This window comes from Abrus precatorius, unplaced genomic scaffold (genome assembly GCF_003935025.1).
Source record: "Abrus precatorius isolate BTA unplaced genomic scaffold, Abrus_2018 Scaffold7, whole genome shotgun sequence".
Taxonomy (NCBI): Eukaryota; Viridiplantae; Streptophyta; class Magnoliopsida; order Fabales; family Fabaceae; genus Abrus; species Abrus precatorius.
Window position 1 is genome coordinate 5,977,484 of NW_020874417.1, and position 144,179 is coordinate 6,121,662.

General features: G+C 27.4%; 13 protein-coding genes, 1 non-coding gene and 1 pseudogene across 20 annotated transcripts; 10 read left to right on the forward strand and 5 right to left on the reverse strand.

The window, feature by feature from the left end:
* Positions 1 to 8,509: 8,509 nt before the first annotated feature.
* On the forward strand, positions 8,510 to 12,178 carry LOC113872614. Its single transcript, XM_027510306.1, has 3 exons — positions 8,510 to 8,968; positions 9,305 to 9,427; positions 10,488 to 12,178. The coding sequence occupies exons 1-3, from the start codon at positions 8,570 to 8,572 to the stop codon at positions 11,901 to 11,903; spliced, it is 1,938 nt and encodes a 645-aa protein (XP_027366107.1). The 5' UTR covers positions 8,510 to 8,569; the 3' UTR covers positions 11,904 to 12,178.
* A 312-nt stretch (positions 12,179 to 12,490) lies between these two features.
* On the reverse strand, positions 12,491 to 12,939 carry LOC113872615. The gene has a single exon (XM_027510307.1). The coding sequence runs from the start codon at positions 12,899 to 12,901 to the stop codon at positions 12,713 to 12,715; it is 189 nt and encodes a 62-aa protein (XP_027366108.1). The 5' UTR covers positions 12,902 to 12,939; the 3' UTR covers positions 12,491 to 12,712.
* Positions 12,940 to 15,861: 2,922 nt separating this feature from the next.
* Positions 15,862 to 16,885, forward strand: LOC113872976 (40S ribosomal protein S17-like). Its single transcript, XM_027510898.1, has one exon. The coding sequence runs from the start codon at positions 15,939 to 15,941 to the stop codon at positions 16,359 to 16,361; it is 423 nt and encodes a 140-aa protein (XP_027366699.1). The 5' UTR covers positions 15,862 to 15,938; the 3' UTR covers positions 16,362 to 16,885.
* A 2,434-nt stretch (positions 16,886 to 19,319) lies between these two features.
* Positions 19,320 to 20,518, forward strand: LOC113870910 (annotated as a pseudogene).
* Positions 20,519 to 23,140: 2,622 nt separating this feature from the next.
* Positions 23,141 to 23,222, forward strand: TRNAS-AGA. Its single transcript has one exon. It is a non-coding gene; the product is annotated as a tRNA-Ser (tRNA).
* A 9,285-nt stretch (positions 23,223 to 32,507) lies between these two features.
* On the forward strand, positions 32,508 to 33,835 carry LOC113873225. Its single transcript, XM_027511266.1, has 2 exons — positions 32,508 to 32,983; positions 33,124 to 33,835. Exon 2 carries the CDS (start codon positions 33,159 to 33,161, stop codon positions 33,504 to 33,506), a length of 348 nt encoding a protein of 115 aa, XP_027367067.1. The 5' UTR covers positions 32,508 to 32,983; positions 33,124 to 33,158; the 3' UTR covers positions 33,507 to 33,835.
* Positions 33,836 to 36,629: 2,794 nt separating this feature from the next.
* Positions 36,630 to 43,687, reverse strand: LOC113872147 (serine/arginine-rich splicing factor 4-like). Of its 5 annotated transcripts, none has more exons than XR_003505838.1 (3): positions 43,335 to 43,571; positions 40,900 to 43,156; positions 36,630 to 37,100 (listed from the first exon to the last, which is right to left on the reverse strand). XR_003505838.1 is itself a non-coding variant. In XM_027509461.1 (2 exons), the coding sequence occupies exon 2, from the start codon at positions 43,121 to 43,123 to the stop codon at positions 41,051 to 41,053; it is 2,073 nt and encodes a 690-aa protein (XP_027365262.1). In that variant the 5' UTR covers positions 43,124 to 43,156; positions 43,335 to 43,571; the 3' UTR covers positions 39,054 to 41,050. The 5 variants fall into 5 exon arrangements, 1 of the variants encoding a protein (XP_027365262.1); XR_003505837.1 differs by lacking the exon at positions 36,630 to 37,100 and adding an exon at positions 37,273 to 38,028; XR_003505839.1 differs by lacking the exon at positions 36,630 to 37,100 and adding an exon at positions 39,054 to 40,360 and having other exon boundaries at positions 43,335 to 43,687.
* A 1,714-nt stretch (positions 43,688 to 45,401) lies between these two features.
* LOC113872052 (ubiquitin-conjugating enzyme E2 variant 1C) lies at positions 45,402 to 48,545 on the forward strand. Of its 3 annotated transcripts, none has more exons than XM_027509268.1 (4): positions 45,402 to 45,633; positions 46,741 to 46,880; positions 47,571 to 47,696; positions 47,979 to 48,525. In XM_027509268.1, exons 1-4 carry the CDS (start codon positions 45,600 to 45,602, stop codon positions 48,117 to 48,119), a joined length of 441 nt encoding a protein of 146 aa, XP_027365069.1. In that variant the 5' UTR covers positions 45,402 to 45,599; the 3' UTR covers positions 48,120 to 48,525. The 3 variants fall into 3 exon arrangements, with proteins under 3 accessions (XP_027365069.1, XP_027365068.1, XP_027365070.1); XM_027509267.1 differs by having other exon boundaries at positions 45,420 to 45,633; positions 46,741 to 46,903; positions 47,522 to 47,696; positions 47,979 to 48,545; XM_027509269.1 differs by having other exon boundaries at positions 45,420 to 45,633; positions 47,571 to 47,693; positions 47,979 to 48,534.
* A 3,158-nt stretch (positions 48,546 to 51,703) lies between these two features.
* Positions 51,704 to 53,005, forward strand: LOC113873071 (probable CCR4-associated factor 1 homolog 9). The gene has a single exon (XM_027511040.1). It carries the CDS (start codon positions 51,787 to 51,789, stop codon positions 52,600 to 52,602), a length of 816 nt encoding a protein of 271 aa, XP_027366841.1. The 5' UTR covers positions 51,704 to 51,786; the 3' UTR covers positions 52,603 to 53,005.
* Positions 53,006 to 63,704: 10,699 nt separating this feature from the next.
* LOC113873540 (transcription repressor OFP13-like) lies at positions 63,705 to 64,959 on the forward strand. Its single transcript, XM_027511695.1, has one exon. It carries the CDS (start codon positions 63,913 to 63,915, stop codon positions 64,699 to 64,701), a length of 789 nt encoding a protein of 262 aa, XP_027367496.1. The 5' UTR covers positions 63,705 to 63,912; the 3' UTR covers positions 64,702 to 64,959.
* Positions 64,960 to 81,291: 16,332 nt separating this feature from the next.
* Positions 81,292 to 81,786, reverse strand: LOC113870911 (transcription repressor OFP6-like). Its single transcript, XM_027507456.1, has one exon. It carries the CDS (start codon positions 81,784 to 81,786, stop codon positions 81,292 to 81,294), a length of 495 nt encoding a protein of 164 aa, XP_027363257.1.
* Positions 81,787 to 94,819: 13,033 nt separating this feature from the next.
* LOC113870912 (putative HVA22-like protein g) lies at positions 94,820 to 97,342 on the forward strand. Its single transcript, XM_027507457.1, has 7 exons — positions 94,820 to 94,904; positions 94,979 to 95,040; positions 95,166 to 95,264; positions 95,879 to 95,935; positions 96,024 to 96,087; positions 96,351 to 96,566; positions 96,992 to 97,342. The coding sequence occupies exons 2-7, from the start codon at positions 95,009 to 95,011 to the stop codon at positions 97,340 to 97,342; spliced, it is 819 nt and encodes a 272-aa protein (XP_027363258.1). The 5' UTR covers positions 94,820 to 94,904; positions 94,979 to 95,008.
* Positions 97,343 to 104,013: 6,671 nt separating this feature from the next.
* LOC113872652 (transcription factor E2FA) lies at positions 104,014 to 108,792 on the reverse strand. Its single transcript, XM_027510359.1, has 14 exons — positions 108,361 to 108,792; positions 107,285 to 107,480; positions 107,082 to 107,135; positions 106,879 to 106,964; positions 106,697 to 106,785; positions 106,538 to 106,592; positions 106,158 to 106,210; positions 106,022 to 106,072; positions 105,857 to 105,905; positions 105,643 to 105,708; positions 105,471 to 105,547; positions 104,954 to 105,185; positions 104,679 to 104,745; positions 104,014 to 104,578 (listed from the first exon to the last, which is right to left on the reverse strand). The coding sequence occupies exons 1-14, from the start codon at positions 108,568 to 108,570 to the stop codon at positions 104,454 to 104,456; spliced, it is 1,410 nt and encodes a 469-aa protein (XP_027366160.1). The 5' UTR covers positions 108,571 to 108,792; the 3' UTR covers positions 104,014 to 104,453.
* Positions 108,793 to 115,292: 6,500 nt separating this feature from the next.
* LOC113871347 (2-Cys peroxiredoxin BAS1, chloroplastic) lies at positions 115,293 to 118,517 on the forward strand. The gene is made up of 7 exons (XM_027508413.1): positions 115,293 to 115,620; positions 115,714 to 115,788; positions 115,873 to 115,954; positions 116,650 to 116,729; positions 117,354 to 117,479; positions 117,898 to 118,011; positions 118,155 to 118,517. Exons 1-7 carry the CDS (start codon positions 115,444 to 115,446, stop codon positions 118,269 to 118,271), a joined length of 771 nt encoding a protein of 256 aa, XP_027364214.1. The 5' UTR covers positions 115,293 to 115,443; the 3' UTR covers positions 118,272 to 118,517.
* A 6,032-nt stretch (positions 118,518 to 124,549) lies between these two features.
* Positions 124,550 to 128,420, reverse strand: LOC113872517 (cytokinin riboside 5'-monophosphate phosphoribohydrolase LOG7). The gene is made up of 7 exons (XM_027510131.1): positions 128,313 to 128,420; positions 127,285 to 127,382; positions 126,556 to 126,586; positions 126,336 to 126,435; positions 125,958 to 126,028; positions 125,007 to 125,150; positions 124,550 to 124,805 (listed from the first exon to the last, which is right to left on the reverse strand). Exons 1-7 carry the CDS (start codon positions 128,418 to 128,420, stop codon positions 124,716 to 124,718), a joined length of 642 nt encoding a protein of 213 aa, XP_027365932.1. The 3' UTR covers positions 124,550 to 124,715.
* Positions 128,421 to 144,179: the final 15,759 nt, after the last annotated feature.

Consider the following 144,179-nt stretch of genomic DNA (forward strand, 5'->3'; position numbering starts at 1 on the left):
AAAACAATATTCATTTAATTTTTTGTATATATAAAATAATAATAAAAATAAATAAATAAATATAAAAATCAAACAAAAGAATTGAAGTAACAAAGCACTAATAATTATTCGTTGATATTTTAATTAGATAAAAAAATTGGGTGTTATAGACATTCCTTTTTTCTATTTAGAGTGGCTTTACAAACTATATCTTCATTTTGATTTTTAAAATAATCAACTTTAAGTATTTTAATTTTTAAAATATTAAAAATGTCACGTTAATATTTTTTATTTTTATATTCATCAATCATTTTAGTCTTTAAATTTAGACACTGTTAACAAATTGTATCAGAATACTGATATATTGTTAAGTGATATGTAAAAAAATAATTTGTTATATATAACATTGTTTTACACGTAATAGAAGTTTCTCTTTTTATCTCAAAAAAATCCTAATTTTTCATGGTGATTTATAACAAAAAAAATTATAATTTTTGCGTGACTAACAAGTTGATGGGAGGCATAAGATTCAAGTTCAAAGCATAATTTTCCAAACATTAAACGAGCCTTATTCGTTTAAGAACTCATGAGATTACTAAATTCAAACTCGAGGTGCACCATTTTCTTCGATTGAAGAGACATTCCAAAAAGCTTGGTCTTGCAGCTTTCACTACTAACCTATTCCACAACTGTTATAGAGCTGTTAATGAGAGAGTTCTTAGTATGCGCTTATTTCGTGTCAGTAGAATAACACCTCATAAATTAGTTCATTGGCCTTTGCATCTTTAAAACATTACTTAAATAGTCTGCTATGGAAGAGAAAAAAAGTAGGAAGAACATTAAGTTCAAATTGATGAAAAAATCGTGTTGACGGTGAAAATTCATTCTTGCATGCACTTATTGATGTTGAGGGGTTTTCCTTAGGTGAATCTCACACAACAAGTGCTTCTCTTTTCTTGAAAGACTCGTTTGTAAGAGCAACATTTGCAAATTAGGTCTTAGGGTTTGATAAAAAATTTAGAATTCTTTATGAGAGAAAAGAGAAAACTTTCATATCTGTGCAAAATGATGTCATATATGTCAACTTAACCTTTTCACGTGTTACTTAATATAATATATCAATATTTTGTTATTATATATTAACAATATTTAAATTTAGAGACTAAAATGTCTAACAAAGATAAAAATCAAGAAATATTTAGAATTCATTCTTGCATGCACTTATTCTTACCGTTAATGTTTTCTTATTTTCTTAATAGTTCAAAGTCAAATGTAATTTTTTTTTTATATATTATTATTTATTTATATTTCTTATTAATTATTGTTTGTTTAATTTTTGAGATAAAGCAAGAGAATATATTTATTAGAATATTATATGATAATATTATTCTTCTTATAATATTTTTTATTCTCAAATAAATTTTTTTATATTTATATAATTGAATCAATTTATATACTGTCACTTTATTATAATTAATTTAGTGAAAAAATAATAACTGTTCAACATTATAAAATATAATTTTTCCTCCAAATAATAATTGTCCGTAAGGTCATATTTTTTTAATAGTTTTAAAAGTATTTTGCAGACATAGTAGATTTTTTTAGTACAAAAATGCTATTTACTTATGAAGAGTTTCTTTTTTAAATAAAATATTTAGTGGATTTTTTTTTTATAGTTTCTTTTTTTAGTAGATTTTTCTTAGATTAAAATTAATTGACAATGATAATCTTTTTCTCTCACTACAGTTAGTTACTTTTTATCTATATTTTTTAATTTTATTCTAAATTTTAAAGATAAAATAATTATTTTATTATTATTTTATATAAATTTTTATATTTTTTACGAACACTTATGTTTATATTTATAAAAAAATTATTACTTTATATAAATTTTAAAATTTTGTATAAATATTAATATTTATAAATTTTTTCTTATTATCTTACATAAACTTTTAAAAATTTTGTAAATGTCATATTTATGTTTATAATATTTAATCTATTATTTGCAATATTCTCATTTAAAATTTTTTATAATCAAACATATTTTGTTTCGTACATCAAATATATGTTTTCTGTTTGAAATTGTAAAGTTCTTTAATTACATTCAACTTTTTTAAAAACTCACAATATTTATATTATTTTTAACATTTTTTAGTTAGTTATAATAATTTTTTTAACAAAATATTTTTTACTATTATTTATCTATTACAATATCATATCTATAAAATACTTGTATTTTTTATATTGACAATTTTTTAATACAATACTATATATACAAACTATACTTTGATCAAAATATACCTCAATTATAATTTATTTATTTACTAGTGCGTTATATTTAATTAATTTTAATTTTTATAATGCAATATAATATTTTGAATTTATAATTTTTTTAAGCTAGTTTTTTAAAAGTAAGTTTGACCTAACCTAGCTTAGGTTATTAGATCATAAATTTTGATCAAAATCTTGACATATTTTCTCTCATGTGTATGGTATGGGGTTGGAAACGGGGATGAGATGAATTTTTACGTTTGTTTAATTCTAAATTTTTAAAAATATTAATATAGATTTAATTTGTATTGTTTTTATCTATAGTCTCATTTAAATTTCACTTTTTATTTTATTTATTTTGGGGAAATAATTTTTTTTCATTTAATAACTATGTCAATGTTCACTCAAGATAAGTTAATAATTCCTTTGTCTTCTTTACTTAAAACAACTTCAAATTTACTAATTAAAAAGAAAAGGGTTTTTATTCTTCCTGGTTGAGACAAAAGAAACATTCAAAATATTACGAGACTATTTTGTGAAAAATAGTCTAGCGAATTAACTTTGAAAGTACGTGATGAAAAATATAAATACGTATATTAATTCTCTAATTTTATTTATTATTTTTATTTCATTTTAATTATTTAACTTTTAAATATATTTTAAAGAAGTTTTTTTTCTGTTTATCTCATTAAACGTAAATAAAATATATATTTTTCATTTTTTGTGTTTCTTGGTCTTCTTCTCCTGCTCCTCGTCTTCCTCTTCCTCCATCCCAATCATGGTTAAGTCATTCCTTCACCAAGAAAGAGACTGCCAATATTAAGCAAAACAACACTAAATCATGAGCCACCAAATATTTGTAGCACCCAAGGAAGAAGGCTACAATCCTAGAGCATATCACTGTCACCACACTATTGTAGCACTAAAACCAGCATAAGAAGAAGATGAAAAGGAAAACAAAATAATTAATAATTAAAGACGGGAAAGGTGACTAAAAAGCATTTAATAGAGTTTATTATTATTTTATTATATATATATATATATATATATATATATTTGAAACATGCTTTGAAAAGATTTTATTTATTATTCTTTTATAATAAACAATATATAATTACTAAATGTCAAACTACTATAAACATCTTCAGAAATTCTATAAGTTTAGCATACTTAGGTTCACAGAGTTGATAAAATAGGTCATATTAATCCACCTATTTGAGCCACATTTTAAGTAGGCTTTACTTTTAATTTGATAAAAATGAAACAAATAAAAAATTAATAAAAATTAAAAAATATAAAATAAAAAGTACCACGTGACAATTTTTAATAGAATTTTTTTAAAAAATGTCATAATATTTTTTAAGAGATAAAAGTTAATCAATGTAAGTAGATACAGTGACTAGAATTTATATGTTTACACGTGTACATATCGTCACAGACACTTATCACTTATGTGGGTGTCAGAAACTGGAGAATGGAGAGGAACGAGTTGTCATAATCATGGCCTAATTTTAGAACAATGGAGTCAATTGATTGAAGACTCAATAGAAGATCCCATCTATCGTAGCTCTGTGCCTATCATCGTTTCCACTGAAGCTTTGCCACTTCTACCATGCCAATTGCCAAGTGACACCTTTCATTTTCTTCCACATATATGTACTAATAAAAAACACTATATAATACCAATTTTGCTCATCTTTATAATTAACTTAACAGTTGTATTTACTTTTATTTATCAATGCAAATCTATTTATTTTTATATTGAAACATAAATTATTCATATTTATGAGCTTATCATTGACCAATAGCGTTTTCATACTGCGCTGGAATGAACGTGACTTGTAATCTAATATATAGGATTAGAAAATGACATTCAGTGAATGTTGAGAGAAACTTAAAAAAGCTACATCGTTACGTGCTTGTCAAAAACTATCAAATGAACTGTAGTTGATACTTGAATTTTACAGAGCTTATCGATGTCTTCTTTTTCAGATCGGAGACACGTGTCACGCAAAGAGACATCTTTATATGTTATGCATGTGCACTTTTAAGTTTTATATATTTTTTATTTTAACTCTTATCAAATCACTAAAATTATTTTAATTCTTACCGATTCTGAATATATATTTATTGTTTAATTAGAAAATTTATTATATTGCATATAATGTTAATTATAATGATATATGAATAAAATATAATATAATTTATAAAATCTAAACTGTGATTCAACGATGAATAAATAAACTGACTTGTCAGCTGAAAGTGGTTTTAAAAAAGAACAAGAGTTAACTTAAAGACTGCTTGGTTAAAACTGTGTTTAGATTAGTTCAAAAAGTAAATTATTTCAATGAGTAATTATTGAAATAATTAATTGTATGAAATGAATTTTATATTTAAATATATTAGATAAAAAAGTGATTTTAAAATGATTTATTGTGTTTAGATTATGTGAAATAAGTTAAATAACCACTTTTCCTGAGTTGAAAAGATAAAAACATATAAAGTTATGTGTAATAATTATTTTTGTATCGAATATAATTAATTATTTAAAATAAAATGAGAAAAATAAAATTTAACAAAAAAATAAACTGATAAATTTTTATCATAAGTTTTAAAATTTTATTTATCTTAATTTTTTATAAATAAAATCAATTAAAAACAATAAGCTAATTTTGTAAAATCATTCAAACAAAATAATATTTTTTATACTTTTTGTTAAATAATCACATCCAAACACATATTAAGTGGTTGGTTTTGAGATATAAATATGTATAGAACAAAAAACGTGTTTGATTTTTTCTCTGTCTCTTCCTATTCAATCTAGCCTTGGATTGTTAGGATATAATTCCTACTTCGTAGGTCTCTCGTTAGGGCTAAATCATGATAAGTAAAACTATGGAAAGGGTAGATAGTTATTAGGACTCCATGGCCAACCCTCTTATGACTTTCCATAGATCCTCATGTTGGTTAAATTTCACCAACAAGAATCTACCGTGTCCACGTCTATTATATTAAAGCCTTTGTTAAATTTTTTAATTATATTGAATTTCTTTGTAAACTAATTATTCACTCTTTTTTTTAATCTGGTAGCTTGATTAGGATGAGATTTTTGAGAAGTGCAATTGATATAATTAACACTATTTTATATTTTAATTGAAAGTTACTTTTTGAAAAAAAAGTAATATTTATCCTTATTTAGAAGTTTTTCTATGAAAAAAAATTATAAATACTTCAAAATTTTTTCAATATTATATTTTAAAGTTATTTTAATTTAAAAGTTTTATATTAATTTTTCTTTTTCTTTCGTTCTTTTTTTTTTCTTACCTTTTGAAAATTTTCTTTCACACTTTTCCCAAACTTCTAAATAAATCCCTCGAAAAATAAATCTATCACGTCCATGAGCTAGGGTTCTTTGGTTTTAAAAATATTTTTTTATTTTTATTTTTTAAAATATTTATACAAGAAATAATGTTTTTTTTAATTTTTTTTATTGTTTCCTATACAAATATTACAAGAAAAAATTAAAATAAAAACAAGATATTAATTTTTATAATTAAAAGTAAAAACAGAAAATAAAATTAATTTTTTTTACACTATCTCTAATTAAATGAAAATTGTTACCTTTTGGATATATATATATATATATATATATATATATATTCATTTATAAAAATTACTTATTTTAGAATTTGTTTTCTTTTTTAAATGCGATTTTAAAATGTTACAAATATATTCAAATGGCTCAAAAAAAAATTTAAATGTTTAAAACTTATTGTTCTTTGAAATATTGAAATTTCCCAGTTTTATGGAAATGTTTTATTAGAAAACATGAATAAAAATATTTAAAATGATAATTTTTAAAAATATTTTTTTAAAATTATTGATATTAAACATAAAAAATACTATTTCTAATTAATTTTTTAAAAAAGCTTTAAGAAAATGTTGTCCAATGAAACACTCCCTTAACGTAGTTTGAGTCGCTATATTGTCCAAACAAGTCATGGTTCTCCTTCTAAACAAGTCATGCTTTTTGTTTGAATAATATTCACTTCATCCAATCCTCAATAGTGATGTAAATACAAAAATATATATATATATATATATATATATATATATATATATATATATATATACGTATTGACTTGGTTTCTTAAAATTAGAAAAGCAACGCAAACGTTATAAAATCAGATCCTCCATACCAAACATAACCTACATTCATACATCCCAAACAGCTCTTTTAACAATAAAAAAATAATTGTGATCTTTGATGAGCAAAAATAAATGTCCCAAATGTTTATTGTAAGCTTTTAGGGAAAGGCCCTTTAACAACTGAGATCTATTGGGCTCGATGACATGTTGCTTGAATTTTATTGTCCAATACTCAATGATGGTAGCGGGCACTCTTGTTAGGAGGAATATAGAGAGTACATGGAAACAGAACAGAGATCATATTAATTATGAATTGCTATTTACTTTAAATCAAATCAACCTTTTTATCCTTTAATTTCTCCCAAAAATTTTAACTTTTGAATTTGAAGTACAAATCTGGATTGAATAATTAAGAATAATGAGACAGAGTAGTCACACGATTGCCTGTTAATGCACCTTTCATGATGTCATGAGTTGTATTACTACAGTCAAAATCGACATTAATTGAAGAGATAAAATGTTGAGTAGGTAAAAAATATGAAGAGTTTTGCTTTTGTTGCTAAAACAAAAAGGATGCGTAATTGAGAAGTGTCTATATAGCTATAGAGGACAGAGGCAATTCAAAAGGGAAAAAGAACCAAAGAAAAAAAATTAGGTAGTGAACTAGTCACAGTGTGGAACGAAAACGTAATTAGTGAATTGAGAAGGGAAGAGTAGTCCTAAAGCATCCAATGTAGAAAATAGCAATCGATGGTTACGACAAGAACAAGGTGTTTTAAGATAGGGATCTGATCATGTTTTTCTTGCGGAAAATGTATTTCTAGCTTGAATCTAAATTATAGCAACCCAAAACACGTAGAATAATATAAAACAAACTAACAAAATCGTGCATCACTATATATGAGAGAAATACAAGTAGTTTAAATTTGACCAAAAAAAGATAATTTTAAAAAATTAGTTTAATAATATAAGTGGTTTAGATTTGAGGTGGAAAAAGAATTAAAGTTAAAATTTATAAAAATCTCAATGTAAAAGGAATTAAAAATTATTAAGATTTCAAGAAATTTAAAAATATAAAAAATTGTATGGAATAATAAAGTCACGGGTTATAAAAGAAAATTAGTAAAGTACATTGGTGTTGAATACTAAAATACTCCAACTAAAAAATATTAGAATATATTAACAAACTCCGTATATATAATTTTGAGTCTATATATTTAAAATTTAATTAAAATATATTGATCATATGATTGTGATATAATTAAAACGAATATTAATTTTCGTGATAATTTTTTAAACATTTATATCATTAACAATTTTTAATTATTTAACAATATTTTTTAATTAATTATGTATCAAAATTAAACTCATATTTATATCATTGGAGATTTAATTTTTCTTTGATTATGATACTTTAATTCAGTCAATCCCATGAAATTGTTATCCGCATTGTTAATTGCCATATACTTTCAGCAAGATTTAACCTTAATTATATTGTTAAGACTATATTCCCTACACACAAGGAATCATGATAAACGCGAAAACTTTCTAAATTTATTTCCATATTTTTATTCATTGTTTTTTCTTTCCTTATAATAATGCAATTTTCCCATGATAACAAATAGTTAGAAGGTCAAAGTCAAACACGACACGTACGCACGCTAGTTTTGACTTTACCCTCGGTATTGGCCAATCCAATTGCACCTTACATGTAGTTTGATGCATACGTGACACACACAAGACCAAAGTCCAGAGCCGTTTTGGATGCGTTGTTTTCGCGCAACCAATCCGCCAAGGACACACTCTCGCTATCTATGGGATATGTCGTGTCGGATAGTTCCTCTTTCGGCTATCGCTTTACATGCACATGCATATGTCAAATCTAGTTTACACCATGATGTGCTTGTGTAAACGTGAAACCCCTCGAACAAACCACGCTTTAAACTCTCTTTCTCCGGGTTCACGTTCGGGTTCTTACACTCTTTTGTTTCTCCTTTTCAATACTAATCATGTGTTCCCTGCACTGAAGTACTTGAATTTGAAATGATAAATACTAATATATTCTCATAAAAGAGAATAGCGTACGTGTGTTTAATAATTATTAGTGTTTATTTCTTTATGATTATTTTGGCTTTAGAATTTTTAGAATCTGAATATTGAGGGTGTGGTGATGCTGAGGCAGAATGGAAGCATGGACTTGAATTTGATTCCTGGGAAGATCAGAAAACGAGGGTGTTCCTGGTCAGCATTGACCTTTTCCTGTGTTCCCAACAATAACTACAAGTTCAAAAGGGCTGTTTTGGTGGGGAAGAGGGGGGGATCAGATACGCCCGTGCCTACGTGGAAATTCATGAGCTCGAGATCACCATTACGTGGTTGCAAAGAAAAGCAAGCTCCAGTGTCGGCGAGGAAGCTCGCGGCTACACTGTGGGAGATGAATGAGAAGGAAAGGTGTGTTGAAGCGATGTTGAAGAAGGAATACAAAGCAAAGGAAAGGTTGGCACGGTTCATGCATTCTGGATCTATGCCACCCCATTTGTCTGATCCATCACATAGTCCTCTTTCTGAGGTGCACTTTCCTTTGTTCTTTTTTAGTCTTGTTTTGATTAACCATGGACCAATTTGAAGATTTTCTAAAATCTAACATGAAGTTGACATTTCAAAACTTTACTTCCATCCACGTGTTTCTTTTTCTTTGTCCTTTTTTTGGAATCTATTAAAGTTTCTTTTTGAGCAGTGAGGACCAGTGAATTTGTTGCATTGATTACTGTTGTTTGTTTCTTTGTAGTATGGAATTTTGCTTTCGCTACGAATTTTCCACTGGGTTTTTTATTTTATAAAGGGTAATGATGCATGGTGCTGGTCAGGTATATTTCTTAGAAAGTGATATGATCTTATTTTGTAGAGAATGGATCGATCTGGAACAGGTTGTTGCCACAGAAGAACTCCATCCATTTCTAACATGCTGAAGCCCACACACCAACATGTTGTCCCTTTAGATTCTCTTAGCAATGCCAGTCTCATGGAGGTATCTAATACAAAGGTTCATATGGTTCTGGAGAAATGACAGTTTTCTTTTGTTTATCTGTTTCTATACTCTCAGCTTCCTTTCTAGAAATTGCATACGCACGCATACATTACATTCTTGGTAATTGGTACTAAATTATTTGGAATTCAGTATATTTATGTCAGATGTCCTACCTATAAATTAAGTTTATATTATACCATTGTTCGATGCCTAGAGTAAGGGTGGTCAGGATTCATAACATACTTCGGAGGTGCAGGATTCTCCAACAAACTCTCCTAACATTCAGATCTTCAAGTATATAATATCCATTTACAACAAACACACCTTTTACACATTTAAAAAGGTATATCGATAAAAATGCAGCTTATTGCTCTATTTCAATCAGGTGAAGTAGAAAACAAACTTTTACAAGAGGATACTAAACACAGGTCATGGTTGTTCACATTTAAAAAGACTGAACTCACGTCACATGCCTGGTCCTTATTGAGGACTTTTCTTTCACTACAAGAAACAATGATGAACCAAAAGAAAATTCTGTGCATCGAAGTTTCTATTTACCTGATTTGGAAGTATCGTTTGCTAATTGATTGTTCATATCTACTTTCACACTTATTAGCTAAATGATATATTGACAATTCAACTATTTCTTTTAACCCCCATTTTCTTTGGGACAGAGTGGCAGCTTCTTACAATTAATATGCTGAGTGCCAAGTACTTGTAAGACAGTGGTGAGCAGCTCCCTCGTGGATGCCCTTACCCATTGAGTAACCGTTTGATTTTATACATCTGCTAATAGTTCCAAACGTTAATCCAATTGATTCATGATATGCAAACACTATTTATGCTGAAAATAATTATAACATGCACATAGTAATCGCAGAGAGTTGATGTAAATTTATTCTTCGTTGACTTTATGTATTGAAATCTGTTCCTCTGGTTTTACAATTGCAGATGCTTGCATAATGCCTTGTAATATTCGAGTCAGCTTATAAGAGCTTAAAATTTCTGTAAAATAATGTGATTTACATGTCCTTACAGTTACCTTTTGGCTTTCTTTCAGATTGAAACCAGATCTCGAACACAGACTCCTGATTCATCTATAATCGGAGTTAAGATACGTTTGAAGGACATTAGCAATGCTTTAACAACATCCAAAGAGCTACTTAAAATTATAAAACGCATTTGGGGTCATGAAGATCGCCCTTCCTCTAGTCTGTCTTTAATCTCAGCTTTACATACTGAATTGGAGAGGGGTCGCATGCAGGTCAATCAGCTTATCAAGGAACAGCACTTAGATCAAAATGAGATAAGTTATTTGATGAAGTGTTTTGCTGAAGAAAAGGCAGCATGGAAAAGCAAGGAGCAAGAAATTGTTGAGGCTGCTATTGAATCTGTTGCAGGAGAACTTGATGTTGAGAGGAAGCTCAGGAGACGGTTTGAGAGCTTGAACAAAAAACTTGGTAGAGAACTAGCTGAGACCAAAGCTTCACTCCTTAAGATGGTGAAAAAACTAGAAATTGAGAAGAGAGCAAGGGAAATTATTGAACAAGTATATGATGAATTAGCAAGGCATACTGATGAGGATAAATATGAGACTGAGAAAATAGAGAGAGAATCCACGAAAGTTTATGATGAGGTACAGAAGAAAAAGGAAATGATGCAATTAGCTGATATATTATGCGAGGAGAGAGCTCAAATGAAACTTTCTGAGGCAAAATATCAGCTTGAAGAAAAGAATGCAGTTGTCAAAGAGCTAAGGAATCAACTTGAAACTTTTCTGGGAAACAAAAAGGACAGAGAAAAAGGTTGCAGCACCAATAACTTGAATGATCAAGAAATTTCCGCACATCTAGGTAGAACTGGATTTGTTTCCCATAATAACAAAGGTCAAGAAGATGATGGAGAAGTTGACAATGGAGTAGAATATGATGATTCAGCTGAAAGTGATTTGCATCCTATAGAGTTAAATATGGAAGGCTATGACGATAGCGACAACAACATGGAGAGCCATAAGTGGGCTCACCTTTCTGATAGCAGATTCAATATCAGAAAGTATGCAATTAAGGATGAAAATAAAAGGAGGAGATCTACCTCGGGGGTAGTTTCAAGGAGAAGCACATCTCTGCAAAGGAGTGCATTAGATGGAATAGAATGGGGAATCCAAGTGGAGAAGGTTCAAAATTCAAAAGATGGATTAGATTGGGAAAGCCTGTGCGAAATAGAGAAGCAAGCTCATGGAAAAGGTTATGGCAATGAACCGAAAGGCTATAAATCAGTGAAAGGTTTGAGGGATCAACTCTTGGCTGGTTCTAGGCTTGGATCTTCCATAGTTTATGCTAGTCCAACAAGACAATATTCCCAGTCTTGTACATCACATCTCTCAAATACCTTCCAAGAGAGACCTGCTAAAGGGCAGGGCAATGGTATAAAATCAAGGTTAGTGGACCTGAGGGGTGCGGGAAAGAGTGTCAGTTAGTACAAATGGTGAGACAGAAATGCATGTATCTTTATGCTCCATGATTTGCTTTTCATGCACAAACAATGCCAAAACCTGCTCGTCATATATCTTGTAAATGTAAATTTAGGACATTGAATTGTATCACAAGCCAGCTAGATGACCATATTGAAAGTAACTTTTCTTTCTCTTAACTTTTTGTTTTGTTCATATAACGTGGCTGCCTAAGTTGTTGCAACTCAATGCTCAATTTCATTTGGTAGTGGTGTTGGTTAGAGTCTAGAATATTTGTTAAATCCGGCTAGTGTTTTGTCCCCTGTAATATATGCTAAAGTTGGTTCAGAAGATACATTTATCTTTCTTCTCTAAGATGGCTACTTCTTTATTTTCTCCCATTTGGTTCAGGTAGAAGTCTCAAAAAGCATGAATTCAAATTTTTTTTTTATCAAAGGAAAAAAAAACTCTCCTTGGGTCAAGCACTAAATGGTTGTTTCAAAGAGTTGAAAAGCTGAACGTGTGCAAGTTAAAAAAATATGTAAACTTGGAACTACGCAGAAACTTTAACTAATAGATTCATAATCATTCAGACATGAATCTAAACACGTCCAAAAACAAATGAAACCTAAACACCAAATTAAAGCTTTTTATATAAAACCCGACAACATTTTATACTTGCCCTATGCAACATATTGAAATTACATATTACTTATGAATTGCTAAGAAATTACATATTAAAAGCTCTGGATTTATAATAGGACAAACACCCCTAACGAAATACCAACGAAGTAGAAGGTTGAGTTCTCAATCGCATAAGAAAACTCTTGGTCGCGTCAATCTTGGAATAGCTTCTTGAAATGATTTCTGAGGGCTTCGCTGCGAGCTTTTGTACGAGCCTGTTGAGGAGCCGCGTTAACAAACGAGAGATGAGCTCCGATGGAGAAGAGCGAAACGCCGATGGCAAATACGCCGGCTGTGACAGCCAATTGCCCCGCCGTCGGCTGGTACGACCAGACCACCATTCAATTCAGTTAATTAATGACTAAATCCCACAATTCATTTTGAGAATTTCGTCAAGTCCGGGTTATTGTTTACTCAAAAATTAACACGGATCCAAAGACTTTACTCACATTTAATTTTAATTACATAAATTATCAAAATGAATTTTAGTGTATATTAAAAATAAAAACAACAAATTAACTATAAATTACATTTAATAAAAAATTATTGAAATTAATTACAATGTTTCACATTTTTTAAAATTTTAAATTATAATTGATTCATAATTATTATATTTAAATTGCATCTAAGAAAATTTTATTAGAATCAATTATATATGAAAATTTTACGTTGATAAATACAATATTATGAATGGAAATAACATATTAACAATAAATTGTATTTAATAAATAACTTCAGGAAAAATTAACTACCGCTTGAGTTACTATTTTATTGAAAATAAAATTATATAAGTATTTTTAAGTTTTATTTAAATTTGAATGGTATTGACTTAAATAATTTTATTAATTAGTTTTATATATTTAACATTTAAAATTATGTATTAAAAATTAAAATATATTTAAATAAAAAATTACACACAAAATTATAATTTTGCATTACATATTATTAAATTATTTTTATGATAAAAGGACAAATAAATTATAATATAGATGAAAATATATAATTTTTTAAATTAATTTTTCATCTTGTGATATATTATTAAACATATCTTTATATTTAATTATATAAAAAGTAATTCTTACATAACTCTTAAAAACTTGTCAATAATTTTTTATATCATATCATATTACTTTGTATTTGTGTATTGCAATAATATAAATTTTTAAGAGTCATTTGTTCAAGCAAGTATATATATATATATATATTTTGTAATAAAGTATATAAAGGTATTTTATTTATTTATTGAGTAAACATAAAATTACATTATTTTAAAGTGATATTATGTATTATATTTTATTTTTATTTAATTAAATTTATGTTAAATATGTATTATAGGTGTTTTTATTTTATTTTTATATCTACATCAACAAAAATTTATGTCAATATTAACATATCAAACATTACTTATTTTATAAATTCATTTGAGTATAGAAATTATATTAATTTTTCTATTATAATAACTATTGATAATACTTTCATTTTTTTAACTAATTTTTTAATTATTCATTGTCACTTTAACATTAAAATTTAAATTATATACATACTATTGAAAATATTAATATTACAAGATTTGTGATTTTTTTAAGTATAGGAATTTCAAAAAACTTATATAAATTTTTTGATTATGACAAAATCAAATAGTGATATGATAATTTAAATTTTTTTATCAATTTTTTTCTTATTAATCCTTTAACTAAAATTATTTATTAATTAAATTTTAATAACAATGTTGTTTGTTTTTAAATATTACATTAATAATTATGACTTTAAATTTTAGATTAAAAGAAATTAATTATAATAATTAAAATAATTTAAATCACAATTTAATAATTTTATACATAATTTATCAAATAAATTTATATTAATATTTATTATAATTCTTGAGAAATAAAAAATTAGACTATATTTAAATGAACTTGAGTATAATACTAAACCTCATTATTTATTAAAAACTATTTTTTATTATATTTCTATTGTTGGTATATACTTTTTTTTTTATGTATTTTTATTTTCATTTTAAAATATTTAATAACAATTATAATATAATAGATTTACATTATTTATATTTAAAAGTAATTAAATTTTTTACTATTTATTTTTATTTTCATATTTTCTTTAATTTTTTCAAACTTTATTTTTTATATTTACATCAACTAAAAGACTAATATTTTAATGAAGAGAATGAAACATATATAAATTATACAAAAAAATTTATATATAATAATGTATTTATCATATTTTTAATGTTATTATATTTAATATTATTTAATACAATAAATTTTGATTATTATATATTTTTATATTAATATTATATTTTTTAAAATAAAATAATTTAATAAAAATATAAACAAATTTATATAACACATAAATATATTTATAAATTTATAACTAAATTATTATTATTATTAAGATTTAAAATATTTAAAATCATATGTAAATTAAGTTTGATTTTTATATTTATTTTTTATATACAATTTATTTTTAAAAATAATCAAAATTTTTTATTTTACATTTTTTATTTTTCTATTACATTGAGTATGATTATTATTTAAATTATAATAATTTTTAAACTAAATTAAATAATAAAAAATATAAATATATTTATACAAATCTGTAAAACGCGCATGGATATATTTATTAGTTTAAAATTATGTTATAAAAATGTTAAAATTTATTGTTATTCTTGTTTAACTTGAGATTGAAATGTAAAATTTAATAAATTTAACTGTATTGAATATTAAAAAAAATATTATCTATAATTATCTTACACCATTCTATGAGAACTTTTTTATAATTAAAAAATAACATAAAAATTTTAATTTTTTAATCAATAATTATAAGATGTTATCAATTAGCATTTTTTTATTAAATATATTTTTAATAAGTAATATATTTTTAATAAAAATAATCAAGCTTTTTTCTTACTCACCGAAAAAACTTGATCCTTTTTTATTAAATAATAACATGTCAGAAGTTTTTTTTTTCTATCAGTTTTTGTTTTTTGTTTTTTGTTTACTACTTTATCATTTAATATTAAATAAAAAATCGTATATTTATTATTTTTAAAATATTAAACATATTAGCTGTACATTTTTAATCATTGAAAAATTATTTGAATAAAGGGCAGAAAAATTTAAAATTATTCAGTCTTGATTATTGAATCAATTAATCTGAACCCATAATATTTTGGACGAAACGTAATCCACAAATAGTATATCACTGTTGTCAAAATGGGCCCAGGCCCAATCCCTTCCATAAGATCTCTACAAAACCCTAGTTCCCCTCTCTTCTCCTTACCCCAACCCTAACCTCCCTGTGGTTTCCAACCCCACTCGCCGCAAGAGCACACTCTCACACACATTCGCTGTTGTAGCAACAATGGGTCGCGTTCGCACGAACACAGTGAAGAAATCCTCACGACAAGTGATCGAGAGGTACTACTCTCGCATGACGCTGGATTTCCACACTAACAAGAAGGTCCTCGAGGAGATAGCACTCATTCCCTCAAAGAGGCTTCGCAACAAGATCGCAGGGTTCTCCACTCATCTCATGAAGCGGATCCAGAAGGGTCCAGTGCGTGGCATCTCCCTCAAACTGCAGGAAGAGGAGAGAGAACGCCGCATGGATTTCGTCCCCGAAGTCTCTGCCATCAGAACCGAACAGATCGAGGTCGACAAGGAAACCCTAGACATGCTCGCTGCTCTTGGAATGTCCGAAATCCCCGGTGTCGTTCAGGTTGACCCTGTTACCGTTCAGGCGCCGCTAGGGTTCGGTCGCGGTGCTGGTGGAAGGAGGTATTAGCCACCTTGTCGTTTTTTGAGACTGTTTTGGTCGTGTTGTCGTTTAGAGGACTATTTATTATGCTTTGAATTTTGCTTTATATTTTTTTAGTTTCGTTACGGTTTCGTATTATTGAACTTGTTTAAGTTAAAGTGTTTGTTAATGGAATTTCATATGTTTTACTTACGGTTTCAATGGTATGTTAGATTAATTTTTGTGAAATGTTGGTTTGGGTTATGCTCGTGAGGAATCGGAAATTTCACCCTCATTTTGGAATATGGAAGTGTTAAGATTTTATGACTATTTTGTTTGTTTATTTGTTTGAAGTAATGACTATTAATTAAATATCTGAGGCAATGGGTTGATATTAGTGAGAGTTGGAGTGTATGAGAAAATGGTCTGAAAACAAATCATTCTAGTTCTCCAGAATTCACTATCTCTGCTTTTCATTCCCTGTTCTGTGGAGAATTTCATGTTAGATGTTATGGGTGATTTGATTACTGAAATGTAATTTTGGTTCTAAAGTGCTATTAAATTTGTTGGCATTGCGTACTTATATTCATTTGCTCACCTTTGATTAGGATTATACCCATTATATGAATTAAATTGTAAGTATCTGAAATAAGGTGGAAGCTGGAGTGAATTTGGAAAGACCCCAACAATGAAAAATATGAAAAATTTTGGGGGCTTCAAACAATGTTTACGGTTTAAAATTGTTCGTAATCATCAGCTGAAATTACATGTATTTTTGCACGCCGTATCTTTTAAGTGCATCAATGATTTTTCTTAGTTGAACGAAATGGAAATAAGTAGATATATAATTTGATTATATGAACATAATTTTTCCTTTTTAGCGTTTATTTTTCTGATTCAAAACAATAAAATTAGAGTTTTTCTCGTTAAAAAAAATGTATTTCTTTGCACAAACTAACTGCCGTTGGTTGCTCACTGCCATAGACTAACTTTTAATCTGTATTTATTATTTTTAAAACTATTGTTGTGACCGTTGGTGTGTACAAATGCGACTTAAATTTGGAATGAGGTAATGCTTAAGAGTCTTAACTGCTAATTTAATGGTTGTATTTGCTCAAGGCTATTATTCATCTAAAGGTCTAATCCTTGACAGTTTTAACTATAACAATGGGATCGGGCGGGTTTGAGTAACGCTTCTATCAAAACGAGAGTTGATTTAAATATAGAGTATTTTAATTTCCAAAAAATTTAATCATTTAAATTTTTAATATTATAAATTTAAGTATTTTTGTCTTTTAGGCCTTTTTTTTCACATCTAGCACATGATTAGTCCTCCAATTATTCAGCACCAATCTAGTTTTTTTTTTGTGTATAAAATCGTTTGACATAAATTAGTCTTTAAAAAAATTTAAAGCAAACCGATAAAAAATGGCTCAAGTGTCCCCATCATTTTTACCTCTTGACTGAATAGTTAATTAAATTTTCTTAATATATTAAAGTATATTTCACTTATTTAAGGATTTGGACTTGTACTCCTCTTAGTATTGATATCGTTATACACGGTCAGCTCAGTTGTCATAGGTGAAGAATGAACAAATAAGAAGACAATTTGCTTTTTTGGGAGTAAATTAAAAAGCAAAATAATATAACACTTGTTATTATAGGTTAACTTTATTGTACATTAATGTGTTTATTTGCTTGAAATTTTGGTAAAATTAATTTTAAATTACTCCATGTGAATTTTTGTTTAACCACATATATGTTTTGTTGGAGACCATCAAACTAGAATTTAAAATTACTAGTTAAATTAAATCAACTATTTGTTAATTAATTTATGTATTTAATAGTAAATTATTTTATATAATTACGATGTAATCTTAAATTAATTTTAATTACAGATTTTAAATTAAAATATGTTACGTAACTTCAACAGCCCAAATAAAACAACTTCCATAACTTAAAGTTTTGAAGTAACTGAAAAAAAATTGGATTTAAAAATCTTCATATAAATTTAATTTTGCTTTTGTGTTTTCTTAAGATGTGGGGTTTTTAAAACTTCTTTAAACTTAAATGTATTTTTAATCTCTATAATTTAATACTTCAATTTATTTTAATCTCTACAATTTTGTAAATTTTTAGTTCTTATTGCCAACATGATTTACTAAAGATTGTCATATATCAATTTTTTTTATTAAATTAGATGTGCTAAAATTAAAAAAAATATAAAATATAGAAATGAAAATTTAAAGACATTCAAATGAACTATTATTAAAAAAAACCAATTTTTTTTTCGGTTACAGATTTATAAGCATATTTTCCTAATTCCTATCAAATTTGGAGAAGTAACTATCATAACACGCTTAAATGAGACTAACTTTATACATTTAATAACTGCAAAAAAGAAAAACACGATAATAGCAAAGATTGGAAACGCTGTAAAATAATTACATATTTTCGATTAGTACGTAGATATTTGGAAATTTAATTAATAAAGTTGGTATTCAAATGAATTGTTAGTTTAGTCAACATATGTTTCAGTGTTTTTTAGTAAAATTTTGAATCCAAATAATCATGTATGTAAAAATTTTTAATAGAAGAACTAATTTTATTGTATCGTGAATGTTTCTAACCCAAATAATTATGGTTATAGAGGACCATTAACCAACCAATTTAACACTTACGACATTTTATACCATGAGAGAAAAAAAACATGTAATATAGTCAGCAATCACTGCACGGCGTATTGAAATAAATGGAAACCTGAAACTGGTACGGCTTAGTTATACGCTCTCCGTTCTCTTTAACCGTATCTTTTCTTCTTCTCGATCTCACCCATTTCTGTGTCTATGTAAAATAATCATAATAATAATGTGCCATTTGTTTTGGGTTGCAAGAAAGTAGGAAAAACTATAACTTGATTCAATGGTTCATCGTTTTGGTGCGAAAGAAAAGAAAGCCGTTTGATGTGTGTTACTGCTGTTAATTGTGTAGAAGTTGTTTATAGCAATGTCTGGACCTTGGGCCCTGCTTTGTCTGTTGTTGTTCATTGTGTTCACATCATAGTTTGAATGGAAGCAGCAATATCACAGTGAAATTGAAGTCAATCCTACCACTTCCCACAAACTGAAAAACACACCTCAAAGGGAAGAATTTGTCAAAGAAAAAGGTGAATTAACTGAAATTTTAAATTGTGAAAAATATGGATGTGAAGTGAACCTTTTTCTACTGCTTTGATTTCCTATTACTAATTACCCATAAGGTTAACCACCAAGTAGTTTCTATTTTCAAGCTTTAGCATCAAAATTCCAAAATAAAACTTAACCCTTTCATGTTACTTTCTTCTTGTTAATTTTGAATTAAAACATGGATTTTCCATTTCACTACTTATTATTTACGAACACCCTTCAATCCATTTATGATATTCTGTCTCCACTTTCGTTATCTTTCTCTTCTGCATTCTGTTCTCTCCTATCACTTCTCTATTTTTGAAAATAAATTTTGAAATTTTCTTCACATATTGTATGCACACTTGTGCTTGTGTTTCCTTTCTCTAGCGTCTGTCAAACAAACTCTTGGCCTAAGCTGGAACTGCATGCAATTCTGTGTCAAATAGAATCTTAGATTGCATTTTGTGTGGGACTTCTAATTTTTGTTATACTATACTTTTCAAGGATCTTATCTGTCTGTTATATATCTGATTCTATTGGTCCTCAAGAATCATTTCATTCTCCTTTTTCAAATATAATGTTCATATGGGAATATTGAAATGCTGTTAACTATTGTGGCTTCTTTTAGAGATTTGAAATTCCAAACTACAGTTTTTCGGTATGAATTAAGCTTCATGGTCTTGCTGCTGTGCAGATTATTCTCTCTCAAGAGAAAAATATTCAGAGACTTCATGAGCATGTTCAGAGTCTTCGTGAACAGTTGCTACAATGTAAGGCTGATATGAATGTTTCGAATATCACCACAACAACCCGTTTGGCAGAATTTCTATCTGACTTTGAATAGGTTCCATCCAGTCTTAGAGGATTAGTTGTGGATCACACCTGTTGAACGGGCTATACAAGTTTAAAAACCTTGTTTCTTTTTCTAAGCAGTTTCTTGATGAGGTTGTGTGTACATCAATTTGTTACACAATTTTACGTGTAATCAATATGTTGTGATATATTTTTTGTTGAGTAAGTCGGGATGTTACTGGATGGCCCCCTAGTAAGTTTCATTTCTGTCTTTGTTGTGATCAAATGTTGAAGTATTCAGGCATTTGAAGTCTTTGGAGCAAAATCATGAACAAATATGAAAAGTGATGGATGGGTTCATGATCTATGCTTTGGTAGTCCTTTTCTCTAGAGTTTTCTTAAACGTTTGTCAAAAAGCTTTTATTTTCAATAAATATATGGATCAGTTGCTGAAACTATGTTTTTATTCATCACACAAATTCTTATTCTGTTTATATATATATACATATATATGTATGTATGTATATGTGTGTGTGTGTGCGCCATTTCCAGAATCACATGTTTGTTGGTAGTTTGATACACCTGTATATTCTTACTATTGAAACATAATTTTCAATTTAAACTGGGACTAAGGCCAGTCATGACGGATTGCTTGACTATGAGCTGTGCAGATCCCTGATTGGGAGCCACAATGTTAGTAAGGTACTGCATAGTATGAGATCTCTGACGCATTGGCTACATTGACGTAGCTATAGTTGCTTGGGTGAGTGGAGATTTGGGTAAATGTCAGAAAAAAAAAACATGGTAATAGCTCTTAGATATATTCTTCAAAGGAAACCTTGGACCTGTTATGAATTTGACCTGTCCTTAGGTCAATAACTGCTTGTGTTACAGTATTTATCAATATGAGATTCGCTAAGATCCAAGGAAAAAACCCATTTTGAGCTTGTATGACTACACCAATACGTTGGTTTCTGTTAAATTTCTAATAGAAATCACTTTCTGATGTATGGTAAAGAGGATTCTTTCTTTTGAACTTGTGGTGAAAATTGAGTATTTCATACATTTTTATCATAAAAAAACTGATTTGTGCAGGCTTCTAGGGAAAAGCTAGATCATTTAAATTGGGATGATCCGAATGGAAGAATATCATTGTTGACGGACCAAGTTGAAGATTTGTTTGTGAAACAAATAAAAATGCATGTAAAATGAAGAACATGTTGCTCCACTCCTGCATCTTGTCTTTTTTGTAAAGCTGAATTACAGAGTTTTCTCTTATGAAGTGCTTGAATTACTCATCCTTTGATTTATTTTTGAAAAATTACACTCTCCTCTCTTTGAATATGATAATATGTTGTTCTTTACAGTGTGTAGGGTCTCTCACCTTTTATTACTGGTTGAGACCCAAAACCTTCATTCTTAATTTGTTATTATTATTAAGTTTCAAAGTCATCAGTAGCAGTTTAACATTAGTTGCAAGTGACTTTGAGAGTTGCAGAGAGAGAAAAATTGTTTTTGTGGGGCTGATTACATTCAAATGAACTAAGATGTAATATATATCAGTCTCTCAGGAGAAGAGTTGTTGTTTTTTTAAAATAGAGAAAAATAGTGTGTAATTTAATAATCTCTTGAGGAATTGTAATTTACCTTTTTACATTCCCATGGTGTAGATACCAAACACCCTTAGGACGCTTATGTTAATGGGTTAAAATAAGTAGTTAACAACCCTACTGGGGAATAACATTACTGAATAAACAGGTGAATATTGCTATTCGGTGCACATTGAAAATGTGAATCTTTCGAAAACATGTACCTGGATAGAATGGTGTATTTATAGAATTATAGTCATTTGTTGGATTTATCAACCATACCTTGTAAGCTGACCATGTAGAAACTCAACCTCCAACAGATTTGTTTAATGATGTAAAATGGAATTATATCAGTGGTTAGTCCTAGAAAATAATCAAAAGCATGGCAACTTCAAAACCCAGCTGCCTCCAATCAAAATCAAGTGCATTTCGCATCAAAAGCCCCTTACATGTTGCAATCCACGTTGTTAATGTTTCCCTTTTAATTCACCCTCAAAATTTAATGGAACTGGCTCAAAATTATTCCTTTTCATGGCTCAGGCATAAGTAATTGACCATGTTCAGCTGCAGCTTAAGGTATAGTTTGAGTTCAGATAATTTTCTGGATAATTATAAACTAATTTACACTCTTTCTTTTTGTTGGTCGGATGGAGATGAGAATTGGAAAAAGGGTGCCAGTGTTCCAAGAGGAATCAAACGCTTCCTCCGCACTTTGCACTTAGAATGGCGGAACAAATTAAAGGCCCTTAGCCAGTTAGCCTTAAAAAACATTAGGGAAACGGTTTATTTGTTTATTAAGCGAGGCTTAGAAACTGGTGGATGGTTCATCAATACCCCTAATCATGCTTGTTTTAACATAATATTACCATGACAATATCATTAAAATGCTATTTTAAAAAATGTGATAAATTTTAATAGGGTAAGTTATATTTCTCTTCCATGAAAGATATTTAGATTATGCCACACTTAATGTTATGTAAAATATGAATTGGATTTTACTCCATATCCAAAGTTAGCTTGATAGGAGAGGATTGTCCAAGTTTTATGGGGAGTATTTTGATGGTATTTTTAGTTATATCTTAACAAAGTTTCATATTAAAAAAATAGACGTTTAGAACGTAAAGTTTATGAAACAAAACATATCTCTGTGATCAAGTAACTAAAGGAGGTTGGTGTGAAATTCCAATTTGATGGGAAAATGTATCACAGAGAAGTATCATAAATTTTTCTTTTATTATAGATAGATTGTTATGGAATCTACTACGTTGAGGTCGATAAAGTGGGCATGCCGGAGTGGTTATCGGGCATGACTAGAAATCATGTGGGCTCTGCCCGCGCAGGTTCGAATCCTGCTGCTCACGTTTATTTTATGCAAGCTGTCCCCTCTAAAGATGAGTTAATATGTAAATATTAATCTGTGTTTATTTTTTACCTTCCATTCTTTGATCCATCTAATTATTATGAAAGTAGAAGTGATGATATCCTTTTAACTTAGTAATTTTTTATGTATAATTTTTTTTATTATCGTTATATTCTCTTTGTCTTTTAAAATTGAATTAACTATATATTAAGAAGAAGCTATTAGACATCAATGCTAGCATGATGCTATGAAATATGAATTAGAAATACTAAAACTGAATGAAACTTGAGACATTGTAAATATTTCTCCCAACACTTATTTTATTGGTTGAAAATGAGTTTATAAAATTAAAAGGTTTATAAGTGTTGAACAATATAAGACATGTTTAGATGTAAAAAAAATTGCTAAAAAAAAAAGAATTGATTATTTTTAGACTTTCTTATCCGTTGTTAAAATGGCTAAAATTTGTGTTGATCTTGCCTTGGCCTCTTTTAACCATTGGCATCTTCACCAATTTAATGTAAGCAATGCCTTCTTACATGGAACTCTTTTAGAAGACATGTATATGACTATTTTTTTAGCATCGTTAATTTCAAACCTTTCAAATGTCACAAGCTTTGTAGATCTCTATATGGTCTCAAACAAGTAAGTCAAACTTGGCATGAGAATTTGTCCGTTATGTTGCTTTCGCATGAGTATCATTAAGTTCATATTGATCATAACTTGTTCATCACATTCATAAATTACCCATGAATGAATATTCTTTTTCCTTAAATGTGAATATGAACCAACCATAAACTACTATTGAAGAAGGGAAGAAAGAGTTATAGTTGTGGCCCCAATGTTGCGATTCAAAGAGAGAGAAAGGGAAATAGAGTGGTGAAAACTTTCGGATAAAATAGTGGTGTAAGAAGTGAAACTGGTGGAAGAGGAAGAGTAGGAGGTGGTTGAGACAATTAAGAACATTGTGGTTGGGTGAAGGAAACATCAGATATAGTATAGCAACAATGATATTAGATTAGTCAGATAAGTCATTGACTTTATGTGAAACAACATCATTTTAAAGTCTATGTGTCATTTAATAACAAAAGTTAACTTCTTTTCAACTACTAAATAATGTGAGGGACCTAATTGCCTAACAACTTACTATATGAGAGACTAATAGGATAATTTAGATAAGTTATAGACTAATATACAAGGTTGCTACTATTTCAAATACTATTTTGTGGGTTACTCATTTTAAAAACTTCCAACTAGATTGAGTGAGACATGTTTTGACAGTTTTGAGAGGGATTGTGAAGGTTTAGAGTCGCACAGTTTGAAAAATTCCTAACTTATTTGAATGAGAAAAGTTGTAACAATTTTGGGAGAGTTTATGATGATTTAAAAATGTCATAATTTTAAAAACTTCTAACTAGGTTGGATAAGACAAGTTGTGGCAATTTGAGCCAAATTTTTTGTGATTAAAAATTGACACAATTTTAAAAGTGTTGATAAAAATGTTATAGATAATATGCAATAAAAATGTTACAAGCCAAAATATCAAATAATGTTATTTACTACTTTTTTTTTCAAAAATCCCTCTTATTTAGAAAATTACAAATCTTTTAAAATTGTGGCAGAAGTAAGATTTAAACAATCATATGTTTTATCCAAACTAGTGAGACTATTTTAAATCTTAGAACTGCAACAATCTTTGTCACTTGTTACTTAGTGCACTTTAAAACACATCACCATTCTAATAATCCTTCCAAATTTTTTATTTTTCATTTTACATAGTTTTATAATATTTTTTTTCCCATTTCAATATTTTTCTCAAGTTATTATTCTATTAGAATACTCATTGATTTGAACATTAAAATACTTATATAAATACACTCCTATTTCTTAAAACTTACTTACAAGATTTGTAACAGTCACATTGATTTTATCATTTTAAACCCATTAAAATATTTCAAACTGTGGATCGAGATAAGCATTGTTTCAATGAATGTTTTTAACTTGTAATAAGTTAGTTGTTAGTAAAATGTGTTATTCTTGCAAGAAACACTACAACCCTCAAATTAGAAAGGATTCAAGAATGGAGCTTACAAGTAAGCACAGAGTATGTAACATACCTGAGGCTTGAGACTTATTTCCTTTATATAGGCAATAGTTTACCCTTTGACTTAGATTTTCATTATTGTGATGATATGAACTTCTCAGTTGATACATGTGTGATTTGATATTTGTAACAAGTTTTGGATAGTCTAGTCTTTTTATTTTCAACTACACATTCTGTTTATTGAAAGCTTATATGTGTTGGTTGTGACTGATTGGCAAGATAAGTTTTTTTACTGTATATCTTTGTTGGAGGATCCTTAGCCGGGGTTCAAGGTGTTTGCTTGCCTGAAGTAGGGTTGATCACATATTGTCATGACTGTGTTATTTGTTGGGTCGTAGTCAATTATGCATACATCAAATTGACAAAGTAGTGGTCAAGGTTATCTTCTAGAAAGGTAGTCAGTTATTATTTGTATTACTAACTTTATATTTTAATATATTTATATTTTAACTAACTTTATTGGGCGATGCAGGATGCTATATTAGTTGATATTATGTATAGTAATAGCAGCTTCTATTGAAGATGGGTAATGGCTTTTTCATGGCTGTTGTTCTTGCACTCCTCCATCCACTTCCCTTTTTGTTTTGTAATTTATTTGTACGATCAACTGACCATGCATTCATAAACATATTTATCCCTCACTAAATTCATTACAGAGGTTCTAGGAAGATGTCTACCTACCTATCTCATCTACGATGAAGAAAGTGAAAGATTTTTCTTCTCCTCCTTTTTCGGGGTGTCATGGGTCAAAATTTCCTATTTTTGAGCTGTTTTGGAATAATATTTATAGTTTCAAGATTGGGCTTGGCAATTGGCATTAAGTGCTACATCAACAGTGTTGTAGAGATATTTCTGTATAAGATTATGCAGTAACAGCCAATCAAACCAAGAAATTTTAATTTCATTCATCGGGCTTGATTGATATAGATCAATAAAATCAGGACCTTATTTAATCAGGGTCTCTTGCTAATGGTTGCAAAATTATTTATAAATTTTAATAGAAAATAATGTTGTAATATATTAAAAAATTATGGAATAGATATATTAATAATAATCTTGCTAATGTAGGATTTATTAGCTTTTTTTAAATAATAATTCAACGCAATTGTTAGTCCTGTAAAAATGTTAAGAAATAAATTCAACTAGGGATGATAAAAGTATCTCCCTATTTTAAGTTTCTTCTCGTTATTCTCTCCTACCCCACTTTTTTAATATATTTAAAATTTTAAAATTATACATGTATAAAATTAAGAGACTAGAAGTGTATTTATATATTGATTATTAAGGAAAAGATTAAAAAACATTTGTAAGTGCATGCATGTATATAAAGTTAGGAATGTTTTATCATTTTTAATATACAAACTTGTGGACTAGAAGGGTATGATCATGGTCTTTGTCCCTAGATGTATTTTGGGAGAGTTTATGCCTCCATCTCCATCTTTTAGGAGAAAAAAAATTCTAAACTTGAAGCCTCTCAAACGAGCTACGTAGATATTTTCAATAAATGGGGAAAAATGTTATCTTTAAATTTAATCTTATTTCTCACCGTTTGTCACATTATATTTGTGTTAAAATGACATGCTCAATTGTTTGGAATCAGTTTATATGTAAATCTACGTGATTTTTCTTTGTCATAAGATTTGAAGAGAAAAACATTATTATTTTGTTTTGAATACATTTGATTGATTGTTGAATGCCTTACACAATTACAAATTAGTAATAATGAAAAAATCTACATCTATCCACCGCTTTTGTTACATTGCAAATTAAAACATGGTTACAATTATCTATGAAAGAGCTAGATAACCATCAAATTAATATCTCACTGATCAACTAAAATAATGATAGAAATTCTCATATGAACCGACTCCAAAACACCTTATCAACTGTCTAACTCATGATTCTACATAATTAATTCAAATGTCAAATTTTAATTATATTAATGTCGAGTGGCCAATCTAATTAAATCCATTTAAGCTTATGTATATTTTCTGAAAGAAAGTAACTCCATCTTCTAATAACTACATTCATTCATCCTTATCCAACCTCTCATAACTCCCAAGTCTTAATGCACATTCTACATGCATCCAACAATTTTGTTTCCCTTAAAGTTTGAATAAATAACCTAACCCAAATTACTAATCGACTAGATTCAATGATCTTACCCTTCAGCAATCGATAATTGTTCAGATTCCAAGACACCCCACAGGTGTTGTCTCCTCTGATGCACAAATTTTGAGTGTAAACAAAATGTGAATTGATGAATTCATTGTTGGATTAGACCACCTCACCTTAATTTCTCAATCTCCAAAGAGTACGGCCTCGCCTGCGATTAACTACACTCACCACCATCGTTGTGTTACATCTGCTGCTGTTATTTCATTTATATAATATTTAAAGGCTTCTTTGCATACAAGAGCTTAAAATATTTATCTTCTCTTCTAGTATTATTCTCCAATTAAAATTAAAAAACTCAATAACTAACGTAATAAACGTTAATATTAAAAGTTGACACTAAATTTAAAAAAAATTATTTTTTAATTAAAAATAACGTTAAAAGTATTTATGATACATGTAAATTTTATCCTCAAATAATCTCTTAAAAATGCCTAATGTACATTAAATATTAAAACACTTTTTACTCCACTCTTAAACATTATTTTCTCACAACAATCTTCGTAACAATATTAGACTATAATGACATTGTTTAAATTTAGGAAATTATCCTTTATAACTTGTAATGAAGTTATAAATTTCTTTCAATTTGTTTTAATAGTGAGTTTTATTTTATAAGAGATCAAAATAGTATTTAAATCTATTAAAATTAAATTAATAGTGAATAAAATCTTATTTAACCTCATTCTTTATAATTAAATATAAGCAACTAATAATAATAATTTTATAGTTTTAATGTAATAAATATTTGTTAATAAAATTTATTATTTTAAATACTTAAATTCAATTCTTAAAATCAAAATTAATAAAACCCTTAATTAATAAAGTCACATGAATTTCTATGGCTGGCTAAGGAAATAAGCTCCTTGGGTTTCTACATTGTGCTTGTTCTTCAAGAAGTAGAGCAAAGGTATTTTAAGACAATAAATATTGTTGCACACTTGCACCTGCCTATCTTACACTTTGATTATTATAAGATGAAGTTATTTATTTCGAGACAAAGGTAGTGAGATATTACTGCTCTTTTTGCCATGGAAGAACCCTTCATATTCTCATAAATGAATGGTCGATATAACTGTTGTGTACTTGCTCAACATCACACCAATTAGTTGGATTTTAAATTTCAGTCTCCAATAGTAATTACACAATTGCAGTTTTAAGATTTTAGAAATCTTTACAATCACATCATATCCACAATTGACTTTCATTTGGATTTTCTTAACAAAATTTTTAATGTGTTCAACGACATAATATATATATATATATATATATATATATATATAACATTAATTATTATAATTATTATAATTATAATTTTCAATATAATTTATTTGTTTCATAATTTCTTGACATATATCTTTAAATACATATTCAAAAAGCTATTTTAAAACCACTTCAAATTAAGACATCGATTAAGAAATTTAAAAAGTAAACATTTTTATTGAAAAAAAAAACGCTAGATTGCATTTAAAATTACTACAAGAGATTTATTAATAATAATTTTTAATAAAAAATTATTTTAAAGTTCTTAATCCATATTTTTACAGCATTAATTAGCATTAGTCATATTTTAAAGATGCTACTTACAAAATTAACAAATAACTTTTTTTGGTCAAAATTACTGATAAAATACATTAGTAGCAATTAGATGTCTGGGGGTTTATTGATCATGAAATTTAAATATTTAATGTATAAAAATAATAATAATAAATATTAAATATCTCTAGTGGATGCCAAAAAGAAGATGTGAAAAAAATACATGTGAATGAGATAAAAAAGAAGTTTAAAGGAAATAGATAAAATTAGGATTCTATTTATTTTTATTTTTATTTAATTTTATTAATTTATTATCTTAATTATTTATCCTTGAATATTGTGAATTTATTATTAATGAAATGGCACACTTTTTAATTTATCTTAATTTATTTTACAATAATTTAGTATCTTATTATATTTAAGTTATTTTCTTATATTCACTATTTTTAATAATCTTTATCAATGTATGTTGGTTAAAGTAATAAAGAATTTGATTTGCGCGTTTAAAATATTAGGACAAAGTCTGATAAATAAATAAAAATTCTTAATAATATAACCATATAAATTCACCTAACTTGATTCATATTAATAATTTTATTTTTAAAAATGATTATATACATATTATCTCAAAGTAATTAAAATTTAATATATTTATGAATATAGACAAAAAAAAATATTGATGCCAATAGATAAGAAATTTGAGGGAAAAAGTTGAGAGATAAATGGGAAATAAATAGAGTATTTAATTTGTTCAAATGGATTGAAAAAGATAAAAACAAAAAAATAGGTGTAGTGTGTCCCTCCAAAAAAATTTCCCACCCAACATAAAATTGGGGGAATGGGGCTGTTGGATTTTAAAATTTTTTAAATTTTTTAAAAATAATAAAAAAGTTATGTTGAGAAAAAATGATATAATAAAAAACAAATTTTTATAAGCTAAATTTATTTTCTAAAATTAATATAAGAATATAACTTTCTTCATCTACATAATTAATTTTATGTTATATCTTTTAGTTTTTTATTTCACCGTTCATCCGAAGATGTTAAAATACACTGTGACTGTGAGACAAGTAAATTCTTTTTATTAATGCTTTTATAATTAATTTTATTATTATAATAATTTGATTTTTTATTTTAAATCCGTACCTTCCACAGGCACTACTTGTACCTTAGATTCAGTACGGTCTTAACATTGGGAAAAGTTTTCATACTTATGTCACCATTTCACGTGATTTGGAAGGAACTAAGCCCATTAATAAATTAAAAATAAAAGACAAAATAAGAGGACTTTGACATAAATTATCCACGTGTGCCGTATAGGTAAGATGTTTTTCACTTTAGTAAATTTTAAAGATTTTTTAATGTTTAGTTTAATATTTTTTTTATATAAAAGACAAAGAGAAGGGGTAAAATTTCTCTTCACTCAACTTTTATTTATTTTTCAAAAGTGAAGAATTTGGAGGGATTTTAAAAAAATAGATAAAATTATTTGTAATTTAATATATATTTAAATAATAAATAAATTTATTTAATTTTTATTTTTAAATTAAATTAAACATTTATTTTATTCCTTCCATTAAAATCCCTCTCCTGCACATGTGTCATAGTAATTTTCATGTTATATTATTTAACATCATGATTGTTCATTAAAAAAAACGTAGATTTAACGTTGAAAGGAAGTACATACATTATTCTTAACTCTTAAGTTACCATTGATTACTGTAAGTTTGACTCTTTAGAATAAGATTTCTATAATTTTTTTTATATTTAATTAAATATTTTAAAAGAAAAAGGAGATAAAAAATCGATGCTACAACAACACTTATTAAAATACACTCATCGAATACTAACAAAAATCGAGATTTTTAACGTTGATGTATGTACCACTACAGATAAAGGGTAGTTTTAGTCATTCTCTCCACTCATGACGATTCAATTTAAATTATTTGGAACAATTTAAAATATCCTTATTTAACATTTTCTTATTTATTAAATAAAAATAACAAATAATTCATATATTTTAAGATATTAAACACATTTTTTATATCATACTTTATATACAAAATGTTATAAAGATTCATAAATGTATATAATATTACCAGTATTTCATACATTACATGCAAAAATATGCTGAGGAAAAAGTTGTTAAAATTATAAAAAGATATATGCAAAAATTTATTTAGAATCTTAAAAAATATGGTCAAAATGCTTGAAATTAAAAAATATATGCAGATAATTAACTTAAAAGAATTCAAATTTAAAGCTAAATAAATTACGATCTGTGTAATTTGTTATGGAATAGCACACAAAAAGATTAAATCATCATAAAATTAGTATACTCCAATTTAACATCAAATAAAATTTTAAGTTCATTAACTTGAGAGTATAAATAGGTACCGTGATTGAGGATTATTTATGTTTGGGTTTAGCATGTTCATAGAGTTCAAGGGTGGTTATGTGGTTGAAATGAAGAGTTACCCTCAGATGATCTTATTTATCTATCTGTCATCGATATGAGGCTGAAAAAGCTGAAGGAGAATGGGATTGTTGTCCAGATATAATGAACAAAACCACATCATTTAAAGCATGTTTCATGAACCTATGCCACGTTAACCAAACTGCAAATTTCCTTAAATGGAAAATCAACAACCTGTTTCCAAGTAATTTTTCATATTTTATTAGCAATTTTAATTTTAATCCGTATAAAATTGCACATAATAAAAATTATATAGAATAAGAGCATGAGAAAGCCACAAATTTGAGGAAGCAAAGGCAGCAATGGTGGGCATAAATGGAGTTGGACTCTAGTAAATGCTCCATAGCATCATAACAGCATGTTCTTGATGCATTAACAAATCACGAATAAAATTGACAAAAAATAAGCATTCATTTTTTGGCTATGGCGATAATGTTTTAATGAACAATCAATGGTCCATTGGTCCCCATGATAAAACACAATGAGATCCTTTAATGTCTGTCGGACGATGAACACATGTCTTGTACTTCCCAAAGCAAGAAAACTAAAGAACATAGATTCAGACCATGAGAAATCCATTCACTAAACTACATGCTTAGTTAGATTTATCCACAAGGTTTAAACAAGCCAGACCGAAACCCCTCCTGAATTCCTCAATGCAAATGAAAAAAAATTCCACTTTCTGATTCCCCTTGAAGAGTCAAAGTGAAGGGTACTTCTACCTACTATGAGTCTGGCATTCTTGTACAGTATAAGAGTAAGAGAAGAAGATCAAATTTTGTATCTAAAACGTTAAATAAAATTTATATCCATTGTCCTAATTCATTTAGTTTGTTTTACTTTTCTTGGGGGTGCTGTTGAATATTTAAATTTGAGGTCACACTTGGTTATCAACTGCTGCTAGTTAAAACAGCATTTGTTGCTTGCTATTAAATTTTGTTGGTGTGGTTGGATTTTTGTATTTTAAATATGGGTTTAGCTTTAAAAGCCTTGTGTGATCTCTCGGGCTGTATTGTTCTGAGACTCTTAAACACCGACTCTCATATAAGCAATGAATGAAGAAAGGCCCTCACCCTGCACTTTGTAATTGCAATATTTACTGCAAATTTCCCCTTTCTGCATACTTCTTGGGATTTTTCCAAACAATTAATACATTTCCTGGCCACAATTTACACTCTTCTTCTACCCAACAATTCAATTCAATTCAGTTCCATCACTTTCTTTCTCTCTCCTCTCACTTCACCCTATACCCTCCTCCACCTCTCTCCCACAATTTAATTATGCTTTAAATCACCCCCTTCAATTTCCTTATATAAAATGCCCTCCAAGCTCCATCCCCTCAACACAGATCACTCTGCTGGTGCCGGAGCTTGTTATGCTTCCACTTTCTCCCTCTCAATTGACCCTTTTCTCCTCCACACACTGAATTAGCTTTAGACACAACTTGGAGCTCTTTTCAACCCTTTTTAAGATACATAACTTACAACACAAGTGAGTGACCCTTTTCTTTTTTTATTTTTTTGAGCAGTCTCTTTTGAAATTCATTGATTTTTTTGGGACCCTTTTTGTGTTTCTTTTACCTTTTGTGGCTAACGGTTTGTGTCAAAACAGGTAACTTGTTTTTGCAAAAAGAAGAGGCAAAAACCATGAATGGCAGAAATGGAAGCGGTCCAAAGCTTGACTTGAAGTTGAACCTATCCCCACCAAGGGTTGTTGACCGTAGACTAGAGTCGCCAACTCGATCAGCTACGGTGTCACCAACATCACCACCAAGCTCTTGTGTCTCCACTGAGCTCAACCAAGAGGACAACAGCAACAACAACCTCAAATACTCTAACAGCCCTGAAGCCACTTCCATGGTCCTCGTAGGTTGCCCTCGCTGTCTCATGTATGTGATGCTTTCTGAGGATGATCCCAAATGCCCCAAATGCAAAAGCACCGTTTTGCTTGATTTCCTCCATGAAGACAACAACAACAACATAAGGAGGGGATAGAGTTGTAGATTACCCTGTTGCCAGTTCTGCATTCTCTACTGCAAGTAGGACATGTTAGCTTTTAACCTAGGAATCCGCTTTTGGAGATCATGCTTTTATCCCATCTTTTTCAAAAAAAAATTCTCTGTTATTTATTTACCCTTTTATGAGTAGTGCTACGTGCGCTCCACTTTTTACCTGTCTTTGCTCCACTTAGTGAGGAAATAACAACATTAGTCAAAGTATGCAGATAGAGTGGAGCGTAAATAGCACTGTTCTAGTTATATATAGAAAGAAATTAAGTTACTGGGAAATTTGAGAATGTGGGTAGGAGCTGGGACTGGGTTCAGGTGCCCTCGTAGTTTGGTTATTTGAGATTTTAGGTGGAAATGAACCTTAGATTTTATTTATGAATGATATTACTGTTTCATCCAACAAAGCAAGCAGGTCGTTATTGTTAGCCACCAACATAATTTAAAAAGGGTTGGAACTGGGAGTGATAAAAGTAGGAGCATCGGAAGTTTATTGTGCGAGAGCAGGTAGATCTTCTGTACTTTGTTAGCAGTCAAAATAGATTGGAAGGCCCACTTGGTTGTTGTAAAACTCATGAATCATGATGCATGGTAGACCAACCTAACCGATGTTTACAGCTCAGTTCCCACCACTGACCACCTGCGAGGTTTAACACTGACGCATGTGGACCTCATCATGCTTCACACGTAACTTTTCTCCACGATTAACTAATATCAAATCTTAGTAAAAATAATACTAAGCATTTTGAGTGTTGGTAACAAATGGCACCAGATAATTTATTTCAATAAATTTCTCTGTCTCTTATCTATAAGTCAAGATTAGTTTTTGTATCTCTTAAAGTTCAGTCGTTTTATTTCTTTATAAATATCTATCTAGAAACTTAAAAAAGATCTTGATATTCTTGTCATACAAAATTCTTAATAAAATTTTACAATAAAAAAAATTCCTTAAGATTTTACTGAAGTTGACTTTCTAGCACATTGGCTGCTAACAACTTAAAAAACCAGTTTGCCAACTTCGTGTAGTATCTCTGACGTTATCTAAGGTAGTGGAATGGCTAATTTTTCTACAACAATATAGTAATATATTATAGGCCTAATACAACCATAATCTACAAGAATAAATGTATAATGAGAGCATGAAAGTCATGTGCGTAGTATATAAAAATGATCGTAGTTTTGAAAGAGAAGGATAATCAATTCAGTGAATTGAGGAGAGTAGAGGTGGGTTGGGTAGTTCCGAGCATTGAAAAAAAAAGGCGACTCTATTAAGACCATTTAAATCACATAAATGCAAGAGTAATTGAGGCGGTTGAGAATAATGAGGGAGATATTTTGTTCAGATGATAAATGCCCATCTTTTTCCATCCATTTTCTCTCGCTTAATTGATGATCCTTTCTCTTTAGATTACACCTACATTTACATGTTTTTCAACTAAAAGCCCACACATCCCTTGAACCCTACCCCCCAAGAAAAATAAAAAATAATATTGAATCGCCCACACTCATCCACATGCCTGCATCCGTTTTTGTTTCACGTACCGCTCATTTCTCCTTTACTTCAATTCTTCTGTGTTTAATTGATATTCACTCTTAAATCAGATTCATGCAAACCCCAGCAAGGCATCATCAATATAAGTGCAATTTGACAAAAGGTTCACTACTGAGGGAGAGGGGCAATGCTCAACAAGAATTAAAGGTAAAAGATTTAAAAGTGAAGAGAAAAGTAATCTCCAATCTCTTATTTTATATTCGTTGGTCCTTTTTATAAAAAATAAATAAACTAAAATTATTAAGATTAAGGAAAACAATTAAATCAACTATATTTTTAATAAATATAAATTTTATTTTAAAAATATTTAAAATATTAAACAAAGTAGTTAATAATTCATATATTTAATCACACAAATAATTATTACCGCATAAATATACATTTAATAATAAAAGAAGAGTATAAAAAAATTTAACAACTAATACATCTCAAATTTATTCTATATTTCTTATAATTAAGACAATAAAAATTTTCTATTTCATTCTTTATAAAAAGAACCAAAGAGTGTATTACATCCAATCTCAAATATAAGCTTTTTTTTAGAATTTATCATGATTCATTTATAAAATTCTTTGCAAGTTATTTCTCACATTAATTTTTTCTTATAAATTAAGTTAAAGAAAAAAGTACAATTAATCCTATTTTAAAAAATTATTAATAAGTTTAATAATTAATTTAACTACGTTTTTAAAATTCTTATGAAGTAGTTAAAAGAATTATATATTTAGGATTATAGCTAGTATCATCTAATAACAACTTCTATTTACTCAAAAGAGAATGTTAACAAATGTTATTAAAACTAAATGATAAGAAAATCCTGAAAAAATGAACAAAATTTACATGTAGTCCCTTAAGTAATCTCCATGCTGTTCTCAAATTAAAATTTATATTTTAAGTTGATAACTAATATACTAAATGTTGATATTAAAGGTCCAACTTTGAAGTGAAACTCAATTTTTACTAAGAAAAGAATACCAAGAACACCTAATTTATTGCATCTAACTGTCAAAAAATGTTATTAACTCACCCGTCATCTTTAATGATTTCTAATTAAAAAAAAATTTATAAATTACTTAATTAATGTCCTTAATAAAAAGAGTATCGAACTATTTTATTATCTTTTATTTACAAAATGAAATTAATTGAAATATCTAAACATTTGTTAAGCAGGGAAAGACAAGGAAAAAAGAAACACTCGCTGTCCTTCCTCACCCCGTCTCTCTAATTTGTGAAAAATATCATGTAACAAATTTTAGTGAGCCCCACAGAAAACTACTCTCCTTTCATTTATGAAAGTGACACCAAACAAGGAAAAATCAACATCACAGGACTAACCATTCCTGTCCTTCCTAATCAACTACCAAACAAAGCCAAGAGATGGGTTCAAAAGAAGGAATATCAATGCATTTAACATGTCACCAATACGAGAAAATTCAGTCAAGTCCCAGAATCGCAGGCTGGAACACGTCCAAGGCTCATAAGTTGTAACAGAATAGCTGGTAATTGATATCCACAAGAATTTCCAATTATAATTTTATTTTCTGGGATGCATGTGTGTTTAATTGACAATCAGTTTATTTAAAACAAAATAACCGTTGTTCCAACTTTTAGGTAGAACATATTAAAAAAGGATAATCTCTAAAAAAAGACCCTCCCAACCATGCGTTAAATGTTATTGAGCAATATGCAAAAAGCTCTATTATCATCCTTATAAGGTTATAGTTGTTTTATAATTACCGTTTATTCAGATAATACACTAGTCAATAATTGCACGTTCCGCCTTCCATATCCATGCGCCTAGTTGATCAAAGCAAGAATTAACCAACATGGATGAGTCATTCCAATCTGACTTCTACCTCCCCCTAGATTGTCCATACACCCGAAATCAATATTTACACAAAGATCTGCAACTGTGACTCTGTTTAATCCAAAACCCACCGTCCTCAAAAAAGAAATTGAACAGCTAGTCTACCAGTCAATCGAATAATCTAAGATTATGAGCATCACCGTTTCCTCCATGACACAACCAACCTGCAACCATAAAAGCTCACTAAATGCTTCCTTAATTTTCATAAATGCACGTCCATATTTTGCAAGGAAACAAACAAGGCATCACTTCATCGATCAGAATATATGACACACCATATTTATTAGGGATGAGAGCAAATTGTACGTCTAAATTTCAAGGGAGTTAATATTATATATGAAATGAAGGCTTATCCATGAAGTGCTTCCATTTTTTATATTATTTTATTTTATGCGCAAAGGATACGAGGTGATGTGCACAATCCCTACAATAAAGCATTTACCAAACGCACAGTCAAGAATTAAACTCTAGTCAACATGTTTAGAGGACCCAACCATCTGTTTTTTTGTCAAAAATCTACTTACTGGGTGTATAGTGTCCCACTCGAACAATGAATTACTTCGAAACTTCATTGTGACCTATTGACATAGAGCCCAACCAGACTCAACAATCTACCAATGTTCAGCATAGGTATTTGTTTCAACTTATCAACATGCAGTTGAAGATATATCGCTTGGCACTATTTCGATATATTTTTGTCAACCTTCAATTTATCAAGGTGTGAACTGACAAATTAACGATAGATCTTGATTCTCCTTTTGTTAAATAACAAGGAAAGAGTGCAACTACAGCAATAAATACAGAGTTTTTAATATAATCAATGTATCCCATAAACCATCATGCTACCAGCACAAGAAAACCCATTTCTATCTCTCTCCCACGGGACGGTACCACAACAGGAGAGGATTCAAATCTGCCGTCAATCACTTACAAAAGTAGTTGAAGACTCAAGTGGTGCAAAAAGTCAAAATGTTTCAAGTTCAAAGATTAACATGTGCGAAAGAGTTAAAGAATGCTTTCTTCAAAAGGTCCCTCCACAAGTTGTTCTGCACAAAATCCTGCATTTCCTAAATTAATCTCCCCTGTGCAACCCTAGAAAGGAAAGAAAGAGTTTTTAAAACTCATATTCATGTAATAGACAGTTTCCTAAGTGGATCAATAAACAATCAAAGTTTTTTGAAGATCATAACTTTTTCACATAATGGAAAATCCAAAATGCAGCAACTGGAAATTACAACTGATCCAATGCTTAAAGATGAATATCATCAGATATAGTTCCAATAAAAATCTTGGAGATTTCAGGAATGGCTAAATTTCATTAAGATATATTCTGGCTGTAAAAGGAGTTTTCCATTTCACACAGACCAAGAAAGAATTACATATTAACTTTTTTTTTTTGCTATTTAAAAAAAGGTAACTTGGTGCTTGCTTTGTATGTTAATTGACATCAGAAGCATGGTTTTCTATGATCTTTTTTTCTATTTTTATGGCTTTCTACAATATTGTTAAACAGCTATTGAATGGCAAGAGGCTTAAGAGTCTACTCTATGAACAGAAAGTTCACAATTCATGGATTTCTGCAGCAGAAAGACAGACAGTAGATTGAAAAGGGTAATTAAAACTCAAAAAATTATAAATACTGCAGAGCCAAATTTCCAGAATAATAATAAGTTAAAAATTCGTATTTATATGATTATAATTGTGGACCCTACACTTTTTTAACATAAAATTGGAAAGTGCTATACTGATACCCTAGGAAGCCACAAACATGGCAAGAAGCTCAACATACTGGTGTTGGACACTATTCAACATCAGTGTGCTAGCATTACAGATGGACACATGTCAGGGATGTGCTCAGTTTTTCTGTCTTCTTGGTGTTAGAAAGAGCTTCAACATGACTAGATGTGGCTTGGACTCAGCTCAAGTGGCCCACCAGCACTGCCCACATCATAAAAAGGCTCGGTTAATTAAGTTCTGTAGTCGCTTTATCCTTAGCAAAATTCATGCAGAGTGGCCATCTTCATCTCACAGCATTAACAAATCACAACATTATAGTCCTCTTCCCTATACAGCATTTACAATTATACAGTGATTCCTCCTTGCAGTCTCTACCCCTCAACTTCCTCACTCTTTCTGCTCATCCTAACCTTCAATTCTTCAAAAGCTTTAAAAGCTAATATGGAATCTATATAAATGACATATTACAAGCTTTTTTTTTATTTACTTTTCTTTTTTCCCTTTCTACGTTTGCTTTTTACTTGCAATATCCACTAGTCGAAGTCAACTTGTGAATTGTCCCCAGAACCAAAGATTATGTCTAAACACATGTTACCTAATCAATCCTACTAACCAAATAACATACTTTTTTAATCACTAATTATCTATCACCAACCACTTACTGCTCATACTAAATAGTGTCTCTTCACTCTCTTGTTACAAATCTCTTAACTGCTTAAGGCCAATACTAAACCACGTCTCTAGTTGCAAATCCCTTGGCTGATTGAGGTAGTGTTTGTTATATAAGTTTGATATTAGGTTAATCGAAAGCATGGTTATCAAAAGTGCACCATAGCATTGCAAAGGATTGTCATGAAGCAACATCAGGCCTCTAGTTGGGAGTTACGATCACAAATTGCCACTATCCTAGAAAATTGTGGCACCTGCAGCCAATATTTGTTCACACTCACAGCCAAATTCCCATATTAAATCACTCTATTATGCACATCGTTGAGGCCATTTTTGTTTTACTTTTGCCACTTCCCCATGTTTTAAACCAGAAAACCTGGGATTGTGATTGGAGACTAAATTCTCTCGCTCGTATTTGAGAGTTGAGACCAAAAAGCTCAACTAAGTATGACACTTTCCAGCCAATGACCCGGCTCTCCAGCAGTGTTTCTGGGCAAGCCTCACTTCACACATCACAGCAAAACCTTCTTCTGCTTTCTGTTATGTTCAGATCATCAGCTATTCAGAGAGGACTCTATTTTTCTTTTTCTTCCTTCAGCATGTGTAGTATGTTTTTTCTATTCTTTGTTTCATTTTGTGGTGTGTTCAGAGTAGCAAGGTAGCCCCACATCTGGTCTCAACATGTTTGAATAATTTTCAAAAAGATCTTAGTTTTGTTTTTTCTAATTTCAGGCTTCTGTTCTGCTTGTTTTTTGTGTTCTGTGACTTATGTTGTTACCTTGTGTGTTTAGCCTACAGCTGATTTTTGACTATTAATTATAAATGTCTTTAATTTGGTGTATGTGTAGTATAAATTATTTAACTTGTATTTATAATTTTCAAAATACCAGTCATCTCACATATATCCTGCTATAGTGATTTTGGGACTGGCTGTTCCACAGCATGATCTGGAATTGATAACAATATCACGAAGTTATGCAAAGTGTGTGGGTGGCTGCATGTACTTCATTACTCAAACCTGATAGCAGCCATGACAAAATAAAAAATATAATATACCAGTAATAAACTAAAAAGTAAAGAACAGCGAGTGAAACCAATATAATCATTATAGGTAATAATTTAAAACAACTAGATAGAAACGGAACATACTGGATGAGGAAAATAGAATATAAATATATTTTGTATTTTCAGATGAACATACTGGATTAGGACTTGTAGTTTCAAGTTCAGAACATGTTATTTAATGATTATATATATTATTTTATTATTATATAATGTGTTCAGTTGCGCTTCTTATATTATCCTATACTTTTAGTCACACAAGAGCTCTTTATCCCCCCGCCCACTTCTCATAAGCAAGCACGGAAAACAAACAGAGCACTAATAAAAACAGTGGAGATTCCTGCCATTCCAGAATCTGTAGCTTCATTCAAACATTCAGCATACTACCATTGTTATAAATGCTATCATTTATAGGATGGCATTGTACAATAATTGAGCAGAGACTGCAACTAGGCAAAGCAATATGATGAGTTATAGTATGATTTGCATAATTACCTGAGCAAACTTTTCTGCAATCATTACTGAGTAATCACATTTGAAGTCCATTGAGATCCATGCGGAAAAGACATCATAGAACATAGATACCCAACTCCTACGAGGATAAATTTACCAATGGAGCATCATCTGTAGCAGTATGAACTATTAATTAAGATATCTCAAGACTGAATTCTCCCCATCCACTACTGCTTCTTATATACTTATCAACAATGCCAAATTCCTGATTCTGAGCAACCCGCCTGGCATAGTTCTCAGTTGAAATTGGGCCTTTCTTCAACCTACGATAATAAATAATATGCCAAGGCCACAACCGAGCACAACCAAAGAAGGCATTCATTGTTAAATTTTTTTCATCATCTTTTGGAAGTTCCAGGCCATAGTTATTCAGAACAGTGCACATCTCTTCTGTGCTTACGATGGTTGAAAGGTCAGAGTGGGGGTTAACATGAATTTCAGAAGAAGGCTTCTGAATTTCTGTTTGAATATCACTCAACATCGATGTTCCAGAATCCCCAAGACCCGTTGTCTCTTTTACTATCGGAGGAGATAAATCCCCAGCAACAAATGGTTCAGTTAAATTTGTTACTCCATCTGATGATTTTAAGAAAATACAATCTTCATTATTGTCCTCCTGTACAAATAGGTCCTTTTCCACACAGTCCATTGCTGTGGTGAACACTTTGGGTTTTCCATTTACAGCAATACCTGTATCCTTGGATTGAAGATTCTCCAAGTCTGTTGTATTGCCAATTTGTTGTCCCTGTGCAACCAAACGATCCACAGATTCACGAGCAGTACCATTAATGGGTGAGCCTCTTGAATTCAACTGGATTTTATTGGGAGACAGTGACAAAGGTTGATTAAGTGATACAGACAAAGATGTAGGAGAGCGTGACCTCCTAGAATTCAAGCTTTTGCCTTTACAATACTGAGATTTTGAGGAAGACCGTAACTTTGAAGATGAAGTGCGAGCCCTGGAAGAAACCGTTCTTGATCTAGAACGGGAACTAGACCTAGGCAATGACTTGGATGATCGAGAATGGGAAAGAGAATATGAAGTAGAGTAATTTGAAGGCAAAGAGGGTGTGACAAACTTCTTTGATATCTTTGCCCGAGATCTTTCAGGCGATTCTCTTCCATTTCTGCTTCGCTTCTTTCCTCCATACTCCCTTTTTTGATGCATATCAGTTTCCCTTGTTGCAGGGGATGTTTCATCTCTTGATTCTGCAACATGACGTCGTGAAGCAGACACCCTCCGCTCATCTCTCCGGTGCCTCAATGATAAAGCATCCCCACTGGAATGCAGCTTTGTCCAGGAACCAGACCCAAATTTATTCTCATTTTCACCTTTATGCTTTTTTCCTATTTTATTATTCTGCTGAACATCAAACCTGTGATATTTTCTCTGTGAAGAATGTTCTTTTGGACAATTTCGCATTTTATGACCTGGCTCACCACATCTATAACAAGTTTGCTGGAATTTAGAGTCATTTGGACGATTTGAGGCATCCTTGCCAATCTGCACTCTGCCGACATTCTCTTGGGAATTAGCCCCGGGAGAACCACCAGAATAACCTACATGATAATCTTCATTGTCATGCTTCCTGTCACGGCCCTGATAAGGTTCGTATCGATCAAATTCTATAGCATTTCCATTCCCATCATCAACTGAGGGGTCATGAACTGGTTCGCCCCACCTACCATTGTCCTCGAGGTCAGGAACAACTCCACCACCTTCATCAGGAAAGTCTCCCCCGTAATCCTTTTCTTTCCCAACATAATCTTTAGAATCATCTTGTTGATATCCCCTCTCTTCCCCAGGCATTTCAATGGATTTTCCCCCTCCCATCTTATGATTCTGCCATCCATTGAAACCCACTTTCCTTCTTGCAAAGCCAACTCTATCAGAGTTCCTCCCACGATGCAACTCATTCGCATTTCTTCTACCACCCCTAGCAAATCTCGAAAACTGCACATTAGGCTGCTTATTGGACCACGTAATAGTCAGTGGTTCCCCACATATATTTCTACCTTTCAGAGCTCGCAGAGCCTTTTCCGCATCCGGAGGAAAATCGAACACTACAAAGCCATATCCATCTCTCTTTAGTTGAACATTACAGTGTCCAAATCGACGGAAAACACGCTCGAGTTCGTCCCTTCGAGAATGTTCCGACAGATTACCAATATACAGTGACATCGGCAAGATTACAATATCAAACATCACATTTAACACGAACCCGAGTACACGTTCGTCCTTCATAAAGACAAAAACAAGAAGAAACGTTAGAACGGGAATTTCGTCGAACACGTGGAATGCATGAATAACGAGAGTAACCAAAAACCCTAACTTAAAGGCATGAAAATATGATTAAAGTGTTTCAGTGAGGTGATTAACAGTGTGAAGGATGCAACAGAAGAGTGACGAATCGAACCTCCTAGAATTGCCGAAGTGCACTAGAGCCTCTGCTACGTTCGTCTTCGAAGCTCCCGAGTTTACGAGTGAAGTCGGTGGAGATCGAAACGGTGCGTAGCGAGCAGCGATTAAGAATGGTAGGAAATAGGAAAGGTGCGAAGGAATTTTGCAATGGTATTGTTAACCTAAAAGCTAGAATCGGAGGAAGCATCGATAGCATCAGTAACTGCGTTGTGATGGAGGCTGAAGTGGAGATGAAGAAAAGTAGCCTATGCGTTGCGTTTACTAATTACTTGGTCACGTGCCACGCACGCATTTTCTTCTTCAAGCGCATCAGTTATTGAACATCATTCGTAGAGAGAGGAATGCTATCATCATAATCTCTAACAAATTTCTTTTAATATTTGTTTTATTATTGGCTTAAAAGCTAAAAAAATGAAATTCACATACTTTTTAATAAATAATAAAATATGTATTACAAATAATATATTAAAAATTATTCAAAAGCAATAAAACAAGTAAAAAATTTTAAAAATATCGATTTTAATCTCTCTAATGATATATAATAAAAAATTAATAAAACTTTTATCGTTTAGTGTTGGGTAAGTAAACTAAAAGTTTTTACTACGTATCATTAGATACATATTAAAAATAAATAAAAAATGCATTGTTCGTATTTTTTTTTCTTTTTTATTTTTTTAAAAAACTGTTTAAAGAGCAACAAAATAAAATAAAAATATTTTTGTGTGTCCATAACACTTCTAAAGAAAAAAAAAATTAACCTTGGAGAAAAGAAAATAAAAGTTGGAATTTTTTTTTGGATTAAGTGATAAATTTTTAAAAAATATATAAACATATAAAAAAACTATCTATATATTTTGTGATTAAATACAATAAAAGTTGAAATGTGGAAATCAATCTTTACAATGGATGAAAACTGAAAGAAGGAATATTTTCCTTTTAAATTAGGTAATAAAACAATAAATAGAGAAATATAGAAAAAAATTTGTTTAATTTTTTTAGTACTTGAAATTTTTTATAGTTAAAATCTTAAATATATATTTTGTTGCTAAAATCATGATATATTTTTAGTTGATTTATATTTAGTCTTTTAATTTTAATTATTAGAAACGTATTTATTAGATATAAAATATTAAAAAACAATTAACAGTACTAAAATAATTAAGAGTCTTGAAAATTAAAATCCGTTATACATCCATTATAATTTGATTCAATATTTATTTAATCTATTCATTTGACACTCCTTACATCATATTTTAAGACTGGTTTTAAGTGTTTAAAGTAATTTTTTAAATATAGTTATTACATATTATAATTTTAGTATAATAAATATTTTTCATAAAAATTATCATTTTTAAAACTAATATTAATATTTTATTAATGATATAAAATGATAAATTTATTTTATTCTCTGTCCATGAGGTAAGCCAACTAGACTCTAAGCTCAATTTGTTTTAAAATTTTAAAAAATGACACGTTTGAAAAAAAAAATACGTTTTAATGAATATGTCATTTAAAATAATTTATAAATTTACATTAATCATATTTAATGGTTTAAAATAATGTCATTAAAATTAATTAAATATTAAAAAACTACTTAAAAATTATAAAAACTTATTAATTTAATACACGCTCAAAGCATATGATGATATATTATTAATGTATTAAATTTAATAATATTACGTGATTTACAATAAAAATTTACTATTATTGTATTTTTATTTAATGTCATTAAGAACTCGTTAAAAAATTATAAAATATTGAGTGACTCTCTTAATATTTTTATCTCATTGAATTTTTAATTAAACTGTTTACTTGAACACTATCCGTGTTACCACATGGCTCTTCTTTGAAGAATCTTCCTAACTTCAGTCAGCTTATAAATAACTAAACAAATATTTATTTATATAAACACAGATTATCGTATACGTCGACTGTGGTCGATTACTTATCATGAATTACAAGTAATTATTTTATTTGAAAATATTGAATAATAAAACAGTGGGCCAAAATAGAATGGGCCCTTGGGTCCATAGATAAAATAAAACCTGAGAGGAACAATGTCCATTGGTCATTGTGAAAATCTTCTCTACTTTCATAATTCCACCAAATCCCTCATTTTCCATCTTTATTCCCACACTCTCTCTGCATTCCGTCACGCAGATTCTCCTTCCTCTCCGCGACCCTCTTCGAGCTTAATATTTTCCACTCTTTCCATCAGATCCGCAACACCCACCTCACCAAACCCCTCTTTCACCCATCCATGACGCTTGGCTCAGCAGGATCCAGTGTCGTGGGTTAGTCCCTAATTCATCACCTCATGTTTCTCTTCGCTTATTAACGACGCCGTTTTCTTTCTCACACCTTTTTTAACAATCATTTCTTTCTGGGTCTTTGGATTTTGTTCTTCACTCGATGCCGTTGACCTAAAACATTCTTGTTCGCTTTTTTTTATTTACTTTTATTTGTGTTTTTGGGGGGTTTTTCTTTTTGTTTCGTTTTATCTCGGTGGAACTTCGGATCGGTGACTGCGGTTTCTTACCTGGGAGTTTTTGGTCCATGGCGTTTATTACAATAAATAATGTTTTTGTTTTTTGTATATATTTTTTATGACCAAGTTAATCGAAATTTCATTCAATTTTCTTAATATTTATTCATGTTAATTATGGTCAGGAGATTATTCTAGTTTTGTTGGATTTTTATATTTCGTTGCTACCGTTGTTTATTGGCTGTTTGTAGCTGTAATTCTTTGTTTCTTTGTTTTTTCTGCTGAAGCAATGTTCCGATGATGTTTCTGGAATAACATGCAGTAAAGTTTACTAAGCCAACATGAGGATAAATGTGTTTGAACTTTCAAGTGATGCATGTATTTTGAATTTAGTTCGTGGGGTTGAGAGTGATGGCTGGAAATGGTAGTTAATCCTTGTACGGATTTTGCATGCGCGGTTGTGTAACAAATCGCATTTGTGGTCGAAGTATTCTTACATAGAGTTTGCTTTAGTTAAGTAACTGATCTCTGCGATAAGAAAATGCATGGATGGTAAACACTGAAGAGATTTAAAGTGAAGATGTATCTATTTGTATGGATGAAAAGAAAGCCTTTGTCACTTGCTGTTTTTATTTTATCACTTCTGATGGTTCTTGTTGCTAGCTAATGTTTTGCTTATGGCACATGTTTATCCTAAAAGATACTGCAAATCTGAACTTCTTTCTAGATGCCTTGTGAAAACAGAAGGTTCTGTCTGTGGGGCTGAATATATCGTTTATTGATACATGTAGGCATTCTTGTCATACTTGGATCATGCAATGGCTAGTTACATTGTGTGATTGAAATAAAAAATGTTTATTTCTAACTTATTTGAAAATTGAGTGTGTTTTCTTAAATATTTGTACACTTAATGCAGTTCCAAGGAACTTCAGATTGCTGGAGGAACTTGAACGCGGAGAAAAAGGTATTGGAGATGGCACAGTTAGCTATGGAATGGATGATGGGGATGACATATACATGCGCTCTTGGACTGGCACCATTATTGGCCCCCACAATGTAAATATTCTTCAGTTACTGCTGTACTTTCATTTGTGCATCTGTTTCGAATCATAGTTATCAATCCTAGATAGCAGCAGAAAGAGGGTGGCCCCAAAAATGCTATAGTGGGATATCAAATAGCTGGTTGATTGCTACTCCAAAGATTATAGATCCAACATAAATAATTTATACTACACAATATTAAGGAGAATTATAATTAGTTAGCTATTTTCTATTAAAAAAAATTCACAAAAAAGCTATGCAGTGAGTGGTTGAGAGTGGTGTAACCGAGTAGAAAAAAAGAATGAGACCTGCAAGTTGTGATAGAGAAGTATGAACAATGAAATAGAGGGTGAGCCGAAAATTGTGTTGGCCTGGTTTTGTTTCCAAATTTAAGAAGTTGGATAAATTCTCAGGAGCCAAAACCTGTGTGTATATGTACATGTGCATTGGCTATTGTTTTGGGTCTGTATTGAGCATAATATCGAGAGCTATTAAATTATAATTGGAATTGTTATTATTCCAATTTTGTATTGCATGGTGGCGTAACTTTATTAATGAAGTCTGGAGTATGAAAATTTGTCCATCCTTAATTAAAAAATTTGGGGAAAGTTTATCTTTTCTGTATACTTGGTTTCATTTTGTGTATAGTTAAAGAGCTGCTTGCAGGTTCTAAAGTTGTGTTCTTTTTTACCATTTATCTGTCAGACTGTACATGAAGGAAGAATTTATCAACTGAAGCTGTTTTGTGATAAAGACTACCCAGAAAAGCCCCCAAGCGTTCGGTTTCATTCACGGATCAATATGACTTGCGTTAATCACGAAACTGGAGTGGTATCATTTGTAGCTTTTCTCATGCTTTCATTTTATAAATATTTATTTGCATTGCATGTTATTTTGTGATATATAAACTGTGCTAATAACAGTGTTTTTCGACTTTGATTTTACAATTGCTTAACTTGAGATGTCTGTTACTGTTATTGGAGATGTAGTCAAGTTTGATTTGTGCTTTTTCCAAATGGGATACATTTCATTTTTACTTGATCTGAAAACACAGGTTGAGCTTAATGACTGATTATCTGTGGTGAGATTTATATAGACTTGTAAATGAAACAGGTTGAACCAAAGAAATTTGGTCTTCTTGCAAATTGGCAAAGAGAGTACACCATGGAGGATATTCTGACCCAGCTGAAGAAGGAAATGGCGGCTCCTCATAACAGGAAGCTTGTCCAGCCTCCCGAAGGTACCTACTTTTAGCATCCAAGATGGTATAGATGTCGGAACATATTGCATATGCTGTATGCAATATATAGTGTGTAATGCTTTGTGGATCCTTCTGAATTCAAGAACATATAGGGGAATGCCCCCAAAAAGCTTCATATTTCCATCTCCATGGTTTCAGAGTTGTTTTATTATCTTACTTTGTCAACTGTGCTGAAGGGACGCTGTTTGATTAAAATATTGTGTGTCAAATATTTTGGAAGCAACTCTTCAACTAGTATTTACCCTTCTAATTGCAAAGATGCTCTCACTGCATGTGGAAAACTGGCAATGGCCTTGTGGATGTGTGCCTTGTCTTTGGTTGTGTTTGCTTCTCCCTGATGTCAAAACCCGATCCTCATTTTTAGGAAAACTTCCCGAGCTTAATATGATGTGTTACGTCTTTCTATTCTTTATCGTGGGTTCTCGCCCGTCATTTTTATATATAATACATATTTAGTTTTTATATTAGACACTTTTTTTATTGTATAAAAAAAACTGATATTTTTGTCTCTGAAATGAGTGTTTTATTACGATTTAGGCTTGGACGTAATGATACCATTAATAAATATTACTCTTCACGTAAATGCATTTTTCTAAGAATAAAGAATAAAAGATAACAAAACATAAGTTTTTTAGGTATGAAAACGAAATTTTAATCTTTTTCTTTGTGAGTGAGAGTGTTTTGCAATTATTCCCTGCATCCCAACCTTTGGATCTAAGTAGTTCTCCATGCTTTAAGAAACCCATTTTGCTAATTTCGGGCGGGTGCTCTCCTTCCCTATTCGTAACTTATTTGGTTTTGTTTGAGATTTTTTTGAGGATTTACGAAGCGATATTTTGTTTTAAAAGAAAACCTTGTAGAGCGTAAATATGTGAGATTTAGACCTTCAAATAACTCTTAAGTCTTTTATTAATTAAAGTCATAGTTAGTCCTTAAAATTAAATAACACAGTATGTTATGTAAAAGCATCAATTTGATTCCGTACACTTCAACACAAAATTAGCATTTAGATGTTCAGAATGGCATGTAGTTAGCACTGAGATTGAAGATACAGTTTTAGGAGAACAAAATCAGTTTATTTTATTTCAAATATTAAAAGTAAAAGAATAATCTTTGTAGAGCGTAATTATTGATACTTAAAGGAACATATCAAATCATTCAACGATGTCAGAGATACCTAAAGAAAACAGAAAAGTATCTTGGTTATTGAAACTCGGCTCAATTTCGGTCCACAAACTTTGCTTTTAAGATTTCATCTCAACAATTTCCCCCAATCTGACAACTAATTTGGTTTGGCGTGGTGTTATGTATTTTGTTTTCCATGTTGTATTCATTTAAAGTATTTGGCATAAAATTATACTACTTGTTTTTACATATATTCTCTAACTATACCTTAATTTTAGTTTCATATCATTTTAATTTTGTAACTTATGTTAAAATTTATATCCCATGTCAGCAAAGTGGGCTGAACTTATCTCATTTCAATTATTTTTAGGTATTATACCTTAGTCTAATTCTTGAGAAAAATATTTTAAAAATATTTTATAAGAATTTTTAAAATATTTAATCTTTTTTAAAAAATACACATGTATTGTTAGTTTAGATGAGTTTTTTTTATCCTTGTAATATTATATAATTTTTTGACGTGTGTCCAAAAGAACATAACAAAAATTAATAAATAGTAAGACTTTATTCAAAATTATAACTTTATTATGTGATTTTCAATACTTGGATCAGTAATATTAAAAACTCACTAAATATATATTTTTATTATGTCATAATCGCTTATTAAAAAAATTTAAGTCTATTTTTTATTATAAAATAATTCATTCTTCCTCTCACTGTTTTTTTTTTAAATTAACCTTACTAAAATAAGAAATATTTTTTTTTATAATGAATTTATGTTACAACGAAAAAGATAGAAAGTTAAAAAAATAATATTAGACGAATGATCAAACAGACAAAAATAAAAATAATTTTTATTATAAAAATTCATTCTTAAAATAACATGAATAAAATCATGGGATCAAGATTCGGTGCTGTTACGCAGAAACTGTACCATGTATTTAGGTAAAATTTTATATTTTCGTTTAAGCAAAAATTTATGAATTTAAACAAAAATGTAAAATCACTTAACGGGACAACGCAGTTACTAAATTCATATCCAAAATCATGGTTGATTTTACTTTTTTGTTAATCTTTTTTTACAACTCAAAGAGAGTTTTTTTAGTAGTGACTTAAGAAAGAACAATTTCATAAATATATTTAAAATATTAAAAAAACTTAAAAAGTAATAAAAGATTAAAAGCATCTGTCCAAAAATTATACTAATATTAGATTATTAATTTATATAAAACGTTTTTAATCAATTTAACTGTTAAATGTTAATTACATATTATCTTAATATTAGATTATCACATCCTTGTAAGATATAATTAAAGATTTGATTATTATCAGCATATATTTCTGACGAGATTTCACATTAATTATAAATATGGTCAAAATAAAGTTTAGATAATTATATCTCCTTAGTTAAATTTCTTCATACCAAAAATATTTTATTTTAATTTATTTGTCATGACAGTTAATATAAGAATTATCTAATTACGTCATTCATTTTTATTTAGGTTTTTTTTTTTAAAGGTTTCAATCTTTTCTTAATCTTATTTTTTAAAATATTATTTTAATATATTTTATTTTCTAAATTTTATCGCACAGTTCGCATCTAAAGTTGCTTGTGAGCATTATCTTTTAGCTTCTACAATTTTCAACGCTGAGATGATAGAACCACTTTGAAGGAAGGAACTTAAAAAGGAAATAAAAATATTCCTATTTGCTATAAAAAAGGGATAGGTTTTTATTTTTAAAATTCTTTTATGCCGATTTCTTTTTTTAGATATTATTTTTCCTTTTAATTTTCTATCTCTAAGATAAATTTTTATCTTTTAACCTGAACATTCACTTTTATGATGTATGAATGAATTAACTAAATAGATTTTTATTTTAAATAATGAGTTTGACGTGATATATTAATTTGGATTATTATTAAAAATAAAAAATATTTATTTGATGAAAAAAATATTTATCTAAGAAAGTAAACTGAGAAGAAAGTAAGATTCAATTATGTTAGTTTGTATTTAAATTACTTGGGGTAAAATACATTGGTTGTTATTATTATAATTTATTGCATGAAATAAATTTTATTTTCAAATATAATAGATGAGAACTAATTTTAAAACAACATATTTTATTTGAATTGTTAAAAATGGAATAAAATAAAAAAGATATAAATTATTCATAATTGGTTAAATTAATATTTAACATAAATAATTACTAAAAATAAAATAAATAAATAATTATTGGTAACAACAAAGTGAATATTTTTCATATCTTTCTGAAAATCAAATAAGTGATTTTCTATTTAGCTAGCGTGTTAGAGAATATTTGTTTTTAGTTATTCATAAATGCAACGATCCACCGTATCTTTGCAAGAGAAGTTCCAATCAATGATGTAATAAAAATCTTGGATCCAAAACGTTATAAAGGTGGTTACATGGTTCCCCTTACTTTCGTGCTTTTCTTCTTCAAAATCCAAATTGTGAGAAAGAGAAGAGAGGAAAAAGCGATTATCAGTTCTAAAAGATTCCGATCTCAGCAACTATGCTTCTCCCGCATCGTTCCATCGTAACGCGATCGGTTTGGTCTTCCAATCTCGAATCGGAGTTTCAACTCATTCGCTCCGTCATCGAAACACACCCTCGCATATCCATGGACACTGAATTTCCCGGTGTCGTTATCCGCTCCGACCCCGGTTTTCGGCAAAGGGAAAACAACTATGCCGTACTGAAAGCCAACGTGGACCGTCTGAACCTGATCCAAGTCGGTCTTACGCTCTCGAACCGCGACGGAAACCTCCCAAACCTCGGAACCGACGACCTCTTTATATGGGAGTTCAATTTCCGCGACTTCGACGTCGCGCGTGACCCCCATGCGCCGGACTCCATCGAGCTACTTCGCCGGCAGGGCATTGATTTCGAAAAGAACCGCGAAAACGGTGTCGACACGGCGCGTTTCGCTGAACTGATGATGTCGTCGGGGCTGGTGTGCAACGACGCCGTTTGGTGGGTCACTTTTCACAGCGCTTACGACTTCGGGTACCTTGTGAAAGCGTTGACACAGAGCCCGTTGCCGGAGAATGTGCAAGAATTTCTGAGACTCGTTAGGGTTTTCTTTGGGAACAGGGTATTTGACGTGAAGCATTTGATGCGGTTCTGCTCGAACCTCTATGGGGGTTTGGACCGGCTTTCCCAGTCTTTGAATGTGGACCGTGTCGTTGGGAAGAGCCACCAAGCAGGTTCTGATAGCTTGCTTACTCTCCATGCTTTTGAGAAGATAAGAGAAGTTTACTTTGACAATGAAAGCAGTGACAGTATTGTGAAATACGCTGGTGTTTTATATGGCTTAGAGATTGTCTAGTGTAGATTTCTTTGTTTCATATTTGGAGGTTCTCTGATTATATTTTCTATATAATCTGAACAAGTGTACACACCTGGTTATTAATGAGATAAGGTTTTACCAATTCTTTGAATTTGTTCTGTATCCTTTCTACTCTTTTTTGTATGTTTTGTTTCTTTTACTGTAGATTATCTAAATAGGTTGGAAACTAATGCTCAGCAGGTGAATTTCTGGGAATAGGAGTTTTGAAATTAGTGAATCTAACGAATTTGTAGAAAAATTTTGGTTGGACTGCTAGATGTGTAAAATAAGATTTCCCAAGAGATTTCTTCTGACAATAGCTTCAATGGAAGCTCCAAGACTGTATTGATGTTTATTACATCTTCTGTAAATTTGTTATTAAGGGTGTATGGAATGATGTGATATTTACTGAAAAGATGCTGTGGTCATTGTAAAGTTACTTGTAATAAGGAAGAAAAAAGGGGTTAGATTCTGTACTTTTTGGGAGACCTTTCCTACTCCCTTTTGAATGTTCCTAAGTTCCTAACCAAGATGTATTTCCGGACAAGGTTTTATCTTTCGTTAAATTGAGGATCATGTTGTAGATTCAGTTCTAAATTTGCATGCTTTTTGAGCAAACGATAAGTAATTGAAGAACCCAGGATCAGAAGTTGAACAATTTATCGTTTAAGAGACTGCATATGCAAGCTGCAGTGTTCTGTTTTCTTTCTTTTTTCTGATACACGTTTTTTGGGATTATACTTTCTATATTCAAATAATCAGTATTATTACCCTATACTCTGCCCATGAAATACATATGTCTCTCCCCAAGTAAATATTTAATTAACCAGTATTATAAAGACACGCATTTTGTGAAATTTACATAATATAAGCTTCATGAAAAATACATGTCTCTCCCCTTCTTAACTGAGTATCCAACTTATAACGACAAACCATGCCCAAAACCTTTTTAAAAATTAGAAAATATTTAAAAACACAAATTTGATACGATAAAAAAATTTTAGAATATAATTTTAATATATTAAAAGCGATTAAATCATATTAATATAAATTATATTATTTTTTGCATTATCAATAATTTTATAATATATGCATATATTTTATATAATTGTTGAATTATAATTATATATTATTTTAATTTTTCAATTTAAATATAATAATTTGATTATATTTAAATTGAAAAATTAAAATAATATATAATTATAATTCAACAATTTATATTCTATAATAATATTTTTTTACTTTCATATATTACATTAATTATTTTGTTCATTGATACGTAACAAATAATTTTGCATTAATTTAAACTTTTACAAATAAGAATTACATAGTATAAACTTTTAATTCAACAAATACTTTAAGAACAAAACTAGTTTGCTTTGCCCCATTATATGCATATTAATAAAATTATTTTTTTCTCTTTAATTATAATATATGTTAATTGTTCAATTATAATGCATATAAATAAATATTATTACAATATTATAAAATATTTACTTATAATACAATATTTTAAGTTTATTATATAACAAATTAATTATTATCTTTTATTACTCTTTTATTTATATTTATTATAATATTTGTAGTAGAAACAAATAAAAATAATACAATATCTTTTTGTTATAGTAATAAAAAATATTGAAAAATATAATAAAAATAATAACTGACTGGTAATTTGTAAATTTATAAAAAATATAAAATATAAATTATAATTTTTAATGTTTTATAATAGAATAATTATAAAAAGACAGTATATATATATATATATATATATATAATAAATTATATCATTATAAATAAATATTTTATAATATTATTTCTACTATGATAATTTTATAGTAGTGTTATAATTATTTTATTCGTTTATATGCATGATAATTAAATAATATGTTATCATTGATCATGTTTATAAGAAATAATTATTAATAGTTTTTGGTTTAAAATATAAAAATAAATATCCATTTTAACATGTATTAATTTTTATATCATTACTTATTATGAGATTTGTGTTAAGAAAGTATTCACTATTTATTTGTACAACAGTCACATTTATTCATTTATTAATAAATCACCAATTTAAATTATGATGTTTTTGGAATAAAGTATAATTTTTTGACATATAACTACTCTTATATCTTAAAATAGTTTTTTTTTATCTAATTTTATTATTCTCAAAATAATAGTTATTTTACAATTTTAAAGTAAAATTATTTTTTATTGTAAAATTACTTTTAAAATCATTATTATCTCAAAACTCATTTTTCATCTTATATTTTTATTTATTTATTTCATTAACAAATTCTAAAATGGGTATAATATAAAATTTGATAGTACTTTTAATAAAAACAAGATAATTTCATGTATTTTTTAATTTTGTACAATAATCTTAAACAAGTAATTAACACAGCTGCATTTAGTAGTAGGACTTGATTCAAAATCACAAGTTAATTTAGAACAACTACAAAGTAATTAATTCATTATCTATTAGTATTTTTTATTGATCTCATTTGTACGAAAAAATTATCAATATTTTTTTTGGTCAAAAATATAAAAAAAAATAATGACTCGCTTTCATAGGTATTAATTGTTATAATATTAATATTTATTTATTATAATTTACGTTAACAAAGTAATTACCATTTATTTATACATGTGGACACATTTATATATTTTTATATATAAAATACCAATCAATACTATAAATATTTTTAAAATAGAGTATAAATTTATGACATGATTATTTTTTATTGGTATTGGTGATTTAAATATTTATTTCTTACAAATAAGATTAGAGGTACTATTGAAAAGAGAGAAAATGTAAAAAAGTGAATAAAATAGGTGTTAAAATTAGAGATTAATTTTGTAATTTTAAATTGAAGATTAATAATTTGTAATTCTGACACTTTATTTTAAAAAAAATTAACGTATTTTTTATTAGAATTTATTTTACTTCTTGAATGTTTCTCTTAATTTTATTTTAGGAATGAATTGCAATGCAACTGAGTTAAATGTGTTAAATTATGAAGAAAAATAATTAAAATGAGTAAAGAATAAAATAATTTTGAATCTAAATTTTGAATTTAAAATTATATTTGAATTTAGAATTTAAATTTTAAAATAAAGATTTTGGAAAATTGTTGACAAGAGATCTCTCTTATCTATGCTCAAATCTTAACATTCCATTTCAAAACTCCTTCATCTTCCACATACATTATCCTTCTTTTTTACTCTAAGTGTTATCTTTACGAAATCTCAAAGAAACACATGATAATATTCTCTATTATAGGAGTTTTCTTTCCTTTATATTCAAAATAATAAATATTTTTTTGTTTAATTTTTTTTATATTAACTATGCGTAACTAAACACCTCTACAATAAAATTAAATTGAATACTTGTGATGCATGTTAGTTGAGTCAAATATTTTCATTTAGTATAAATATTTTATATCACTTAATTATTTATTTCTATTTGCTTTTTATCATTGTTCTAATAGCTATTTTCTAAGAAGTAAATAATTTTAGAGCTAAGTTTATAAACTTGGTCCTTTTCATTTTGCTAAAAAAAAGTGATAAAGCACTTTACCTTTCTTTATTCTTTTGAACATTACTAGTTTAATACAACATCTAGTATCAAGAGTTAGGTTCATTGTAGCAAGAAGCAATAGACTTCAAGCTGGAAACTTGTAGAACCTACTATTCCAAAATTGAATGAATACTAGGATCATTGGACATTACTCCGATTAATTCTTAAGGTTGAAAGAATATTGAAATCTTATTGATCCAAGAATTTTCAAACAAGTAGAATGAGTTGTATAATTAATATTGAACGAGAAGAAGAATTTGGAGGAACGTAAGCTTACACACCTAAAAATAAAAATAATCTATTTCAAGCAATTAATTGAGTTGTGCTTGAAACAATTTTGAAGAAGGAAATGTCGAAAGAGATATGAAATTCTTTGAAATAAAAGTACATGAACACTAACAAAATTGTGAACACCAAAATTTTGATTTAAAATTTTTTTTATTTTAAAATAAAAATCTGAATTTTAATATTACAAAAGAAGAATAGAAACAAAGGGTTTTAAGAAAAAATAAAAAATTATCTTAATAAAATAGAAAAAATTTAGAATTAATTCTCAAAAGAAAAATGAAATATTACAAATAATTAAACTCTTAAACTAATGTTACTTTATATATAAAAAAGGAAATTTTCATATTTTTAGCATTTTATGAAAACTCTAAAAATAAAAGGGGAGAGGAACCATGAAAGGGGTTCAAGAATTTTGAGGGGAGAAAGAAAAATAAAAAATTTAGACTTACGGAAGCATTGAGGAAGGCTGGTTAACAGCAAAAGTATGGGCTATCCTTTCCTTATTTCACGTTGATTTTTTTTAGCTGTATTAACTTGCAGTATTTCACTCATTCATAGATGCACATCACTATCTAACTTGAATAGCGCCTAAGATCTGGTAGTGGACATCATTGAACCAAGGCTTTTGTAATATATTATTTTCCAACGTTATGCCCATTTTTGCTAAAACTAATAGGTGGTGATCATTTGCTGCTTTGCTTTCGGAATAAAATAAATCCAACTGTGCTCCGTTAGCAACCATATATTCCCTTTAACTAATGTTTTAGCCGTTAGAAATGATTTTATAGCATATAATTTCCATTCACCCCAAATGATTACGTAAATGATGCACTATTTATTTTTCCTTATTACTTTTTTTGGTCTCATCCAACTAACAATTTTTAGTTTTTTTCATTTAAGACCCTAAACTTTATTCTTTGTAAAATACAAATAATAATATAGGATAAATAGGACAAAATTAGAAGTCTTGCTGTAATTTATGTAAAATTTTACTAGTTTTAGTTTATTATTCATACAGCTTGTTGTTAATTAATGTGCTTATTTTTATTATTATTGTTCTTTTTTGTGTTAATTTATTGTTTGCACCTTAATCCTTATTTATGATATCTAGCATTATTATTCTTTATTATATTGTATAATTTTAAATATTTGATGATAAACTAATTGCATTTTCAATAAATGTTAAATAAATAAATAATAATACAATTGCATCAATTTATGATACTAACGTATAGCTTCTCTATCGTAATGTATTATAAATTAATAAAGTTTACATGTACCTACATTACCAAGACTTTATGCAATATTAATTTATCATATATTATTTTTAATTAATTAACTAACATTTTTAATAATCAATCAATTTAAATAGAAATTATTTCTATATGTACCGACGTTACCTTAGGTTATATGTAACATAAATTTATCAAACGAAGTTTTAATTTTTTTTATTAAATACTTTTTTCAATCAATTTAAATATATATTTTTTCACTAAATAGAATTATTTTTGTATTTTAAAATTTCTTCAATCATCTCTTCATTTTACCATACAAATTTTTGCAACATTGATGTGTGATTTACATTGCCTTCGATTGTCCAATAAATTATAAGAGATTTATGTATAACTTATTCTATCTTAAATTTTCTTTTAACATTAATTGTAATTAAAATTCAAATTCAAATACTTGGTTTACGAATAAAATATTTTAGTGATTTGCAATATAATTGTGTAATCTTACTTTACTTTCTATATTATTTCTCATAGAGTACATGTATAATCGCGTTATCTTGTATCTTAAATATTATCATTTTATGAAAATAATTTTAATTTTAAAATAAATTTTCTTTTACTAAACTTAATTTTAATCAACCAATTTCATAATTTTTAGATAGAACTATGTGACTTTGAATTTTTCATTGCACCCGGGGATGCGTAGGAGTAGGAATCGGACTCGTCTAGTTAAAATAATTTTTAAAATAATCCAAATAATATCTCAATAAATAATATTTCTTCTTCTAAAATAAAATAATTAATGTTTACGAATTAAATAAATATTTTTCAGAATTTAAATAAATTTGCACAATTTATTTTAAGTAACCGTTTTAAACGGACGTTGTGGGGTGCTAACATCTTTTCCATAGGTAAATGACTCTGAAACTCATTTTTTTTTCAAAGATCATATTATTTTAAAAAAAAATTTCTAAAATTTTCTTAAAATAAACTTTGGTAGCGACTCCTCTAATATTTTTAAAAATATTTTTCGTTATACTGTTACGACCGCTCGGTTGCGATAAAAATAAAGCAAGCACAACTTTAAATTTTTCTGCACTCTAAGAATTGCATATAAAATAAGATTATGTAGTGTGTTCTATTAAATAATTTCATGATTGAGATTCTATGACTATATATGAACTCAAGAGCACCTTATTAGTATAAGAGTAGCAAATGAATAAGCATAGTGCACTTGCAGAGCAAGTGTTGAAGGTTACATAAAATGAGACTAGAGTTAGACATGGTTGTTGAAGCAGTGGCTTTCAAAGCAAAGCTACACAAGGAAGATGCAGAGGTAGAATGGGTAGACAACTAATAAACAAGGTAACAATATAATGCTATTATTTTATGATTTTGAACATACTTAACACAAATGTATGAAAATGAGTACCAAAATCATTTGACCAAAAGCTATAAATTGGGCAATTCATATTCAAAATAGAAGCTCTCATTTCGACAATGAAAACATCATACATAAGGAGAGAGAAAAAAAAACTTTGTGTGTTCTCTAATTTTTTGAATATTACATAATTTAATATAAAACTGTAACTTTTTTGAACTTCAGTTTAATTGTATGCTAAAGATGCTAATTATTTATTATAATTGCCTTTTGTTGTTATTATTATTTTTATTTGGCCACTCGATAATAAATTTTAGTTAATCAATTGATAAACAATCATATTATTAATATGTTAAAAGAACTGAAGGGGAATTTGAGTTTAGAAATTAAGAATATCACTCAATTACATATATTTTTTAATTAATTAATTGAATTTAACAAACTTTAATGTTCTTATTTAATTGTTATTATATATGATTATTAAGATAACACTTAAATTAAAAGATTGTCATTATTACATTATTATTGAGTAAAATAATAATTGATTAGATGATGAATAATTATAATAACATAATAATTTAAATATGAATTAGAATATATTTAGGTAGTCATTGGAGTAAATCAAAGTCCAAATTTAATTTCATATCATGGTACTATTTGATTTATTCACTTTTATTCTCTTATTAATTCATGCTAGTTTTTATTATTTTCAATTCAAATATTCCTATCAATTTCATTCCTTAATATTCAAGGAACATTAATAATAAGTGCTTATAAGTATAGTTTATAATTGATAGATATACTTGATCAAAAAATTTTTAAAGAATTTAAAATTTGTAACAAAGATAAAAAAAAAAAAACTTATATACTCGTGTGAAAAAAATAAATATATTATTTACCATGTTATTTTTTTATATGAAGCTTAAAAAATAATCAATTATACTTTGTCTCTTGTTAGAAGTAATTTAGTTAAGTTAAGGGTGGTTAAGACTTAGGATAAAATTTACATGCTATACTTTATGTATTTTTTATGTTATTTATTAATTAAAATTTTAATTTATTTAAAAAATATTTAATGTTATTACTAATTATTAAAATAAAACTTTAATTTTAACTTAAAAAAATAACATTAAAAATACCTATTAAACTGCAACTAAATTTTGTGGTTTTATTATCATAATCATGCTTTACAGCGGTGAGTAGAACTCGTGAACTCGACCAAAAAATGCTCAAACCAGAGGAAAAACAATAAATCGAACTGGTTTGTGTTTGATTTCAATTAAAATGGGTCAATAATATGGTTTCAAATGAGTTTATTTGATTTAAAATAAGTGATGAGGAATGGTTGCTCCACTCTGCTCAAAACCAGAGTCACACCACACACGAAATTAGAATATGATATGTTTAAAAGTGAAAACTAAAGGCCCGATTTGAAATTTTCAGTTAAAAATAAATAAATAATTGAGCGAATATTAAATTTTATATTAAATAATTAAAATGTATGGACAAGATAAAAATAAATTTTAGATACAAAATAAGCAACTTTATAATTATCAATTTGTCTCACTCATCTTTAGTTTTTTAAGTTAAGTTCTAATATATTTTTATTTTTTATTAACGTGAGTTTTAGTATTTTTAATTTTTAATAACTTCTTTAAAAACGTTAATTAATAATACTTATACTTCTATTTCAAAAGATGATAGTTTATAAGTTTTTTTTCTAAATTTGGAAATAAATTGATATCATTCTTTAAACATCGTGTGACGAATTCAAAGGATTGGGAAAGCTCAACCCGTAACAAGTCATACTAGCAAATTAGCAATCAAGATAGTGCATTCAGTTTTATTGGGTTGACTATTTTGGGCCCAAATCTGATTTAATGTCCAAGTCTAATGATTTGAGTCTCAAGATACAGGAAAAAAGTGACTTTTATCACGCTTATTCTCATTTTTTAACATATTTAAATCACCAACTGTCTTATTCTTTTTAATTAATTAAAAAAAGAGAGAAAAATCTCACTTTTCTAAACTTGATCTTAAGTTTAAACTGGCTCAGTCAGCTTCATTATTCGATCGAAAGTATGTCCCACAAATGGTAATTAGCCAGTTAAACTCATTATTTTAAGTACTAATGACATCATTCATTACTTAAATTGAGAGACGGAGGAGACACCGATGGAATCTGAAAGTGAATATTAATTAATGATGTGATCACCATTATAATAAAGAACATCGTTAATTATTAATTAATTCGTGAGATTGAATTCAAATGTTTATTAATCAGCTTACTATTAGAATATGTTTTAAATAACTTATGAAAAATATATAAAAATAGTTTAAATGTTCATAAATTATCATTAAAAAAGAGCTTATTCAGTAAATATGTAATTAAGTTACCTATTTAAATACATTTTATTGTTGCTGTAAACATGCAAGAGTTGGCTCAGGGCTCAAATGTAAAATAATGTTGTAGGAACAAGATAAAGAAGAATTAAAGAAGGGGATAAGATGGTAGCAGCTGCGTAACTTGATTTCTAATTCGGTGCTCTCAAGGGCACGTGAAGTGAAGAGTTGTATCTTAGTTAGGTTACACTTGGCTGAGCAACGCATCCCCAGCACATAGCTCTTTGAGTCACAAATATATGCATTTTAGGGTACTTTTGAATTGGTTCACTTTCCCTCCAAAATTAACCTCAACAGTGTTGCTAAGTGATAATGTTCCCTTAACGTCGAAAATTGACCTCATCTTTGCCAAATCAATTTGAAACCTCTAAGCCATTCAGTGCAATGGGACATTCAGATGCTCTAAAAAGTAACTTAATATGACCAACCTGCAAACTTCAAATCATCCATGTAGTGTTAATATATACAAGCCTTCACCTTCTTGCACCCGATTTAGGCAAAAAGATAATTGATAACACTTCAAAAAAAACCCATTTCTTTTTATAGAAGGTAAGCAACTAATTAGTTGAATTAAGTATTTGAATTCAATTAGTAAATGACGCAGGGTTTAATAAGATAGTTTAATTAATTTCAACAAGTAGTAAAACACGGTTCGCATATTTATTGAGAGAGATGTTCAAATTTAATGTTAAGCCACATACTTTAAACACGATTATCTCTTATAAAAAATCTTCAAAAGACCTTCGAAATAATAATATGTGCACTCAATTTTTGAATATAATACAAAAAACTAGCTGCTTTAAATGTAGGGTGATTTTAAGGATGAGCTTTATCTCTTTGAAAATTGGGAAGGTAAAAACCAAGTCATACACTCAAATTGCATATGGTTGCAATATTATAAACTTATCGTGCATATAAAGAGAGGGAGAAAAATTTGTTGATATTTATTATTAAATTTAAACATTAATATTATTTACTATTTTTTAATAAAATATGATGTTAATTAATTGAATTATTAATTAGAAATTTTTTACAGAATAAATTAATTTTCGAAGATTTTATATAAAAATATTTTTATATTATTTTATTTTAACATTTAATACTTTTAAAATATAAATAAATATCAAATTTTGAATAATAGATCTGTAAATATTTAAATTGTGAAAATTTGATAAATATAATTATGAAGATAATATAAGATGATTAAATGAATTCATTAATTATATTTTATAAAAAATTATTAATAATATAAATATTTAAATTTAATATTTAACATGTTATATATAATCTTGTTATGATTAATTATTAGAAGTAAAATTTATTATGATTAATTTTATGAATGATTAAAAAATAATCTTATTCTCATTTTATTTTTCAGTTTTAAAGTTTTGTGAAATAAATTATAATAGCAGCAAAAACTTGTTTGAGTTTCCCTTCTTAAAACTTTAATACAAAAAAATAAAAATAAAATAATACAATATTATATTATAACTATTACTGAAACCTATATATAAATAAATAATAATAATAAAAATTAAATTAAAAACAAAGTAGCCAGTTACTACCTTACCCTTTCTAAGAATAAAAGTCTACCGTACTGACCCGCTTGACGGTCGCTACTTCTACCATTTCTTTTGGCATATTTATATGAACCAAATTTAGGTATATTGTTTTTTGTTTATTTTTAATTAAAATCAAGGTTTTATTTTAATAAGTAATATTAATTTTAAATATTAACTTATATTCATGAATTATTATTTAAATTAAATAATAATATAAAAATATTAAGAAATTACTTAAAATTTTTACTGTTTATATAATAATTTCTGGATCAAAGTTTAACTCAATAATTTTTTTTGTTTTTCATTCAAATTTAATTTATTGTTAATATTTTATCATTATTTTATTAGTATTATTATATTATTAAACATCAGCTTATCGTATAATTAATTATTATTATACTAAAACACATTTAATAGCAATTTTCAAATTAGAAGAGAACTACTATTAAATATTACACGAATTATTCTCTTTATTACTGTAGCAGTTTTACTTCTCATTAATTTTTTACTATTTTATTATATTTAGCGCCCCAAGGCATTCAACTATCACTATTGATAAAAAAAATAAAATAAATAAAAAATAAGCATAATAAATTGGATTGAATTACATTTATTTCTAAAGCCTGAAAAAATTTAATAGGAGGATTACATTGAATTGACCCCACCAACCAACCCCAAGAGAAGCAAACTCAAGCTTCTCCAACTTGTCCCACTTCATCTTTAAAATCTTCCCCCCACAACCCATTCTTGTCTTCCATTAATGCTTCCCTATGGACCAAAACTCTCACATCTAAACCTTCAAAACTCATTTGAACCCATTTTTTTTTTATACCCTCTTTCTTTCTTATTTTTTTTTAAAAAATGAAATTTCTTTCTCTTCTGAAGAACAATGATGCAAGACGATCCTCTTCTGCATCATGGGCTTGGCCATCCTGTCACCAAGCCAAAACCCTTTCTTTCCGAGAAAACATCATCATCAACAACAACAACAACAAAAACGACGTCGTTTTCAAAGCCATTAACTCAGCAGCGTTGGTGGAAGAAAGCCCCGAATCGTTCTTCACCGAGTCTCCAAACTCTGCAAGCTTCTCAACAGCTTCTGAAGAATGGGAACCAATCGAGACAGTGATTCGTGGGTTGCGTTCGGATCGGCTTTTCTTCGAGCCAGATGAGACCAGTTCCTTGTTAGATTCCAAATTAGCTTCTGGAACATTCTACGTTCCATTCAAAGACAGCGTGCTCATGTCCATGGAATCAAAAAACCCTTACGTAGATTTCAAAAGTTCTATGGAGGAGATGGTGGAGACTCACGGTGTCAAAGATTGGGAGAGTCTCGAAGAGCTTTTGTGTTGGTATTTGAAGGTGAATGGGAAAAGCAATCATGGGTATATTGTTCGTGCTTTTGTTGATTTATTAACCGGTCTTGCAGTTGATACTTCTGCTTCTTCATCATCGTGTTCATGTTCCCATTCTCCTTTATCGGGTTGCAGTTCTTCTCTGTCTTCTTCTTGTTGCACTCGTTGTGTTTCGTGTTTAGAAGGTGAAGACGAGATTGTTGAGGAGGGTCTTTGTTCTTCTTTGTTGTTAGCACAAATTAAGGAAGATGTTACACCTAAAGATAAGGCTTCGTCTTCATCTTCAAAAGCCTAAATTATTAATGTTTAGTGAATTAGTATGTAAATCAAAATCCTTAGGTGAAAGTATAACATTACATTTTTATATTTTATGAAAAGTGAATTGAATTCCATTATCTCTCGGTTGTTCTCCTTCTCTCCACATTCTGTGTGCCGTTGTGTTCGACTGTGTGGTGGTGTCACACGAGTGAGGAAAGCAAGCGTGTGGGAGAGATAAAAACATTGATAATGACATGTTTAGGCTGTGTTTGGCCCAATTTAAAAAAAAATAAATTAAGTGAAATACATTAACTGCTGTTTAAATATGAGCTAACGTCTTATTAAGAGCAGTTGACTTTTGTAATAATTATTTTAAAAATATATTCATAATAATTTTAATTAGTTGATAATATAAAAATATTTAAACAATACTCTCTTATTTTTAATATTTTTTTAAAAAATAAACAATTTAAACATGCATTTAATTGGAGAGAATAATTTATATTATTTGTAATATTAAATTAAAAATAAAAAGCAATAGTTTTGTAAAAATTATTTTATAAAAACATAAGTTAAAAAGCATTAAAGTTCAAACTAATTAGCGCTTAGAATTAGATTGTCACTTTCTCTATTTCCTTATCAACATAGTAAGAGACGGGTTGGAAATTCCTACTTTTGTTTTAATTAGAGTGTGATTCCAATTGGGTAAACTCATTAATTATACATCGCTTATCAAATCCATATATATATCCGTAGATAATATTTATGCGGCTAAATGCCTAAATGATAGTAAATCATCTGTTGCTTTCACTACGATGGACAGTCTCACTCTATTTCTCAATCTGAACATAGTTTTTATCAGGAAACACGAGGGAGTTTAGAGTAATTAATAAATGTACAACATATGATTATAGTAGAAGAAAAATGAGGTCAGCTCGTTAGGTAGTGCTTTTGCTTCAACGGCATCCTCTCATTTATGACATAAGAGAGTTCCATGTGGTAACTTGTTGGGACCTTCTTGCAAATGATTATAGATTGAGAAAAGAAAAAAAAAAAAGAAAAGTTGAAGTTAAGTGGACAAAGTTGATATAAAGAAAACGCGATTCTTGTGAACCATTTGAGCTTCATGTGACCTTGATATGATTTCGTACCGAAGACAAATTTAATGGTGCACTACGTATGCGACGAGTTTTTGTGTGGTTAGCGACATTTTGTGTTCTCTCTACAACTCAAGAAAAATTATTAATACAAAGCTGCAACGGGTTTGTGTAAGTTATATTATACGGGCTAAATAACATTATATTTAAGGTGAATTAATGACTTTTTTATAGAAATTAATATAAGTTTTTAATATTTCTACTTTTGATTAAATTATTTATCATGAGACAAAATAGACAAATTCTGTAACACATGTACGCTGTAATATATATATACACATACACGGGTAGCTGATCCATTTGTGGGATAAGCACCATTCTATACGGTACACATGGGTTCATCAAAAGTGACATGGTGAGTGAGATCAAAGCCGTTGGTTTTGAATTATGCAGTCATTATCAAATGATGGGTACAAATCCAGCGCAGAATTTTGGCGTGGTCCTGCTGAACTCATATTCTGTACACCTGCAAGAACCAGCATTATCATGGTCTTGATACTGCATGTGCATATCAAATTATTAATACATACATATGTATATCCATATATTATATGCTTGTGTTGAAATTCATTGTCTTCATATGACACTTGTGTGTGTCAAACTTAGAATACATCTTGGTTACAAGAATCTATTGTGTAGCAGCTGCCTGCAATATTCAGGAAGAGTACAAAAAACTGCAATTCAGCTGCGTAATTGCCAAAAAGATAGTTCAGATTGAAATTGAACCTACGTATTTGAAAATTTCATGTTGTCACAATTTTTAAACATTTTTTATGGAATTTTTATTTTCTGATAGCAATTGGTAGGACAATTATCACCGTATACCATCTAATACCGCAAAAGATATTATTTCTTTGTCACTCACTTTCAAGCAGACTAGAGGTTGTTCGAAAAAACAAGAGTCATCATAGTGTTGAGGGTGAGGAGAATGTCACTACTAATAATCCATTCACTGTATGGTCCCTAAGGAATTGATAGTAACAATAAATTGATTTTTTCCCAAATCCCATCATTCCTAAAGCATGTTTAGTTTTGATTATTTTGAAAGATTAATTTTAAAAAGTAAATAAATGCAAAAATGAATTGTTATATTAAATACGAGTGTATATCTGAACCCAGATATTTTTCCACTCACGTGGCCTAGATAAGAGAAAAGGGAAAACAAACAGTAAAGACCATTTCTGGGCTTCAGTGATATTGGTTCAAGTTATTTCCCCATGATGTGCTGCCAATAGTTTCTTTTTCTGAAATCAGAGCAACACCATTAGAAAAACAAGGATTTTTTTATTGAGTTTTAGTCATAGGGTATATAGTTAACATATGAGCTCAGCTAACCTATTGAGAATTAAAAATAATATTTATTTTTCACCTTAATTATTTAACGAATATTAAATAGTTATTTGAAAATTTTTAAAATATTTACATTTATATCAATGGTTATTTCTTTTAGTTGCTCGGCATATATCTTTTAAAGGTATACATAAACAAAGTTTTTATTTAAATGAAATTGATTTAGAATAAAGCAGCCAAACAATAACTTCTGACATTAATTAACTCGCCGTGACCTGATAAAGGATTCCATATGCTGTTGGTATTCAAAGAAATATCAAAGAGTAAAAAATAAATAAATAAAGTGGAGGTTTTTATATACCTCGATGAAATTATGGTATAAGAATATCCTAGAGATGTTTCTCGTCTTCAATCACTGAACTGAGACAAAGAAAATCAAAGCCTTTGACTTAGAAAATGTGGATTGTAGGGGCCATTGTTAGAGAGTCAAATTGTAGCTTGTTAGTGCTGCCTCCACAACTTGTGTCCCATATGCCTCCACGGAATTGCTATGTTATAACAAAAGACACATTTTACTCCAAGTTCAAGAGAACTTGTTATCCACAGGTTTCTCACCTTCAATTAAATATGATTGTTGTCTTGCAACGAAGCTTCTAAACCCGCACACTCTTTTTTTAAGTTCCATTTCACAGTTATCCAGGTATTATATATTTGGTTTTATTATTTAAACGTCTATATTTTTTTAATCATAATTTAGTGATATGTTAAATTAATTGTGGTAGACCTATTACTGCTTATGGTTATCGATGACCATATACAAACACAGAAACATATACATGATGCAGACCATATTTCATAAATTTTCAATTAAAAATTAAACATTCCATAATTGTTTGATCATCAATTTCGCTCCGAAGAAGCATAATTTTCACTTCTGGTATAGCATGTGTCCCAAACTTTAATTAATTTACTCATTTAATTAAACTACAGTTACCATTGAAAATAATAAGAAAAAAATATCACATTTTCTTTTAAGAAAAGATAGTATTGTTATATTATAAAAGAGAAAGAGAGACTAATTACGTAAATATACTCATTTAAACTCGTTTATTTACTCTACTTCAATAATTTTCACCTTAAAAATTAGCATATATTATCGAAATGAAGTAACGAGTACATTTCGATATAAATATATGTACATCTGTATTGATTATATCGATTTACTTTAAAGACCTTTTCTTAATCTCATTTTCACTTCGGGTTATAACTCCATTTTTATATTCCTCGTACAAATCCAAAACTATCCAATCTGGTTCAAATTATGGAGCCAGGGTAAGCTTAATCAAAATTAATGGATATAGTTTGGATCTAGTCAATAGGTAGTTTAAAATAATTTATATTAAAAATTACAAAAATATCTATTGATAATATTTTTTAATAAAAAATAGTAAACACTTACCATGCAATTGCCAAAATAATTGATGATTTCCCCCTTCAGACAGATAAACAGAAACACTGCAGGTTTTTGGTTGTCTTGATTACGGGCATGGGGGAAACCAATCCGGGATGCAAACTTTAAGACAATAATAATCAAAACTTTTTCTAGTAATTAGTGAGATAATGACCTAACGTTGAGACCCTCATTTTCCAAGAAGTTTAATTTCCACGAGGAGTGTGACAAAACCTTACGTACGAATTTTTTGTAGTTTATATGGTACAAGCTTTCTGCGATCTGCTACCATTAATTGATCCTCAGTACCCAATTCACAATCATATTGGCCCTTCGTGTTTTCGGAAAATGAGCAGCAGGCCTTCTTGTCAGCCAACTGGGCATTCAAGTTTGAAGCGAAAACTATAGCACTTGGAACAAAATCAAAGTTTGAAGAGAAAATTAATGAATTTGTATGCTTCTACTCTTTTTTTATTTTTTCTACTTTAATAAATCTTTAAATATAATTTTAAGAGTGCAATTAGAATAATATTAAATAATTTAAAATATGTTTTTATTAAAAATTGTATTCAATTGAATTAAAAATTAAGAAAGGAGGTACTTTATAATACGTTTTGATAAAAAAAAAATGTATTTTAATTTTTTAATCAGTGTCTTAGTTAGCATTTTCCAATTTTTAATTTTATTTTAATCTTTTTTATTAATCTTTTTCTTTCCAAATAGAATGATATATATATATATATATATATATATATATAAGACATTTTATTTGATATTTAAATAAAATATTATGATAAATAGTAAGATAACATTGTAGAATAATACAACAACATTATTAAGTACCGTAATGTATAAAATATAGTATTGTTGCAACTTCACTTATTTTCTAAAAATTTAAAGTGTTCACGTCAAGAGAAAGAAAATTGAATTTCTTTTATCTTATGCACTTTCCTTTCATCATGGTGTATATGTCAAAGGTCTTTAACTATGTTTTTTTTAATTAATTAATTAATAACTGAACATTAAATAATATTTATAATTTTAATAAAAAATAATTTTCTTTCTATTTATTTTTTATTTTTCTTTTTAACCTATGAAATTAGTGTATTGAAAAAAAAAGAGGTATCCAACAAAATGATTATATTTAATAGATAATTTTTTTTACCAAGTATACTGTAACTTGATTAATCGTCTTAACATTCTAAGCGCATCTTTACTAATTTCAAATTTGAAATTTTAATCTCACATTTGACATAGAAATAAAAAAGAAATATCCAGTCCTAGCTATCTTTTACGTGTTTATACTAAAGCATGTTTGAGAGAATTTATTTGGGAGGGGTGAGGATGGCCGCTTGATTTTTAAAACTCTCTTTTAAGTTGTTGAACATAGCTAAGAAACAACTTAGTTAAAGTGAATTGAATTAAATATATGTTTATTTGAATTATTTGAAGCCAAATAACATAAATGAGATATTTATTAGGAAATAAAGCTTTTATTTCATTTCACATACAATTTTTTATGAAACTGTTATCTAAATACAAAATTATAATTTTATTAAAAATGTACGTATAAGAGTTTATGTCCATGGTAATGTGGGTGTTTTGAAGATAGTCCATGGTAAAAAATTGAACTCTGTGGAGTTGTAAAATGAGACATGTAAATGAAAATATATAGTATGCAACAAACAATGTTTTTGTACACTTTTCTTGCTCTTTGTTAAATTCAAGTTATCGTTACCTCAATTGAGCTATGTAGTTGTCAATACACACATTCAATGCAACGTTAAGAACAATGATTCTGTTTTTGCTATAGTTATTGGATTCGATCTGTGAAGTTGATTTGCTTGAAACAAATGATGTATTTATTCTCTGACATAGTCTCTAAGCATATTTTTCAATTAATACATAATTAGTAGGAGGTCATATTTATTAGCAAATGTATTCTTTTATCATGGGTAATTTTATTTTATTTTGGCTAGCAACATTTCTCCACAACGAGGAGCTTGAAAGATTGAAGTCAAGGTGATTCACTTGTGGCTTGTACTATCTTTCCTAAATTATAAATTGCTCACCTTAATCGAGCTGAGCTGGTAATGTTAGATTTGATATTCAAAGTCTGTTGTTGTTCAACATTTTTCTTAGCTTCTTACGATATTTTATTTTGCATAAGACTCTGATCTTGCGAAGGGTCCTATTCAAGTTACGATTAAGAAATAAAAAGACATTAAATTATAAGTTCATCGACATTTTATTTTGAAAAAAGTAGTGAACAAGGTGACATACATCAACGTCATTTCGAATCATGGAAACTATCGTGCAATGATTCATCCATATGTGGTAGTAGTCTAATTTTGAGCTAATGTATTTGAACGTGATAGTAAAGTTATATCCCTGTATAGGTTAACATTGCTTAATATAAAAGAAAATTGTCTTTAACAACAAGACATCATTCTGGGCTGGTAAGTAATGCAAACATATTTATTTAGCATAATTATTGACCCCACTATTGAAAATTGTAGTTGTATAGTCACTAACATTGAATATAAAAATTATTGTTTTGATAGTTACTATTCTGGTAGAAATATAGTACATATGTGAATCAAATTAAAGATAACTAATATGCATTGAGATAAACAATTATAAGTAAGATTGGATCAGTGTAGTTCTTTAGTTTTTTTTATTGGCTGGATTCTATCAACTATTATATTAACTATGTTAAGTTGATGAATTATTTGTATAGGACCACTTGAGCGTGCCCCTTTTGGTGTATGGTAAGCAAATGAACAATTTATTTTCTATTGATCAACTTGAACTATTAGTGTCTGTTCTTCAAATTGTAAAAGTGAAGACATTTATAGATAACTTTATGTTCATCATTCAAAGTTGTGTAATTATTTAAAGTTTTTGTGTTTTACATTCCTAACAATAGTAAATTTTGCTTGTTCTATCTGAATGGAAAATAGTAAATGAACACTCATGCATGCTTGTAGTCTTATAAACAATGCCGACAATGACATACTGGAGGCAATGCAATTCAATAATAAGTAACTTCAATTGAAGTTTGATGTTTCTATGTTCATGGTATGGATTTTTTTGTTGAGTTTTGGTTTTATTTACTTTGCAGTTTAGTACTTAATGGTCTTTTTTCCAGAATAAATTATAGGGACAATTGGAAATGCTCCAAAAGTCTCTTTGAAAATGACTTCATTAAGTTGCATCATAATAAAGCCCCTGAATTGAATGGTATAACTGAGGAAATTTAAGAGCTTTTAGCATGTTATTTTAGTTTTATTGCGTATTACATATGTTTAAAGCATAGTTGTATAATGTGTCAGTTAATGGTTTTTTTTCCTTTTCTATTACGATGAATTGTTTATTATACTTGAAAAAATGGTAAGTTTTATTGCTGATAAGGACTAATGGTAACCGACTTATAATTTCCATAAAGGTGTATTGATTAGCCGAATCGATGTGAAAAGCATATGTTTATCATGTAGTCAATGTAACATTTTTCCTATGGAAGTAGCAAATGTAAAATTGAGGTTTAACACGAGTTATTTATTCTCAATATGTTTTACTCGTACATTTTAATTATCATTCAGCAGAAGTCTATACAAATTGAAATAATTATTATTTTGTGCATGTATGCATGGGAGACATTGCTCTTGTAAATTTTATAATAATGTACATTACCTTTTAAAAAAAAAGTTGCATAATATGGTATTTGTTGACAAGGTTATATATCCTCAATTTATCGACATCTAACTCGTACACTAATATATTTTACATTTTATAAAATAAAGTTTAATATTTATAAATATTCAGCATTATTGAGTCTAAGACCATCCCTTATAGACCTATGCTTAATTAATCAAAGAACAAATGCTATTTCAATCTAACTTATTCATTATTTTTTATAATTAAATGCATTTGTTAAATTTATATATAAATAAAAGTTTTGTTAAATTTGGCTTTTAAAAATAGTATTTGTATTATTTATATTAAAGTTATAAAAATGTGATAAATATTTTGTATTTAATATTTATTGTTTTTAGTACTTAAATTAAATTCTAAAAGTTAATTTAACATTTTTTATAAATAAAATAAATAATTAATAGATTGAATTACCACTTCTAGATGGTATGGAAATTGGCAGTGGGACGCATTGTTGTAACAGAGAATCAGAGTCAATTGAACAAACATTCAACCATGAAGGTCATGATTGAACCAAAAGAAAAATAATTAATAGAAATTTCGTGGGGAAACACTATTAAAAGGTATTGATTATTTACATTTATATGTAATTTATATTCTTAAAAGTAAAGTATTTTTAAGTATTTATTCTCTTTTTATTTTTAAAATTTAATCTTAATTTATATTTTAATATTTATTATTAGATTTTTCTTTGGTATCTCTTAAAATTATAGAGTTTTGTTATGCCTTATCCATTCTCAACATATTGATGATTATTCCTAATTCCAGCACTTGCTCCTTTTAGTAGTGATAACTATTTCTCTCATATAAAAATTAATCTTTTTTGCTAAAATCTAATACATACTTCCACTGCATTGTATTGCTTTTGTATTTTTTACATTAATAATTTTTATAACTATTATGTGAGTTTTGGTTGGAAAACATCTATAAATTAAAAAGATCGCATATTTGTTAGATGTTATTAGATCTTACACTCATTAATTTCACTAACTCCCCTTCCTTCTTCACAAAAAGTACAGCATGAATCGACTTTAAGTTTATAAAAGATATTATGTTTATTTATGATATACTATTAGTATTATTTAAATATAATTAATGCTTTAGCGTATATAAAAAGTATAATAAATAATATTTTTTAAAAATTATAGTATTTAATATTGTTAATACATTAATATGTTTAATTATGTAAGAAAGGATAATCTCACATTTCAAATTATAAGCTTACCAGATGTCTTAATTAATAATTAAAATATTTATTTATTTTAAACTTTATACAATTTAAAATATTTATAAAATATTTTTTATTTATTTCTATTTTTAATTGTTTTTTCTTAAATAATTTTTGAACTAAAGGTGAATCCTTTGTATTAATAACGTCTTCACTTCTTTTTAAGATGCTTTATTGAAAAAATTCTATTGTAAAAGTATAATAAAAAAAAACACATAATGAAAGGTTAATGTTTTAAAATAAATATATTTTTAAATAATATTTATTTGAAAATGAAGGAAGTAATGACCAAAGCTAAAGATATTTCTCTTAATTTTTAAAAATTTATGATCTAAACTCTTATTTAATAAAAAATTATCAAATTAACACTTAATTAAATTATTTATTCAAATACATCTTTTAACCATTAATTATAATATTAAATGTTTTCAGCTTCTTAACGACATTAAATTTGTTTGCTAAAAATATTATTTTTTATGCAATAAATATTTTAAACGCATAATAGAAGATAAATAAATATATTATTAATTTCTCTATTATAAATAAGAATCTATTATTTAATAAGTGAAACGTTCAATAGGTTTATTTTCTATTTTTAGTTTATTATATATATATATATATATATATATATATATATATATTAAGATTAATATTGACTGAGAATAATATGTATATTACATTTTTTACAATAATTTAATTTTCATACATATATTTGTTAATTCTATTCTAACTTTTAGATATTAAAATTTTTATTTATTTTTTATTACCTTACATAAATTTTAAATTTTTTGTGAATATTTATTTTTATATTTATAAAAATTATTTTATTTTTAAATTTTACTTTTAAGAGTTTTATCTCTTACATTTGTGCTTATTAATATATAGTGATTGTTGACATTTAATTAAAAAAACTTGTATTTTAAAATTATTTAATTTTATTAATTTTTTATTGTTTTAATACAATTTATTCGTACTTATAGAATTAACCCACAATAACTTTAAAAAATACTGTTTAAAATAATTTTATTATATTTATATATAATAATTTGCAAATATTTAATTTTTTAGTCATTAAATTTATATATTTATGAAAATAAAAAATTTTGTGCTTCACACATGTTATTAAACTAGATATTAATAATTTATGTAGTTTAAGATAATTATAAATGCAAAACTAAATATTCATTTGATAAAATATTATTATAAAATCTTGAAAAAAGATATAATAAGATGTAAAAGGTCTTAATAAAAAGATCCATTTGTTGTTAGTTTTTGGTTTTTTTTTTAAAAAAAAAGTTAGAGTTAGAAGATTACAACATTATTTTCTACAACGAAAGAATTACGTTAAGGAGTAAATTGGTAAGTTATAATCATTTAAAAAAATGACATTTAAATAATTTAGTAATATATATATATATATATATATATATAATGATAACAATTAATATTTTTTCAACAAAAACAGTTATAATTATTCACTTTATAAAGTTAAATCATAAGATGATAACCAGTTTTTAATGCAAAAAAAGAAATTACTTATTTATAATAAAATAATAATATTATTAAATAATTATTACTATTTTAATATTTTTGAAAATATTATTAAAAAGAAATTTTCATCTATAAGAAGCCTAAAGCAAGGGATTTACCAACTTTACCTTTGGGCCTGGCCTTATTGTTTGCCTGGAGAAGTTTGATTTAGTAAAAAATGTTGTGTAAAAATGGAAAGGTGAACAAATAAGAAGAGAAAATATAATGATATCGATCAATGTTACTTGTTTATTATTTTTATGATTTTATTAATATCAATCTTAATTGAATTTAAGGAATTAAAATATAAAATTTTATTGAATTTTAACTATAAAATTTAACCACTTTGATAGTTTAATTCCAGGTCCATGGTAAAAAAATCATGAAGTGTATTAAGTTCAAAGAGTTAGACTAGAAAGCTAGCAAAGTGGGCCTACTTAATTAGGTAAGCTTAAATATGTCTGATAAAATTTAAAACTTAAATTTTAAATTTTGAGTTTCGAGTTTAAATCAAATTTGAATATTTTTAATTTGATTCAGCGTAATGCATCTTAATTTTGCAAAAACCAACAAAAAAAAGTCAAACTTTACCAATTTTAGGAACTATTTTTGTGAACAGAAATTAGAGTCCAATCTACTAAAGCTTATTGCCCAAAATGGGCAAGTCGAATGAGACGAGTAGTCCGAAAAAATTTGCACATGATAGATTTCGAATGCATGACCTTCTACGGAATAGATTGACCTTACACGTGTGAATGCAACGTAACCTTATATTATTTCATTAATCGTTCCATTTGAAACAATTATTCTCTTTTAACAAAAGGAGTAAAAAATCATAAACTAAATTTTATTATAAAAGTTTCACATGTTGAGCAATAGTGCTCCATGTTTGTGTGATTAATAATAATAATAATAATAATAAATATTAATGAATAAATGTTTATATTAGTTTCTAAGATTGTTAATATTGAATAATTTTTTTTATATGTCACACTAAGTGACACTTATATGGTCAAAACAACTCTATTTCACATAATAATTACAATTTCAAGAACTAATATTAAAAGTTTACTGTCTTTTTTTTCTTCTTTTATTGCTCACTCTGACTATAGTGCAATGAGTTGCATCAGTGGTGACAAAGGATGAAAAGGTAGATTACTGAATTTTTTTAGCGACTTGAGTTATGGTCTTTTAGAGTATATGGTGGAGAACTCTCGCTTAAAGGTAGATTATGTCTTGTTCTTTTTCATTAGCCATCGCCATCACCATCACCTCATGTAGCGTCTCAAGGCTTTTTGCACAAGCAACGAGAGTGAATAAAACTTTAACAATATAGTCTATAGTCCGACCGTTGACCTCACATAATTCACTTACACATTCATATATTTTTTTAAGTCATAATGGGCTTATTTTGACCTTAGGTCTTAATATATATTTAAAAAAAAATAAGATTAATGTAGAGTTAGAAGTGAATTAGCTCACTTTTTTAAAAGAGTAAACTCCACATATTTTAAAGAGTAATTAATAATATTATGCTATTTTTTTTACATGTTTCTTTATCCTATTAAATTATTATGAAAATTATATTTTAAAAAATAAATTTTTTTATCAATTCTATCAAATTGAGTTATTTCACTTTAAAATATAAATTTTATCAAATTAAAATGAGTTAAAATTTAAATTTGTAAATATCTATTAATTTTTACTAAATTCATAAGTTATTTTATGAGTTTTGTAATATTATTATGTGTCTATATTTTTCATGATGATAGTGTTGCAGTTATATTTTTTTAATATATTAAATTTTATTTAAATAAATCATTTTAAGTATTTTGATAACAGATGACTTAATACATTCAGTTAGCATTTTCTTTCAGTTTTATATCTCTATTTGTGACTTTCAAAATATTTATTGAGCATGTAATGATCTTAAATTTTTTATAATAAATAAATAATAATATAAAGATATTAAAACATGAAAATTTTTATAGTTACTATTCAAATAAAGTTATAAAAAAATGTGCTAAGAATTTATTTATAAAATTATATGAATACAAAAATATTACTATGATTCAATAATTATCAGTAATACAAAAAAAATTAAATAAACATGTAACTCAATCTTATACTAAATTATTATATTTTATTTAATATTATACAAATTTTATTCATTTATAAGTTTATAATAAAAAATATATTATATAAAATAAATATTTTTAATGAATTATAATAATTTTTTAAAAGATATTTGTATATAGATTAATTCTAGTCCACTTAATTCCATGGGTTGTTTTTGCCTTATGAGTATTTCACATGTTCAACTTTTTGGTCCAAGTCCATATAAGTTAAGACTTATCCATTTGACACCCATGTATATTGGAAAGCTCATTTATGCTACTAAGAGAGTTAACAATGGTGTTGTAAAAGAGGCAAATGCTACCATTGGATTTGAGGGTCTTCTTATCGTCAGAGTAACTTTTGTATCTCCAATATCAATAAACAAAAGTTAAGAAGGAGGGCACATATCACACCAAAAAAACCTTGTCAATGTGGAATTTGAATTTACGAGTTAGAGCAAGAATGTGAAATGACTTCATTTTGGTCACAAAGGTCTAGGGCTGGTCTAAAGCCCAAGCAGCCTTGCTTTAGGCTAAAAAATTTTTATTAATACACTTCTAAAAGATTAAAAAATTATATTTAAAAATAGTTTTAAATTAAAATAGTCTAAATGACTGTTAATTTTTTTTTTGGTAATACAAGTAATATTTAATAAGCAGTAACTTTCAATCAACAAATAATTAATTTATTTTATTTTAAAAAAATAATTGAGTAATAAAAAAAATTAAACAATTTTTAATATTTTTTAATTCTTATATTTATCTTTTTCTTTCTCTCACTATTCTCTACTCCTTTTGTTGTTATTGAATTTTGTTTTAATTTGATATTTAATTTGAGTGTCATTAACTAATATTCAATTATTTTTATTATCTTTTATCGCTGTGTTACTGTGTGTTTTTATTGTAGTGGAAAAGAAATTTAGCTTACTGTTTAACATTTGATTTATTCCTTCTAAATACGTTAATCCAAGATAAAACTAAAAATTAAAAAATTATCATTTGTTAATGATTTTTTTAGCATGTTTCTTAGAGATTAATCTCAAAATAAATTTTTTTATTTTATTATTTTATAAATAATTTTGCATTACAGAAAGTTTAAAAAATAAATTTTAAATAAAATTATAATAATTTTAATAAACTGTTTTATTAATTAAAAAATATCTCATTTTTAAGTTTGTTTAAGGCCTCAAAAACCCTTGAATCATTCTGCAAATATATGATTTATATTCACTATAACGCTAACAATTGTTATAATAAAAATTGTTAATTAAATTAAAGTGTCTAATATTTAACAAAGTCAAAGATTAACGGCTATTTTAAAATTTTAAAAACTAATTTATCTGAATGTTAGGCTTTAGTCAAATATTAATTTTCTTCTTAAGTGATGTAAAAAATAAAATAAAATAAAATACCACGTTGAGTACCCTAGCCTGGCTTATCGAGCGGCAAGAACGAGCCTTTGCCCCAACCAAAAGACTAAGACAGAACAAAACAGAACCTCTCTTATCCACTCGTAAAATGATACAATATACCCTACACATACTAAAATTCATGACTTATGAAACAATTGATGAACCTATTGCTAAGTATTAAGCTTCCCACTTGATAAAAAAAGATTAAAGTTGATTGAATCAATCTAGAGAAAGTGTGTGCCAAGACTTTCACTAATTCTTTTGTGCCACAGTACCAACTCATAGCATATATACATCAGAAGCTAGTTTGCTTTTCTTGTCAAGACAATATCACATCTTTTTGTGTAACTTTTCTTAGCTCTCTCTGTTGATGATAAATCATAACACAACTTTACTTTTAGTTCAGGTAACAAATCATTTTAACTCTGGCCTACACAAGTACAAAGATGTTCTCCACTACCAAAAGAATGGCCACCGGATAAAGATTGTCATTTATAAACTTCAATTAAGTCCTGTGTGATGGAACCTGCATGTTTCTTGGAGTGTGTTTAAGGTAAATTATTAACAGGTAGAATATTTGATTATTTGATTATTTGATAATCTTGATTAAATTTCAACACCAATGAAACACGTTATGGAAGAAGTAAACATGTTTCTCTGCATGGCAAGTATATGGCAAAGCTGAGTTGGACAACTTGTTAATTTAGTTACATATCTTTATCTGAATTATGGTCTGAATTTTTGTTTTGAATAATGGTCCACTATGCTTCCACTACCATGAAGATGTTCTGCTACAGAGTTGACTATCCCATGAGAGTAGACCACATTTAAATCCATCAACTGATGCTGAATCTTATTTTAGAGTACAAAGTGAGACAGAGATTGAAAGCACATCTTTATGGGTAACTCATTTGAGAACTGCTGCTAATAATCTGCACCTATGCTTTTCCCCCCTTAAGTTTATCAATATGGATCTTGCAATTAAAAGTAAAGTTCTTTACCTTTTCTCTCTTGAACTGTCGTGTCTTTGAAAGATACAAGCATGGTTCCACCTTGGGTACTTAAAACACTCTAAAAATTCGAAACCGTTGAGCTAAATGACCCCTTCCTATTCACGCTATCATTATCTTTTTAACTCAAGCACATATTAGGAAGTGTAGTGGAGACACAATCTGTATTCACTACAGTAAGAAAGCATGGTAAAAGAAGTGTCAGTTTGATCTTTATCCAATAGTTTACATTGAATTACGAGTACATTTTTATATACAATTTAATTTAATGTTTATTTAATATATATTTCTTAATTAGTTAAAATATGCTTTACGAGTGCTTTATACTGTTCTATTCAGAATCTTGATCCGAAATGATTTCACAGCCGTTCCTTATACCCCCACCCTTTTGGGCACCTTCTGTAAATGTAACTCCAGCGACGATCTTCAATACTTTTTTATTTTTATTTTTTGGTTAAGATGAAGGAAGAGAGATATTTTAATTAACTTAATTGCATGTTAATTAAAAATTACAGTGTTTTCTAAGAGATATAAATGCTTGTTGACCTTGATTACACATTGGAACCTACCTCCATCAGAGGGGTGTAAATTCATAGAAAAATGCTGGCAGTAATACAATGAATGCCCAAGTAAATACAAACAAGAACTAAATGCACGTACTAGAGTAATGAGTGTTGAAATACACAAAAAAATAGAAAACAATATAAGTACTTGAATAGAAACAAGATAGTATTGATACATACCAACTGGCAACAATACTAAAAACAAATAGTACGGAGTAGCCAAAGATTAATACCAATATTGGGAAAAGCACCAAGTCTGTCACAAAAATTTCTATTCTCATCTCATTCAAAGGCATTAAAACACTCTGCCTCTGCTCACTTGGACTTTGGACCCTTCTTATTATTGTAATTCAAATCCCAATGCCTATATTTTACCACTGCTGACTTCCCAGTTCCCACTCAATACCTGCCAAGTTGGCAACTATTTATCACCAAATCCCCAACTCACAAACGGATTCGCGGCTCCACACGCTCCTTCCTGGCATGCATCTTCTTGCGTTATAAAATAAGTTCAAAACTTTTTCAGTGAAATTTTAATTATAGATTCTTTCAATTTTAAAGTATGCATCAACAGGTGCAGGTGCTAATTTACACAGTTGTTTCCTCTGGACAATGAAATAGTCATTGATATATCTAGCTCCGTATCCGAAACTAAAGAAGAATGACCAACATGTATTGCTTCAAAGAAGATTAGATAATGGAAGACTCTTCTTGCGCTTGATTCTACTCCAGATTTGTCTCTCATCTACAAGATAGCGACAACAAATGCTAATTTTTATTTTTTTAAAAAAATATTAATCTCAATCCTCAAAAATCATTTTTGTACGAGAATATATTTCCACTTTGCTCACGTATTACCCAGCCCCACAACCAAAATACACACAAAAGTAAATCTTTTAAAAGGTAAACAGACTCCGTTGCAAGCTTTTACGCAATTGGATTGAATAACATTACTCTTAACACAAGTTAAAACAGAGTTACTTTGCTTTGCACGTCTACATGATAAAAATACAACGTCATGTTATCAACTGAAGCTCTGCACACAACTCAAGTAATTGATTGACTAAGTACATTAGAATTAGAATTAGACATTAGCATTTCACCTCTCTAACTGTCTTCACTTCGCTTACAAAAGATGTGAGTCACGGGATGGAACCTAGAAGTCACGTGACTTACGGGAAGCAGAGAAGACCCCATTCCAGATCTCAGTGAAAGCCTTGACAATAACCCCATGATGATGCGGAGAATTAAGCTGAAGAAAACAGTTAAGAAGGTCTCTAAGATCATCCTTAGAGTAAATCTCATTCTCCAATATCATTTGAAGCATCGAATGTCTGAAATCCACATAAGGGTCATCGGAATCTTTCTCCACAGCCACGCCTTCGCTTCCAACTCTTCCGAACCCTCTCACACACAACTGCGAGGAGTCGTAGTGAGGAGAGAATGTGGTGGCAGAGGTGTTGGTGGTGCTGCTCGTGGCAGTGTCGTCTCTGTCCTCAGTTGAAGAAGAGTGATTGTAAAGCTTGTGCTTTTGGTTCTTGGGCTTGGGCTTTGAGTGGAATATGTGACGGAGCTTTAGTCTTCTGCAGGTTCCGCAGCCAAGGTTAACGGAGACGGTGTTCAAAATGAGCTTTTTTCTGGGGGTGGACATTGGTGCTTCTTAGTTTTCACTTTTCAGTGTTGTGTGGAGAAGCAGAGGATGTGCAAGGGAAAGAAATGCAATGCAAGGAAAGGGAAGGAAGAGTGTTTGCAATTTACTTTGCATGTGAGCTAAAGAGAACTCTGCTTTTATTGCTGACACACTCACCTCCACACCAGATTTTTCATTTTTTTGGGATAAAATAAATATTCATTTTTTTTATTATTGTAATTATTTCACTCTTAATTGCTTTTATTAGATTCCATCGTCTTGATGCTATGTTTTGACTTCAATTTCAAGATTGAAGTTTATATACTATTTATTTTATTTTATACTTATCTCATATGGCAGAAGTTGCAAGAGAAAACGGTTATAAAACGTCACTTAGTTTTTTAAAGAGAATATTTTATATTAATAAAAATGTTAAGTTCATTTCAAAACTCTACCTATGTATTTTTTTAATACAAATATTTATGAGTATATTTAAAAATATAATAAATGAAATTTTTAATATAATAATAATATTAAATGTTTTATTTATAAACAATTTTTTAAAAAGACATTAAAAATATTTTATTTGACGGTGCTATGTTTTTAATACAAACGTTGGAGTTTCGTTTTTTAATTATATATATATATATTACATTTAATCGTTGTTGTTTGTTTAAATTAAGAGAATTGCTTTGCTATTATAAAGAATGACAAATGATCAGAGTAAATAGATTTTTCTTTTCTTAAAAGTAATAAAATGATTTTTTTTTTATTGAGTGTTTGATACATCTATCCACTTTTGTATTTGACATGAAGCTTGAAACAGATTAAGGGCCAACGTCTCGTTCATTCTAATAGTCGAGATCTTAATAAAATTTTAAAACAAATAGTAAAAAATGGGTTAGCCAACTTACTAAGAGTTGTGGCTTGGGTTATTTAAGGCTAGATTAAGCCTAGATTTTTAAAAAGTCAATTTTTTTTATAAAAAAATAGGTCCAATGTTATTCTTTTAAGAAGCCTATTAAACTTATTAAGATAGTTTAATTATATAGATGTGTGTGTATATGTGCATTGATTGAGAAATATTCTCACTGTAAGATTGTAAAAACTTTATATTTGAATTATGCAATCATACCTTAATCCTAAAGATTAAAAGTTAAACCGTGATCGTGTTCTAGTATATATTTTTAAAATTTTGACCATTCAAATAAAATCTAATAAATTATTTTTAATTTTAACTAACTAAGTGATTTTACCTACTCATCCATATATAACTTTTCTATGAATAAATTTATGACTATATTAAGTGCAGTTTTAAATAAGGCAATAATATTAAATGCTTAATTTATATACAATTTTCTATGAAAAACATTTAAGACATTCAATTTGACTTTTTTTTATTTTGAATATAGACGTTGGAGACTTGGAGTCTCATTAAATATATATTAAATGAATTTGAGCATAGTTTTTTTTTTACATTGCAAGGTTTTTTTTTATACTCTAAGGAATTAAAAAAAATTTAAAAGTAAGCATAAATTCTTACTCTTATACGTAAGAAAATGACCTTTCTCCTTAATTTAATTTGTTGAATTCACTTGTGTGTCTCACACAAGGCTTGACCCAACTTTGCTATTAGAAGTAGATTTATAGTTGGCATCTCCATCATGTCAATCACTGAGATTTTCATAAAATTTAAAAACAAATAGTAAAAAATAGATAATAAAAACACATTTGTTTGCATTTTTTTAAAAAAAATCTCTTTTTAAAATAAAAAACAAATGTTCATTATTATTATTCTCTTAATTACTTTTTATTATATATATAAATATTTAAAAGTAAATTAAATTTTATTATATATATATATATATATATATATATATACTTATTATATTAAAGTAATAAAAGTGTGATGAATATTTTTTAATAAAAAATGTTATTTTGAGGTGTTTAAACTTAAGTTTAAGAATTGAAGTATATAAACACTTATTTTTATACATGTATTTTTATCATGTAACTGTTTAAAATAATTTATTGCATAACTTATTTTAATCTTTTTTTTTTTGTCATATCTGTAAAGGAAATTTAAAAAATTATAAAATGTTACTCTTTTGTTTTTAGTTAATGTGAATATGTACTTTAATCAATTTAATATTAATACAAATATTTCTTTAATATTTAACGGGTAAAAAGTCTAAAAATATTAATAAAAATGTTATCTAGTGTAAATACTAATGTATTTTTAAGTAAAAATAATAAGTTTTGATTATGCTAATGCTAAGTTTTGACCTAAGAAAATAGTTAAATCTTAAATTTAAAGATCGTAGTTAATAAAATAATATTTTATTGTATTACTTATTTTATTTTATATTTATCTCACATTTGTAGAAGTTACTAGATAAAAAGTTACAAAATATTACTAATTATTCAGTATATGTAATATTTAATATAATAAATTTATTATTAATAAAATTGTTAAGTTTACTTCTAATTTAATTTATGTAATTTTTACAAATAAATTTCTTAAAGTCTTTTTTTTTCTTTCTCTTAATAAAATAAAATAAAATAAATACAAGTGTTTATGAATAAATTTAAAAATATAATAAATGTAGCTTTGAATAATGTAATGATATTAAATACTTTATTTATATATAATTTTAAAAAATATTAAAATTGACAGAATTTTATTTTGAATATAGACATTAGAATTTCATTATTTATGAGGATGAATTGGTGGCTAAGAATAGGATATATATAATAAAATAAGATATCATATATGTTGTTAATTAACTACTGTTAAGTCATGAAAATAGGATTAATTTATCTTGTTACTTATTATATTATATTACATCAGTATAATTGTTCTTTTAAATATAATTGAGTTAGAAGAAAAAGAGAAAAAAATAATTGTCTTTTCAAAATATTTTTAATTTATTATATTATATTATTCTTTTTCTCTCTATTTTTTAATATATTTTTAAAATATAAATTAAAATATATTTATATATTTTTTACTTAAAAATATATTAAATTATTTATATATTTTATATAAATTAAAAATAAACAATTTATTCAAAGTAAAAAATTTAAAATTTAATTTAATAAATATAAACAAAATAATAATTTTATTATTTTTTGTATATTATATATATCTTTATTTTTATCAAATATTGTGTATGATAAAAGTTTATCTTATCTAACTCTTTTCTTCTAGCTATCTTTATTTTATTTTGACCACCAAATAGACTTTAAAATAGCTAAAAAACAGCTATACAATATTACTTATTTTTCAGTTAATGTGAATATTTACTTTAATAAATTTAATATTAATAAAAATGTTATATTTGTAGTTTAAATATTAATTTATTTTTATGAAAAAATTATATATGGATTATTCTAATGCTAAGTTTTGACTAAGACAATAATTAAATTTAAAATAATTTTCTTTTATACATATACTTTTATTATTTAATTTTAAATTTTTTATTATATTATTTGTTTTATTTTATATTTATCTTACAACTACAGACGTTGCTAGATAAAAGAGTTATAAAATATTACTAGTTTTTTAGTTAACGTGAATACTTACTTCAATAAATGTAATATTGATAAAAAATTAATTTCACATCTAAGTTTACACATGTATTTTTTTCATATTTAAATCTTTTAAGGCCTTCTCTTTCTTTTTCTTTTTTTGAATATTTAGTTAAATAAAGTGTAATACATATTTTTAATAAAAAAATATAATTTTTAGGTGTTTAAACTTAACTCTAAGGATTGAATTTATAAACCCTTATTTTTAAACGTATATTTTTATCATGCAATTTTTTAAAAATAATTTATTACATCTTTTTTTATTTTATATTTTTTTCATTTTTGCAAAAGTAACTAGAAAAAAGTGTTATAAAATATTTCTTTTTTTAGTTAACGTGAATATTTACTTTAATAAATTCAATATTAATAAAATAAATATATATTTAACAGAACAAAAAGTCCAAAAATATAAATAAAAAGTTATCCCTATATAGTGTAAGTATTAATGTATTTTTAAGTATAATTATTAAGTTTGGATTGTGCTAATGCTAAGTTTTAACCTAAGACAATAACTAAATCTTAAATTTAAATATTGAAGATAATAATTTTTTTTTATTATATTACTTATTTTATTTTATATTTATCTCATGTGTAGAAGTTGCTGGAGAAAAGAGTAATAAAATGTTACTGAATGTTAAATATTTACTACAATAAATTAAATATTAATAAATTGTTAAGTTCACTTCTAATTCTACCTATGTATTTTCTTACAAATAAGTCTCTTAATGTCCTCTCTCTTTCTCTTAAAAATAAAAAGATACAAATGTTTATAAATAAATTTTAAGAATATAATAAATGCACCTTTGAACAAAGTAATAATATTAAATAATTCATTTATATACAATTCTTTTAAAGAGACATTAAAGATATTATACTTAATTAACCATACTTTGTTCCGAATATATAAAACGTTACTTATTTTTCAGTTGATGTGAGTATTTAGTTTAATAAATTTAATATTAATAAAAAATTTATGTTTGTATTATTCCAATGCTATGTTTTGACTTAAGGCAATAGTTAAAATTTAAATTTTTTTATAATATGCTTTTATTATATAATTTTTTATTATTATATTATCTGAATTGGGCCCTAGTGGATGCTTGGCTTTTACAAAAATTTGGGTTCTGCAACAGCTTATGTTGCATAAACTTTGGGTTGTTATGGATGGATATTGGGCTTCAAACAATTCCTTAATCAACCAGCAAATTGGAGACCAATAATTAGTGTAATTCACAACTTAATGCAGACGAATTGGAAGTAAACATGATATATATTTAAGGGTTGGGTTAATTCAGCTCAGAAATAAATAGTTAATAATAGTAAAATTTTATTAAAAAAATATTTATTATATTTTTATAATTTCGATATAATAATTGTGTATTTTTTTTTTATAAAATTTTTTGATTTGTGAATTCTTAAGGGTTTAAGTTAACAAAATTTTATATTTAAAGGATCCCAATAAATATGCAAATAACTTATAAATATGAGATTCTATCATGTTGCTCAATTGAACATCTATAATCAAATCCTTTCAAATTTAAGTCAACTTTCACTTGCTGATGTCATGAGAGTTTTTACTCTCCATAATATAACACTGTAATTATTTTTTTCAGGGGCTTTGCCCTTGTTTTAACCAAAAAACAAAGAATTTTATGAAAAACACTCTTATTCAAAAATAGTACTTACAATTAAATATAAAAATTGATTAAAAAACTATAAACAATTTAAATTTATAATTTATATTAAATTCCAAAATTTATTTTCATCCTTATTAATAGACAGATGTTAACCCTTGAGATTGATTTAAGTAACTAAAAGAGGTAAATTTTTATTAAAAAATTATTTATTGCATCTAAAACATAAGAGTATAATAAATGTTATGTTTAAAACTTTATACGCTTAAAATAAAGCTTAATTACTAAGATCAACGAAATATAAATATTGTGACAAAATTTATTGTTATTAATATGTCAAAATTTAAATTTTAAAAATCAAATATAAATTAATATTAATTAAGATTAAATTCCTACAAATTAAGAAAATTTAATATTTATAATTTGATACCGTATATCAAAACTTAATTTAATGTTACATGTCAACATATTAAATTTACTTCTATATAGAACTAAGGCAATAGATGAAAAGTTGTCTGCCGATATAGAAGCGCTTCCAATAAGAAAAACACATTGATGCTGCTCCAAAATTAAGACAGTTAAGACAATTTAATATAATAACTTATATATTTTTAAATAATTTACTTCCACACAATAATTTATTACCAATCAATTAAATTATAAATAGATAAAAATTTAATTAATTGGTTGAGTTTAAATAAAAAAATAAACAATTAACTGAATAGTTGGTAATAAATAAATAAATAAAATAAGTAATATGTAATTCTAATATTATATCAGTTATATATATTTTTAATTATTCAATATAGTTTAACAAGTTGTAACAATTATCTTTTTTAAATAACTCTAATTCAATAAATTTATTGTACAACTACGAATTTTAAGTTATATCATAATTTTCACTAATTTTACTAAACGTAGTTTAAGTATAATGACTTATTTGAAGGCCTTTAAGCACATACTTTTAAATATATTTTAAGGTAAGATGTGTCAAAAGCATAATCCCAAGTGATAGAAAAAAGAATTATAATGTATGAATAGGAATTTGTTACTTATTTTAATTTAGTTCTGTTGTTGAAGCGATTAATTTCTAAATAATAAAAAATATTTTCATATGATTTAATTTCAATATATTATTTTTTATTTCAGAATAATTTTTTATTAAAAATCTCCATTAATGAGCATTGACTTTTTGATAAATAAAGTTTTTTCGTTCATTAATTCAAAAGTTACTAGGAGATAGTGCATTTCATAACTATTTATCAGTCAATACATGTCAAAACTAAAGCACAAGAACCTCCCCGTCCCCCTCAATGGTAAACTAATATATTAAAACATTATAATTTACAATAAAGAGTTATTATTTATTAATGTCTTAACATAGTCTTTAAAAACATATTAAAAGAACATTGAAACTAAGATAATTCTTAAATGATTAAAAAATAAATCTGACAAAGAAAATATCATTAAATATAGCATTAATAGTTCTATTACTCATCATGCATCTAGCAGAGAAGAATGGTTATCATCAAAAATTGGGGGCTGAGAGTGTTGCAGAAATTGAGCACTTAGGGGCTGAGAAATAGCATTTTGTTGAGGCTCAGTGAGAGGAGGCTTAAATGAAAAGAAAATTAAGCCACATTGATCACACACCCGTGGTTGATCCCTTATTGCCCATGTTGCATAGCCTCCAGCACAATCACCACACAAAGATTTCATCATTATCAATAATTCTCAAGTTGAAGAGAAAGAAACTGAGATAAAGGTTTAGAACAGCTCAAGGTAAGAAAAAAAAGGTTTATATAATTGAGGGAAAACAAAATTATCTTTGAAAGATACGTAGTTTTCCAATCATATATATAAAGTAATATTATCAACTAAATCGTGAGATTTAAAAATATTATAAAGAAAATCAAGCTTATAAGATTGTGCATAATTTTAAAATTAAATAGCATATAATCGCATCATTATGTTTGAATAAGTAATGTGTTGTTTAATATGTAAATAAGTATTTATTACTAAATTATATATTTATAAATATTTAAATCATTTCATATTTAATATATAGGATTTTTAAAGTAATAGTATTTAATTTAATAATTAAATTAATAAAATAATGATTAAAAAGATCACTTTATAAAATTTAATACTATGAATTGAAGAATGGAAGTAATGTATTTTTTTAATATACTTTTTTAATACATTCTTAATTATTAACTAAATTTATTAAAAATTATAAAATAAAAAATATATTTTAAAAAATATTTATTATATACGAAACATAGAAGTTATTGATACATATTTTATCAAAAATCTATAATATGATTTAATTAAGTAGTAAAATACATTTTTATTGGTATTAGTTTGGAGAATAAATATAATTAAAAATATTTTTAAAATATAATATACTTTGATGAAATTAAATTAGAAAATTTTCTATTTTCTAAAAAAATAAAGTAATAAAGAATAAATGAAAATTTGATCAAATTCAAGTAAGAGAAATGCAAGGTAATTTTATTCATAACCTAGTCTTTATTTCTTTAATCTCATCAAAATATATAGAAATAATGCATCAAGATAATATTTACAATATACCATTTCTTTAGTAACATTAAACACTATAACAACCATTAGTATCTCATATAGTAAACAAACAACGGAACTGTATGTCTTAGAAATGTTGTTTCTTTAATTTCTGTAAAATATACTAAATTAGGAAAGTAATTGGACAATTAATTTTATCATTATTATTTTCTTGATTTCGTTTATGTAATATGAATATTACAACAATATATCCCAGTCAATAGTGCAATAATACACTAATAACTATATTTTTTCAAAATTTTCTAATAATTTTTTTTTTATCTTATTTTCTTTACTTTCATTAGAATATAAATATTTATCGCTTTCTCATTAGTGGTAACAGTTTGGGATAAAGATCATAAAAAATAATGGTAAGGAAAATATAATTTTATGATATTAACTTATATTTATGAAGAAAATAAGACTTTATTTTTTATGCACTGTTTGAAAAACTTTTCTGTATATATGAATTTTAATTAATTTTTTTTACAAAAGTTAATAATTCTTACTAATATAAGAATCTTAGATTAGATAATAATATAAAAAAATCTTAACATCATAGTGCACCAGAATTAAATTCTTTAATTCATTATTTATTTATTTCATTTTATAAACTAGTGCAAAATCTGGGTAACTAAAGATTAGTTTCCTAAATAAATTATTGACTCAAAATAATTTTCTATTACTTCTATTCCTGTGCCTTACAAATTTCATCGTTGAACTCCGGTGGCAACACAAGTATTTTACTAGTTTTCTTATATTCAAATTAAATAAAGATAATAATATCCATATAATATGAATTAATTAATTCAGTCTTTTATATTAGTATATTTTAAAGAAATTTAAAAAATGATATTTTTAGGATATTATCTTGCATTGTTTTGTAAATATAATAAATATTATTATAATGTTACAATGAAATTAAGGAAATAATATATTTTGTGTAGTTGAAAATAATATGACAATAAAAAAAATTGCAAAGAAATTATGTTTTGGAGTATAAAGAAAATTTTTCTACGCTCTAATCATAATCAAGGCATTCACGACTTATTCGTATTAAAAAGAAATAGGAAAGATGTTCACATTTTATCCTTGTAAAGTTAGTTATTTAAGAAAATTTAATCCTGAAACCTTGTTAAGAGAATTACACAGTTGAAACTCCACAATTTGAGGAAAAAATTATTTTTTGTTTTAATTTTTTTTTCATTTGGTACTTTTTCTTTATTTTGTACTGGTTCTCAAACTATTTTTTTTCAATTGGTCTTCTATAGTTTTATCAATTGTTTCAGTTTTAGTTTAACGACTAAAAAATAATATTAGAGAATTAGCATGAGTTATCAATTAATTAACATAAAATTATTTTAATTGAATAAGTAATGTGAGTTTTGAATATTAGAAAATGGAGCTGAATCCTTTACTTAAAAGGAGAGTTATATCACTTACAGTAATCTTACACAACTAAAACAAAATTATATTTAATGAAAAATATATGTGTTTAAAAAAAATTAAACAAAAAAGAAAGAAAGAGAACTCATATATAAAAGAAAAAAGAGACTAAAAGATAAAACTAAAAAAAAAAATCAAAATAAAACAAATAAAATTAGAAATTTTGAATACTAAAATACTAATTTTATCTATATTATATTTTAAATTCTTAAGAATATGTTGATTAAATATTATCATTAACGAGCATTAGTTTTTTAATATTATCAAATTGTATATTTCCTTTCCTTAGTTTCATTATATGAATTTTTTTTTTTTAAATATTTGCTACCATAATTTTGTGCACTTTATCCATTTAAACCATAATCCTTTTTGCATGTTATCTTAAATATGAAAATACTATCACACAAAAATAATCAACAATTACTTTGTACATGTAATTTAGAATCCCGTGATCTAAAATAAATATTCAATAATTTCTTTGATTTGACTATATGCATGCAGAAAGGTGATTTTGTAGCTATTTATAAGTTAATACTTGGGACTAGATATGTTGTGGTGACTCATTTATGTTGGGGTTTGTTTTGTTTTTGTTGGGACTGAGTATATACATATACATTTCACCTTAATGATTTTTTAAGATATAATTCAATGCAATTTAATTATCCAAATAATGTAAATTATATAATTATATCTAATTTTTTACTTAATTAAATTAGATCTCATAAATTTTGCTTTAAAAATTTTAAGTAAATCATCTTAATAAACAAGTAATAGAGTTAAGCGAGTCAATTCAACCAGTTAAACTCACTTTACAAACCTTACTTGTATGACTCAACATTTACTTATTTAATCCTCCTTATATAGTTCAATAATTTTAAACAAAAATATAACATCAAATTGAAAATGACACACTCACTTCATTATTAATGTATCATTATGTTAATGTCATTATCATATGATATCAAACAAAACTTTTAAAGCATTAAAACACATGATAGATGGAGGATTAGGGCTCTTTCATCTATAATCATAACCTAACTGCTTCTAAGAATTCAAGTTATTCTCTCTTCTTTCTACCAAGTGTAGAAACTCTAAGGTGGATATAATTTGGTTAGTCAAAATAAGACCAAAAAGTTGGGCTTCTTGGACAAATAAAATAAAATTCGTAAAGGAGAAACAAATCCAGTTAACCACGATTCTTCAAAACATAAAATACATGGAGAAGAGACATTCCATGTAAATACCTTAAGAAGTTTGAAGGATCCAAACCTAAGAACAAGAAACACGTAATTCCAAGTGATAGAATGGTGATTTAGTAGTGATTTTGTGAGAATGGAGCTTTGGAGGAGACCCAAAGAGAGAGGCATGACGATGGAGAATCAGTTAAATTTTTAATTTATAAAAACCTTAAAGTTGATTACTGAAATAATAATAATAATAATGTGTTTCAATCTTAAAATGAGTGTAAAGAATAATGATAGATCACCTTATATTCAATGCAAAATGCAAAACAATAATATGGGATAAATACAGTGCAAAGGAAATAATCAGAATAAAGGAAAAGCAATCATTAATGGAGCTAACAAAGAACAATATCAATTCGTATGAATTATTATATTTTTATTTACTTACCTTCATTAAAAGGCAAGTATCTAAGAGGAAAAATGTCTTATTACAAATTAGAATAAATCTTAAATGATAAAAAGAAAACTAGGCAAGTCTTAAAAATGTGGAAAAGTGTAGTTGATATAAAGACGTGAGTGAGTGTTTGCATGAGCTAAAAATATTTTTTTAATAATTAATTACGTGTATAATTTATTATTGTGATAATTGATTATATAAAATAAGTTTTGTGTTTAGATTGTATAAAATAATTATTTTTTTAATATAAAATTATATGAAATAACTAGTTTTGTATTTAAAAGAATCAATTACCAAGGATAAAATTTTAAAAATAAGTTGTAACTTATAATAAATAACATTCATCCGGTCTTATTTATAATAAATAAATACCTAATTTATTAATATAAGGTTATTATATTTATGATAAATTTATTTTTTATTCTAAAAATACTCATTATATTAAATGATCAAAATTGTTTATAATATATTAAATAAATGAATAAATTCACTTATATAAATAATTAATGGATGGCTATCTTATTAACATAAATCTCATAATAAACAAAAGTATAAAAATTTTAAAAATTAATAAATTTAAAAATCAATTTTTATTTCTTATAGCTAAGATTAAAAAAATATTAGTAATTATTTCTTTCTAATAGAGCCAAAGGTAACTTTAAGTTATGCAAGAACAATTTTTTACTTATTTTTTAAATAATCACGACTCTTGATTTTTTTTTTTTAAACAAATCCTAAATATAAATAAACAATATTCTGCTTATGTTGTTTATGCAAAAGTAACTTTTAATTCCCAAAATAAAAAATTACGTCAAAACACACACTTAGCACTATAAGATGAAAAAATAACCCAAAACTCTTGTTGGAGGCAATAAAGTGCAAAAACTAATCCAAAAATACTGAAGACATAAAGCCTTAAGGAGGAGAGGTCCTAATCAAAATTAATTACCGAAATAGTTTATTATTGACCAATAATCAAAGTCAACGGATAATATTGGTCAACGGTTAATAGCAAATAGTCAAAATCTCTAATTACAAAATAATTTTAAACAAAAAAAAAAATAGTTAGGAAATCAAAACTTAAAATCACATAAATAGTTTATAATCCTAATCAAATCTACATAAAAATGAAATTAAATAAATCAATAAAATAATACTACTTTTGGTCCTAAATATAAGACCTTTTTAATTATTTCAAAAGAATTAAAAAATAATAATTAATTTCATTAATGACATAAAATTATCAATAATTTAAATATTTTTTCTAAACCTGTCTTTAACATCATCGGGACCCATAACAACTTTTTTTATATATATCTAATTAAATACTTTATCTTATCTAAGGGTGTTTTTATATAAATAATAATGCAAGCAACAACTTACAAAGGATCTTATAAAAAAAAGACCATGACAAAACTCTTTAAAATAGTCTTATATTTAAGACCAGGCAATAATTTAATTAAAATATACTAAATCATAAATAAAATAAAATAAAGTTATTATTGCATTATTCATTTTGTTGGATCACTAATACACTGTGGCAAAGGATTATGGAGAGGCTCAATCGCACGATTTATCACTACCCAGTTGGCTCAACCACCATCATTCATCAAAAGGGTCATTACATTATCTATAGTTAAACATTAACTATTTTCGCACATTCACACATTTTCTTCCACACATGTTTTCTTCGAATCAATGATAATCAATCAAGCAAGGAAACAGCGATTAACGTTTCACAATTCAACAATAATTCCGAAATTACCGAAATAACCTCGTACCAGTGTGTGTCCAACTGCCAAACCGTAAATCCGTTCAAAGAATTCCCTCAAAGCCAGAGACAGTTGCGTCTAAAATTAAAGAGAAGCGTCTGTGCCAAGAAATTCCACTTTGTTTTTCTCTCTCCTGAATTTCTATTATTATATTATTAAAAAATTATTTAAAAAAAACCATTTTTTTTCCTCTTGTTTACGTTGTTAAATAACTGCACCACTATTTATAAGGTGTTGAGCCTTTTTGTTGCCTCTGATCTAAGGCTTCTTTCCACATTTTGTTTCGGAGAGAGAGAGAGAATCAGAGGCCAATCTTCCAGAGGATTAAACCACATTACCTTCTAAAGTATAAAAAATCTCAACTTGTTAATATTCCTAAGGTGTTGGGTTTTGGGGCACCCCAATTCCCTGACCACGGTTTGAACTTTGGGTGCCTCTGAATCGTTCTACTTCGATCCTTGAAAAATAAAAGGTAATGCCCCCAACATAATGTTATGACATTTTTTTTATCCATAATTTGACAAGTTGTTTGGTTTGGTTTTCCAGAGTTTTGTGTTGTTGAGATAGTGGTTGAAAATGCTAGGGGATTTCATTAATCGGTGCCTTATGTAAGTCCCTTTCATTTTGTTATTCTGTTTTTTATTTTTATTTTTATATATTTTTTTATAGATGAACGTTTTTCTATATATTTTTGAGTGATTATGTTATGTTCTTTATTCATTTTGGATTGCAGACTCATCCTGGGGTATGCATACCCTGGATTCGAATGCTATAAAACTGTGGAGAAAAATAGGGTCGATATTGAGGAACTTCGCTTCTGGTGTAAATACTGGTACAAAATTCGCGTGTTGAGTTCTTCTGAAATAGGACTTTTTTCTTTTAATTTTGTGGTATTTATGTCATTTAGGTTACATACTGAGTTTTAAGGTTTTGGATACTGACATTTAGTTATGATCAATTTTGTAAATTACTGTTGCATTTGCTGTTATCAAAATTACGGAAAATTATAAGCAAATGCATGCCCATATGGGTTGCATGTGTAATTGTCACAGCGATTGCAGTGCAAACCGCAATTTAAAACCTTATTTATGATGCAGAAGAAATTCCAAAACTATTTGCTAGAACAATAATTATATGGGGTATATATCAATGAGTGAGGGGAAAAAATAAGAGAAGGCCTCAAAATTTTGCAAAAGAATATTTTTTCGAAATATCCAAACCGAGGCCAAAACCTTGAAAAACAGAGCAAACGGAGGAGATTTTGAACTTGTATGATATTCAATCAGAAGTAAATGTATATCCTTTGTCGTGTAAATGGGGTTAAGAATACCAGAAAAAGTTGATTGAATAGAAAGCAATAATACGAGTTCTCATATTGCATTGCTCAATTTAAGCTTTAGAGTTCAGTTCCTTTGAATCACATCTTCATACATCATGTATTTGCAGGATCATTGTGGCACTTTTCACTGTACTGGAAAAGTTTACAGATATATTTATTGGATGGTAAGTGTTAGACGTTTTAACCATTTGTTTGTATCGTTTGTCTTTTAATTTAACTTCGAGCAGTAAATTCACTCTTGCTTTTTTGAAGGCTGCCAATGTATGGAGAGATGAAGATTGTGCTTTTTGTCTACTTGTGGTATCCCAAAACTAGGGTAAGTCCCTTTCTCATCAATGCACATTTTTCTTACATTTCCTGAGTTATTTTAATATTATTTGCAGAACATAATTGTTATACCACAATCAAACCTTTCTTGTTTGAGAAAAAAGAATAGATGATTAAGTGTTGATTGGAATGTTTATGTTATGATTTATTGTAAGTAAAAAATATAATGAAAATAGTATTCATATAATAAGAGCTTCACTATTTGAACTAAAAAAAAATTGACATATTATACATTATTTGAATGTCACACAGGGATCGGGATATGTTTATGAGACTGTGTTGAGGCCTTACGTATCAAGGCATGAAAACGACATTGACAGGAAAATACTAGAGTGGAAGGCTAGATCATGGGATATAATCATATTCTATTGGCAATACTGCGCAAAATTTGGCCATTCTGCATTTATTCAGGCTCTTCAGCACTTGGCTTCTCAATCTACAAGACTTTCCTCCAACCCCACTCCTCCGGTATGCATTCTCTCCCTCCCTAGCTAGCTTCTCAACTATTTTTCTTTTCTATTTTATCACTAGCCCTTCGTCATTACCCAACTATGCTTTTCGTTCTTCTAAAATGAAAAGGTTAAGCATAACTTAACCTCTACAGCTAGTTCTTCACATCAAAATTTTTTAATCTTATAAGTTCTATTTATAGTTATATAAAATTTCAACTTACATTATTAATTTACAATTAATTATATTTTATGAATATTTGAAGTCAAATTAATAGTAAATAACGATTCAGTTTTTACTTTTAGTCTCAAAAGTTACTCGTGTCTCTCCATCTCTGTAGCTAATCATAAATCTTTATAATCTACAGTTCCTTTCTTTTTATATGTAAACAGTCAGAATTCTATGATTTTAGAAGTAACTGACGAAAGTAGACGACATTGCAGAAAAACGAAGTGCAGGATCAAAGTGGCGCACAAGTGGCTTCAACGCAAACGCAAACACAAACACAAACGTCGTTGATGAAGCAAAGCAGTTCCCTGAGCAAAAGCAAGAAGTGGCCTCCAAGCCCTCCATCATCCCCAAGCATAGCCACAATCCACCGCAAGATCTCAGAGACACAAAAGTCCCAAACCGAAGAGGAAGAGGCATGGGAACCCGAACCTGTCACAATAGACGGTGAAGCTGTGAGCGTGAGGGAAAGAATCAACAGCGCGCGTGCGAGGCTCAGGCGGATAGACACACAAAACCCTCGATCCCCTCGATCCCCTCGAACCCCTCAGCATGTTCAACAGTAACCACAATTGTACAGTAACCTTAATCCCTGTAAAAAATAATGGGGCTAATTAAATTAGACTATGCTTCCTCTTTCGCATCCCAAAAATTGTCATTCATCATTCATTTTATACTAGTAAACAACATTTACATTTACATTTGCAATTACATTACACACGTTGCTTTTTATTAGCTGTTCTTCAATTACACAAAGAACCAAAGGATTGCTACTACTTGGGCTCTGATTGCGTGGAGTATTCCTTGTAAGGTTCGGGTGAAACAAGGAACTATGTGGTCGCGTATGAAGCTAAGACACGCGGCGAGAGGGTTGGGGTCAAAGAAGTGTGGGCCTGATGGGCCGGCTGGGGAAGTGGACATGGGCTGGAGGTAGGCCCAAGCGGCTTGCTTGACGAGGCGGTTGCGGATGGAGATGTGGTGGTTGGCGGCGGCGGAGGCGGTGGGGGAGTTGACGGCGGCGGCGGAGAAAGGGAGCACGTCTCTGAGGGAAGTGTAAGAGGGGGATTTGAGGGAGAGTGTTTTTCTGGGAGTGGTGGGCATGGCCATGGCCATGGGTGGGTGAACACTGAGAAGAGAGTATTTGGTCAAAGGAACAAACGCGTTTGCACAAAATCAATGCTTCGAGTCTATTTCAAAAGAGAGGACAATAACGCATGTAGCTTGGTTCCAACGGCTCGCTTTTCCAATTACTTACGTATCTTTGGCTTTTATTGTTTTTTGAATTTCAGATTCTCCGTGAATAATCGCAACTTCAGATCTATTTGTATAAAATACGAGGAAAATATTAATTCAAATATAAAAAGTAAAATATATATATATATATATATATATAAACATATAAAAAAAAACATCTCATCGTATTAATATATCTTGGTATTTCATTTTTCAGATATTAAGTTTCATCCTTGCTATAAGCAACATTTAATAAATACACGTCAAATTTTACCTTAAATTAATAAATGATTTTTTTTTGTTAAAAATCAAATTTTAAGGTTATTGTAACCTTAATCTTTGAATTATATGTACTTTTGTATTTTTTTCAATTTTAAAGCTTTACTTTTTTATTTGATAAAATATTCATTATTAATAACCATTACAAGTTTTCCATAATGTGGGAATTACAGGGAAGGATCTCATGGTGGTAGAAAACATTTGGAGCTCTCAAAAAGGATTTCATAGAAAATTTTGGATACTCAAGTCTTTTTTCTGCTATTAATTTATTCTTCAGTTCAACAAACTTACAAATTCTTCAAAGGCACCATATTTCATATGAATAAACACAAACACAAAAAATATAGTAACTATGGCAATATTAACTTTTAGGGGGTGTATTAGATTAGGATTTTAAAGGATTTTTTTAGTTTGAAAAAAATTTTATAAATTTTAAAAGACTTTGCAAGATTTTGCAAGACTTTAAAATTAATATTCTAATGGATTGTACAAGACTTTTAAGTCAAGATTTTAATAAATTTTGCAGGATTTTGTGAATTTTTAACATAAAGAGTTTTAAATTTTTACCTAATTACACCTCGAAATTGAGCTAAAAATTAGTATCGTTAGAAAATCCACAATCCACTAAGAAATATTTACCTAATTACATATGCAATATATATAATATTAATATAATTATTTAAAATATAAGTATTTATCTTGAGCCACTTAAGTTCATTCCTCATTGTTATAACATCATTTAATAACTTAGAATCATGAGTCGAACCCTCCCACCCATTGAGAACGTACATAAATTCTAAATCAAAATTACAAGCGACTAATACATTTTGTAATATTTTTCCATGATGATTACAATAATTGCTTATATCTCGTCCCCTCACCACTGTTGAAATATGTGTCCCGTCAATAGCTCTAATGCAATTATAAAATTTAGCATATATAACACTTCATCGTATAAAAAATATAAATACAGTAGTGTCAAATTTAATTATAATCTTTATTGTAAGATAATAAGTACATACCTTGAAGAAATGGAAGAACCTTGTATTTTTTTCTAATTTTAACTGACACAATTGATCTTAGTTTATCTATCAAAGTAAGTGCTATTGTATTCAAAGCTTTCAAAATCTTGTGAAAATTTTCACTTGTAACAAATTATGATTGGCCAAATGTGTTACGAATTACACAATATCGAGTATTATGACCAAAAGTTTGTAGGAATGATGAAAGCATTTCTTCAACACAAATATATCGTGTATCCTCTAGAAGTATTTTTTTTTTTTTCTAAAAATTGCTCATAACTTTTGAAACGCATCTGTATACATCCTATAAACTTGTCGAAACACATCTGGATATTATTTAAAAGTTAGAATTTTAAACGTTTTTTGTGTTATATATCTAAGGAACAAACTCAACAAAATAGAATAATTTAATGGCACCATCATTTACGTTTTTACCAAATAAGAGAATAGAAACCAAGTAAGAGAATAAAATGAGAACAGTAGTATAATATTGTATATGAGCAGTAGTGCAATATTATTAGCAAAAAAAAAATGGAGAAGACAAAAGTATAAAAAAAAAAGAGATGAACAACTCACCTAGAAATTATTGAAGCACTTGAAAAATCACTTCAAAAAATTCTCCAAAATTTGATAGATTTGGATGAAATTGTTTTATGAATTTAGTATTTATAAACACCACTAAAAAGTCCTTCAAAATCTCTTTAATACAACAATTCTTTAAATTTTTATGTTTTTTAATACTAATGAATTATTTTTAAGTTGTAAAATATTTTAAATAAATACTAATAAATTTTAGTGGACTCTTTAAAAAATCTTAAAAATTTAAATTAAATATCACTGAATTATTTTTAAGTGACATAAAATCTTAATTAAATTCCAAAAGACTTTTTTACTTAAAAAAAATCTTTTAAAATTCTACAAAATCCTAAACAAATACATCCGTATTAATATGATCCCTATTAATATGTAACATAAGAATTTTATCAATCTGAGAGTCCAACATGCCTAATTCTAAGTGAAGGCTTAGAAAAACTAACCTCTATTATTTTCATATCTTTTTTTTTTTTTCCATGTTTTCCAAGAGTGGGTACACTTTATTAGAGTATTGAAATAACAATTTTTTTTTGGTAATAATTGCAAAAAATCTGTCAATAAAGAATCACTAATAAGAATTGAACCTAACCCTTTTTGAGTCAAATTATATTCGATCTTATCATTATCAGATCACATTATCTTCTAGGTGCTTACATACGAACCCGATGGAGGCACTTTAATATTAAAACAAAATTCAGAGGTGAAAGCTGTTATCAAACTCTGCATAGATACAAATAAAAAAATAAAACATGAAAAAGATATTAAATAGAGTTGTTGATATTTGAAAACAATAAAAAATAAAAAATCAACTTGAATAGTTTTTATTTTTACAATTAAATGTGAAACACCTTTAACCATAAATATATAAAAAAGAATGGAGGAAAGTTGACACCACGTTGGAAGATCACAGGGCGAAAGAAGCCCCACAACTGTTAACTTCTCGCCGACATATTTCAATATTAAAAGGTGTCACTTTCCCTAATGCTCCTCTATCATTTTCTGTGACTCACAAAGGCATTATATATTAACGGTTTGGTTAATTTTGGTAATGTTTTATTTTTTAAAATATTTAAATTAAAGTTCATGAAATATTATATATGTATATATAATAAAAATTAATAAAGAATAATTTTATTAAAGATATAATATTTCATATTATTAATATTGTAATCTTTTATTTTATTATAAGAAATTATTATATGTATATTTTTATTGTGTACTTTTAAATACATTTCACAAAAATCGAATAATTATAGCACTACTCTATTATTCCATATTACTTAAATTATTTATGACTTCAAAAAATTAATTTATCTCAAAATGTTTATTATTGTATATTATTAATATATTCATTTATTAGTATGTCACCTAAATATTTACATGGATTACAATTATATTTTAACTCCTTAATAAACTTATTTTGTTAAAAAAAACTAATTATCATTATACTTGGTGTAATTAATTTCTATTTTCTTAAAAATAAATAATATGAGGTAAAAGAAATAGTAATACCTTTATTTATTATTATTATTATTATTATTTATTGAGAAGCATTTTTAAGTTTATTTATTGGCATATCATATACGAATGAGAATCATTTTCTTTGCAGTCCAAGTTTAAAGCGATTAAGTGGACCTTTCACATCACAAGGGAGGAATTATATATATATATATATGTGTACTTTTATATTTTTATTTTTAATATTTTGTTTTGTTTTAGACTATATTTTTAAATCTTAATCAGTAGAATAATTTTAATAAATTATCCTTATTATTTATTTTATTTATTGAAAATTTGACTCACTAGGTATTTAAAAATCCTTAAATTCATTATTTATTTAAGACAAATGAAATTTTAAAAATATATTTATTAAAATTTTAAAACGTTACTTAATATAAGAAAAACACTAAAATGACACTTAATTTAAAATAAATAAAATATAACATTAAAATCCTACGATCGAAAATACTTTTGGCTATGTTCTCAATTTCGCTCCGATTCCCCATTTTATTGGATGACCTCAAACAAAGTCACCTTTACTAGATAAAATGAAACGTAAGCATACATACTTTTAAATTTTTAAGATATTAAAAAATCATTTTTTTAATTTAAAAAATAATATAATATTTTTTTAAGTTTAAGAGTAATATAAACAGCATGGAATCCTTGAAATAACAGAACCACACTTTGCCATAAATGAAGTACAAAGCTAGATGACAAACAGCATCCATACAAAAAGAAACCACAAACTCAAACTCAACTATGTAAATTTAAAACAAAAATAAAAATGGAAATGAAATAAGAAGGCAGCATAGAAGAGAACAATTTTTTGTTTACTTTTTTAATATAAAATACTCTTACTATTAATAGTTATAAGAGAAAAATAAAAAAAATTCAAATAAAAATCACTTTAAAAAGTAATGATAAGACATATGTGTTCCTAAAAGCTACTTGAAATAAAAACGTGAAAGGCGTTTGGGCATGTAATAATGAGCTGGTCCCGCTTTAGTTGCGTGTGCTGAATGAGTCAATATATAGTAAAATGACTTCTCAATCGGAAACAAGCACACAATTTACTCAGGGACATTTATTGCGTCCATGGCCATTCCATTACTAACCATAGAAATTAAATGGCATTACTAACCAAATTAAACTCGATATTGGAAGTACTGTTTTATTCTTTGTCCACTCCCATTTTTATTGTCATTCTCATTCATAAAACGAAAAATACTTACAATAAATTTTTACTAATATTCTTTTATCATTAATTAAAATTTATTAAAAATTATAAAATCGTGTAAAATTTGCTCTTAATTTAATAAATTGTATTTATAACTTTATAATTTCTAACAGAAAAAATACGGTAGAGATTATGTTAGTAACACTGCTCTTCGTATAATAAATAATTCATTTAAGCCAAGCGTGAACTAAATTCCCAATTTTTGGACACGGGAGGGATAATTGTTATTTAAGTTGTGGGCTGAGGTGGGCTTATCTTTCCCCTCCTGTGAAGATACGCACATTGCTGCCAAGCCGAGCGAATCTAATCTGCTAAATTAAAGCAAGCTCACAAATCAATATTTTTATTGTAAAAAATTGTTAGTATAGAAACTTACATGAATTTTTCATTTTATACGAAACTGTCCTTAACTTACATGCGTACCTTTAAAGTGTTTAACGGAAACGCAACCTATTATTTGTTTAGATGAGATCAATGACACTTCAATAGAGCATCACTTGAGAACTCAACTCATTCTGAACTATCATAGAAAATACTTAATAACATATATCTATCGCAATAACTTTGGTATGACAATTTTAGTATTCGTAATTATTATTTTATAACTCAACAATATTTTAATAATTAAATAATGTTGGCCTAAAATAATTAAATAATGCTAATTTATAAATTAAAGAAAAATCCAACACTAATTTAATTTATTACACAATTCCTCCGTTCAATCCTCGTTATCACTGGCTGTTCACTTCGAACTGCACTTCCTCCTCCCTAAACTTCATGAACTGGTATCGAAGTATTCAGCCTCCGGCTGCAAAATCAATATATCCATATGAAAAATGAATTATCAGCAGATTCCGCAGTCATACGTTGACTTGTCTACTTGGCCAATCATAAAATTTACGTTTGTCAAATCCACCACCCCCAATAAACAAAAGGTACACTATCACAAAACCTTTTAAATTGGCAACTTGTTTTATTTAGCACCAGCAGTGTCAATTTTCTTTAGAACAATCCTAAAAATGGAAAGATTGCAGATAATAAATGGCTACAGCTCTACAACAGAACTAACGAAGTACCTTTTAGTCATAAACCCCCAGGCCCCCAACAACACATTGAAAATATGTTCCTGCTTATATATAGGTGAAATCGAATAACTGTACAGTACCATCCTCAGGCGCTCCAGTAATTTTCAAGAGTTCCATGATGTCCAGCATTCATGCAAATAGACAACTCAAAGTGACATCCATTTTAAAAAGAAGAAATGCAAAATGAAGGACAAAAGTGAGAAGATCGTTAATATCATTTTGTCATTAGACAGTTTATGAAATGTTTACAACCAGCATGAATGATAAAATTCAGTAACGACGTCTTGTCCTAACATTATCTAGTACACCAATAGTAGTTTGTCTGTGGTCAGCATCTATATAGCTGCTCTCATCTTCGAAAACCTGGAACCATGATGCCAGACTTCAAATTTGGCTAATCATATGACATTATACTAATTGTGGAATTTACCTTGTTCGCATTTCATACAGTAGCAACACTTCTGTAATAAAACTTGTTGCAACTGCTCTACCTTCCAAGCTAAATCCTCTACAACCGTAGTATGTCTACCGTTACTAGTTTATTCATAAGAGGGTCAAAGATTTTACTGAAGTATAGCAACCACTCCCAGCTTGACCTTCAACAGCTCCAAAATGCATCCTCAACATTCAAGTCTAGCAATCACTCTATTGAAGCAGTTTCCCTCTGTGCAAAGGATGAAGGCTAACCATACGTTCTGATACAGCACTATTAGGCAAATCAAAATCACCTCTGACTAGAATTTGCTCCCGCAGATGGCGCTTCAGCAAACCCAGGTGATGGAGTTTGTGGCCTTGACATAATTCCAAAGTCAGGATGAAGCATGTCTACCCCATTCCAATCAATAGTGGCTATTTTGTTAGGAGTTTAGGAATTAGATATATTACTTTAAAGATGACATGAGACAGAAGAACAAGGAAAGAAAGACATGAAAACATTTAAAAAGGATACAATCTGTTCTCCACATATCTGTTATGCTAACATCAGCATCTGATAGAAGCCAATAATCAGCATCATTCTACAAAAAATAACAAGAATATCAGCAAACGTCGTCAACACGTTGCACCAAAGAACCACTCAGATCTAACCATTAAATGCTAAGTTTTAAAATATGCCATCAGAAGAACTTAATCATAATGACAGGATTACATTTAACCACAGTGCAGCCCACAACTCCCTCTTGAAGGGAAGAGGGTAACCTCACATCTTGATTATGATATACTTACATCAGCATCTGAAGGGACAATCTTCATCATGCCCCCAGCAAACTCTTGTGAAGCATTTGGATCAGTGTATGCATGAGAAGAGAACTGAGCTTGAGGTTCAAGTTCTTTTCCACTGCATTCAGAAGGAACTGTTTCGGTCACTACTTGTTCATTGGACCCAGAACTTGAAGCAAGTGGGAAGCTCGTGGGGAGCTCAGTACCATTAATCTCTTCGAATTTCTCTTCAAATTGACTGAAACAGTTCAGAAGTTCCAACAATTAAATGGAAAATGCATAATCAGATGGATAACTAGAGAAGTAGAGAAAAGCATGATGTGGCCACCCCAAGAAGGGGCTTACCCAACCACCATCCCCTACCGTAGTGTTAGTCTCACAAAGATGCTTGTGACTTGTGAGAATATCCAGTGAAAAAAAAAAGGCATTAAGGAAATCAAAACTAATACTGTGATTTCTAGATGGACAAGAGAAAAAAAAAATGAAAAAATTAAATAAATAAGACTAGCCAACACACATATACCTGATAAGGTAGACATCAATAGGACCCATTGTACTTCTAAGAATGATTCTATATCTCCTCTGTGGATAGTCAACAGCCTGATGCATATAGAAGTAATCATTCTCCATCATGCATCAGAAACACAGTTTTAAAAAGTTCGTGAAGCTTTCATCAATTTATGCCCTAAACTTACTTCCTCAGGGTCAGGGACCTCCAGGGTGGTTCCATGTGGAGCTTTAATTGCTATCAGAGTTTCATTCTGCTTGTATAAATGCAGTAGTATTAATAAAAGGAAAAACCATAACAGTAATCAGCATGAACAGGAAAAAACAGCATATGCAACGCTTATAATAAGTTAATAACAATTGATAAGGTTAAAGCAGTAGTACAATGCAATCAGAACTGACCTGGAAGCAAGGTACTCCCTTGATATCTTCTTCAGTCACAAAAAGGCACCTAAAAAGAATTAAAATTGGTATAGATTTATCATATAGTGATAACAGTGTAATCTTGTTTATGAACAGGAGGGCAGAGGGAAAATGAATCTAAGAAAATAATGGGGAGTAGATTACTTCTGGTTGTTTTCATTTTCACTCAAACTACGAAGCCTTTGTTGCATTTCCCTGCCAATTGTTTAGAAAATCAGCATTAGCCAACATTTTTAAAATAGCAAATTCTGCTTTTTCTATTGCAAAGCAACCATAAAACCTTATTTGATCATCTAATCCCTGCTCTTCCAATGAAAGTTTCTCAACTTCTGCCTGCAACACAGAGCCACAAGGCCAACAGCACAATTAACAATACGCTGTAACTTGCTACTAAATCAAAGCCACAAGGTCAACATCATATTTAAAATATGCTGTATCATGCTAATAACTACTAAATCATTTTATTCCTTTTAAACATCTTCGTATCATGAATCATGATAGAATAGAATCTTGACTAAAAAAGGTCTGGATCCAATATATGTTCAGCGGTGTAATAAAGACAATATGGATGGTAACAAGGATACATGAGCTACGTCAATGACACTAATAAATCTATAGCACTTCTAAACCCTAAACAAGAAAAAAAACCACATAACTTACCTTTAGCATAGAGATATCACCATCCACCTCACCAGATGTAGAAGATTCAATTCCCCTACATTCCACAAGGTTTTGATGTAAGAATTTGGTTCTACTACATACATCAAAACTTCAAGGTATACATACTACAGAAAAATTACAAAATGTGTCACATAGTACTTCCAATGTATTCTGTTTTTGAGTTTTTTTTCGATGAGACCAATGCCTTCCAAAACATTAGTTATATCATATATCCTCCTTTTTTGCACCTATACAAAAGGAAATGTTAAATTCATATATGATAGAGAAAGGATAAACATCAGATTTTTTTTTCATAAATATTTTTAGAAAATAAAAAGGACCTCCAGAGTTTCTGCTGCTTTATTTAGGTCAAGAATACCATCCTCTGCGTGTTTGACCAAATTGATGAACTTTTTTGTCAAGAGACCTGTGAAGTTCTGGTATAATTTTGTCATTCTTTTCTCATGGAAGTAACTCCATCAGCCATTCAAATGAGGAAAGTGAAATGAAAATATCTTATTGATTACGATTGCTTCAAATTTACCTAAGGAACTGTCATAACGACAGCTGCCAGCAGGAGTAGGAGGAGAAGGGGAACCTGCATGTCATTAGAAAAAGTACGATTAAACACAGTATATTATAGCCGCAGCACAGCAAGGAAGTGGATCAAAATGTGGACATAAATTGTCTCCATTCTCGAAATACAAAACTGTGTTATACGGGAAAGATAATGGAAACATTTCTCACCGGCATTTGGGATGGGTGTCGGAGGACATGATTTGCCTTCTTTGGAAGCCTTTGGTTTATGTGTCCTTCCTCCTTTTGCAGACACAGGAGTTTTGAAGGGACTATTTATTACGTTAGCGTATCCAGGGCTGTTACTCCACTTTTGAGAGTGTGAATCTCCTTCGCTGTCATTCATTCCGCTCTTCCGCTTCATGAACTGGCACCACCGTCAAGTTCCATAAACGTAAGATAGCACAAAAAAGAGTTGACCAAAGGTACATACACCAGTTATACATATTAAGATATGGTCCAGATAAAGCTGACACTAGGCAACCAATCAAACAAAGGTAATAATTTGATCTATACAAAAATTATAACGATGCTAATTACAACATTCCTTAAAATATTAAAAATAAAAAGGGAGCGGGGGAACATACATACCAAATCAATTCAATCTCATCACATTGAATCACAAATGAAAAAGTTCATAAGCGAGCATTACCCAGACACTAAAACTCGACAAACTACACGTGGCCACAAAGATCAGTCTAATGAACAAGCCAAATGTGCAATCATTTTATCCACCCAAAACCTAACTGTTCAGCAATTAAGCATTAGCTAAGTTGCCAGCAAGCAAAGACCACATATCAACAACCCATCGCTTCAAAAGCAAACCAAAATGCAGACGTTAAATTCCCACTCTATCAACCTCCTGTATGCGCCTCCACCCAATTATTGCAGAGAACTACCACACTAGGCACCGACCAAAGCTTCTTAAGAAGAGGACTGATCCACAACTTTGTGTTTGGGTCCGGTATAGAGAACTGAACTGAACTTTTCGGCATGAAATTAATAAATTAACAAATTAGCAAACAAACAGAAAACAACCAACATTTCGCTCCAATAAAATAAAAATGAAGGTCAAACCAACTAATTCAGGAAGAGAAAAGAAGATCCAACAAAACAAAAGAGTAAAATATCAACCTAACACAAACGTACACAGAAAACAGAACATTTCAGATTCGGAAGTCGCAGTTTCCCCAAACTCAAACACAAAACGGATTCGGGAACGGAGAGACAGAAAAGGAAGGACGCACCGGAGATCTAACGACGACGGCTTCAGCCTCGCGATCGGCAGAGACTCTCCGAGAGTCGGAAGCCGAAAAGCTGTGGTATTCATCCGGCGGAGCAAACGGCGGTTTCGTCACGAAGGTCAGGTGGCGCTTCATCGGCGGCCGGTTCGGGGCGCCGGCAGTCTCCCTCGGCGGCGATGCACGGCGGTCGGAAGCTCCAGCGCCGGCGGACATGAAGCGGAGAAACCGGTTGTGGTCCCGGCGGGAAATCAGAATTGAGGTAAAAGTTGGAGGGAAACGGAGAGGATCGGAGAGGACTAGGGTTTTAGAGAGAGAAAGTGGGGTTTAGAGAGAGAAAAAAAGGGTTTGGAAGAAAAAAGAAAGCGTTAGGGGCGTAGAGGCAGGCGAGAGCAGAAAACGAGGGAAGGAGGGAATTTGGTTTCAGATAGATGTGGAGGGAAGTTCATGCGCAAAAAACGGAAATAAATAATAAATACTATTACTTATTGCATTTTTACATTTATTTATATCTTTTTCACTTTTTTATTATTATTATGAAATCAACCCAAGGCCTTTTTGTCTTTTTGCTCCTATCTTTTTCTTCTTCTTTTTTTAATCTCAATTTCTCTGCTTAAATGATTAGTATAAACCGTGTGATTCGTGTAATGTATGTTAAAATTAAGAGAAAAATCGTCATGCTATGATTTCATATCAATGAAACGTGGAATATGTATATGGGATATTTATGTTTTTTAAGGTTGGTGAAACATGAATGAGCATAAATGCTACTTACTAAATTATAAGGTGTTGTACACCACTGAAACTTGAATAATAGTATTTAGAGAAAAAAAAATATATTTTTCGTAATTAAAAATTGATTAATAAATGATAATACGCATTAACACTGTACAGACGAGGTCTTTTACATTCTCCATCAGAAATATTTTTAGTAATGGTAAAAGAATAATAATAACAGGTAGTTGATTGAAATTATATATATATATATATATATATATATATATATAATATTTCAGTTTAACAAAGTGTTGAATTTGAATTTTATGAATGTTTACAATGTTAAAAATACATATAGTCCTAGACTTAAAAAACAAATACGAAACTAATTATGCAAGACGTGCGTAAATGTTACAGATTTATTTAAGTTAAGAAAATAATTATAAAAAACATCTTTTAACTTTTAATCTGTTTTAATTTTAAAACATAATACCAAATGAAATACTATTTTTATTAAGTGTTGCTACGATACTCCATTATATATATTTTTTAGACTAAAATATGTGATTTTTTTAATATTTTAAAAATTAAAAATATTTATATTTTTTTAAATAAATTGTTATTTCATTGTGTAATAGAGTATAGAATACTCCTTTATCTTAGAGATAATACCATAAAATTTATTTTTTTACTGATAAAAGCTTTTTTTTCATCATTGAATTTTATTTACAAAATTTTAATCAACATGCATGATTATTTTTCTCCAAATTAATTAATAATGATTCATTATACTTTTTATTAAAAAAATCTTCATACTCAATATTATTGTTCAAAAGATTGTCTCTTTTTTATGCAATTTTAAACTTTGATCAATTTCTAAAATATGTAGGCGTTTATCACATCAATTATTAATATATATATATATATATATATGAAATAGAATTTTTTATATAGATAAAAATTTAAAAACTCTTAAATCTAATTTGAGCTTTTGATTTAACTTAAATCTAAAATAAATTATAATTAATTAAATTTAAGTTAAATATAAAAGAAATTTTATGGTATTGAATTGACTTTAAGTAACACCTCACTTGTATCTCCCGTATTTTTTTCGCTCAAATGTGTACTCGAAATGCCTTTTTCAGGTCAAATTAATTCTTCTCCCTTCCTTGACTCTTGTTCGAGTTCCAGTACCTGTCTTCTACATCTATTAATTTTGTTGTTTTTCTGTAAGTTTTTTAAGGCTTTCTTGTAATTTTTTCACTCTATCATGTTTGTTTTTAGGAAAGAAAACAAGTCAAATTATTGTTTTTCTTTATTAGAATAGAAAGAAAAAAATAATCTCAAGAACCACAGGTAAAGCATTTGAAGAGAGCTAAATATCAGTTGAAATAAAAATGCAAGATCTATTTTAGTTTATGCATGTTTATATACACTTTAAAATATCATAGAATCCCGTTTAAATCAGTGTGTTTGGTTTTATATTAAAATGTTTTATATCCACGTCCATAGACTTTTTTTAATATGTTTAAACACACGTATGTAGAATCGATAATTTATACTAAATTTTATCACACGTTTACTTTTAAGAGAAAGGTTTGCAAACATAAATTTATGTTACTTTAAATTCGCTTTTTAAAATATTAATTTCAAATAGTCAAATTCACTTAAATTGAACTTTTAAACACTTGAACACTCACTTTGATAAATAAAAAAAAAAAAAAATCAGCATCGAATTGAAGCTAATTAAAATATTTCTATGTTGAATATGTAGACATCTTGTAACAAAGAATGTAAAAAGCTTGATAATTTTCTGAATAATTATTTATGAAAAAAAAATAAAAAGGTAAAAGGAATCATACTCTCCCATCTGAATATGTAAAATACTTTTTAAACTTTACATGAGTTGATATTAATTTACCAAAAAAAAATATTTTTTAAAATCTTGCTATTGATTTAAAAGTTTTATCAAGTAAATTAAATTTTAAAAAATTTATACAAAAATAATAATAGACACACATTACTATCTTACTTTTTTTTAAATGTGTAATATGATATTAAAACATTAGTAAATATTATTTGTTGAATAACATACTTACAAATATTTAAATTATATAAATTTTGATACAAATTATCATAAAAATATTATAAATTGATAAATCTCGTGTTTTAATAAAAAAAATTATTTAAAAAGGTAATAACTTTAACAAATATTAAAATTGTCATTATAATTCAGATTTTGCATGATTGAAATTTATCCTCATTTGCTGCGTGGCAAGTATGATATTGATTGAAAATTATAAAGTTGAAGGATTTTCTTTTTCATCATTCACTGAAGCATTTAGTCATTCAAATTGAAAGTTTGCCTATTAAGCCCAACAATATAAGGTCATGAAAGGCATACACTACACGGCAAATTAATACAAAAGTTTTACTTATATCTGTGTGTTAATCCCTTGTCTTTTCATGTTTTATTTTTCTTAAGTTGGTGTATACATGGAAACAATTTTGATAGAGTAAAGCAAAGTCATGTAATTTTGTCTAAGAAAAATAGACAAATAATATAAATTAAAAGTAAAGAGAATTTTGAGTTTAGCTAGCAAATCACTGCATATTTATTAATCATGTTTATAATAAATCAAATGTTAAGAGAAGAAGTTAATTAAATTAATCAGTTTTATGTTTAGTGTGAAATGATTCTATGGAGTCAAATATCTAATTTATTTTTTCATGTATACTTTTATTTTTAAAGTCACCACTTTTTCAGTGCTTACATAATTTATTCCACACATCATTTCTAAGTCATTTTAGTTTATTCATTGTGATACAGACTTTATTCAAATTTTTCTTTAATATTGTTTTATCTCATTTAGACAAATTCAATATGAAAGAGGAATCTCAAATAAAAATCACAACATAGATTGTCAATAGATAAAAATCTTATCCAATTTATTATTGAGACAGAGAACTTTACAAAAGAGCACCACAAAAGACCAAAAAAAAACATGTGCATGGCAAGGAAAAGAAGTTTGAAATTGCAAATGACAAGACCAAGAGAGAAGAAATGAATAGGGTGAATAGAAGATGAGAAAGCTTAAAGGAAAAGTATGCAGAGCATAGCACAAAATCAGTACTGGAGTTTAGAGGTGAAGAGGATAATTTAAAAATTCTAAAACCTAACTACATTTTGCTAATAGTTATTATAGAGATAAATTTCAGTCTTTAATTACATTGAACTTCTAAATAAACACAAACTTTGCAAGGCCTTCTAGAGATTAAAATTTTAGTATTTTTTCACATTTAACTAAGCGATTAAAAAAGCAATCTTTAAACTTGTTAATCAGCAAATACATAGTAGTAATCTCTAGTTATATTACAATTAAAGAACAAAAAACCATTCTCTAATATCGTCAAGAGTAAGGGACTAAAATTTTATTCTCTAAATCTTAAATAATTTTGTTTTTATTTTTTGTGTCAATTTAAGTTTCAAGTTAGTTATTAATATTTTAGTCAATAAATTTTTTTAAATTATCGGTCTCTATTTTGATCTGTAAAATGTTTTAGCAATTAGTTTACATATTAATTATATTTTTTTGTAGTATTTAGGTTTGGTCTATAAATTGATCTATAGTCAGTGAATTTTAGCAATGTTAAAACCTTTAGCTATTCATTTGATGAAGCCTAAAATTCCATTATTGCCGTGCTAGTTGTTTACTCCAAAGTCCAAACTAGGTAAAAAAGATATTCACTACATTTTGAGGTGAAAAAATTAATTTGAATAATTAAAAAATAATAAATTCAAGATAAACAATTAAAATAAAAAACTAAAATTATACATAAATTAAATCACGAAAGCCTAAGAAAAATAAGCTTTCATTCAGCACACCATATTTATTAGATCAGAGAGAAGCAAATATCTTTTGAAGTTCAATGCAAACAACTTATTGAATCGAGATCCTATACAATCAATTTTAATTACAGTTATCTCAATCATTAATATATATTTTTAAAAATAAATATTAATAAAAAATAATGTAACTGTAGAAAATGAATGATGTGAAAAATGAGACTACAGATCCTGGAGTTATTTTTCTAACCGTAGGAAATCCAAATTCCAAGTTTTCTTACGAAGATATCAAATATAAGCATTTAAGAAAGGTCGAAGAATATAAGAATATGGGCACATTTGAATTTTTTTTATTAAAATATAAGAATTTAGTTTAAATATAATGACAATGTTAAAAAAAAAAGACTTTCATGTAATGATGATTATTATATCAACAAGAATCTTGAATTGAATCTATTTTGGAACACTTTTACTTGTTGGAGCAGTCATTTTCCAACCATTACGGTCCAGCTGGAAGTGAATTCTGATGTCAAAGCTGCTTTTTATAGTCACTGTTCTGACCAAAATACATCGCGGGAAATAAAACTGCGTTGGAATAAACAACACTTCAACTTCGGAACAAAACAAAAAAGAAAGAGTTGAATGGTTGCTTTTGTGCGCACAATTCAACTATGCCTTTTCCGTTTCTTTTTTCATATCTTTTCTTCAATTTATCATCGAACCAATTTAACTAAAAGGTTAGTTAATTTATTTAAACTCCCAAATTGGTAATCTAGGAGAATAAATAGATTAGTCTTTAAATTAAGGTGTATTTGATAGAGTTCTTTTTTTAAATTTTTGAAGCATATTAAGTTAAGAATATTACGTTTTTTATGCTTGGTATATAAAATTTAAAAATACTTTAAAATTTGAATTATTGTAAGAGAATCCATTATATTTTCAATAAATAATTCTCCTAATAACGATGATTATCTATATTTCATATAAAATTAGTAATATTTAAACTATATTTTAAAAATGTTTTTTAAAAAATTAAATTTTTACGAACAATAAGAGATATTTCGATACCAAACGCCCCTTAGAGGAAACACGAGGTGAACCGAACGCAATGGGACGATCCGAAGTTTGTTATCGGGCTTTGATTGAGGGAAGCCCAGTTATAACAGAAAAAAAAAAGCGGAAAGAGATAATTGTCTGGGCTAGTTTTACGTTGTTGAAAGTTGAGACATGCAACAATATTTTTCAACTCATATCCCATTGAAATACTTGATTCATAGAATTGCATCAATTAAGAAATATATTTTTAATTAAAATTTGAAGATATAATGCTTAAAATCAATAGAGTTTGTTGAAGTATTTATTTGTTCTTTAGAGTAATTATTCAATTAATAATTATGAAATTTACTTAAATTACGTAATTAATTTATTTTAAAAAAAGTTCACTTTGCTCTTGTATATTTGGTCATTTGTAACAAAATGTTTAAAGAAGTCATTTCATTAACGAGACATCTAATTTCACAGTTAATAATTCACATGCTTATTACGTGAAAAAATCATTGGACCAAAAATACTCCAAAAATACTCCTAAATTTGACCTCATAAAAGTGTAACATTGTACCTCAAATACTATTTTTTTAGATGTAATCTACTTACACGACGACGGGAGAATTTGTTTATATTTCATAAAAATACTTTATTTACTTTCCATAAAAGTAATATTGTATTAAAAAATGAAAATTGTATTTTAAAATACCATTCATGAACACATTCTATCTCAAAATAGTTAAGAAACCTTAACAGCCTACAAAATAAAACCAAAAAGTAAACAAAATACCCTTGCAAGGACTACCCTAAGCAATACATTAACAACAGTGATTAAACAAAAACAATCATAAATACTTTTAGGGATTCAAGTAATTTTTTTAAAAACTAAAGGAAAAAGAAGATATATTTTTTAAAAAAGGCGAAAAATATTTAAACCTACAATATAATAATGAAAACTCAATTAATCAATAGAAGTATAACCTTCATATATAATTTTGCAATATCAGTTTCTAATATTTACTTATGAACACACTATAAAGAAGATTAAATATTTTGAATTAGTTAATAAAGTAAGTAATAAATAATTTGTATATTTTTTGTTTAATAATTATGTGAAAAATCATGACAACAATATATTTTCTAACACATTTTTGTTATCATACTTCTGATTATTAATTATAATTTATTAAAAACTATAAAAATTATTTAAATTTCATTATTTTTTATTCTTAAATTAATGTTATTTTTTATATTTTTATAATTTTTAATAGATTTGATGTAATAATCCAGAGCAAGAGAATGTTTAAACAATAATAATTAGGAGTAAGTGAGGGTGATGGTAGAATTGTAGACAAACGGTGGTTGGTTTCTCCGCACTGACTTTATCTTGAAATCTCACCCCACCCACCCAATCTCATTTCAACCTCTCTTTCATTCCCTTCTTGGAGCAGAGTATCCATAATTTCATATTCCATAGCATAATGGCATGCTCAGCTACCTCTGCTTCTCTCTTCTCTCTAAACCCCAAACCCAAACCTCTCTTCTCTTCCAAACCCTCTCTCTCCATTCCCAATTCCCTCAATCTCAACGCTCTTACCAAACCCTTTTCCCTCTCTCGCTCCTCTCATTCCCGTCGCTCCTTCGTCGTCAAAGCCTCTGTAAGCATTCATTTTCCCAATCTTTAGTTCTTTTAATTACACCATAGATAAAGTATAACAACTATGTTTAATTTTGCTTCTTTTTTAATTCAGAGTGAACTTCCATTAGTTGGAAATACTGCACCGGATTTTGAAGCAGAGGCTGTTTTTGATCAGGAGTTCATCAACGTAACCTAGCCTATATAACTACTTATTATTAGCTTCTTATATTCCAAAGTTTCGTCGTTTTTAGCTAAAGCATTGTCGTTTCAGGTCAAACTCTCTGATTACATTGGAAAGAAATATGTTGTGCTCTTCTTCTACCCATTGGACTTCACTTTTGTTTGTCCCACAGGTTAGTCCACGTTTTAGTGCTTCTTTCTTTAAAACTTGATAAATTAATTCTGTATTTTCAATAAAAAAAAATACACGTATAATTAAAAATATATGGTTTAGATTAATTTATGAATGTATTTCAAGCATGTTCAACTATTTAAAATCTATGAAGCATGGCACAGACGCCGGACACGATGGTTTTGTTATTTATGATAATGAACCTTACAAAATGGTGTTTCCATCTGTATTGAAGTGCTTGCTCAAGTATTCGAGTTGTGTTATGTAGAGGTGTCAACTAAAGTATTTGAGTCGATAATAATATTTTTTTTAATTGGACACTTAATAAGAAGTGTTCAACATGCATTGAACAAGTGTCCAGAAAGTGTTGGTGTTGGGAACGTGTTTGACTCGGCGACACTTCAAATAAAAGATGTGTCCATGCTTCATATTTTTAAAATTAATTTTATCAAAATCATGTTCACTCAACTTTAAACTAAATAACCACTTAGTAAACTATAATCAGGTTGAGAAATTTCATATTAGTGCATTTGTTCATGCTGGCTTCGAGTTATTTTGAAGAAATAATAGTTTATTTTTTGTTAGTTTCTTAAGAGTTTTTTTCCTTAAAAAAAGGGTTGTTTTTCCCTAGAAAAAGAAAATTATCAAATCCTTCTATTGTTAACACCCTAGCAATAACCTGTCACTTGTCCACAGAAATCACTGCTTTCAGTGACCGGCATGCAGAGTTCGAGGCACTAAATACTGAGATATTGGGTGTTTCAGTTGACAGTGTGGTGAGTTTAGTTCAGAGATTTTATTTTAATTATTCTTGGCCCAGTTAATGTGTGTGTGTGTGTAAACTTTCACATTCTGCTTCATATGACATACTTTTACCCGCTGTATATGAGCTAGTGAAGAAAATGAAGTATATGAAAACGATTAGGTCCACTTACAGCTTTGTTATAGTGTATTAGATTGATCTTGTTGGGATAAACTAGTTCTTAGCATAATTGATAAAAATTAAAACTTTATACGTTCTGTATTTTCATTTGTCTCTGAAAAGTTGATGCTCGTTATAAAAGTGTGATAAGAGGAAATTACTTCATAAATAAAGGGTAAGGACAATATCTGAATGGATATTGGATGCTTCAGTTAAACTTAGATAATTGAAATTGTGTTTTTGTTGATCTACAAAAGTTATGTGATTCGTAATTTAATAATATTTATTAAGTTATGCACACTAGTGTTGCATAAGCAACAATACTCTTAAAATGCTGATGCAAGCCCTTGAAAAACAAGGCTCCTTGTGTTGGATTCTAGTAAGTTCTTTATGCTGTAATGTCTGTGCCATAGCCTATCTGATGGAACTTTCAGATTTATTTTTTTCTTGATTAATGATGCTATTGTTATTGTTGTAGTTCTCGCACCTTGCATGGATTCAAACGGATAGAAAGTCAGGTGGACTTGGTGACTTGAATTATCCTTTGATTTCTGATGTCACCAAATCCATATCAAAATCGTATGGTGTTCTTATTCCTGATCAGGTAGGCGCTGACATTATATTTGTTTGAAAAATTGTCTAAGGTAAGGATGGATGGATTATAAGAAAATAGCAGTCATTTAGTTTGTCTGGTGTCTTTTCTCTCATTAAATGAACCCAAGCAGGGCATATCATGTTTCTTATGAGGCATGGACTACCCTTTGCTTAATTTTGGAGTTATCGACTTGCTATCCAATCAAATCAGGTTTCTATATGGTGTTTTAAGGACTTGAACAATGTCTATGCTTTTTCCTTTCCTAAACCTTGTCTTTTATGCTTTAGTTTCAATAATCTTCTGAATGAAATGTGTAGGAAATAGCCTTAGTAGGTAGCATCAAGCATCAAGTGCTGGCTTCTATTGCTTTTCATTCCCCTTTGTTGAACTTGTATCCTAATGACTGTGAATATATCCAATGATATAGGGAATTGCATTGAGAGGACTGTTCATTATTGACAAGGAAGGGGTTATTCAGCATTCTACCATTAACAACTTGGCAATTGGTAGAAGTGTTGATGAGACTAAGAGAACTCTTCAGGTAATTATACACTTAATTAGGAGTTAGGACAAAATTAAGATTGAACAATATTTGGAGTAACACATTCTTCTTTGTTTTTATCTTTTTTCATTTCTATCGTGTTCATGATTTCATTGCACGCTTTATGTGCATTGGTTTTGCAGGCCTTACAGTATGTGCAGGAGAACCCAGATGAAGTTTGCCCTGCTGGGTGGAAGCCTGGGGAGAAATCCATGAAACCAGACCCTAAACTTAGCAAAGACTACTTTGCAGCGGTGTAGGAGGATAAATAGTTAAGAGTAGCCATGCACATCTACAAGGGTCTTGTTTTTAATGTAATGTTAGTCCTTAAATTTTGAGCCGCAGGGTGTGGTAATAAATGCTTGCCAATGTACTGGATTTTGAACTGTACTATTTATTAGTAATTTGCAATTTCTTTTGATTATGGTCTCTGTAGAACCTTTTGCCAACTCTGTAGCTCCAGCAACCCAGCATGTTATAAATTCCGCGCAAAATGGGGTAAAATTGGAAATTATCTCGTCTTTAATAAAATGAAACCGGGAAGCTTAGAAGGGGAGTTAATATAAAGTTTAAATAATAAATAAATAAAGTTCTCTATAAGCAAGGGCATAGTCTACTGTTTCTTGAACTGAGATAAAGTTGTCATGACACTGTTATTTTCAAAACTTATGCCGTTGGGTGAAGAAAAGCAACATTTTGTGCCTGTCTCTTGAAGCATGTATGATACGCAAGTTCAGTTATCTGGGGGTTAAAATTTAACTTTTACGAAGTTTTGATATCATGTTCTGAACCATCTATTTTAATTGAAAAACTTGGGCTGTCTAGCGAAAACAAAAGAATGATTTTATATCATAATTTTAACACAACTTTTCCTGTCTGTATAACAATTTTTTCAATTATATTTTTTTAGTATCTCTTGGGTTGGGGTGCATTGAGTCTGAGTGGTTTATCCGTATCCAGCATATTGCTTTATCACCATCCAATTTTTGCTTAGTTATTGCAGATTAAGGTGGTTGTGAGTCGTGCACGTTGAGGAAGTATGCCACTACTCTCTACCTTAGAAATCCCTCTGAAAATGCCTACGGCGTCCACAATATCACCTCATTAAGACTGTCATCAGCACAAGGTGGAGGCAGCTGAAGCTAGGGATGATAATTAGATCTACACTCACTAGGTTCTTACAAAAAAATATTTTCATAAGGGGTAAGAGCATTGTTCTTGAAATGGCTATATAGATTTGCATTTAGATAATTACCCACGAAAATTAATGAAGATGGGTATGGATATGGCTATAGAATTGCTCTGTGTCGCATAATTTTAAATGTATTAAATTAAAAGAATACTTGTTAATTTACACACATAACTTCATGTTCTTTTATGATTTTAACTCTGCTGTGTATATATCGAATCAATATTAATATATAATTTTTTTAGTCGATTTTGGAGAGTACAAATTTTGAAAATGCAATTTCATAAAATAATTATTTCTTATTTTTACTATATTAAATTTGACAGTAAATTTATTGTCACTCCAAAATATTTATTGCTATTCATTCATCTTTAAACAATTTTTATTTAAAACACTCTTTTTATTTTTTTAATTAAATTAATAATAAGATAATTTAAATAAAAAATCTTAAATGGTGAGAATAGACGGTGAAAGTATTAATAAGTACAAGTTAAATTTGATCTTTAAATTATTTTTTATTTTAAACATTTGATAAACAGTAAACTAACTTATAGAGAAAATTATTTCTGTTTAACTTGTAGCATTTAAGTTCTATTTTTTTTATTAAATACAATTGTTTTAAATCTTATTTGGTTCGAACAAGATTAAATCTTTGTTTGGGGATAAAAAAAATTTTCTAAGTTACAAAGACCTTATCAGACTAAGGGTCCTAGGCTCTCACACTGACAAATCAAAGACTTAAAAAATTTATTTAAGTCTTAAATTTATCTTTAAATTTATCTTGAAGATTTCACTTTTTGAGGAGTTTTGAGAGTATTTAGAAAGTAATTTTTCCATACTAAAGAAACTACAGTTCGAAGAGTTTTAGAGGGTCGGAGAAAGAGCCTTATTCTTTATTGAAAAGTAAGTTCGAACCCAAGAAGTGTTAGAAGGTTTTTTATAACCTTAATTTCTATCAAAAATGTCACATTTGGAGGTGTTTAGAGGTTTTTATCACACTCCAGATTTTTCTCAAAATTGCTCGAAAGACAGGAGAGTAGTAGAAAATTATTCTAAGTTCACAAGACTGAAGGCCTTTTCAAGGAGTTTCTGAGGATTTTATAGATCCCGAACTGAGAATAGCTAAATTTGGTCGAAAAATAAGACTGATAAGAAAATTATTCTAAGTCCATAAGACTAAAGGTTTTTTGAGGAGTTTTTAAGGGTTTTTAAGTACCTAACACACAGAATTGCTCGAAAAATAAGAAGTGGTCAGAAAATATTTTAAGTCCACAAACCTAGCTGAACTCCAGATTCTTTCCAGAATTGCTTGAAAAATAGGAAGTAGTCAGAAAAATATTCTAAGTCCACAAATCTGACTCAACTTGGCTAAGCCCCAAATTTTCTCTAGAATTGCTCGAAAAATAGGAAGTAGTAAAAAAATATTCTAAGTCCACAAATTTGGCTGAGCCCCAGATTCCTGCTAGAATTGCTCAACAACTAAGAATGAGCAAAGAAAATATTCTAAGTCTACGAGACTGAATGAGTTCTCAGATTTCTCTCAGAATTGGTCAAAAAGTAAAAAGTGAGGGAGAAATTATTCTAAGTCCACGAGATTGAATGAACTCTCAGATTTCTCCCAGAATTGGTCAAAAAGTAAAAACTAAGGGAGAAATTATTCTAAGTCCACAAGACTAAATAAGTTCTCAGATTTTTTCTAGAATCGGTCGAAAAATAAAAACAAAGGAAAAATATTCTAAGTCCATAAAAGACATGATAGGGCTAAAAAAGTAATTACAAAGCTCAAAAACGATTACCAGCCGTTATTATTAGTTGAAGGTTCAAGATACAAAGAAACACCATGGGCGATAGCAGTTACAAAAGAAGCCACAATCGACAGCACAATCAAAGTCAGTCATAGAGAATGAGCAGCAACTGCTGAAAGCAAACACGTGTAGAAGATAGTTACTAAGAAATGTCTGCAAAAAGAGAATAACTATGAAGGTCCATTTGTCTATAAATACTAAAAAGGTTGACATCATCAAGGACGATTTTTTGCACCCAAATACCGCACTTAAAAATCTTTGCACACTTAAACCCTACACTGCGTCAGATATTAGCTACAGGGAGATATACAACTATTGTTGTTCACTGCTAGGAGTCTTATGTTATTTTCTTACACATTTATGTTTCTGCATTTTATTTTTCAGTTGTTTTACGTCCTTGTTCATGCAATTTCTTTCTTGTTTGATACACTGGAAGCATTTGCGTTCAGTTTTATAGGCATTTTTGTTTCATAATTTTGCTGTTCTTGCTCAATTGGTTACTTTACGATGTCAATTTTACTGTTACGTTAACAACATACTTAAAAGAATCTAAGAGATCTAAATTCAGTCTCCAAATTGTTCTTGGATTATTTGTTTATAAATCGTTATTTTTCACCGTAAACGCTCTTATAAAAGAATCTTTGAGAAAAAAAAATATTATAATGTATCGTTATTTATTTTGTGGTGCTTGAAATTTGATTTGAATTTAATTGAATATTTTATTTAACATATTTAATAATTAATACGTAAAAAAATATTTTTTAACTCAAATGTAAATAATGGGTCCGATCATGTAAATAAGAATTAAAATTGATATATCTGAGGGTAAGGTCCTGATATAGGTAATTTAAAAACGCCAAGTACGAAAATGAACAAGAAAATAATTTACCCTGCCCTACTCAACAACTAAAAAGCGTTGTGTATGACTCATTCAATTCCCCTTTTTTCAGGAGATTTTAGAGGTCGATATAGAAAACGAGAAACAAATGGCTGATGATCCAGAGACCTTTTGATGTCTGCAAGGCATGCCACTCTGTTTTTGGCTTTGTCTTCTAGTTGGTCTTCAGTGACCAAACTCCCTTGCTAAAATAAAATGATTTGTTTAATGCATTTTAAAGAATGAGAATACATTAAAAATAAATGAATCACAAAAGGAATCTCTGTATATTTGCCTTATCTTTTATTAGATACAACACAATTTTAGGCTCTGCCTTTGTCATTTATTGGTCAAAGTCACCAAACATGACATTATGCCACTTGATCCAAAAAATTTCCTACACGGGACAAAATCCAAGTTCATGTGATTTTATAAGTTAAACTATCATTATCCACATCATTTGGCTTGGAGTATTGCAGTCTGAAGATTCCATTAAGGTAGTTTAATTGTGAGATACCAGCTATAGCCTAATTTAAAAAATAAAAATAAATAAAAATAAAATTAACTTACAACATCTTTGAGTATAAACGATATATAGGATGGTCCTTGTTCAGAAATATGCAACAACTCAAACATCGTTCCAAATTTGTTGGATGACATTTAAAAGATAGACAGATAAAAATAAATTTTTCCGAAGCCTTTGTTATTGATTTCTCCATTTGATTATATTTCTAACAGCCAAACCAGATGTAGACCTTCTGCCAGCAGTTGGGAATTCTTTAGTTTCTTGTTGAATGAGGACTTTAGATCATTCAAATCAGTTAGTCTCATTGAGTTAATTTTTAAAAATCTTGTATGATGGTCGGTGACTAGGAATTTTCCAATAAGATTGGATGAGATTTGATCTCATCTAATTGATTAAATCAAATGCATTTAGTAGGTAAGTTCCATTTTACTACAAATCATGTGCCTCACATGTATGATGTTACATCGCAGTTATCTTATTGTATATATTTTTGGTGGGGCATTTCTCTCATTCTATAATTTGCTGAGTGACACACAAGGGAAAAAATTTCCCTAACAAATGAAGGGTCTCAACCAACTTTACAATGACGAATGATAATGACAAAATAATTAATTTAAAGAGGTGAAAATATCAATTAAGTGCTGCTGCTAGCTAGTTGGAAGCAAAGTATTTATGATGTAGCATGGGCCTACAAGCTTATTATTGTTGTTTTGTTATGGTTTTCAAGCTGTTTTGGTTCCATCTTTCTTTTCAAAAGTTTAATTAAACCAAAATGTTTAATTTCTTTACAAATATAATCTACCCGAGTTTGTGTAAATTCTTAAAAATAATAAGACACAATTTAAGTTTGTTTATGAATAAGTCTTTATAAGAGAAACAGAATAATATAAAAAATAAATAATTTTTTTAAAGTTAAAAGTAACTTATATTTTTCACTTTTTAGAGAAATTAAATGAGAATAACTTCTTAAAAAATATAGAAATATTAGTTAATTTTAAGTTAAGAAAAAAATTTTATTCATATTATTACTTATTCTTCTATTATTATAAGTATTTTCAAAGAAGTTTGAAGAACTTGAAATTTCTCATAAGTAGAAACAATTTATGTTTTTTTTACTTTTTTGAAAAATTATGAGATACTTTCTCACTTAACTTTTCTGAAATTTGAAGGGATAATTTTTTTTTATTTCTTATATACATTTTTTTCTTCCTAATTTTCATAAAAAAAAATTTCACCTAGTGTAGACATATAAACCCAATTCAGTTCTTTCTTTTCGGAACCACTATACAAAACAACCCCTCCACTTGAATTACAACTTGTGAACACATTTCTAATAAATCCAATTAACCATGTCTTGACATGTTGCACCAGTCTCTTCTAGGTAAGTTTATCATACCAAAGAGATGTAATGATCTCACCCAATGGTGAGTGCGTAGAATAGCTTGTTCCAACAAAGAGATAGGGGCTATGACATTTGGTGCCGCAACTAAGGGGATTATAATCATGTGGTCATTTTGACGCACGTGACAGACCTTTGCAATGGGACATCTAATCTAGTCTACCATGGCATCTAACTTATAAATAACTCGTCATGAAAAAATGATTTTCCTTGCTAATTATTTACAATTTAGACTAATATTTTAGTGCCAACATCTTCCCCCTAGAATATCGGTGGATTGCTTGTAAACAGCTATGCATAATCAAACATTAAAGAAACCAAAATCGGAATTCTAGAATAAAAATATATAATTGAGTTATCTCGTTATTTGGAGTCGGATGATGCTGTTTCATCGCAAATAAAAACTATGGTAATCAAATTAACAGTGTTTTCTTTTTCTTTTCTTATAGTAAGGACAATGTTGTTCTTAAAGAATTGTACATGAAAATAAAAAAACTTTCATTAGGGTACTTCCCGTAATAATTCTTTTTCTTTTCTCATAAATTCCAAATAGCATTTTGTCATGTTCGAGTTTATAAAAAACATTAAAAGTGAAGCCATCAAAAATAAAGAGGGGAAAGAATAAGTAGCCGTGAATGATTCACATTTCATTCACTGCAAAGGCAATGGTCGGTAACACAACTTTCATTGATGATTTTTGCATACCCTTGAACTACCTTTCATTTCGTGTATTACTAGGGACATCAATATAAGTGGGAAAAAACAAAAAAAAGAAGATGCTGTATAGCCTACGGTTCCTATGCCCATATATAGAGACTATTATGTACCCAAAATACATTTAAGAACAAAAATATAGGAGACCCAAAATCCATGATGTTCATCAATCGCCCACTAAGCGCATAGATGGGTCACATGGCAACTTCTGATTCAGGCACGTAATTTAGTCTTTCTTCCCACACCAACTTGGATACAACTTCATCTCGCTCAGGTACATGTTCCTGCTTCACATAACATTAAATGATGATTAGCTCAGCAAGGACATCATACATTATGGCCCACTTGATTTAGCAACATCTATTAATATTAATATCAGTATCATAAATACGATTTAATCAAATCATCATTCTGAAATTTGAACCACAAAACATGGTTCACTTTCATATTTTCATAATATAAAGTATAGAGCAATGTTCACGCACCTCAAGCTCCCTCACCAATTGTTTGGCTGTGGGTGCTGACACGATAATGCGACGTGCCTTTGGAGAAATAAAGCCTTCATCAACGGCCTTGTCAATGAAAGACAACAGGGAATTGTAAAATCCATCCACATTCAATAGCCCCACCTGCGCCACAAAATATTGGACAACTAAACATTATGTTACAAGAATAATAGCTACATATGTATACAATTTCTAGCACTCTTCCATTGACCACTAACTTTATTTGTTTTGTGTTGTTTCCCTCAATCATTTTCTATATTAGTTGATTATGGCACATATCTTTCTCCCATTCAAACGGAGAACCATCAAATAATGTAACGTGACAACGATTAACTAAACAAAATCCCATATATCTTATCATGTGAATATGTGAATTAAATACCCCACATGTATTGGTTCCGTAGCGAAGCTTCCTAGTGCTGTTCCAAGCTCATAAAAATATTTGTTCATGGAGTAGTATTATAAACTTAATAAAGGCTAAATAAAGACAAAACACACAATTGATGACAGTAGAATTACGATAATAAAATATGGATATAGTGAATGCATACGTATACCATGCGTCACGTAGAAGCAAAGATGCTTAAGGCAAGTTTATAGGAACAATAAGGCAAATAATGCGAGATTTGACTAATTGATATTTTATAATTATATAGCCGAAATTCGATTCCAGAGAGATCATTAGAGGAAAGTGAAGCTTGTTAGTTTAATTTTAAAAGCTATTGTTTCTAATAGAATACTATATTCCATTCCCACCTTTCAGGCATCTCTCCTGGCTATTTATTTAATATTATTATTTTGTTTATGAATACTTATTCTATATTATTATGGCCACAGTTGTACGTATCTCCCTTATGTGTAGAACAACAAAGAATAGCTATATCATACAATTTGTCTAATCACGGATTAAAAATGAGGAATGGTTCTTACCGGTTTGCTGTGGATCCCAAGCTGAGCCCATGTAATGATTTCAAGCAATTCTTCAAGGGTTCCATATCCCCCTGATGTTTGAAAATAACAAGACATGAGTAACAGCACCATGTGTTTGTGTTATCACTCAAAAGACCAACAAATCCTACACCACATGACTATGTTGTCTCTTTTTTGTGTGCGTTTGTGTAGAAACATAATGACAGCGTCGACACCTTCAAGACTGTTTCTTTAGTAGTTACAAATGAAAATTTGTTGTTAGGATTAGGAAAGGAAGTTTAGTACGTGAGAAATACTAAAAGTGCAAAAAGTATTGTTAGTGGCTTAAAATCAGCCATGAAGTCTAATAATGTTTACAAAACCATAATTAATCGATACCAGGAAGGGCAATGAAGGCATCGGCTTGACGAGCCATCTCAGCTTTCCTTTGATGCATATCAGATACGGCTCTCACTTCTCCAATAGGATCACCAGTTATCTGCATTTCCAACACATGCATATTCATACATTTAGTGATAAATTGACCACTAGCATTTTTTAGTCTAACAAAATTGATCATGTCATTAGCCGTTACTACGTAGAGACAGCAGTGATTTACCTCTCTTGGCATGAGACTTCTTGGGATAACGCTGCACAAACAATCCAATGATATACATCATCAGTCAAAAGTTGGAACATGAAATATTTTTTAGAAGGTAATGATTATTTCAATATTAAAATAATGAAACCAAAGACCAATTTGAATTCCCCTTAATGGCAAAAAGAACTTTAAGCATGTCTTCAAAGTGAATGCAACAGGAGAAAGGAAAAGGCAACGGTGGCTCCGATTCCTGAGCAAAAACTTTCTACCCCCTTTTCTGTAAAAGGGCCAAAAGGCATTCAACTTTTTATCTAACAGAGTAAAGCTGCTCAAAAAGCTTCTAACCATAGGTAAAAGGCACACCATCCCCCCCCCCCCCCTTTTTACAAAACACACCAATGGAACAGAAAGCCATATTAACCACAGTACGAAGTGAACTTCTATTTTACTTATATCCAAAATGCTCCATTTCATCCTACATTTGGAAGGACGAATCAAAGGGGCAACAAAAAAAGTCCCATGTTAGCAGTTTTTGATCCCATGATGTCCTTTATTGAACTCATTTTTTAGGAAACAGGGAAACACGCATGGGTCAGTACCCAACATAAAAGGATATAGCCCACTTTGTAGCATTAATCACCAAAATGATTAAGTTGGTCTATCATCAAACATACATAGACATGGACATAAAATGGGGTTATGAGAGAGAGGGAGAGAGGGAAAGAGAGAGAGAGAGAGAGAACAAACCCCAGAACATGGCGCCCACCATCATGAACTGCCTGAGAAACGAGACCCATCAACCCCACGCTACCACCTCCATAGACCAAATCAATCCTTCTCTCAACCTACAAAAACACATCGAAAACCAAACCAATGAGACACGTGTCACTACACCCATAATCACCGAATAAAAAATAAAAACACACAAACCAACTTATTGTACACAACAAAATCAAAACAATAACTTTATTTTAGAATTGATTTAGTATGGAGATTGGTTCAATGGCAAAGTTTGGTCACAGGGAAAAATCATGGATGTTCAGTCATGGAACCTTGTGGGGAATGGCAAACGCTAAGAGCACGCTCCATAGTGTAATGATACCAAGATTGCACGTTCGTTTCCCTAGAAAAGTGCACAAAGCATTTCTTTCTTTCTTTATTTTTTCTGATAGAAAGTTATTGAATTTTGTAACAGAAAAATCACAAGCAAAATAGAGATCATGCAAGAAGGCTGCACAACTGACAGACAGGCTCCAGCTAGCAATCTCTCTCTCTCTTACATGATAAACTCGTAACCTAAACCATTCTCATTCCTCAACAATCATAACCTAGTTGAAAAATTTTAAGAAAAATTGAAAAAAAAAGGAGAAACAAATATCACACACTTCGCAAAAACGAGAAAAGAGAGTTAAAAGGAGGAGAGACAGACATATATTTTTGTAGGAAAAAAAACACCCTTTAGAGAAAAAATGAACCAAGTTCATTGAACGTAATTTGGCGAAGGTAAGAAAGAAAACATAAGGCAAAGGAACCCAAAATACTGTGGATTAAGATTTTCGAGTTAATACACTTTTTTCTTCTTGTTTACCAGGACAGATGAACATAAAGGAAGAAAAAAACGCAAATTTTGATAAAAACTAGTGCGCGGCTTTTTCACCTGAAAAAGACCTGCTCAAAGGAAGATTAATTTCATGAAAGTGATATTGTTGTTTTACGCTAGAAAAATAAATGCCAAAAGAAGCAAAGTGTAATTAAAAGTGCAGACATTAAATTACCAGTTCCTTGCCTAGTTCTACAGCAGCTTCTTGGTAGCTAGCTTTGTTGCCGGAACTGCTTCCACAGTACACGCAAATCCTCTTGAACTTGGATTTGGTCTCTTCCATTTGAGTATGATGTGATGATCTTCGAGAAACTTCAACACAAATAAAGGGGTGCAAAGGAGTGAAGAGAATGAGAACGAGAATGAGAATGGAAGAGTAAGGAATGGGTACTTGTTAATGCAGAGATGTGTATATAAACATAACCCAAGCTCATCCGTAACTAGAATTTTTAAATAACAAAAATAATAATTTTCTTTTTGGCCTTTTCCTAATTAAAGAGAAGGACTTGTATTATTCACATTGAGTCTTTGACTGAAGAGGAAAAAGCGAAACAAACCGAGGAGTTGTATTATCCTTTTACTCGACCGTGTTATTAAGTTGCCTTAATTAATTGCATGCTATTTATAAAAATTAAGCGAATTTAGTTTTTATAATATTTTTATAAAATTATAGTTTTTACTTTTTTAAAATTATTATCTTTAGTCTATAAAACTAACGTAATCTATTCAGATTTTTTTAAGTTGTTAAATTTTAGTTAGACTATATTAGTTAAAAAAATAAAAAAATACTTTATAAAAAATATGAATTATATACTATTAAAACATTTAATAAAAATTAAGTCTAAATTATACAATATTTATAAAAATTAAATACCTAATTAGTTATTTTTAAAAATACATATTATAAACAAATTGTATAAGAATAATATTACCTTAAAAAATATATGAAACAAGATGGATATAAAAATAAATTAAACTAAGCAAAGATTTTAAAATATTTGAATTTAATATAGTTTTTAAAATTTAAGACTTAAATTTATTAAAAAAATATGGGATATAACACTTTTAAAGGACTGACTTAACTTTAAAGTTTGTTTAAATGTAATTCTGTATTACATTTAAATAGTCTAATTAAAATTTATGTGTAAGTTAATAAATTAATCAACATATAATTTTTAAATTCATAACAAAAATATAAAAATAGCAATCAAGAAGATGATAATCATAAAAAAAAATAAAAATTGTTTAACAAATTTAAAAATACGTAAAATTTGACCTTGCATTTATGTTAAATAAGTTTGGACAAAATCATTTATAAATAAATTCATTTAGGTGTTCTTTTAAATAATTTTAAAAAAAATTCTAAAAAAATAGTGAAGTATAAATTATTTTTAACTTATAAAAAAATATTCAATTTTTATAATGTTATTTTTTATCTCAAAAAGACTTAAAAATTTGTGTGATTATAAAATGAATACTGAAATGAAAATTAATAAGAACAAATTTATTTATTTATCTATGTTTTCATTTTAATTTAAAAACTTGAATAAATAAACAATAAAAATGATAATTTAAATTGAAATTATCATCAATTTTATATGATTAAGAAATTGAAGAACAAGAAATATGATTTCTTCCGATTCATATTGTTTTCTATTTTACTTTTTTTTAATATTTATTTGTTATCTTACAGTATTAATAAATATTTTTTTCAATTTCCCTCTTGAGTAGTGATGGAGGGGTAAAACTGAACATGAGAGTAAAATTGATTAATATTAGATATGTGTTGTATAATAGAAAAATTATAATAAATTTAATGAAAATAAAAATAATAGTAATAATGATATTTTTAAATTTATGAGCTAGAATCTTAAACAACAAAAAAAAAAGTTAATATAAAATAAAACTAAATTTAGATACTTAGTATTAAGAGTATATTTTTTACACATTATTAATATAAATATATTTACAATCTGAACTAATAAAAGTATACTGTAAATATAATTTTGACATTAATTTTCATAAAAATTGATACTTCTTACTTAAATATCAATCTATAATTAGGTGATAGTGTAAAAAGAAAAATCATTGTCAATATATTTAAATCAAATTCCTCTTCTTAAATAAGGTAATATGAAAAATAAATTTCATTAATTTTGTGACAGATATATCAGGTAGTTATCCTATATTATTTATGCAAATTAAATTATATTTTTTTGTTCCTTTTATATTTTATTATTTTTTTAATAAAAAGGATAAAAAGGTCATTTTGATTTTTTATTTTGTATCTCTTCACTACAATTTGATAAAATTAGATATTTATAACTTACCGGTAATTAACTACTTGAATGTTTATAACTTAGGGTTATAATTTTGTAACTAATTTATTGAATTAGAACTATTTAATAAAACGAACTAAAATGTATTAAATGGTTAATAAAAATGTAATATTAAAATTAAGTGAAGTGAAAAAATTTAAGTTTGTATTTATATATAATTTGTGTAAAAGTAAAAGAGTAGAAACGGCATAATTTTTTTAAGTAGCTATATGTTGTAACTTTCAACAAGCCTTTTAAAAAGGTAACTTTTAAAAGTTAATTTTTTTAATTTTATAATTATCAAATAAATTTACTAAAATATTTTTTTTAATATGTGTTAAGGTATATAGTAAATTATAATTAAAAACAGTGCATTAATAACATTAAATGTTACATTTTTTAATAAAATATATATTTTTTAATTTATTGAATATACTCTAAAACATAAATTAAAAAACAATTTTTATGAATGTTATAAGTTTGTATTACAGCTTTTGTCATGGATTAAAAGGAAATAATTTTACAAATTTTGAATTTGTTAGTTTTCTTCTTCATAAAAGACAAATTTTACAAACAATTAAAAACTCAAGAAAAATTATCAACTTTTTATAAACTGTACCTTATTTGTAAATAAACATTTTAAACCTTAATTTTATTTTAATTTATTTTTAAACATTTTTAATTAAACATCTATAACTTTAATTCTGATTCAATTGATATTAAAATTTACTAATTTTAGGTATAAATGACTTTCAAGATAAAATATATGATTGAATTATTTTCTTCATCGATAAATTAACTCCTGGATAATTCATCTTATATAGTTTGCCTTCAAAAACCATTTCAATTGTAAGCTTTATCACCTATTATTTGAATTCATGCAGTCGGTTTTTAAGAATTTCAATTTTTTAGAATTTTATTTATTATCTTATTTTATAATGTCTCTGTCAAATTTAAGTATTCACAACCATTGTACACTTCAAATGAAACAATAAATCATATACCAATACTTGCTACTTGTTTAAAAATAATTTCTTCATCATATATTTTTCTAACATTATAGATATTTAATTAGATTCGTAATAGGCTAAGAGAACAAGAAATTGCATGTACCCAAAAAACAAAAAATTCTAATTTTTGTTATTTTTTTCATCTTATGCTACCTTTCTTAGTATCGTTTTCTATTATTACGCGGTTGGAACTTTATTCTCTAGAGGTTTTCCCATTTGACCACAAAAAATGCCACTGTGTTTATCTTTAAGAAAGTCTAATTTATTGACACAAAATGATAAATTCTTAAAGTATTTGTAGTTTATACACAAAATAAAATTGAACTTAAATTTAGGAAGTTCTTCATAACACAAAAATAGCACATATGATGTATATTGAATGTAATTAGGTAGTAAAACAGCATTTCCAGCACGAATGATAAAATTTACAAATAAATTATTTTTAAAAATATGGATAAGGTATGTAGATTTGGTAAACAAAGTCAATATTTTCTTAAGAGTTCGTACTAGGGTCTATCTTTTTAATCAAATAAGATTAAACCATTATTTGGATGACTTCCTTTTTAAAACTTAATAAGATTTTTTCACACGATGTTGTTTTACTTTATCTTTGATTTCTCATTAAGGTGGATATTAATTCTATCTCTGTTATTATTTATTATATATTTTCAAATTTAAAATTATCTTTTTACTTTCATTTCTCAAGTGTCGATCTCAACTGAATCTTAAACTTGCCCAAATGATTTCAGTAACTATTTTTTATTAAACTTATATTCATATAATAGCTAATCTTATTTCTATTCACTCGTTTTTTTAAATATTTTCATGTATTTATACGCTTACTTTAGTGCTATTTTCTGCATGAACCCTTCTTGTAGCATTACCTTCATTTGAAATTACGTCAACTTTACAACTATAATAAATGAGCAACTTAATGTTTTTCAACGTCTTTTTAATCTATCAAGAAATTATTGTAGATATTCAGCCATGTTGGACTTATTTGGACTTTTATGTGATTGATTTCAGGCTACCTGGTCTAGATAAGTATTAAAATGCAGTTTTTGATTGGACCTAAGTTTTTATTTTATTGCTTAGAAAAAGTTAATTTTTAAGTCATGAAACCTGATGCTCTAAAAGGACACTCCCACTTAGGCTAAAAAATAGCCTTATTTTATTACTTCTATGGTCATTTCATGACTGACTAGGGTTGTGATCGCTTTCTTATCAATGATTTCTTTAAACAATATCCAAAACCTGGGCAAAAATTCATTTGACAATTTATTCAAACATGCAATGTAACCTATAATTGAATATCATTGTTATTCTAGAAAAACAATAATAATAAATTGTAAAACAAAAAGTATGAATGAAACTTTAATAATAAAAAAGGTGCTAAAAATTCTAGAAAATTAACTTTGAGACAAGCGTGCAAATTATTTTTTACATGTATGGATTCACATAACATCTCATTATCACCTCATTGCATTATATATATATATATATATATATATATATATATATATATATATATATATATATAATTTTGATACGTTACATTATTTTAACAGTGAGATAGTTTGAACTATGCAAAAAACAAATATTTTTTGAGACATTGGTTAAAAAGATTAAAAATAAATTTGTTTATTAAAATAATGTTAAAATCTATGAAAAATTACAAAAGATACATTAATATTACTTTTCAATAAAATATATTTCATCAATTAATTTTTTAACCAATGATTATAAAGCACTAGTTAATATTTGAAAGTAGAAAATACTTTATATACTCTAATAAAATAATTAAAGTATAGAAAATTAGTTATATGTTCTAATAAAATAACATAAACATTTTAGTTACATCAATTTACTTAATAATTATAATTAATAAATTAATTATTTTTAAAATGTGTGTATTAATACAAAGTCATATAAAATAAGATCAAAAGGGTGCATGATAAACTCTATTACGTACTTGGTCACGGTCTAAAACTGAAATTTTTACAAACGCAAGTTTACTAAATGTTAGTTTTCCTTTGATACCTAACCATTGTAAAAGCATTTTATATAAGCTGTATTTCAAATTTATTGAAATTTTCACATTATCTCTTTTGTAACGTTACCACTCAAAATAACAAATACTCAACTAATCATATATGCAGCCAAATCGATGAATTACCAGAAAATTTTGGAACTTTCAACAACTGGCAACTCTGTTATTATCTAAGGTTCTATTTGAACGAGAGATAAAATAAAATAAAATAAAAAGTGAAGTAAAAAAATATTAAATATATTTTTAAAAATAAAAAAATAATAAAACTCATTTTACTTGTTTAAAAAAATAATGAAAAAGTAATTAAATTGTATAAATATATTTATAAAAATAAAATTAATACATATTTAAAATATTATAATATTTTTAATTTTTTTCATTCTTTATATTATATTAATATTTTAAAAAAATCCATCCTCTTTATTTTGCTTTCTTTTCTCTTTTATTTTCTACCTTTTTCAAAAGATGAGTAAGATTAAAAAATTAACAACCTCTGATGTATCATTCAAATAGTTTTTTTTTCTACTTTCTTCTTATACATCTACCATTCAAATAGAACATGAATGATATAAATATATTTATAAAATTAAAATTAATAAAATTTTTTATATTATATTAATATTTTAAAAAAAAAACCCTCCTTTTTATGTTACCTTTTTCCTTTCTCGTCTTCTCCACCTTTTTTAAAGATGAGTAAGATTAAAAAAATAATAACCTCTCACATATGTTTAAATAAAAAAAAATTCTCCACTTACTTTTTTCTTATACATGTACCATTCAAATAGAATATAAATGATATACAAAAAGAATAAAATTTCATGTGACTTTATTTGATAAATGTCAAAAAAAATAAATTATAAAGTATATTTTGATAGATCTAGATCACCTCATGTTTAATTTTAAATATGACAGTCATATTCGTGTATTTTTATATATTTGCTTAAGCGAGTGAAATTTCGCTTAAGCAAATGTATAAAAATATATAAACATGACAGTCGTGTTTGAAATCGAACATGAGGGAATCTTGGCGCTATTTTGATCGGTTTCTTAAAATTTCATGAGCATAATTTTTTTATTTAAACATAAAATTTTTTGAATACACTCTATAGGCTATTGTAGTAAAAAAAATCCTATTGAAATTTTTTATATTTAAATTATTATTTGATAGATAAAAGTATATAATTATTTTTCACAAATATTTTGAATATGCTTTTACTCAAGTCTATTAAATTATTCACACACTAAGGGTGTATTTAACTAATATTCTAACAGCCATGCACTTATATTTGTTGTGACTTTAAATTTTTTTTAATATGTATAAAATATTCTTACTCTTAATATGATTACAAAAGTTAAAAAAAAAACACTATTTAAATAAGAAAACTTAAAAGAAAATAATAATAAACATGTAAGAGGCACAACAAACACATACTTTATATAATATATAACCTTTTCTCTTGTTTTAAACCATGTATATTAAATTGTTGTTATATTAAGGCACTTCTATTTTACTGAGAATACCCTCCTGTTCTAGCATAAAAAAATATTACTTTTTTTAGAAGTATGTTGAGAGGGAGTTTTTAAAATATATATGTATATTTTTTTAAATTTTAAATTAAAAGAATCAGGTACCATAAATAAATAAATTATTAATATATTAAATTTATGTCAATATATTAATTTATATATTTAAAAAAATTTAATTTTAAATATATTTATTTAAAACATAAATTTCTCTCTCTCTCTCTCAAATTTATTTTTTCAAAAAACCCCTTAACGGATTATATTTAATAAATAATCATCTTCAAAAATTATACCAATCATATCATGTATCAAGTAATTCAAGTTTAATAATAGCTATTTATATATTAACAAGTTCATATTTAATAGCATCACTTTTAAGCATTATATTTATTAAGTTTATTTTAACTCTATAAAACTTGTCAAAAGAAATAAAATTATAATTCATTTTTCTCTCTCTCTGTATATAAATATTCAAACGATGAAAGTTAATTTTTATTTTAAAATTTAATTTATCATAATATAATAAACATAATTGAAAATTTTATTTTCTTTATAATTCACAAGCATAATCATGCGTTGGAACATAAGTCTATGAATAAATCATATTTTAGTGGTGAACAAAACACAACGACATAATTTTTCAATGAAAACAAATGTTGATTATTAACAATATAATAAAAAAATCCAAATAATAGTCATAACTATATTTAAAATATATTTCATGATTATTATTAACCCGTAATTATAAATAATTAACTAAATATCAACTAAAGCAAGTGAGGTAATAAAAGAAAAAAAAAAACATTTGTAAGTTTATTTTAAAGAATTGTTTAAAGATTCATTAACAATTGATAACTAAAAAATCTCAAAATATATTCTTAAAAAAACCTAAAGCAACTATAAGCTAAACACTTATCTTTTTATTCTTTTAGTTGTGGGGGTACTTCAAGAAACCAAAATAAGGAAATTTTATGGAGAATGGAGCATTTTCTATCTAACTACACAGAATTATGTAAAAGTTACCTAAGTGAAGAAAAATTGAGTAAAATTTTAAAGTTTTTTATAAAACGTAAATAAAGAAAGAAAAATAAAATAAAAAAATAGAATAGTCTAAGAAAAAAGATGCGGCAGAGGGAAAATGATGAGAAGATTTGTTCTTGTGAACAGGAGTTTTAACATAGAAATTTGTTATTATTTCTTTTGCCTCGTAAAAGAAATTAATTGTGTTTTTAAGGATCTTTTATTTTCTAAAGACCACGAAAAATAAAGCTCATTGTCTAAAATTTATTGTAAGTTTGTTTAGATTATATGCAACCAATATTTTATACATTTTATGAGATGAAAGGTTCCGTTTGCTTAATTTTTTTAATAATTTTTTTATTATTTAAAAGAAAGTACTATTAGAAATTTTAGTATGCTTGTTTATATGATTTTTTTCTTAATTGAACTAATTTTACGAAATATTAAAAGCATGCTTTTTTCAGACATTTTTATAAGAATAAATTATCAAATTTCTCTTAAGTGGACAAAATAAAGACTTATTTTAATTGTATATATAGTTATATATATTTTTAGAATCTTATTTATTGTGTTAATAAAGAGTTCACTCATAAATTAAATAAATAAGTACTTATTTAATATATTAAATTTTAATTTAGTAATACTTTAAATAATTTTAAAATATAATATAAATTTATAATATATAATTATTCTTAATAATTTTAATAAAATAAATATAATTTCTCTTATAAGAAGAACTGGAGATACAAAACCATATAATATATGACCATATAAATTAAACTATTCTTAACAATGTTAAAATATTTTTTTAACAAAAATGCTTTATAAATTTTGAAAAACAAATGATAAATTCATCTAAATATTTAATTAAGATAATTAAAAAAATGTTAACTACTACATTTAGAACGCCAATTAAAAGAATATGAAAGATGTTTTGATTAAAAGTATTAATTATACATTTTTATTCTAACTTTAACATAGTTGTAATAAAAATTTATCAAGTTTTTTGTTAATAGTTTAAAGACACTGATGAAATTTAAATAAAATATTATTATAATTGTGAAAATTTGATTATACATTAAGTTTTCAATTCATTTAATTAGGTGTATGAGTAATTTTGATCTAATTAAATATTTTTATTTTAAAAATTGTGAAATTTTAGTATTTTCTTTTATTTTATTTTGCCTTACATACTCAACTTCTTAATTTTTTTTAAAAGTGTTTGAGGAGTTTAAGATTAATTTATTATATAGAAAGATTGTAAATGCTTAAAACTAACAAAACTTATAAAATTTTGACAAAATTTAAATGTATAATGTTGTTTTAGAAAAGGAAAATCTTGAATTTATTATGTATTTTTTATTTTGTTTGAATTGATACTTTTTTAAGTCAAGAAAAATTGTAAACAATTTAATAAAATTAATTTATTATTTTTAAACAAGAATAAATAATTATAAGAGAACTAAATTTATATACTTTTTTTTTATTTTTCATCCAGAATAATTTGAATTTAACGTGGGTCGCGCACCTAGATGTAGTTAGTGAGTCTACACGAGAGATTTTATATACATAAAAATTTAAATTCAATATTTTATTTAAGCGATACCAAACTGCTTCGACCAGTTTTTGTTGGTAAATTTATACACTTTTAATTGCATATAAATTTATATATATATATACTATGGATATTTTTACGAGAGTAATTATATTTGAGATAAGTATGATTATTATAGATGACAATACTCTTTTTATTAATATTTATAGCAACTTAATTAATATTTTCTATATGTTAAATTTAAAAAATAATAAATATGGTTAAACCTAAAAATTACTTTTAAATATTAGCAATAAATTTGAAAGAGAAAATTTTAATAAAAATAGAATAAAATTTATTGTAAATATTCCTATATATAGTGTTGATCTTTATCATTTAAAAAAAATATATTATAAGGCATGAGAAAAAAAATATTTTTTTAATGAGTATTTAAAAATACAAGTTAAAATAATTAAATTTAAAATTATAATTATAATTTTTTTCTCATTATATTGAATTTTATTTTTTTATATAAAATTTTATTCTCTCATACACTTATTAAAATTGATTTTATATGTTTCAAATTTTAAAATTAAGTTTATAATTATTAATGATGAAATTTTGTGAAAATTTTTTATTATAATTTTAAGTTAATATTTATTTTTTAATAAATACTAACTTTTAATAATTTTTTTACAGAAAGAAAAAGAAAACTATTGAATATGTAAAATATATAAAACTAAAAGTCTAAAAGGAATAAATGTGCTAAATGAGTTAGTTTGTTTCCTGTAAGAAAGGTGATAGATAACATAATTTAACATAATTACATTTATTAATATTTGAATTTGATACTATAAATTAAGCTGAAATAATCCTTTACCAGTTAATGAATATACTAGGCGATTCTTTTGTTTTTATTTATACAAACAACATAAATTTCTGATTTTTTAAAAATGAAATAAAATAAATATCAAATTTCATACATGTTCTATTCTATATAAAAGCTCAAATTATGTCATGTTTTTTATGCTACATAAGTTATAAAATGATTTATAATTTACACACAAATCACATCATTATGTGACTGTGGTGTTCAAATTCAAATATATGACTTATAATTTATACATAAGGCATGTTAACTTCATGCATTAATATGATCACATTTGTTGTACTAATGGTATATGTTAACACAAATTTGCTTAATTTGACATGGTGCATGTTTCTGTTTTTTAGCTTTTTTTAGTTTTAAATTTTGAAGAAGTATATTTTTTTGTACAAACTTTTTATTTGTGCAATCTATATATTTATTTTTTATAAGTTTTTTATATATATTCATCTGAACATTCATATTGGGTATGCACCCAAAAATTTTCTAAATTTCCAACATGTCTTTTTTTTGTGATTTTAAAATGATTATACTTAATTATTTTTATAGGAAACAAGTGTATTTTTTTTTCAATTTCTCTAGTTACATAATAATAGGATATTAAATGTGATAATTTCATGTTAATTAAGATTTAATTAATATATTTGTAATATTGTTAATTTTTTATAACATTCTCTCTTAAGGTAGGCATTCTAGCACTAAAAGGTTATTTATGTTCTAAAACTATCGATAAGTTTGATTAAATAGATCTCAAAATATTATATAAAAATTAATTTATAATCTACATGATTAACATAAAAAATTTAGAAAACTTGAACACAATTGTGTTAGGCTTAAATACAGATAATAAATCACATCATCCTAATAATTTAGGATTTGTTTTTAAACAAGCAAGAGTGCGTTAACTTGTTACTATTATATTAAAAAATATTTTACCAAAACAAAATAATATATTCAGAGTTTTGTATTTATTTTATTTTTATTTTATAAAAATATTTAAAATTTTAATCTTATTTTTAATTAATTTTTTCATAATATTTTTGTTATTCATTTTCTGTTTGACCATCCAACTATCATATTAATTTTTATATATGATTTTTAGAAATAATAAATAAAAATTGTCATTGATGATTTTTTATATAATTACAGAAGTTCAAATATATATAAATAAATAAAATTTTGTCATATTTATAAATTTTTAGAAAAAAAGAAGTTTTATTTTTATAATTTAAAAATAAAAGAAAAAGAAAAAGAAAAAGCATGGAAGGATGTGATGAGAATATAGAAATGGGTAAAAGTGAGAGTATGGTTATGGGGATTCGGGGGGGCAAAACATTGAATTAATACGAAAACAGCGCATAGGAAATGGTGAATACTCTGATCCATTGATCGATTAGTTTGGCGGGTAATGATTACACTTTTGCTTGATTTATGCATTTTCTATTTGATTGATTGATGCCATCTGGGGAAAGACGTAATCAATTTTTGGGGCCAAGTGATTGGATCAACCATTATCTCCAACTTTTTTTTCACATCTCATTTATTTCTTTTTTCGTTTTTCTATTATAATAAAATTAAAATATTAATAATATATATTTTTTATTATTAATACACTTTCATCTCCACTCTCTAAATCCATTGTCTAAAGTATTATTAATATTTAAAAGTAGTAACATTTTTTTAAAAACAATATATTTACTATATTAAAATTATTTAAATATAATCAGTATTTCAAGTATTTCTCTTTTAAAAATTTCAATATTCTGAACTATTTCAATTTGATTTTATAAACTCAAGTTAACATTTCATAAGATAACAACATTAAGAACTTATTTAGTTGTTAACAAAAAAATATAATATAAAAAATTATTTTATTTTATTTTTAATGTTAATTGAGTAATAAGTTATAATAAAAATATCATAACTTTTTTTATTCATACTTAAATGTTTTTAATAAAAATTATTAAAAAATTAAATTACTAAAAATGCCATAATTTTGTATTAAAATTAATTACATATTAAATTTTTTTTTTAAATTTCTAATATTTCAAACTGCTTAGTAAATATTTTTAAATCTCACATTTTAGTTTATTATTTTTCTTATGCAAAAAGATTTTGAAATTTTTATTAATTTTTAATATGGAACTTATTGAAGTTAATTTACTTGATTTAAAATTTCAAATTAAAAAGTTAGATTAATTAATTTTATAATTGTAAAAAATTATTAAACAATAAAAATGTTTGTTTTCGACACCATATATATATATATCAACTGAACTTAATTCTATATACACGCTCTCAGAAAGATATATTAAATTATAGTAATATGACTTATGTTAAGAATTATGTAATTAATAATTTTATATAAAATATGATTTCTATATGTCGAATATTAAAATATAATTTTAATTATTTGTGTCAACATTTTTAAAATTAAATAATTATAAAAATATAATCAATTTATTATTATTTTTATATATTTTTAAAATATATTTTACATAAATTTTAGTCTAAAGTATTAAATAATTTTTAATTTATTTAAATTTTAATTAATTGATATATATATATATATATATATGATAATTTTTAATTATACATGAGCTTTTAAACAAAATTATCCTAGTAATTAAACAATATAACTATGTCATGGTTAATGTCTCTGTGAGTGTGTAGTCAACATTTCGAAATGTTTGGATAGGCAGGTCATGATTTTCTATAGCAAACATGACTTTATTTTTAATAATAATGATAATAATAATAGTAATCATCATAGTGAAAAAAATCAAGAATTTGTAATGTAAAGTGGTGATTTAAAAAATTAAAAATAAATAAGAAGTGCTAATTTTACTTTTACTACAATTTGATTTTAAAAAAGATTGGTTATGTGTATCATAATTCCGTAAAAAAAAGCGATGAAATAGTAGTTTTAATCCTAAAAAAGCTTTCTAATTGACATAATTAAAACATCAATTCAAATATTTAATTTCTTGTACAATTTCATGATCGAAAATAAACTTAAAAATTTACTCACAAAGTAGATGAATAATGATAGTTATTAGCCTTTAATGGTATTTTTGATAAAGTTTGAAAGTGTATTAAAAAATATATCATTTTACTAATAAGTACTTGAATAAGATTTTGAAATTAAAAAAAAAAATGTTAAGGGAGTGGAGAAAAAGTACAAGAACAAGAATAATATTAATTAAGAATTGCATAAAATATAGCTTTATGAGTCACATTATAAATTACGGGAAGAAGTGATTGTGGAAAGATTAAAGGAAAAATAGAAGATTATAAAGAATAAAAAAAAGAGACTTCGTATGTTATTTTATTAATTTGAAATAATCATACTATTTTGTATTAAGATAAGTGTTTACGAAAGACTTTAAAAATGATGATAATTTGTGTGACATATATTTAAATATATATAATAAGAAAATTATAGATGTAAAAATTTTTAAAGTTTCTATTTGAAGACTTTTTTGTGCGGATATATCAGTACCTTTATATTAGGTTCAAACTTTATATTTTATTCATTTAACCTAGTATTATATGTGATTATAGTGTGCAAATACATTTTTTTTAATCACATAATCCTAATTGATGAATAAAAAAATAATAAGTTTAAAATTTACCTTTGGACAAACTTTGAAATTTAAGGGGCTTTACTCGAGTATGATTAAAGCAAATTACATGTATTATAATTATAACAACAATCAATATAGTAGTAATATTTTAAAAGTTAAAATTTAAAATAATATCATATAATGGGTTTTAAACTCCATGTTCTAAGGATTTGTTTTACAAAATAAATATAAATGAATTATGCATAAAATATAAATTTTGTAGTTAAAATAAAAAAAACACATTAAAATTTATTTGTGATCGTCAAATATCTATTAAATTTTAAAAAAATTATTATATCTGATATATAACCAATTATCTTTTATGGCAATGAAAGATGAACTTTAATAAAATAACACGAGAAAAGATTGTAATTATAAAAATAAAAATATTAAAATTATGAGTAATCATATAAAAAATGATAATATGAGAAATGATTACATAAAAAAATATATTAAAATAACACTTATTAAGTAAAAGTTAATAAAAAAGGTAATTAATATGGTGAAGATAAATGCAAAAAAAGTCATTAAATAGAAACTTAAAATAAAATATTAGAATAACACCTATTAAGTAAAACATGAATGACATAAAATTTATTTTCATTAAAAAAGATATATAGTTGCAGAAGAATTACAGATTTATTGAAATAGATCTTTTGGTAAATATACTAAAGAATTTTGTTTTTGGTCAAGCTTAACAATGTTATATGACTCATGTAAGTAATCTCACCTAATAAAATAAAGTTTTATTAATATTCTTATTGTATGCGATATTATTTATACTTTATCATTTGTTCATAGAAATAATAAAATGGATAATTGAACTTCTTCACCTTTTTTTATATTAAATAAATAAATAATGTGTACCTTATATATGACAATTTTTAAACAAAATTAAAAGTTAAATTAATTGATTGATCTCTTAACTCAACTCTTATTGTCATTTGAACTTTATTCTGTCATCTTTTTTTATATTGGTCTCATATGTTTTGAATATGTTTCAAAATAGTTATTATTTAGTAAAAATTTATTGTTAGTAAAGTTTTAATCATATCTAACGCTAATATTATTAATTTTGACCAAGTGACATACAAGTTTGCAATACAATGAAAATTTAACCTTGCAATGACTAAATTAAAAATTAAAAATTGTAAATTTAGGTTTCCTAACATTATATTTTATTTCTTTAATCAGAGTAATATAACTTTAGAGATTTCCTCCAATATTAATAGAGACATACTAAAGTGACCAATTTATTATTGTATGCTTCAAGCTATTTGTTGTGTTACAACTGACAATTACTAACCATGAACATAAGTTTTGGAGCAAAAATTACTAATAAAGAATAAAATTTTTAATAGTTTTTTTAGTATTTTTAGTGACACTTTGTGTTGCTTTTTTAGCTAGGAGAGAGTTTTGATTTTTTTCAATGGATTAAAGAATATGAGAAAGATGAAAAACAAATTGATTTGGTACAACAAAAGAGAAGGATTCTGATACTTCAAAGGTTAACGATGTCTACAAGTAAATTGAACGGAGATTTGATTTGTATTTTGATATTTAGCATCATATTTAATGAGATAAATTTATTTTTTTGTGGGAGCCTTTAGTAAGATTAAGAATAGTCCACTTAAGTTGTACTAAAAGTAATATATTAGTAACTTAATTTATGATTATTTTGGAGCAATTTGTTAAATATTTCTATTCTTTTTGTTGTTGCAAAATAATAACTTCTAAATGTAACTCTTCATTAATATAAAGTTCAAATTAACATAATATTACCAAAGGTTCTAAATAAGACCAAAATATGTAAACAATGTAGAGAAATACTTCTAAATGTTACAATTTTCAACACAAAATACAATATTATTTAGTGATAAAAAAGAAAAGAAAATGTGACTAAGATGTTTTGAGTATCTCTGTTTATTGTCTTTTTTAGTAGAAGCTTTACTCATTTTTTGTGTCTAAGATGTGTTGTCTAACCTATTAATTTAGTTGTTTAATGACAATGTGTTTGAATTATTGATTTAGTTAGTGATTGAGATAATCAAGCACGTACTTTTATTATGACTTA

Excerpts from the sequence above, each read along its gene's own strand:
- LOC113872517 (XM_027510131.1), bottom strand. The coding sequence starts at position 128,420 with ATGGAAGAGACCAAATCCAAGTTCAAGAGGATTTGCGTGTACTGTGGA. Across the intron at positions 127,383-128,312 it reads TAGAACTAGGCAAGGAACTG|GTTGAGAGAAGGATTGATTT; the intron begins GTAATTTAATGT and ends GTGTTTTTGTAG. Across the intron at positions 126,029-126,335 it reads TGCCTTCATTGCCCTTCCTG|GGGGATATGGAACCCTTGAA; the intron begins GTATCGATTAAT and ends TTCAAACATCAG.
- LOC113872652 (XM_027510359.1), bottom strand. The coding sequence starts at position 108,570 with ATGTCCGCCGGCGCTGGAGCTTCCGACCGCCGTGCATCGCCGCCGAGG. Across the intron at positions 106,593-106,696 it reads AAAAACAGAATACATTGGAA|GGGAATTGAATCTTCTACAT; the intron begins GTACTATGTGAC and ends TGTGGAATGTAG. Across the intron at positions 105,906-106,021 it reads GAAAATGAAAACAACCAGAA|GTGCCTTTTTGTGACTGAAG; the intron begins GTAATCTACTCC and ends AATTCTTTTTAG.
- LOC113872976 (XM_027510898.1), top strand. The coding sequence starts at position 15,939 with ATGGGTCGCGTTCGCACGAACACAGTGAAGAAATCCTCACGACAAGTG.
- LOC113873071 (XM_027511040.1), top strand. The coding sequence starts at position 51,787 with ATGCTTCTCCCGCATCGTTCCATCGTAACGCGATCGGTTTGGTCTTCC.
- LOC113872052 (XM_027509267.1), top strand. The coding sequence starts at position 45,600 with ATGACGCTTGGCTCAGCAGGATCCAGTGTCGTGG. Across the intron at positions 46,904-47,521 it reads AATATTCTTCAGTTACTGCT|CTGCTTGCAGGTTCTAAAGT; the intron begins GTACTTTCATTT and ends ATAGTTAAAGAG. Across the intron at positions 47,697-47,978 it reads TTAATCACGAAACTGGAGTG|GTTGAACCAAAGAAATTTGG; the intron begins GTATCATTTGTA and ends TAAATGAAACAG.
- LOC113872614 (XM_027510306.1), top strand. The coding sequence starts at position 8,570 with ATGCTGAGGCAGAATGGAAGCATGGACTTGAATTTGATTCCTGGGAAG. Across the intron at positions 8,969-9,304 it reads CACATAGTCCTCTTTCTGAG|AGAATGGATCGATCTGGAAC; the intron begins GTGCACTTTCCT and ends CTTATTTTGTAG. Across the intron at positions 9,428-10,487 it reads GCAATGCCAGTCTCATGGAG|ATTGAAACCAGATCTCGAAC; the intron begins GTATCTAATACA and ends GCTTTCTTTCAG.
- LOC113871347 (XM_027508413.1), top strand. The coding sequence starts at position 115,444 with ATGGCATGCTCAGCTACCTCTGCTTCTCTCTTCTCTCTAAACCCCAAA. Across the intron at positions 115,789-115,872 it reads TTGATCAGGAGTTCATCAAC|GTCAAACTCTCTGATTACAT; the intron begins GTAACCTAGCCT and ends TTGTCGTTTCAG. Across the intron at positions 116,730-117,353 it reads GTGTTTCAGTTGACAGTGTG|TTCTCGCACCTTGCATGGAT; the intron begins GTGAGTTTAGTT and ends TTATTGTTGTAG.
- LOC113870912 (XM_027507457.1), top strand. The coding sequence starts at position 95,009 with ATGCTAGGGGATTTCATTAATCGGTGCCTTAT. Across the intron at positions 95,041-95,165 it reads TTCATTAATCGGTGCCTTAT|ACTCATCCTGGGGTATGCAT; the intron begins GTAAGTCCCTTT and ends TTTGGATTGCAG. Across the intron at positions 96,567-96,991 it reads CCTCCAACCCCACTCCTCCG|AAAAACGAAGTGCAGGATCA; the intron begins GTATGCATTCTC and ends ACGACATTGCAG.
- LOC113872615 (XM_027510307.1), bottom strand. The coding sequence starts at position 12,901 with ATGGTGGTCTGGTCGTACCAGCCGACGGCGGGGCAATTGGCTGTCACA.
- LOC113873540 (XM_027511695.1), top strand. The coding sequence starts at position 63,913 with ATGAAATTTCTTTCTCTTCTGAAGAACAATGATGCAAGACGATCCTCT.
- LOC113873225 (XM_027511266.1), top strand. The coding sequence starts at position 33,159 with ATGAATGGCAGAAATGGAAGCGGTCCAAAGCTTGACTTGAAGTTGAAC.
- LOC113870911 (XM_027507456.1), bottom strand. The coding sequence starts at position 81,786 with ATGTCCACCCCCAGAAAAAAGCTCATTTTGAACACCGTCTCCGTTAAC.
- LOC113872147 (XM_027509461.1), bottom strand. The coding sequence starts at position 43,123 with ATGTTTGATATTGTAATCTTGCCGATGTCACTGTATATTGGTAATCTG.